The 119,104-nt window shown below is 34.7% G+C and overlaps 9 protein-coding genes, 1 long non-coding RNA gene and 1 pseudogene across 14 annotated transcripts; 4 read left to right on the plus strand and 7 right to left on the minus strand.

The window, feature by feature from the left end:
• Positions 1–10,409: 10,409 nt before the first annotated feature.
• Positions 10,410–11,845, minus strand: LOC144428011 (uncharacterized). Its single transcript, XM_078116645.1, has 4 exons — positions 11,667–11,845; positions 11,495–11,557; positions 11,323–11,418; positions 10,410–10,882 (listed from the first exon to the last, which is right to left on the minus strand). The coding sequence occupies exons 2-4, from the start codon at positions 11,538–11,540 to the stop codon at positions 10,698–10,700; spliced, it is 327 nt and encodes a 108-aa protein (XP_077972771.1). The 5' UTR covers positions 11,541–11,557; positions 11,667–11,845; the 3' UTR covers positions 10,410–10,697.
• Positions 11,840–13,959, minus strand: LOC144428218 (uncharacterized). Its single transcript, XR_013478211.1, has 2 exons — positions 13,838–13,959; positions 11,840–11,977 (listed from the first exon to the last, which is right to left on the minus strand). It is a non-coding gene; the product is annotated as an uncharacterized LOC144428218 (long non-coding RNA).
• A 1,324-nt stretch (positions 13,960–15,283) lies between these two features.
• Positions 15,284–22,935, plus strand: LOC144428155 (protein HGV2-like). Of its 2 annotated transcripts, XM_078116975.1 has the most exons (15): positions 15,286–15,773; positions 17,161–17,274; positions 17,499–17,617; positions 17,746–17,808; positions 18,702–18,830; positions 19,315–19,365; positions 19,442–19,485; positions 19,707–19,837; positions 20,116–20,245; positions 20,622–20,757; positions 21,078–21,196; positions 21,507–21,641; positions 21,759–21,848; positions 22,240–22,413; positions 22,558–22,935. In XM_078116975.1, the coding sequence occupies exons 1-15, from the start codon at positions 15,712–15,714 to the stop codon at positions 22,642–22,644; spliced, it is 1,584 nt and encodes a 527-aa protein (XP_077973101.1). In that variant the 5' UTR covers positions 15,286–15,711; the 3' UTR covers positions 22,645–22,935. The 2 variants fall into 2 exon arrangements, with proteins under 2 accessions (XP_077973102.1, XP_077973101.1); XM_078116976.1 differs by lacking the exon at positions 18,702–18,830 and having other exon boundaries at positions 15,284–15,773.
• A 2,603-nt stretch (positions 22,936–25,538) lies between these two features.
• Positions 25,539–28,520, plus strand: LOC144428284 (uncharacterized). Its single transcript, XM_078117290.1, has 4 exons — positions 25,539–25,688; positions 26,206–26,317; positions 26,640–26,741; positions 27,875–28,520. Exons 1-4 carry the CDS (start codon positions 25,556–25,558, stop codon positions 28,020–28,022), a joined length of 495 nt encoding a protein of 164 aa, XP_077973416.1. The 5' UTR covers positions 25,539–25,555; the 3' UTR covers positions 28,023–28,520.
• A 1,895-nt stretch (positions 28,521–30,415) lies between these two features.
• LOC144428219 (glycine cleavage system H protein-like) lies at positions 30,416–30,919 on the minus strand. Its single transcript, XM_078117139.1, has one exon. It carries the CDS (start codon positions 30,917–30,919, stop codon positions 30,416–30,418), a length of 504 nt encoding a protein of 167 aa, XP_077973265.1.
• Positions 30,920–33,280: 2,361 nt separating this feature from the next.
• Positions 33,281–42,175, minus strand: LOC144428186 (uncharacterized). Its single transcript, XM_078117071.1, has 14 exons — positions 42,030–42,175; positions 41,442–41,479; positions 41,050–41,115; positions 40,326–40,532; positions 38,848–39,970; positions 38,435–38,536; positions 37,893–38,059; positions 37,513–37,662; positions 36,889–37,108; positions 36,411–36,579; positions 36,013–36,107; positions 35,562–35,703; positions 34,936–35,185; positions 33,281–34,750 (listed from the first exon to the last, which is right to left on the minus strand). The coding sequence occupies exons 1-14, from the start codon at positions 42,050–42,052 to the stop codon at positions 34,605–34,607; spliced, it is 2,898 nt and encodes a 965-aa protein (XP_077973197.1). The 5' UTR covers positions 42,053–42,175; the 3' UTR covers positions 33,281–34,604.
• A 9,433-nt stretch (positions 42,176–51,608) lies between these two features.
• Positions 51,609–52,610, minus strand: LOC144428167 (dehydrogenase/reductase SDR family member 11-like). Its single transcript, XM_078117023.1, has one exon. It carries the CDS (start codon positions 52,540–52,542, stop codon positions 51,775–51,777), a length of 768 nt encoding a protein of 255 aa, XP_077973149.1. The 5' UTR covers positions 52,543–52,610; the 3' UTR covers positions 51,609–51,774.
• A 4,181-nt stretch (positions 52,611–56,791) lies between these two features.
• Positions 56,792–57,408, minus strand: LOC144428220 (dehydrogenase/reductase SDR family member 11 pseudogene; annotated as a pseudogene).
• A 4,336-nt stretch (positions 57,409–61,744) lies between these two features.
• On the plus strand, positions 61,745–74,365 carry LOC144428152 (uncharacterized). Its single transcript, XM_078116948.1, has 19 exons — positions 61,745–61,848; positions 62,250–62,388; positions 62,657–62,786; positions 63,117–63,334; positions 65,975–66,170; positions 66,292–66,365; positions 66,438–66,551; positions 66,757–66,819; positions 69,002–69,254; positions 69,683–69,847; positions 69,992–70,090; positions 70,395–70,523; positions 70,850–71,011; positions 71,420–71,575; positions 72,031–72,171; positions 72,308–72,551; positions 72,738–72,834; positions 72,985–73,190; positions 73,595–74,365. Exons 1-19 carry the CDS (start codon positions 61,761–61,763, stop codon positions 73,960–73,962), a joined length of 3,042 nt encoding a protein of 1,013 aa, XP_077973074.1. The 5' UTR covers positions 61,745–61,760; the 3' UTR covers positions 73,963–74,365.
• A 3,909-nt stretch (positions 74,366–78,274) lies between these two features.
• LOC144428159 (uncharacterized) lies at positions 78,275–83,118 on the plus strand. The gene is made up of 8 exons (XM_078116992.1): positions 78,275–78,291; positions 78,665–78,972; positions 79,136–79,259; positions 79,586–79,728; positions 80,182–80,286; positions 80,582–80,714; positions 81,832–82,125; positions 82,614–83,118. Exons 2-7 carry the CDS (start codon positions 78,736–78,738, stop codon positions 82,104–82,106), a joined length of 1,017 nt encoding a protein of 338 aa, XP_077973118.1. The 5' UTR covers positions 78,275–78,291; positions 78,665–78,735; the 3' UTR covers positions 82,107–82,125; positions 82,614–83,118.
• Positions 83,119–91,081: 7,963 nt separating this feature from the next.
• On the minus strand, positions 91,082–108,910 carry LOC144428243 (paladin-like). 4 transcript variants are annotated; one of them, XM_078117199.1, is made up of 25 exons: positions 108,792–108,910; positions 106,611–106,760; positions 105,452–105,568; positions 105,129–105,239; positions 103,950–104,126; positions 103,187–103,348; positions 102,711–102,871; positions 102,528–102,603; positions 101,730–101,911; positions 101,439–101,550; positions 101,023–101,194; positions 100,585–100,666; positions 99,779–99,893; positions 99,376–99,498; positions 98,358–98,456; positions 97,811–97,956; positions 97,558–97,636; positions 96,290–96,374; positions 95,875–95,996; positions 95,435–95,575; positions 94,846–94,932; positions 94,325–94,465; positions 92,099–92,257; positions 91,573–91,756; positions 91,082–91,326 (listed from the first exon to the last, which is right to left on the minus strand). In XM_078117199.1, exons 1-25 carry the CDS (start codon positions 108,804–108,806, stop codon positions 91,298–91,300), a joined length of 3,027 nt encoding a protein of 1,008 aa, XP_077973325.1. In that variant the 5' UTR covers positions 108,807–108,910; the 3' UTR covers positions 91,082–91,297. The 4 variants fall into 4 exon arrangements, with proteins under 4 accessions (XP_077973325.1, XP_077973324.1, XP_077973327.1 ...); XM_078117198.1 differs by having other exon boundaries at positions 101,017–101,194; XM_078117201.1 differs by lacking the exon at positions 108,792–108,910 and adding an exon at positions 108,250–108,373 and having other exon boundaries at positions 101,017–101,194.
• Between the last annotated feature and the right edge of the window lie 10,194 nt (positions 108,911–119,104).

A 119,104-nucleotide genomic window follows, 5' to 3' on the forward strand; every position in this document is an offset into this window, starting at 1 on the left:
TTGCACCGACAGTTTGTCATTTACCATTACAATCACGGCATCATGATGACTCGCTATAAATATAGTGAATAACATACAATAAAATATTATGCTTTATGTACTTTAGTTTCAATTGGCAAACTTAGGACAAGATTATTTTTATTTCATCCTATCCTGTGTTGTTGATAAAATTATTACCATAGTTGATTATATCGCTAGGAGAAAATTAGGACTTGAGTAGTTGAATACATAATCAACACGTTACTACGTGAACCTGCTTATGTTCAGCTTGACGCCATGTTTTTATCAAGCTCTTTCATTAAGTTAAAAAGCACTCTGAGGTAAATGCGTACAAAACCAAGTTGAGAATAGGAAATACACTTTTCTGAAACGCCATTTGATCTTATGGCCTTATGCCATTCGTCTGCATTTTATGATGCTCTATGCCGTTTATGACTGAATGAGAAATTCTTCAGCTGGAAAGTTCAATTATATCGACATATTTGTGTTTTCAAATTAAAAGGCACAGTTTCGAAGTAATTTATATTGTTTTAATTGCATCGAAAAATGCAGATCTCTGGTGGATACAACAGTTTCTTGATTCCCCCACATTCGAAGGGTTACAACCGTCCCCGACCTGACCGTAAGATGTTTGCCGCCAACGATACACCAATACCGTAGTATGGCCAACAAGCTCTAAATCTTGCAGTGGCGGCGCGTCAATAGGGCCAACCGGGGCAATGCCCCGGTTGTTTTTTCGGTATAATAAAAAATATTCGAAAAATACCTCAATATCGGTTGCACAGACTGTCTACACTAGCCATATTCTCCCGACATGGTTCATTTTTCGCTCGCAAAGCCTTCGCCGAACGTCGACGGGGCGACGCCGATTTTGCCCCGGTTGCTCATTGTATATCGTATTCTCTCTTTTATCTTCCACTCGCCGCGTTTGTCTCGTTTGTTTTCTGTTTCTTTTACTAAATCATCGGGGCCGATCGGGGCTAGCCCAGAAATTATGACGACACAATGCCGACGTTTCTTACAACAACGTGTTGACATATTCACGCATTCCTTCTCGTTCGTTGGTTGCTTGAAGAGTCGATAGTTTCCTCGCCTTCGTTTTTGTCGCTTGTTTCGCTATTTGAATCAGTTAGAGACCTTTAGTCCATTTGCTTTCGATTTTCCACATTCCTTTTGAGCTCCTCACTTCTTTCCGGCTTCGCATTTCTTAGCCTTAGACCTCATAGTGAATAAGGTTGATGCACTACTTCGCACTCCGTTTTCGCAGCTGCCGCTGGAACAAAAATTAGAGGTACAACGTCTTGGGCCTTATCAACTAAAAAATTGTTCACTGGAACAATCCCATGACGGACGAAAGCGTCGGCGTACATTCTGCGCAGAAACTTGGTATAAAAAACACGAATGGTTGTGTTACAGCGAGGAAAAAAATGCACTTTTTTTGTTTTTATTGCCTACTTTTTGCTGCCGCCCGTGACTCACGTTGGTGTAAATTTGGTTTTAGAGATCTTAAACATCTTTCCGAGCGTGTCAGGGATCATCAATCTTCTATGGAGCATCTGGAGAATGCAGTAAAATACCGAACATTCGGAAATGTTAATATTGCAGCACAGTTGGATGAAGGACGCGCGGTTTCTATTCGTCGGCACAACCAAAACGTCGATGTTCTCGGTCGATTGATAGATGCTTTGAAGTTCATTGGTTGTCACGAGCTGTCCCTCCGTGGGCACGATGAACGGGCTGGCTCTTCTAATAGAGGGGTATTTTTGGATATGGTGGAATACACCGCATCCCTAGATACAGTATTGAGAGATCATCTTGATGCCGCAACTGTTTCGAAAGGGACATCTAAGGATATCCAAAATGATTTGCTCGACTCAATGTATAAAATTTATTTACAACATTTGGCTCTGGAAATTGAGAATTGCCAGTTCCTTTCGATTCAGTCTGACGAGACAACTGACATCACGTGCGTTTCCCAACTGGCTGTGATTTTTCGGTTTGTGAAAGATGGTAAACCTACCGAGAGATTTCACAGCTTTGTACCAATCGTTGATCGCACGGCTTGCGGGATATCGGCTGTACTGAAAGAAGTGTTACAGCCTTACAACGCGAAGTCAAAATTGATAGCTCAAACATATGACGGCGCGGCAGTCATGAGTGGGTCGAAACATGGTGTTCAAGTTTATATAAAAGAAAATTTTCCTCATGCGCATTTTTTACATTGTTATGCACACCAATTTAACCTCGTTATTAAAAATATGTGTCTTGATACCCCTCTCGTCCGTATATTTTTTGCAAATGTTTCGGGGTTTTCTTCATTTTTTTCCGTTTCGCCGAAGCGCTCTGACCTCCTTCGCCAGATATGTAGCCTCCGTCTCCCAGCTTGTGCACCAACACGTTGGAACTTCCAATCACGCGTGGTGCAGGGCGTGTCCGAAATTAGGTCTGAGCTCAATGAGCGTTTCAATGGCATTCAGAGCTCTCCGGTTTGGGACGAACGCTCTGTGAGGGAGGCGGCAGGTCTAAAGCGTCTGCTAGAAGATGGTGAGTTTTCATTTTTTCTCGCTTTTTTCTCCACAATATTCTATCACGTGGATGTATTATACGGCGCATTGCAGTCAAGGCTAATGGATGGAGCGTCTGTGCAGTCGTGTATTTCAGACTTCTGCGATGCTGTATCTCGTATCCGGGAAACAATAAAATACGACGACACATGGAGTGCTTCTTTAGGCCGCGGGCAAACAACGCAGCGTTTGATTTTGTCTGCAAAGGAATGCTGTGACATTCTGGTGAATCAAATAGGCGATCGTCTGCGCACTGAACACCTTGCCGCGTTCTTTTTGATGAACCCCAAAAATTTTTCAAAATTTGCACGTCAATTTCCCATCCATTTGTTGGCTACTGTCTCCAAATGTTACCCCATGATAAACGTGGGTAAATTGGAAAATGAATTGCGATGTATATACACCAATCAAACTTTTTTGAACATCACATCAACTCATAGATAACACTCTAGTAACTACCTTTGCGACGTCTGCAAAATTTCTGGACATCATTTTGACGACGCCTATTTCTTCCGCCGACGCAGAGCGAACATTCAGCTCGCTGGAGCGTATCTCAGCTAAATTGGTAAATTATCTCAGGTAAATTGGAAATATATTGCGATGTATATACACCAATCAAACTTTTTTGAACATCACATCAACTTGCGCGCTCTATGGGTTCCTCATAGATAACACTCTAGTAACTACCTTTGCGGCGTCTGCAAAATTTCTGGACATCATTTTGACGACGCCTATTTCTTCCGCCGACGCAGAGCGAACATTCAACTCGCTGGAGCGTATTAAAACGTATCTCAGCTAAATTGGTAAATTATCTCAGGTAAATTGGAAAATGAATTGCGATGTATATACACCAATCAAACTTTTTTGAACATCACATCAACTTGCGCGCTCTATGGGTTCCTCATAGATAACACTCTAGTAACTACCTTTGCGGCGTCTGCAAAATTTCTGGACATCATTTTGACGACGCCTATTTCTTCCGCCGACGCAGAGCGAACATTCAGCTCGCTGGAGCGTATTAAAACGTATCTCAGCTAAATTGGTAAATTATCTCAGGTAAATTGGAAAATGAATTGCGATGTATATACACCAATCAAACTTTTTTGAACATCACATCAACTTGCGCGCTCTATGGGTTCCTCATAGATAACACTCTAGTAACTACCTTTGCGGCGTCTGCAAAATTTCTGGACATCATTTTGACGACGCCTATTTCTTCCGCCGACGCAGAGCGAACATTCAGCTCGCTGGAGCGTATTAAAACGTATCTCAGAAACACAATGAAGCAAGATAGATTAAATTCCTTGGCTGTTTTATCCATTCACAGAGACGTTATTTCTGGGATGCATGACTTTAATCAGCGCGTTATTGAGCATTTTGCTTCCAAGAAACCGCGGCGTGTTGCATATATGTTCAAGCAGTAGAAGTCTAGCGGCATATATATCTATGAGTGAGCGACGCATGTCCTTATCTTTGCATTAACTTTCCTTACTTCATAGTAACGTTTTAAACCTTATTTTAGGTTTTGTCTGCTTTCCCGAAGTTTCTGTTAATATGTCATTGTATTTATCTGGGTAAATATTGCCTTTCATTTTGAAAGAGGTTTCAAAATAAACTATGTCTATATTTATTAATCCCTTGACTTGGACCGGTCGCTTTTGCCGATTGGTTGTTACCGATGGAATGGTTTTTATACTCATAAAATGATGGGAGAACTTACAGCGCTCATCCTGTCCCCGTAGATGGGGGTGACTTGGTCCCGCAGTAGCTTGCCCCGGTTGTCAAAATGACCACGCGCCGCCACTGAAATCTTGTATTAGATAACAATATTAAATATTTCTGCAATTTTCAAATAGCACGTGTTCTTCAACCAACATTAGAAGCTGATTTTTTTCTGATAGAAAAGAGCTGCTTTTATCTGCCCTGAAAGATTGTTTGAACCAGTAATCGTACTATTTGGTCACTGTAGGGGCTCTTCATTTTCTCGTTTTCTGTCAGAGGTACCTTCCAGTTTGAAAAATATATTCGTATTTCCTAGATAATCTGTTAATTGCAACCGAAAATGAAGGACAACACCCCCGTGCACTGAGACAACTTTTCTTACGCCCTAGAAAATACCAACTTGTCTTGAATGTTGATAAATGCGAGTTCGGCAAAAGAGAGCTAGATTGTTTTAATTTAGGGCATCGCTTGACACCGACTGGTATCTATCCACTATCTTCAAAGGTAAAAGCAATCAACAAGTTTTCTTTACGAAACCTCAAAACAGCTTAAAATCTTTTCTAGGTCTGGTATGCTACTGCCATCGTTTTGTAAAGTATTGCGCGGTTATTTTAAAACCACGACATGTTCTAGCTTCACAGAGCAAGAATATGCGACAATCATCCAAATGAATACCTGAAACACAGCTGCCATTCAAAAAGATTGAATCAGAACCAGCATTTGAAATAATGCTTGTACATCCAAATCATACTGCAAGGCTCTCTTTAGTCATCAACGCCAGTCAATTGGAAATGGAAGCCGTCCTTCAACAATGTGTTGGCGGCAAATGGTCACCTTGAAGCGAACTAACTTCTTTCTAACAAGAAAAAGACTTTCAATTATGTTGATGTTTAATCCATAACAAAGCAATGTTAACGACAAGCGAACAGAAAACAGAATGACAAGTTATCGTAAGAAAAGCACGTAAGTAATCATGCGTGACAAAAACATAAACAAAACAATTGTGACTCATAACGGCTATTAGTTAAGTGGTTCGCCACAACCTCTGCGATTTTTTTCCAAATCACTGATTGTGAGCTCTTTATCAGCTTACTCTGCAATAGGCCATTTTAGCACGCAGCTAAAAGGCTCAAAATTTCAATTTGTGACAGATAACGATGCTCTTGTTAAGCCATGAAAAGTCCTCCCATTATCTCGCATTCAATTCAATTCATCCCAACATCACCGTTGTTAGCATTTTTCAGCCCCCGCAGTCAATTTCCGGAATGAGCTTCATGCCGCTCAAAAACGATTAAGGACTGATTGAATACAAAAGGGAACCTGGATTAATAGATGTTCCCATTGTAGAAGTAAGCGGAACCTTAGTATTAATTTGATACATCAGCAGCTAATAAATTGAGGACATTTGTGAACTAATCCATCAATAAAATATTTAGTAATATCCATAGTTTAGCCCATCCTGGTGCCTAATCGGATTTTATCACGCTACGTGTGGCTCGGGTGGCTACAAACATCAAGCAATGTGTTCGTTAATGTGCTGAATGTCAGCGTTCGAAAGAGCAACATCATACACGTATATCCAGATGACAAATATCCAAGTTCCAATGCGATAAATTCAACTCTGTAAACGGTGATATATTAGGCACCCTTGGTTTTAAGCAAAGGCTACTACTACATTCTGATATGTGTAGAGCAGGGTGGTCCAAGTTTGTTGACCTAGCGGGCCACAATATTATTCTCGGATTGTTATATAAATTATATAATAGTGCCAATATTATAAACAGTGCAATACAAACATCGATCATTATTTGTCATTTAGCTAATACATTTAAAAACCACCCTTAAAACCCACTAAAACGTGCAAAGATCTTACCATATCCACATTTGGTGTAAGTTTTCAAGCTCTTCAGAAACAGAAATAACAAAAAAAGTGTCTTAAGGAGTAAATGTACTTTTTCATTATCACCGACAAAACTCACATACGTAGTAAACAAGCATTGTGGTACTTTCCCTCCCATATCCAGTCAAAAATCTGTTTGAATTGGTTAGCATTCTTTTTAAACTCATGTTTACAAAATAACTTACAGATAACTGCAGATCGATTGATTGGAGAATTTTACCAAATTTGAGATACAAGGTAATTACTAATTTTCTGACATATGGGCAGCATTTTCTGCAAATATATTTTAGGCTGTTTGTAAAAATCCATCCGACAGAAATTATACTATTCGGCCATTAATATTTAGTTATCAGGCAAAGCCAACCTAGGCTAATGGATTCTTCATCCGAATTTTAGTTTTCTATGAAGCCTATTTTGTTAGAATATATTCCCAACCAAAATATATATGCAAAGTTAATTAACGATTTAGACTAGCCAAGCAAGCACATTATTCAACTTTAACTCTGGTTATTTTCATGACAAAACAATACCAACCAAATGCGATTTTTTGTTTAGTTTCGCACAAATGCGACGCGGGCCTGGGTTTGGACCACCCTGGTGTAGACCGTTTCTCACGTTGGTTGTATCGTATTGAAATGAAGAATATAGTTCGTTTCCGGTCTCAGCGATACTTGCCCCGATATCAGTTGAAGATATTGCTCATCTGACTTTAATCAAATTCGGACGAAAAAAATCTGTGTAGGCAAGAAACTGTGGGTGCACCAAATACCTTGCTGAGATAGGAACACGGTAACGTTTTCACTGCATCACGGAAGCACACGTCACAAGTAGCCTATAGCCTCCATTAGCAGAATAGCAGACCTACTACAGATTTATTAGGGAGATGAGAATGGAAAGGAAGTCCTATATTATATAGTCTTCACATGATACCAGCTACATTTGTCTGTTTTTTAGATTTAATGAAAAGCAAGGATTTTGAACAAACCATGGTCGTTAATTATTATAGTAACTAGTCAAGAATCTCCTATCTTTTTTTTTCATTGACATTGATTTCATGGAAATAAATTTCAAGGAAAGCATATCGTCATATATTATATATGTATAACATATTAACGTAACATAACTTCACTCTTTTGAATATGACATTGCCCTGGTTAATTGCATACCTGTTTTCGCTTTCTCTTACACTTTGGATAAGATTAACAAAAATGCCAAATATTAGAAGAACACGTTGCAGTTTACAGCGATATATGAAACAAACGAGCACACATCAATATACAATTGATTAACATGTTATTCGTAGGTTCAAAATAACATTCCTTTTTGTTCACAGTAAATGGCGGATTCTCAGTGATAATATATTCATTAAATTGTGTCCAAAAATCTTGGTTGGACAATCAAAAAATAAATGAAATAGGTCTTCAATTGCAGTTTCACAAAATCCATAAAGATTTGAATTCACCAGGTTAAATCCATATAAAATATTTTTAGCACAATGGCTTTCAGAAAAAATTTAGTTTGAAAAGATCTCAATCTAGTTTCATTTGTTGAATATTAGTTATTTGAAAATATGCAGCCAATTAAAGTCATTAGGTAAATTTGGATTTTCTTCACAAAACCTTTGTTGTTTTTTACCGGATAAAAACTCATCAAAATCAAACATGTCTATATTCTGTAAACAATTAAAATCATTAAAATTCTCAATACAACCCATCCAACTTTTTGGTATGCAGACAATTAATTTACAATAGTCCCTATACTCATTTACATTGTACTCTATACCGTACTGTTCTATCAGTTAAAATTAAAAAAAAATACAGAATTTTTGTTCACCAAATGATGTAATTCCCAGACTCCGTTTTCTTTCCAATTTTTATAAAAAAAAAATGGCATTCTTGCATATTGTAATTTTTTGTTGTACCATAACGGTTCAATATAGAGATGTATATTGGCATTAGATGGTAATTCCACATATATGTACCAGGTACAAAGTGTACCCTTAATAGTTAAAAAATGAAGATTTTTTATGAAGCGAGAGTTATGTCACAAATTTCACATCAGCAAACTATGTAATTCTATATCTCTCTTTCGATTTATCAATGAGGTGATACAACCATTTCCGTTTTTCAGAAATGATGGTAGTTTTTAACGCCTACCATATCAGTTCCGTCTTTCATTTTGGGACCAATCAGTGTTTTACGTTTAACTATTTCCCGATTTGAGTTCCACAGGAGACGAAATATTAATAAATTCAGTGATTTTACAAATTTTTGGGTATAGTAGGCTAACTGGTAAAAATGTACATTGATGAGTAAAAAGAGATAGAATTAATGATTTGATTACACACACTTTTCCTAGGATTGTTAATATTCCCATACACCAAATTTGGATAATGTTTTGTATTTGCTGCAACTTAGACGGTAAGTCAAGTTCATATAGCCTAGTTGGTTTAAATTAGTCGTAGTTGTAATTTCCAACAATTTTAATTCATAATTCCAGTTGAAATTGTTGAGAATAATTTGTACAATTATATCATTCTTAAGTTCCAATATTCATTACTTGTTATTTTCCAGCATTTGTTTTGCACCCTGGTATATTGTCAAACACTTCAGCCGTTCGAAATAAAGTTTTCTATGCTTTTAGATCAACCATCAGTAAATACTACGGTATCATCTGCAGCTAGAGCTATTTCAATTACGTTTTCTGTTATTTTAAATCCAGTGATATCTTCGTTGTTACGAACCATATTTGCTAAATGCCTATTACTATCAGGAATGAATACGATTCGATTAGGTCGCCTTGTTTAAGTCCTCTTTGTAAAATTATTGACACAGAGAAGAAAATGTTGTTTGTTTTGGTTATAAAGAATTTTTATCCACGAAATGAAGTTGTCTTGAAATCCGAATGTTTTTAGGTTCTGGAACAGGGAACACCATTCGAAACTATCAAATGCTCTATGAATATCTAATCCAAATATTGTGTCAGGTAGTTATTTCATTGTATGTTGTATGGTGAATTATATCACAGAGTAGTCGTATGTTTTCTCCCATTTGTCTGTTTTGAATAAATCGATAAATAAATTTTAATATTTGTGAATTATATTGTTCAATTACAATTTGAATTTGTGTCGCGAGAACTTAGCATTTGTGTATTCTTATGCTGGTACTCGACAAAATATTTCTGGCCCGTGAAATTTTTGATGATAGGCAATGGTTCAGCTGCCATGTGTTAAGTGATGACGATGAGCCACACCACCACCGCGCCGGTAATTAAGAAATTTATGGGTTCTGTTTTTTGAGGTAACCCAGTGAATGCGCTTTTACTATTATTTCATGACTCATCTTGTCATCCAATTGGCACACTTTCTTATATATATATCGACCTGTAGTTGAAAGTAAAAGATGACTGGAAATTGCGATGAGATTGGAAAAATGAAAATTACTTTTATATTATGCCCTTTTTGTTTGAATGCTGTAAAACATTTAGATATTTACTCAAGGTGATCGAACTATGAGTATCCAGTATCTATAAACTACGTAAAACAAAAAAAGACAACTGAAAACGTTGAGTTATTTCAATATTTATGATTTTGTAGCCTATAAACGGCCTAACGGGCGTATATTGAAATATGATGTTGCTGTATCTTTGGATGAAAAATCGTTATCCCTATCAATTCGATGCCTCATCTATTCAGTCGACTTAATAAGGTTGACACTATAGGCTCTGCCGTTGGTATCTGCACCATTATGTGGTGTTATATTAAAGACAGTCGGGGATGGGGTGATACAAAAATAACAGAGATGTAACGTCAAAAACAATCGGATTCGCGTCGTACGATTTCAATTCGACCAAAAAAAATTCATGATTTTAATGAGCATATTCTGCATGGTCATAAATCATTTATATAATACTCGCCTAACCTAAAAAACCTGCCAACATTCACCCATTTATCACACTTGTTAAAAGGGAGACTGAGTGATGTTGCACAATGTATGTGTTAGCAGATCTCTATCCGGTATACCATATTCAAATTCCCAGAAAACTCCACCCAAAATTCTTAGCGAGACTGAAAACGAATATTTTCCTGTTGACCTATAGAGATTAATGTAAACAACATGCTGGTCAACAAATTTATCCCATTCCTCGCTATTATTCCGATGAGACAGATCAGTAATTAAAGTTAATTAGAGGCATTAGATAATTATCGTTTATTTTATCGAATTGCTACGTATAAATCAAATAATACATTTAATTAATTATAGTATCGTTGACGTGTGATGTTTTGTTGGCAGATAGCAATGCAGTCTTTTAGTAAGACTAGACTAATCTTATATCACTAGAATCGAAATATTTTCAGGAATCACGTCAAGTCGACTGTTCAAGTGGAAAAAGCATGTTTATATCAACGGACTGCAAAATGATACATGATCCTTCCGTTTATAAAATTAGTATCCGCATATGCATAATATATACTTCTGTCAAGTATCCAAAACTGAAATGTCCATATTGGATCAAGTAGATTCACTGATCACTATTGCTCCTGGCTGACCTTGCATTGGCGGATATTGATTGATACATTCATTCTTCAACGTCATGGTAGGAGAAATGAAACCATTGTCAACCAAAACTTCAGAAATTTTTTGAAGTTGAAATACGTTGATCCGAGGTGTTTTGGCTTTCACGAATGCATTCCAATCTGACGCAAGAGTATATAAAATCATGTTTAATCAGCAAATTATATCCAATATTGATATCGTTTCAATCATATATATCTTCGAAACGAAAACTTAAAACCGATGTAGATAAAATATTAAATGAAGCCTAACAATATAACCATGATCATCCTCCTATAAATGCCCTTTACAGCTTAAAAAGCGGATTCTAGAGAAGATTTTTTCAAAAGAATTAAATCAAAAGAAGGTGAAATGATGGAGGACGACAAAATTGTGGGGCGAAATGTCGGGTCTCATAAGGTATGAAAGGTTTTAAAATATACGTGGAAGAACAAACGTTTTCATGCGGTATCTCATGAAACGCAGCTTTATTATAAAACGTGTAGACTACAACGGAAGAGGCCATTCAAATGGGTATCCACACTCATATCCATCGCTACTCCTAATACAAATCGTTACATACCTCGCCCATAGAAGAATACAGCAATGAAATAGCTTTCGTAGTCGGTAAGGAATGTTATATCTGCATCCAAATGTCGGCGTACAAGTGGGTCGATATCTGTTATTTAATAAAGTAAAAGCAGCATGGTTTTAACAAATTATGAATTTAATAGGTTGTTCTGTGTCATGTCTACCTTCTGTTTCCGCATATATCTTTTTTGTAGCGAATCTATGGAACATATCTGTATATGTCTTCCCTGCAAATAAAAAAAGGGTCGATTGTCGAAGTATAATTAGAAACTCAATATTTTTTGAAACAAAGATAAAATTTTTCACTCTTCCAATGATGGTGCTCTACATACTTACGGTCAGATTCTGTAGTATGATATTTTCCAGATGGTTCACGAGCATATTGAACATTGTAAAGTCTACTTTGTCTGAAAATTTATAAATTCATTTGTCGGAGAAGATGAGAAAATCAAGCACATAAATATAAAAAAGAAATACAGGTACTAAATATAATGATGAATAAAAACACTTTACCCTTCTGCATAAGTTTCAACCGTGGCAGTAACAAGATTTTCAAAACAGGTGAAATTGACAAACTTGCAACATCCTATTGGTATCTCCGCCTGTGGAACATCGATAATGTCATACAATGGCAGCATTTGCTGAATCTGAAGCAAACATATATGAATATTTGATAAAAATATTTACCTTTGAATACAAATTCAGATACAGTATATCACGACTCAAAAATTTTCCAATAACACTGGACATCTTTAATAGTTGTAGTTGTGAATGGTCCATTTAATCTCAGGGTTTTCATTTTACGCGCGAAATTCTATTTGTGTGGTGTGTTACGTGTGTATGATTGAATCTTCGGTATACCAAGGCGCTTTGAACAAAAGTTATGTTCTTCGCAGGATATGTTCCGAATAACCTCTCCGGCGTTGGTGACTAAGGATCTAAGTATGATTACTTTAAAGTATTCGATTCTTACCCGAATTCTAAATTTTCGATTCCGATTCTCGATTCCGAATTTCGATTCCTCAACATATATATTTCCGAGAAAACATACACATCTAAGCTATACCATATGAAATCAAACAAGAGAGCGATGTTCGAATATATGGACGGACAAGAAGGCCAAAACTAAGTATAGTATGGGTATTCAATCTGTCACAGGAGACTAAATCGCGAAATATATATACCGTATATATATAGTGAAATTTGCGACGTCGTAGCAACTCAACATAGCAGTTTATACATACCGGTATATGTGAAGAAATTTCCACAAAACGTTACGCATTGTTTGCAATCCAAGTTTTAACCTCGAGAATCGATTCCAATGCATAAAATTGATTCTAGTCGATTCCGCAAAGAATTGATTCTGTAATCGAATCCGGATTCGATTCCGCCACCCCTATTGATGACAGACAGCGTACCCTGGGGGAGAGGGTGTTGGGGGTCGGACCCTCGCCACTTTTTAAAATTATAATAGAGAATTTTCTGTATTATCCACGGTAAATTTTCGTAGCTTGAAATGATTTTATATTCTCAATATTCTCGAAAACCAACGTTTTACAACCTCCAACCGGACTCGCTAGATGTTACGGTCTGATTTGAATCCTAGAATCACCCCTAGAATTTTTTGAGGGGGCGTGAAGCTAATTAACAAAAAAAATTTTCGTTAGATTTGATCTTGCCCGCCCTATTTTGAATATTTACATTTCTTAATTTATCAGCCAAAAACAATTATTCACGTTCCGTCCGCGCATTGTCAACGTATTTTTAGAATTAAACATACTTCCGGATTAACTATCTGTTATTTGTATCTTATTGTGAGCTGGTTATTTTTGAGGTGGGGCAAGAGACTTGCTAAATTATAGAAATGCGTCGCGGCTTAAAAAGTTTGAGATCCACTGGATTAGATAATTCGTTTGTATTTATGCCTCAAAAATTCAACATTCAAGTTTTTTTGATTAAGGTAAAATTATTTTAGAGGCTTGAATTTATGAAAATAACGCCGCGGGATGATCACTTTTCGACGCACAGCGCACACTGTTTCTTTTGTGGTCTTTCGTGATTCACAAGCTTTTGTTTCATCAATTTTCAAATTCTAGTCGTTAAGGTGTCTCAGAATGTTTTAACACAAAGTTGGCAGCCCTACTCCCACCCTACACACATGGCTAAGATATCGATTTTCTGGTTCGTACCACGCACGAAGAAAGTCTTACTGAGAACGATGAACTCAAAAAAACGTGCAGCTCGGGTAGCCATTTCCAAACATTGCAAACTGGTCCGTGTTAGTGTGAAGACGAAAATCAAGAACTGAATACGCAACATATATGGCGGTTATGGTCATCATATGGACTGGCCTACCGCCGTCCACACACGGTAGCACTTTTGTGCAAAATGTCCAACTTTACTAAAACTTGTTTACACTCAATTTTCTCCATTTTTATATAGGTAATTAAGAAATTTATGGGTTGGCATATAAGAATATATATGTACTAACAGGCATACGTACGTACCTTAACCCAGTCTATTTCTTGCGTAGATAGTGCTGAAGAAGCTTGTGTAATTATATTTACCGAATATAATAAACACATTATTGCAAGAAGTCCTAATACCGCCATAGCCTTCGTAGGGAAGAAATGTAGGCTACTATATAACAGTGAATTAATGCTAATAAGTAAAGTAATGAAATCAAAGGCAGCGTAAATCTGAATAATAATAACAACAAACATTTACTATACAATTATGCCCGAAATTGAGTATAATAAATCCAACCTTCATTAAAATTTTAAAATTGGTCAGATAGGTAGATTTATATATATATATATATAGTTCGATAGTTAAAACTTATTTCCGGTATCATAGAAAATGTGAAAAGTACTTATTTTAAGAGATAGCGCTTGCTTACTAAGCATTCGATTTTGAAGCATATTTCCTTGTAATCATACTTCAGTAAAACTGCCGAGAGTTGCTTGACTTCACGAGTTGTAAGATTCCAAATCTGCTTGCATGCTTAGCGCGGTTTCAGAGTATATATCATAATATTGTTTATGTTATGTAAATCTATCGCATTATATGCAGGTTTTCTTAAGCAACGCGTAAGAAAACGCTCTGCCCGAGAAGACGAATTGTAACAGAACATTTTATCAAAATCAATACAGTAATGCTGCTGCTGTTCTATTGTTGTTTCTAAAACAAAGTATAAATCAGTATCACAATAACATTTTATAGTTAGGCATCTTTCGGTATGTTGAAACGAAAGCTAGAAAGCCATATAAATTGAACCGGATAAGTACTTTTCAAACTTAAAAACAATATTTTTTTAGAATAAACTATTCTATTACTGTGCTATAGAATATAATTTTTCGTAACATATTATGATACTAAACTGTTTTGAATACTACGGTATATTGAAATAAAAGTAAAAAGAATTTTTTAACTCCGACTACAAGTAACATCAATTTTTCATTAGCAGCTAAAACACCAAACTCGAATGACGCAATTGAGCCCAACATTTACAAGTATTCAAAATCCTTTTGCATTAGCATTGCGCACAAATATTTGCGGATAGCAATTTGGGGAAATCTGTGGTAAACTACTGCTTTTTGCCAATGGCGAGGGTATAAAATATGACATTGCAAACAGTGTCGACAGTTAATATTAGTCGTATTTATTTTCTGTCCCATCTTTTTCCAGTCTATCGTAACAAGGGCCATATTAGGACGATGCGAGGCTCGCCTTATGGCCTGGGTTACTCAGGAGCACACTGAAATGTACCACTAGATGTGATTATATCTGTTCGAAAGAATCAATTTACAGTCACATAGACGAAAAATCTAAAGTAGAGCTAAGATCACTTCCATGGGAAATCGTACACTGTTCTTCAAGCGGAACGGCGGAACGCAACCTACGCACAACATGCTACGTTTCGCGCCGATTTTACGCACAACAACAAAACATTGCTGAGTGAAGAAATCATTGGACAAGCGTTTCGTTGATCACTCGAAACTTTGGTCATTTTGTTGGAAACGTGGCGCTGTAGGGTTGATTTTTTGTTGACACATGGTTTATTTTCGAGGACTTGTTTGGTCCTATTTCTCTTGCGGCATCGTCTGGTTGCAGGTATAACCCCACGGTCAGGAATTGCGGAACTCGAGGTTTTGATATTCTGATATTGGCCAACTGACAGATTGATCAAATTCAAAGGGCTGACTTGCTGAAGAGACACCTCCTTATTCTGCATATCCACCGCCAAAATCGGTGAAATTTTAAAAAATAAAGCTCAGAAGTGGACTACTAAGTCCAATATTAGAGTATTCTTCAATATTAATTTTAAACTACAGAACTATCTTATTCACGGGACAGCCTGAGATCACAAAATCAAGACACCATGGTTCAAGACCCAAAATCAGATGATGCTCCATCAACTGGACAGGGACAAGAGATAGAGGCGTGAGTTGGCTTGTAGACTAGGCCTTTTTCATTCAGTATTTTTTTCTGATCATCTTAATTCTGAAATAAATAAATTTCTGATCTTCGAATACCGTCTGACCGTACTCAAATCTGCAATTAATAAATTACGGTAACCAAATAAAGCTTGACTTGGTAAATTAAAAAAATGGCTCAATTCGGCAGTTGCAGAATTAGTCTATGTTACCAAATGCAAAAAATGTGAATATTTTTAGATTTCAGTATTTGGATGTGATAGACTATTCAAATATTAACTTTTAACTTGGCGCGGCGGTGTGGCTCAACGGGCTAAGCGTTAGGAATACTCTCGCCACCGCACCTCTAATTACTCTGCGTGGGTTCGCAGGTTCGAATCCCATGCAGGGATGGTTATGTGCGAGAGGATTGCTGGACTCCTCGCCGTCGTTCAGTCGTTGGGTGGTTCACGTAACCGCTGGTCGGTTACGGCTTCCTCCACCACCAAGTCCATGCTTCCGAAAACAAACAATACAGTAAAACTAATCCCATACCCGACTTGGAATGGTAACCGGACGAGAGGCCGTGGTTCGCCATATGGATAAGCCGTCTTATCGGCTTTCCTCTCCCCCCGGGATAAATATGTAAATCCTATCCTATCCTAATATTTAATTTTTCTCATATATGGTACTGTCTGATTGTAGGTTATATAACAGTAAAATCCTTCTCCCTATCTCCTTGTTTCTGTAAATGAAGAAATTAAAATATCGTTGCTAACTTACAGAGTTAGTCAGAAGACTGGAATAGCAGTTGCTAAAAGTGTCATGTCGGAATAATAGTTTTTTTTCATGTTTCTATATTTGTAAAAAGTTATCTGTACTTCGCTTGATTCAGTAATATGAGAAATCTAGCTATAATATAATCTCATCTAGAACTTTTAATTTCTGCCTGCAGACATATTTAAATATCATAAAAAGCATTCCTTCACAAGCCACATGTTCAATCACTGTAACTATAGTTTTGTTGATTGATATTTCTTTCAAACAAATTCATTCCTTCAGGATGAGGTAATTGCAACCCAGAATTCAAGTGTATGACCTTTAGTGTTGTGTATGTATTTCTTGGCGATACAATTGTTTCAAAAATTCATATTAATTTTCGACAGTTCGAAAAGTTATATCTGTATTTCATACCACATATGCTATTACTAGTGGTTGAATTTATTAAGCCAGTGTTTAATTTGTTGAATGCTTGCAATATATTAGTACAGATCTGCAGACTAGAACATTGGTTGAGTCTTAGTTAGATAGCCTACATTCGATTTAAGTGCGCTATCGATACTTTGTATTTCTATCTATTGTCTTAAATTCTCCTATTTTACCACATTTTTATTAATTAAAATTTTCTATTTCAGACCTGTAGATGTTGATAAAGAAATCAAAGACAACATGGGGGCAGGCAAAAAGCATCTCTTATGTAGTGATTATCCTGAAGCTGTTGCTTGTTTTCAGGATGCATGTACCTTACTGTGAGTTAAATTAGGTATTTCCCCAGTTCCCCTATTCCTATTGGTATTTTTTCTGAAAATTTGTGCAATACAATTTCGCTTTGTTTGCCATTGCCATTGTGAAATTACTTACATATCATTCGATATTAGTTGGTGCTTTGTTCAGAGCGATAAGTGTAATATAAAAGAATAAATTGTAATGATCCGTCACATGTTTTTTTCCAGTTATAATTGTGTATTTACAGGTCAAACAAGCATGGGCAAATGGCTCAAGAATGCAGTGATGCATATTATTACTATGGAGTTTCTTTACTAGAATTGGCAAGATTGGAGAATGGTGTTCTTGGAAATGCGCTCAAAGGAGGTAAGCTCAAGGTTTTTCAAAGATTGTTCAATTCAATAGTAACCTAACTATCTGTACGAATAATAAAGCTAACAGAATTTAGTCTCTTTTACTTCTGTCTACTAAACTTATATTCATTTTTTCATTAGTGCCAGAGGACGAGGATGAATCTGACAAAGATGAAGAACAATTTGAAAAAGCAGATCTTCCAGGTATAAATCAGTGTTCCAGTGTTTTTTTCCATCCTCTAGCTTTTATAATTTGTATTGTTACTCCTCTGCCATAGCAACCTCCTAGGTACTGAAAAGAAAAAGTTTTGTTGCGTAATACTGATAACTAATAATGCTAAATATTGGAGGATTTGTTAAGTAACAGATGACAATTACCATCACATACTCTCACTCTCGCATTGTCATATAAGAATCACATGTATGTACCTTACTATGCCATTCAACATTGACGTCCTTTTATCTATCCCTTACAGCTTGTGACCAATATGAAGCGACACAATGCGTGTTATTTTCAAATGTTATTTCCACATATTCCACCATTTTGCTTGAATCAGTTGGTGTTTTATATCCCAGACATTGCATTATATAACACAAATGCAGTGTAATATTTCCCATTCCTATCAATTACCTGCTGCCAGTTTATTTGTACTTTTTAATTTTTGGTACCAGTCCACAAGTGTAGAAATGTTGAGAGCTATTGGTATAATCCAGTTTTACTCTGGATTTTATCTTGGAAAAGATGTTTTCGCAGAGTAGTCATGAAAACTATTGTCTTGTTTCATGTTCAATATGAATTGTGCAGGATGAATCTGTTATCCATGCATATGTTTTAGGAAGTTGAATATCGTGAATTTGTACTTTGTTTCAACTAACAACTTAATCTGAACCAGAACTCCTGGCTCATTGAAAAGACTAGATTTCTCTTCTAGTTCTCGTTCAAAGGAATTTCCCCATAGGAGTTCTAGTGGAAAGTATCAGGTCTCTATAATTTACAATCCGAAATATTAGCACTGTCATGATCTCGAATGCCACTACGCCCACTAGTCAGTTAAAGTAAAGTGTGGATATTGGCTAACTTAAACATTGCTCTCAAGAGGGGGAGCGTGAAAAATTGAGAGAGGAAGTTGAGGCTGCCATGGCAACAGAGGATGAAGATGCAGCAGAGGAGGAAACTGAGGGGAAAGAGGGTGAAAAACAAGAAAAAGAATCATCTACTGAAAAAGGTCCTTGCACCCTTCCTAATGAGTGTTTTGTCACTTTTTTGTTGGACTTGCACATTATTCAGTGATATTTGTTTGAATTCTTTGTTCTATCACTTTTATTGTGAGCACTCCAACATAGCAATGTTTTGTAAATTTATAAACACCATATTTTAACCAGGTCCCCTTTTGTGTGTGGTAATAATCAAAATTGAATAGATAAAAAATATAATAAATCTGCCATCTTTTTTTTAATCGTATGTGATGGGTTTCAAGCTTTTATAGGTAATTCTTGCCCTTATAGATGATATATTTCAATGCTATTCATATATTGCTTCAATTGTTGTGACCAAGGAAGGGATGCGAGGACCTTGGAAGTCTATAATTATTTTTAACTCTGCCACTGTACAGAAATATTGGAAATTCCAGATTCTACCATCGAATTAGTTTTATGGAATCTATAGTATTGATTATTCATACACAAAATCGATACTCTTTCTTAATTCAGAAAAAGGCGATGAAGAAACAAAGCCTAAAGATGAAAGTAAAACAACAGAAGGTATTTAATTGTATATTATGCCATCAATTAGAGTTCACTTTTTCATTACTTCAAGTACTCTGTTTTGATATTTTAGAACCCAAACAAAAGGAAGAAAAAGGAGAGGAATGTGCAAAACCAGTAAGTATTCGATTCGGCTAATAGTCATTTAGTTATATTGAGATAAATAAGGGAGTCAGCTACATACCTTTCTCTGTTCCTCGCTTTTGTTATGCTCTAACAAGATTGTCATAATTATCCTGTGGTATTGGAAAATCTAGCTCAATTCCTTTGAGGTGCATGAACTAGTTATGACTCGGGGAAATTTTTAGTAGATGGTTAATTGATTCTATCTTTTCCAGGAAACCTCCGAACCTCCGTCGAGTAAATCTGAACCTGCCAAGGAGGATGAGGCTGAAGAAGATCCAGATGATATATCTAATATGCAACTAGCTTGGGAAATGTTGGAACTTGCAAAAGTTTTATATAAAAAGTAAGTTGAAGCTTTGTTATTTATAACATTTAAAGCAGAATGCTTTTGAACCATTCAAAACAACTGATGTCTCCTGATTCCGGACTGACAAAAATTTCACTCTGCTATCATCTTCTCAAAAATCAAAAATTTCTAGTCTCAATTTCGGCATCGGAGAGTTTGGAAAATAAGACAAGCTTTTATTCTATCAACAGTAAAAACATAAAGCTCCACTGATTGTGGTTAACGATTTCAATAAATTACTGTCTAAAAATTTACATTATAATGTTGCAATGCAGAAGAGAAAAAAGTAAACCAAACAGTCTCATGATTGCTCAGTGTCATCTGAAACTTGGTGAATTAGGACTCGAAGTGGAGAATTATCCACAAGCCATTGGAGATTTTCTGGAATGTCTTGTCGCTCAAAAGGTATGATATATATATTTCGCGTTATCTTATTTCTAGTAATTGTAACAAAGTATTCACTTCACATATTAAGATTCATTATCATATATTGTCTTCATACAATACAGGAAATTATTTTTTTGCCCTTCAGAGAAATATATCATATTCAACATTGCATCATCTAGTTTTCACCATGATCAGAAGGCATATATTGGTATCCTAACATGTCGGATACATTACCATTTGAAGCCTAGTGAAAAAAATTTGTGTGTTGTAGCATTTGATAACGTCTTTGATAATGACATAGTGTGTATCCCAATTAACGTAACACTGAATTTGTAGGTATACGTCTAATAACTGTGTCAATTATCTTGTTTCAGTTTTATGATTTTGTTTTCAGGAACACTTGCCAGAGACAGATCGTAAGCTGGCAGAGACTCATTATAATTTGGGTCTTGCATACAGCTTTGAGAAACGATATGACAATGCTCTCGAACATTATCAAAATGCTTTGAACGTATTGGAATCTAGAGTTGGTAGGTATTTGCGGTTTCTAGTTTATTGAGAAATGCTGGTATTATTTGCATAATTAAAATTTCTCTCTCCAAATGTCTTTATTCATGAATGCTCTTTGCTCTTCAATCACTTGATCAGTAAATTGATTCCTTCTAGTGCATCTCTTACTTGTTCCAAGTGATTTCATTGCATTTCTCACTAATTTTCGAAATCTAGTGGTAATAATTAATATTTAGTCTCTATCAACTGAATTTTCGGAGTGCATTAAGATTTGTATCGAACTGTTTTCAAAATGAATATAATTTCTTTTGGCACACCCCACTTTGTATTTATATTTCAGAACTTCTTGAAGAATTGATTGAAAATCAGGAAGGTGAGAAGGAAAAGGAATCGGAGACAATTGCTGAATGCAAAGAAATTGGTGAAATAAAGGAATTGATTCCTGATATTAATTCGAAGGTAGGAATTTAGAAAGTAAACTGGTAGGTGGTTCTTTGTATATTGGAAAGCTGTTTATATGGATTTTGTAGTAAGTAAGCGTATGATCTTGTTGATAATAGTCTGGCACCAGTCCTTAAGATGTATTAGCATATGTGGATGTGGAAGTTATAACAGCATGTATCATTGTAGTTTCTCATGCTTCATTTCAAGGGAATGTGTGGTTTTTAGATTATATATTGCAAATTCTTTGATATGGATAGTGATCCATTATCATTTTTTATAATAGCATTAATTCTAGTTTCTAGTACTGGTACACATCCATTTTCAGATCGAAGATGTCTTACTCGTAAAAAAACAAAATGAAGGTAGATTGGAAGGATCTCCTTTTCGTCAATCTGCTGGTGAAACAAGTACTGGTTTTGATGCCGGCACTTCAGGATCACAGGATAAACCCTGCTCATCTGTAAGTATTGGGTAGCAAATTTTATAAATATTCAATTAGTGCATAAATGTTGAATCTAAAACAATGGCGTGAGGTTTTAGAAGCAGGTGGATTTAGCGATACTTATACTTATTTCAGATTCCTGTTCGTAAAGTTGCTCCAATGTCCTCTGCTGCTTTTACAAGCAAAGATTCATCAAGTGACATCTCACATCTTGTTCGTCGAAAGGTATATATATATTGAACACATATTTAAATCTAAATTAAAAAATTTCCCTCGGAAACTTTTTTGCATGTGTGTGTGGAAAACATGTTTTTTTTAATAAGTGTTAATACGTAAGAATTAAGACGGTATGAATTCTTTCATATTTTTTTTTTTTGAAATAGAACAGAATTCTGAGATTTGGGAAACTTTTGACAGACGCCTCCATTCTATTTATTACAAGGAAATTTTCTCAAAACAAGGTCACGCATACTTGCTCCCAATTATAATGAAATGTTCACTGAGCGGAGTTATGATGACCACTACAGTGCCAACGGACTAAAACCATAGTCTGGGACTAAAGCCATAGTGTAGAATTTCGCATTTAGTATATATTAACTTGTCAATTTATTATCAGCGACCTTCCCCTGATGAAGAAGAAAATTGTGCAGAATCGGAAGGTGATTCTAAAAAAGCCAAACAAGAAGCAAACGGTGATGGTGACAAAAAGAATGGTACTGCTGTTGCAAGTAATGGACATTCTGCGGAGAAAAATGGACATTCAAACGGACATTCCAAGACCCCAGAAAAAGTGAATGCATATAAATTGTTTGATCTTAATCCTAATTGTTAGCAAGGATTTACTAACCATGTTCTGCTATGAATATTGTTCGCCCATGATTGATTTTTCCTGCTAAAATTTATTTCAGAATTCTTTAAAATTACCTTTTTTTAGGCTGCTGAGCAATGTGAAGATGCAGCCGCAGCTTTAAAGAAGAAGATGGCCGCTGCTGGAGACGCTCCTGTTGCCATGGAAACTTGAAGGGATGGCCACGTCACTACATTGAAAGGTTAATACCCTGTCACACTGCCAGTCTTTCTGTTACAGTTCTACAGAAAAGTTACAAGTTTTGTTAAGAGATGCTTCAGACTACATACTTAACTTGATTATCTATTATGACTCTTTTCTCTTCGCATTGGAAGATACTGTTATCGTTTCTGTGCTCATGTATACTCTGCCTTTTTTTGCAATGTGCTATTTTTCATTGTTTATCTTGTTATTTCACCACACGAGGTCCTACGCCCAATGGATTAAACTTAACTTTTGCAGTTACTATGCTCTTATGGTAAATGCACACCACCACTACGTTCCAGGCACATTGGTAGTAACGAGGAATGGTAGTAGCACAGAAATTTTGTCTTTGATTATATTATGGATTTCGAATTACGAATGAAATGCGGCCGAGGCGGGTATTCCCGCAGCAAAATTGCTTGAGGCTCGCTTATGGCTTCGTAATAGTTCAGTACTACTTACTACATTTACAACTTTGGGGGTGTACTTGGATATGTGCCGGATGCGTTCTAGTGTAGAAGAGGGTGGGAAGCAGAATACGCTGGGATTACTCCAATGCAGCTTCCTAGATTCTTTCGGAGTACAGTTTCCGCTGGTGGTTTCTGCGGTTACACACGTATACCTGGTTATTACAGCTAAAGGGCAGGAATGGTTATATGCATGGCCATAAGAGTGGCTATATTTAGACGGAAGACTGCGCTCAACCAAATTGGTTATAAAACCAGAAATATGGATGATTTATTGCACGGATCAACGCACCGTGAATAATATTTAAGTAAAGCGCAAATATGCAAAATTTATATAGCAAAGACAACTTGAAGGACAATGCAGTTACTGGGTAAGTCTGAATCTCTTCTTTTAGGAATTCGACGTCGGAGTTTGGTTCAAATATTTCTAATAATTCATTTTTTCAACTGATCCGTCGATTGAAACGCAAGATTTCCAGTTTAGTTTGAGAATATTTGGGAAAGAACTTTTGCTATTCAAAAATTGCTAAATCCTAATATATATTCAGCATTAAAATGGAGATTTGCGGTTATCAGTGATAATTACGAGATAGGTCAATAAATATGTTGAAAGCAATCTGAAGGGCCTAATTAGCGTCCTGTAGTCTAGCGCAGAGTTCCCAAACTGTGCCGCGGCACACTAGTGTGTATATATATAAGGCGTTATACGTTTTCAACCCCAACGCAACAATGCAAGTTTGCTCAATGCAGAGTCGCTAGACTTTAACTAGAAAATTTTTTTTAAACTGTCAGCTGTTAAGAAATCGAAGAGACTCTTTGATATTACTTATTCACATTTCATGTTTTTACATGAAATATTTCGAGTTCTTAATTTTACCACAAATTTCGCCATACGAATTCTGTCAGTGTATCAGTACAACATAATTATGCAATATAATACAATATATATATATATATAGTACAACACAATATTTTTTACATTTTCATATATTATTGACGCTGACAGAAATTAAAAGCTAAAAACGATAAAGAGAGAAAGAGAGAGATAATGATTTATTTTCCGAATATATCAAAAAATGTAAAATTACAATAAATGGAAAAGAATAATTATAGAATATAATCGAGAGGGGGCGGGCAAGACTGCAAGGTCAACTATGTCGACCGACCCCTAAGACTTGTTACAATTGACCCGCGAAATCTTGTTTTAATCTTATTACTGTCGAAACGCCTAATATTAACAGATAGGGGATTCAATAAAACTGATTTTGAATAATTGTACCGCGACTTTGTGTGCCGCAAGCTGAAAAAGTTTGAGGGCCTCCGGTCTAGCGAGTCTTCCGTCTCTGTTAAAGGTTGTTACATCACACTTGTCAACAACTCTTAAAATGATGGATGACTATGTAAATCTCGTACTTGAGTCGTCAAAAGATAGATATGATCATCCGCTCGGAAATCTTTCTTTGTGCCAGCATTGGTACGATGAACGTATGAACAAAAAGTTCAGAGCTTTTGTTGACAGAGCAAACATAACACCCTGAAGTATTCAACTTAGGCGCTGATCTCCGCTTCGAATGAACAAATAGCCTACTCTTTCCATTGCATGCCTGCTCTTTTGGTTGATTATTAACCTGGATCATAGGCGGAATTGAATACGCACGGCATTGTCGCGTTTACATGTACGACAGCTGCCCCTAGAATTGTTATTTCTAGAAATATAGGTTGAAGTTGTATTTGAAGTATGTTTAGAAATGTGGTGCGATTATTAGAAGTAAAGGCAGTAACCGTAAGATAAGAATTAAGAATAATTGAACTTTGGTACAACATAGTCCCGCAAATAGTTGTACTGGACCAGAACGACAGTTAGGCTACTATATGAACAAAATAGGCGTTTTATTGCCTAGTCCTGTCTGCTGCGCCTCTGTAATAATATGCAGTAATCTATCCAGATGTTCGACACGGGTCGACTAATGAAATGGTTTCAATACATTTGAACCCGTGTACATTTGAACCACGTACATCTCAACACGCGACAATTGCACCTGCATACTATTGCACCTATGGAATTTTTTTGTTTGTTTTACGGATATTTGAACCCATACTAACCCTAACCCATGGGTTTTAGCACCCGCATATAGATTGAATCCGCGGATAAACACATGGGTTCAAATGTACACGGTTCAAATGTACCTGGGTTCAAATGTACGTGGGTTCAAATGTACGGTCACCTAATAAAATATCTAGCGCCTAAATGCAAGATCTGTAACTTGATCAGGTACAATTGTTACTGTCGCCTCCCTCCATTGAAAGCAAGGAAAAAGTAACTTATTTCAGCGTGCATACAATATCTAAAGTTCTAAACTATACATGAACATTGTAACTTTAAATGTAACTGGAATAATTGTAAATATATATATATGTATATACATTTAATATACTGCAGCAAGTATAAATTTGGAAATAGAATGTTCAACATGATGACGCCGAGAAATTTTTTATTATGTACATTTGCTGTTTTGTTATGCATGGTAAACGGCGGATACTGTCAAGGTAACTAACTACCAATATCCAATATTCCTGATAGAAACTAGACAACAAATTCACAATTCTATGACTGGAAACCTTTTCATTGCAAACTATATATATATCAGAAATTTAAATTTTGCTCTAGAATAGCGTAATTTCATTATTATATTTGTATCCATCGTCAGAAAAACACGTTATATATGTATGTGTACGTCCCATCAGACAAAACTAACTCTTTTTAGTTTGACAAAGAATCTGATAGATTTTGTCTAAGAGCCAGGTGAAATAAATCTGGGTAGTCCTGTTGAGGCATTTGCGATTTCGACAAGCGCAAATGCGCTATTTGAAACTCGACCCCTAACTTTTGATATTTCTCTAACTATTATCTTAAGTTTTAACTCTTCCAGAAACATATCATGAAATCCAATATATACAAGCAATATGCTATCCATTATACGTTTCGTTGAATGACATTTAACATCGTAACACAGAAATGTACATAGATCTTTTTCTTATTAGCCGCTATTTGGTTTTGTTGCAGATAACGCAGATGATCTACCGAACTGGTTGGTTGGAGTAATCTCCGTTTGTGTGTTCCTCGTGCTTGCATTCGCATTCATGGCCATAAATTATTATTACTGTGATAAGCTATTGTAAGTTGAAGATTTAAATAAATGTTTGTCATTTTAGAATAGTGCGGTAATAGAACTCGAAATCGCAGTAATAACGATATTCCAGAATAAGTTCAGATATAAAACTGTCAATATTAAAACAATATAAATTTGGCCCTAGTGAGAAAAATTTTAAATTGTTCTACACGCCTTGAGTTTTTACTTATATTGAATTTAAATTTTGTAGTCTTTTTCTAATTTTTGAATGATGTTGATTGTCCTCTAATTGCCATCCAGATAAAGTTGTTTTCAATTTTGTTAGGTATTTATTAAATATTGTGATGTTTCTTATAATTTTATTCAGTCTAGAAGATGATGATGAATTCGACGAAGAAGATGAAGAACTTGGATATGAAAATCACGTTCACGAAATAGAAGATGATATGCCGAAAACAAAAATTGAAGGGTAAATAAAACTAATGAATCCAATTGGTTATAAAGGAGTTATATAGCCTCTAGCTTGTATATATACAAGTATGCGTTCTGGATTTCAGACCTTTCTGGTCAGATACTAAATGGCCCAAAATGAGCACAGATGTTATCGAGAGTAATTTTCGAAACACTCATGATACTTGTTGTCATATCACATTCTTCTGAAAGTGTCCTTTTCATACCAACTTACTCAAAGCAAGGTCCCGAACCTTGCTCGAGTAAAATTGGAACGAATACGATAATAACCAATAGAGTTACAAGCACTACTGGCATGGTGTGCATTTATATCATCACCAAATATGACATCAAATAGCGGTTGAAATGAGACTTGGATCTATTCAAAATAACATCATCATCGGAAAAGGCTGAAGAAGTAAATATTATATTTTGACAGTTCCTGAAACAAAAGTTTTTGTGGTCTTTGTAAAGAAACGCGGCGTTCATTGAAGTTATCATTGCATGCATACCGCGAATTACCTTTTGTAATGGTAGGTTCGAGCAAACAAAAATTTGTTGAATCGAAGAAGGTTTCATTCTAAATTTTTATTTGGCATTGGTTTTAACATGCTAGATGCCGAATAAAATCCAAGTGTTTTCGCTAGGTTCAGAAATACCCGCTGCTATTATATCGTAAGCGAAACTAAAAAGTAAACATTAGCTCTTTGATATTTATTCAGAAGTGTGTCAATAGGTTGCAATTTTACGATACGAATTTAAAAATCGGAAAGCAATTGCTGATAATCATACCTGAGCAAATCAAAGTTATTTTGATATATATATGTTCTCTCGAGTTGCCTCTTACGGATGAATTAGTTTTCCAATCATATTTCATAAATGTGAATACGATAATATCTGGTTAGGACGTTAAATCCTCAAGCTATACACTCAAAAATTATATTTTCCAAAATACTTTTTGTCTGATATGCTGAAGAAAATCTAATTTTCAATTATTTTAATCACTAATACCGTCGTAAGTGTATTGGAACGCTTGAAAATTGAAAAATATCAACACTGGTCATATCATGTTTAGCGTTGCTTGTAGTTTAAATCTTAACTTTTGAATCTATTTCCTCGATAAATATATATTTTCTTGTCTCATTACACAAGAAATTCAACGTCTCGACAATCATCAGACGAAGAAGAAGAGCATGAATACGCTCAAGTTAAGAACGCGGCAGTTCCGAATGTCTACGAGGCTCCCGTGAAAAAGGAAGAATTACCTCCCCTAGATGACGTCATGACGACTGCGTTGTAAATTGATCGACTCAACTTCTATCGTTAGCGGCAATTTGGCTATATTCACCAAATATTACAACGATAAACATTTCACAATCCGAAAGAAATAATTTTTTGAAGCATTTCATATCTTTTCACTGGCCCTCGTTTTTGTTAATACTTCAATAGTAAATAACAAACAATTGTGTTGAATGAATATTAAAGTATTTTTTTTACAATTAAAATTGTAATTCTTGTTTCTCTTATCGATATATCTTGTTTTAACTTAACGATAAACGTAAGTAGGCCTACCTGGATATGTACACTATATACTGATGTGCCTTCTGCGAAGCAACTGCAAAATTATTCATTTCATCTAATTTAGTATGACAAGCATGCTATAAATTTGATCATTTTATCACTTCTAATTTATTATTTTAACTGCTGTCTTTTATTCCGAATCCTCAACGGAACAACCTATGTAAATCGCATTTGCAAGAAGGAAAATATATAATTCTTTCATTGTAAATGTTTAAAGGCTGACAATTATAAATTTACGTTTAATAAAGTAGTTCAAGATGACTATAATAATCTTCTGAATATTGCTTAATGGTCAATCAAGAAAGATTCCAATCAGTAATAAAGCATTGACAGTATAGAACAGACATGGGCCAAATCCGGCCCGTACGATAATTCAATCTGGCTAGCCTGATGCTGACACAACCAAACTGAAACCAAATTTTGATGTTTTAGCTCAAAATAACTCAAGGAATTTGTTGAGATTGCTGTTAAATTTAGTTTTGGCACGAGACTTATTGTTTTCCACTGTTACATTTGTAACAACTCTTTACGTCACACTCACATGGCCCGCCAGTCTAGGTAGGCAAAATTGTGAGCCACTGGTTCCAAAACCGTGCCCACCTCTATTATAGCAGTCTACTTTTCTAGTTAGTATGAACCTTTTTTAGACGTCATTTCCCATCTGTTTACATCGACTGAAATATTTGATACTTCGCAACGTAATAAGTTAGTCATATTTTCGTTCTTGGTCTTGCTCCAATTCTGGTTCGACAATTTTCATATTTGAAAATAAAGCTTTTATCAAATAGACTGTCCCCATTGCCACCACAACACGCAATGTCATTTGTTTTCGAATGGAAAACTTATCTTCGAAAAAATATTTCCTGTAAGAGATCCCAATTTGTTATCTCTCCGAAACGAGTACTTCTAATCTGTACTTAACTGGAGATCAAGGAGTTTATTCCGGAGCCACACACACCAGAGTATAATACTGGCTTACCATATTTTTGTGACCTCAAAGCGGGACGCCTCCGAAGACCATAGCTGTCATTTTTTCCACTTTAAATTTATTGATTTTACATTGGGGACCTACATTTAAAATCATCCAGACTGTCTTCATTGATCATATTGTCATCGAGAGTTCATGCGCTGTCTGTTTAAATATCGGTTTCAGTTCGAAAAATGGAAAGGAATTTACGTTAACGTTAAGCATCCTTTTGGTGTAGGGCTGGGCATTTTCGAATACCTTGTGATTTCAGAATCGATTCGAATAATTTTTTCGAATCGAATCGAATCTCGAATACTTGAAAATATATAATTGTAAGCGACTTTATTATAGTAATTGGTCCTCTCAACAAATGAATTACTGAAGACATAGAATGATTCACTCAGATAGATTACTGAGCGTTCATACAGAATAACAAACACGTTTTATCAATAACTCACTACAGAAAATAGTCAAATGTTAGAATTCCGTTGAAAAAATATGACTCAAATGAAAAAAAAATTGGGGAATTCACCTCGACCATTAGCGGAAAGATAAAAACAAGATGGCGGCGATTCGAAATTCAGCTCTGGACCGATTCGAATAATTTACTATTCGATTCGATTCGAATATTCGATTCGAAATGCCCAGCCCTATTTTGGTGCACGGGGCTTACACGCAGTACTGTAATACAGTATTTCATCCTCTCGATTATATTCAACCAATCAGTAAAAAAAACAACGTCTTTTAACGAGTTTATTCGGGTCTCGATCCAATTTGTCTATAAAGACAAAGAGAGAATCAATAAAAAATAATAAATTTACGGAAGGTAAATTTGTCTTTCCAGGAGTTTCAATTTTTTAGGAATACCATGTGCTATTATAACATATTTATATATATTATTCTTGACTAAAAGTTTACTCGAATCATGAACGACCCGACCTAATTTTATCGTCAAATTTCACATATATAGTAAGTAAGGGATACAAGAAGAGCTAGGATTATTCTACTTTTTTGCCGCTCACCTACATTCAGATATTCTGTGAAAAGACGCAATTACACATTTGTATCGTAGAAGCGTAAGTCGAATTATAAAAACATAATATCAGGTTCTATTCACAGCCATTTCGTTTGATAGTATTACAAAATTATAGTTCTTCTGTGTATTTGATGTAGTTGTCTTCATCCATCAATTGGTCTAATTCCCGGACGTCACTTAATTTTATTTTAGCGATCCAACCCTCACTCATTGGTGATTGATTAACCAATGAGGGGTTTGTATTCAATAATTCATTGACTTTAACAATATCTCCAGATACCGGAGAGAAAATATCACTAGCCGCTTTCACGCTCTCTAATGTGCCAATTGTATCATTTTGGCCAACGGTGCCAACTTCAGGTAGCTCACAGTAAACAATTTCGCCGAGGTGGTTCTGAACGTAGTCCGTCACACCAAGAGTTCCCGCGACAGACACATCATTGACAGACACCCATATGTGATCTTCAGTGAAATAACGCGTTCGATTAATAAACGACGAAAAAATAGTTCGTTTTGCGCTCAATATAATGGGTGTTTTCAAAGAGGTGAAGCATTTCTTGTTACTGATAAGTTTGGCAATTCTAAAACATCTCAGTCTCGTAATAGAGTTCATTGTTGAGAGGTTCCAGAATCAACAGCTATTTTTTGGTGTACTTGGTTCAATTTTTAGAAACTATCTACCAATGGCTAAAAAATAAAGCTAATATCATGGATAAAAGCAACTTTAGGTCTATAGAGCGAAAGAAATTTGTACGATTTGCAAAACAATAGGACACCCTGGTTTTACTATATATTTCTCATCTACGTACTGACCAGAATATTTCGAATCTGCATTTAAATAGGTTCTATAATTTAAACTTTAGTACACGTAAATTTTATATCACATCACTTGCCCGTACAGCTTATATATATTAAGCAACTAGATAGAAGCGTCATCATCATTGTCATAACGGTGACAATGAACCGTTCATTTTTTCGCAACCGTGTAATCATACTCATTGCTCGGCATTTAGTATCGCGTTAGAACATTTCACCGTGTCTTCTGTTATCCTATTTGTTATTACATTTTGCACTGTCATATTACAAAGCCCAACTTCACACTATTACTTGTTGCCCCCCTCTTGAAGTTTTGCTGTACATTAATATATACTTGAACATGAACACGGGTGGTTATTGATGAATACGCATCAAGGTTTCTCCTAAAATAATTTATACGAACATAAAATCAAATACAGTATAAATGTGATTAAAAACAGTGGCCTCGAAATTTAGGCCGTGTCGGCCTGAAATGTCAATCATTACGTTCGGGTCGGGTCAAGCTTCTCCATCGCTGATTTTTTTTCAAATAAATATATGTTTATAAAAAATACATACTAAAACTATGTGTAGATACTAAACTAAGAAATACTTGTTTTAAGATAAATAATTTGGATAAAACAATGCAATGAAAATTCAAAGAACTCCGAAATAAAATATGAAGTTAAAAATACGAGTTTGCTTTGGGCCTGCAGATCCAGTTAATTAGTCTGGCTCGGGCTGGGTCGTGTTTAATACCCACGGGCCTGGGTCAGGCCGGGCTGAAATTTTTGGGCCCGATCTTACCTCTACTTAATGTTCGGTAGGAATAATTACTTATGCATGAACACCTACTTGAATATGCATGAGTTATTATTTTCCGTCTCGATTCCAGTTTCCGTTTCACACATTGACGAGTCAAAACAATGATTTAATACAAGACATGATTTAGAATATAAGACTGTAATCGATAAACAATGTATCATAACGTTACTCACCGCCAAACTGTCATAAGATCGGCGGTTCTTTTAACCTGCTTTTCATTCCAAACAGTGCAGCCCGCACCTAAAAAAGTAGATTGAAATTTTCCAATACCGATTTCATGCTGAGCGGCAACCTCAAAAGGTGTGAGATTTATTTCTAAAGGCTATACTCTTAGGTGTTTATATTTTTCAGCAATCATCATTTCATAAAATCAATCAATCATCATACAATGTTTAGAAGTAAATACCATGACGAAATGTATGGATAAATAAACTTTTATTGAGCTTCATTATTAACCATAATTTAATACGTGCACTAGTACTTTAAATTCCTAACGAGTATTCAGATATATTGGATACCGCAATGATGGCGAACTCATTAATAAACGAGTCAAAAATTGTATTGTTATTGTGTACAATAAGACTGAGTCCTTGATATTTGATGAATGTGTGCATCAATGAGCAACCTTGTGTTGCATCATTTCTGCAATTGTAATAATTTGGTTGATATTGATTAGTTTTGAGCTGTTGGCTATGGCTTCACTTATATTATGATTGGGGCGATTTCTGATACTCAATTTTATGAAATTCTTGTGCGAAGACACGAATTTAAACGAAAAACGTTATGAAGCTACTGGGAGTATTTCCGTCCGGAAGAGTATGGAAGGATTCTTACTGTGGGAGAATCACAATTTTAAATCGGCTTTCATTCGCATTAAAGTTACAACAATCTTGTTTCATTGTTATTTTAGATTACCGTGATTCTCAATTCAAGGATTTTTGTTTTCCATGCGGCATTGCATTTAGTTCACATAGGTCGTAGACCCCCAGAACATTCAGCGAGATTGAACTAATCAAATATATTATTAAGTCATAAATGTTACAACAGCTTTTGTTGCTATAACGCTTACCGGTTTATTATACAGTATCGTTCACTTATTGTGTGCCAGTCACTTTGGTCAGTGTGTTCGGCGCATTTGACCCATAATTGTGTAACAGAGGCATTCAGTAACTTTTATATTAAACACATGGAAAGATCTCTCGCAACAAAGGTACCAACATCGTAATAATTGCTCGCTGAAATCCCATCAAGGTTGCAGCAAGATCCGTTGGCGCTCACATTAAAGCAGGTGGTGATTGAATATAAATAACATGACCGTATATAACCTAAATTTTACGCATCACTTTATTTTCAGTTCTTGTTCACTTTAGATTTTAATAAAACACAGATATGAATCGGGATACTGAATTGAGCTGACGATTCCGAAGATAATTTATTCGTGACTATATCAGAAAATTGAAATCTTCAGCCCAGAACAATTTGTGCCACATTAGCGAAGAAAGGGTTTCTATAGAATCGTGAAATAACTCCAGTTACAACTCGTTGAAGATTAGAGGAACTCTTCAACGGTAATAATATTAGTTCTTCCCGTAAAATATTATAGATTTTGTTCACTGATGACGCTTAATAACTTCAATAAGATTGTCGTTCAGCATACCACATTGGAAATGGTCACTGGATCACTATGTTTCAAAGCAATTTTCAACTATCGTTATAAAAATTCCATCTATTCTTTCAGATGGTATATATGTGAATCGGATTTTACTATAATAACAAACTATTCTCGAGGTTAATGATACAGACACTCTATTCAGTCAACGACGTAACATTGTTAGAGGGCGGTTCTTACTCTGAAAGCATAAACCTGCAATTTCTGAAGTATCCCCAATGGAATAAGAACAAAACAAAAATAAAATAATATTGATTCTCGTCCACATATCGTCATGCAAAATTTACGTTACCACGTCATAAAACTGTTGCCGTCTTTACAAAGCGTTTAATGACACCAGGTTTTTTAGCGAAGTTACCTATTCAGCTATAATCATGGTTTGAATATTCCACGTGTTCGTAACTTTCCCTTTTGCGACTTGTAACGATGCATAACTACGGGGCCAAAAAGCAAATCTCCTGTAGACATCGGCCCCGTATTCAGGCCATGTCATTCGAATCAGTGCATTTAGCGCATGGGACATTTATAGTGCACAAATTACACGTGGACTAAAAGTGTGTTCACGGAAACGCGAGATACGATTGAAAATCGTGGAACTATCATCTACAAAATAAAGAATATATATATACCATCAGCAAACAGCTATACCCATGGTGCCACGCCATCCCCTTTTGAAGATTATTTCCTTATGCGTAGACTTGCATTTTTTTATATTTGAAAAAACATTACCAGAGTACGTCTTCAATATCACACACATCCAGGACTTCAATACGATACAATTCAGGCATGTAGCTGATAACTTTCAACACCAACAGTCCGAAATATCCTAATCGCAATTAGAATTCGTTTTTTTTTCAAACAAAATTTATTTTGCTGACGTCTCTCGGCTCCATACACCAAATTAAGTACCAAATTAACGAAATTTGAATATATTCTACTCAGAAATATTTGATTTTCCTCTTTATCTTCTTTGGGAGGGAGATATGAATAATATCGACAAGTGATGTAATTAGGTTGCATCTTCCAGAAGAACAGCATTGAAACGAGGTGTACAAACGGAGTACATCAGTATCAGCACAAGAATAATCATCAAGCAACAAACAGCAACGACAATAATGTACAATGCTGTAGATACTTGGTTATTGCTGGAACGAACTGTAAATATAAAGCAGGATTCATGCCTCTGAAATAAAACCAAAGACCTGTTTGACAAATATACCACTTCGGGAAAATATATCCGAAGCATTGGCATCACTAGGATTGTTTGAAATATTGATAAAATGGATGGATAAAAAAAATATTTAATTTTGAGAAAAGCACATGTAAACTGGGTAAATGACCTGGAACGCGACTCCTTGCAATGTCAGGCGCTTCTACTGGAAGCTTTATTTTGTAAATTGACTTTGGGCTGTTCAGCCTCTCATTTGTAGTAGGAAACAGTTTCAAACTCTCTTCTCCATTGCTTCCATTTAGTATAAGCAGTGGCCCAATTACACTTAAGGCCGAATGCCCTACTACACTTCTTCGTTTGTTTCGGCGTCCCCTCCTGCCGAATCCTACACACTTTTGAAAACCAGAAGCAGCACAAGGCTAAAGAAAACAAGAGAGCTATGCTCAAATATATGGACACGTAGCGCCACCCAGTGGCAATAATTTTGATGACGTCATAGCAAAAAAAAAAGTAATAGTCTTCTTCTTTTATCTTTAACTGAAAATATCAAAGCAATTGATCCAGTATTCGAAGAGAAAAGCGATTTTTTAAAAATGGAGACGGAGACAAATAGCAATAACAACAAAATTTTGAAACGATCGTTATGGCCACTAAACGTGTCCAATAATACATTAATTCCAAAATTACAGTCTTGACATGCAAATGGATCTGCTATTTTACAGGTTTGATACAAAGAATATTTTTAAGAAGCAACTGCAAAAAAGTAACAATTTGATAACGTAAACGAATCCTTACCTGCAGTTCATGAGAAGAGCAAGAACGCACATGTACATGTAAGTACACAGTCGAACAGGAAAGTGGTCGAGGTGTCTGAATCGAAATGCACGCTGTCGAACCTGCCTTCGTTCGCACAAACATTCCGGACCCTACCTGGCAACTGCATAAGAATTTCTTCATGATTTTATATTATATTTTTTTTAACTAAATGCTGATTATAGTATATTCAGTTCCAAATTATGACAAAAATTATCCATGCCCAATAATGATCCATTTTCCTACTTAGATGCCTGAGTGACCTAATGTAGTAGTAGGACTATAACCAACCTTATCTGTAGATCAAACAGAAATTAACTAATAAAAGAAAAACAAAACAACAACGTTAATTACATCAAGACGTTGTTGAATAAAACACCCTACAAAATGAATAGATTTATCTGCCAATTTTGGCGTTAACCAACAAGCTTACCCTTTTGAAATGAGATGAACGGGAGAAATAGCTTGATTGGGATCGCAAGATAGAAATAACTGATCAATGGATAGTAATTGACCGTTTGTAGCAACCTGTAACACATGCATTTTATATGTAGCTTTTTTTAAATAAGCATGCAGTGGTACTTCCTTGTCTGCTAGCTAACTCGACTGCTTGTAGCTAAATATGGATCAATGAATATATCAGCCACGGTTATTTGTACACAAAGGCAGATTCCTCAACTATTTTGTACCATTTTATTCTGTCATAAACATATTCTTAATTTAGAATACAATGCATATAAAGTAACAATACTATACAATATGTAGCATGTGGAATAATAGGTGTCTGAATGAATTAATAATAACAGTTTTAAGAGAAATTTCAGAACTTACTTTTGTACTCGGAGAAACACTAATATACATCATTTCTCCAACAGTATACGAAGCTGCTCCATTTACCACATAGTTTTGAGGACAGGCATTCGGGCAAGATGCGACTTTACATAGCTGTAAATTGGCAGAAAACTTACCCTCGTGCTGTAAAAGCTGTGGTGAATTGGATCTGTAAAATTTGAATTTAATTACTCATTTTAATACCTCATTTTGCAAAATTTCGTATAATATATAAATTGCAATATACATTATGAGTGCAAAGCTTATAAAACCGTCTATATATTATATTATCTATATACTACATTTAAAATCAGCTTTGTGTAATTTTCAAGATTTCTTTTTGAAAAGGATAACATTTATTCAGTACAAAGCAAAATATTATTTTGTGAGTATCCATACATACTATACGGTTCAATTGATAAAATAAAAATGTAACTGAATTTGACTTTTGACTTTCTAACAATCAAATCTAACTCACACAGGTTTTAGAGATGTCACCAAACTGTATTCCCGAGTGTATTTGCATTCGAAATCAATGAGTGGAACTGGCATGTCCCAACCTTTTCCATGTCTATCAAGCCATACTCTGTTACGGAAGATTTGTCCGTTCTTGCCGTTGGTCATTTTTTGTGGCTTGGTCCCACATTCATCAAATGGTATATTAATATTAAACTCATAATCGTCACCCACGTTATGGCCTGCAAAGAGATTTTAGTAATAATAGGTAAATAAATGTATTACAACTTTCACACCTAAATAAAGCGCTCCGACGACTTCCGATTATATAACGTCCAGGATAAACATTAGCTGATACTGTATTAACGATTTGTGTTCTCCAAGCCGAAGAACGGCTTTCGTCGATTTTTTTGTTACTATTTTTTCAAGTCGTAGAGATTGTTTTATCGCAAAAATATTTCATTTGAAACAAACTATTATAACCCGTATATATATATATATATATATATATATGCAATTTCCAATTTAAAAATAAAAAGGTTACGTTATATAAACAGTACAACAATCAGAGAATTTACTCTATGTGCCTCCTTCTTCGTGTACTCATAAAAATGGACACTCATTCATCATTAGTAATAAAAATCACCTTTGCATGTCAACATTTTTTCACTGGACGATATCGGATCAGGAGAAATATATATGACCGCATTTCCACGATTTCTATCAAAATCTCGAACAAATTGTCGAGATACATCGATTCTCATTCTGTTCGGTTCGCAATATATTTTTGGAACAGCTAAAAATTTGAGAACCAAATCAGAAAATCACACATAAGACGAGAAACACAAATAGAACCCTGCCTATAATTGTTTATGATAGTAATATATTGAGAATTTTAATCGAAGATAAAATCAGAACTTTGAATGTTACCTTATTCTTACCCACGCTAAGACGTTATGTGAATATGCAGAGGCAGTATATGAGGAGTATTCTCACTGCCTAAAATAATATTATAATTGTACTCACGAATTGTGCAGTCTTTTCCTATGAACCCGTCACCTTGACAATAATACCCATATTCATGTCTACATGACTCGATGCATTTACAATTTCCCTGACAAGGATTCGATTTGCAAGCAAGTCCACTACTTATTTCACATTGCTGTCCAGAAAAGCCAGGAGGACAGACACATCTGGATTATGATCAATGTACAGTTATGATGAAATAGATCATCTTATATTCAGTCAGTAAGGAGATACATACTAGTTTTGATGGAAATGAATACCACAATTTTCATTTGTGTAAATCACCATTATATTTCTCAGATTTGACTTTAATCATCTGAAACTATTTAATTTTTATTTATCTACAGTGCCATTCTTACTCCTTAGTTATTTCATAGTACGATTGATATTCACTGAAACAATATTTACATACGAACGTTCGGTAGTCACAATGTTAAGCAATACAAAAACAATGCCGAATTCGAAGAACTCTAAACAATTTAAAAATTTTATTTTATCATTTAACACTCAAACACTTAAAATAAAATACTCTTGCGACAAACCTGAATCCGCTGAGTTCAGCATAACATATCCCACCATTCATGCATTCCTGTGCTTTACAAAAAACTGGTTCTGTAGATTGTGCTGAGCAAGTAACTCGGTTGCTATAGAAATGTATATATTCTAATAAATTTTTGAATTACATATATTTAAATATACCGAGTCTTAGAATATAAAATGACATTATCCGCCGTTGATATATGTCAAGATTATTTCCTAATAACTAGACCAGCACTGAAAAACGGGTGAGGGATCTTTTGAAGTGATTTCTGCATGCCCAAATACCATTTATCATATACAGTCGCTTTATTTTAATTTTGATGAAATACGATGTCCAGTAGTACATCGTAACAATAGATTCGATAAACAAACTACACATCAATACAGCGATATATTATATATACAACGAACTCACTTTTTCCATGAGCAATTTTCATTGGCATTACAAGGAAATGGAGATACCAAACATCTGTTGAAGTTTTTAGGCCCAGGTACAACGTGTTGCAATGACCTCTCTGATACAGTCGAATCGTCGTTGAAATACAAAACATCTTGACGAGCAGATTTACCAATGGCCGCAATCTCTTCTCCAATGAGTAAATCAAATGGCTTCTCGTCAGTATTTTCAGTAAAATCTTTTCCGTCGTCTATGAAAAAAAATCCGTCAATTTCATATGGTGCTGGTTCAGTGGGAAACGTTTCTGTACCATGAGTATCGATCGCAGTAGAAACTAGAGCATGCGTAGTTGAATTTTCCATCCAAAAGACATCGTCATCGCCCGTATTCAAATTCAGATTCTGCACAAAATGTAGTGATGAATTTATTTCATACGAGTTAGAAGCAAAATCAGTAACATTTTGTAAATAATAATTTCTGGACGAAATAGTAGTCGCTTCCTTTTCCTGTGGGTCATCGTACGCGGACGTCGATGCATGTTGTGTAGTTGTCATTGGCAATGTAAAATGGTCTAAATCGCTGTTTGCGTAATTGTCTTTTGTCACTTGATTTGCAGTTGTGGTTTTCATTAGCAAAAAGAAATTCATTAGATCGGAAAAACCATTATCCAGCAATTGTTCAACCTGGGGAACAGAAGCGCCTGTTGTCGAGACTTCTTCTGGTGCAGTATCCTTCTCACTTTCTTTTATGTTGTCAGTTGTATGCCACGCATGCGGTTTTGTTTGAAGATCGCCATTGCTAGTTACAACTTGCGCAGAAAATTTAGTGGTTATCTCCAAGGAATGCGATTCTTTCTGAAAAGCTGATTCGGCTGCTTGAGATTTTATTGATGTTTTATTGTAAGATGACCAATCTTTGTCTTCGTGACGTTTCTCTTCATGAACGACATACGCCGACGTAGTTAATGATTCACTCGGAATCTGAAGCTCTTTCTCAAATTGATGCTGACCCAAACTTGCTGCTTCATTAATTTCTAATGCTTCTGTAGAAACCAGAGAATGGGATGGGAGGTCCAGTTCCACAACAGCATTTGTAGCAACTTTCGGTCCCAGGGTAGTTTTAGCGATAGTCGACTTGTTTTCTAAAAACATAATTTAAAATATACAATGTGGCTCAAGTGTAGCTTACTGCTACAAAAGACTACAAAAATATCGCCAATTGATGAGAATCAGATGATGAATTTTATATAATGCAAATAAAGCGATGTGGCTTTAATAAATGATATAATGATTTTGCGTCTCAGAACACGAATGTCAAATTTGATATATTGCAATTAAAAAAAAAAACAGAGAAAAAAGACATCTTAAATACCGTCCATTTCAAAATGAATACAGCTCACAGCATGTATTTATATTGGCAGCTGATCTCGAAAATTTGATGCATGCTGGTGCAGTTTATTATATATGTTCAAAACTTAATTAAAGCTATTTAATTACCGGATTTCCGGTTGTCAACTCCGTGAGTATCCACTTTTTTGGTTATCGATTGAAGTAGTGATCGTGGAATAATTAGACCATCTTTCTTTTGCTGACGGCGCATTTCCTTCCTTAATTTTCGACGAAATTCTTTCATATCTTCGTCATCAACGGGATAATCGTAAGTATCGAAAATAATTTCCCCCATTGATTTTCCTGAGGGTTCATCTGAAAATTTGCATACCTTTATTTCAACTAAGCTTCATGAATTAGTTTAATGTATCAGAGACTTCACGGCACGAACGTTCAATTAAAGGTGTGATCAGTAATACTTGAAAGTTGCAAGCTCCTGCTGCTAGTGAACTCGCAACAGCAGAGGGACGAAACTTTAGGACGGATAAGTTGTTGAAAAAACGTTTTAGCGTAGTAATTTTGTCGCATGTAGAAACCCCCGCAGTAATCTAAAACGCGTGAAAAAAAATTAACAACGATTCGTTCAGCGCGTTTTTGAATCAATTGTATTGTAATCAATTGCAGTTAAATCATTTGTATTGCCAACTATGTTGGTACCAATTACGGTTTGGCGTTGATTATACAAACTGAGGAAGTATCTTATTCCTAATGGTAAAATATTATTAGTCGGAAAATATATAAGCATGATAGTGTTATAAACACTTAAATATAAAGTATATACGAGATTATAAAAATGTCGGCATTGTTTTGTTATATGATTAAATCAACAAACCTCCACTAGACTCAAATGTGGCTTCATATTCCCATGGAAGATCTTCACTATCTGACGAAAAAAAATCTGAAATAAGTTATAAAAAATATATTAACTAGTCGCATATTACTCAAGCATAATATTTTCCAATTTCTCTTGATGTTTTACTTTCTAATCCAAGAAACGCTGGCGTGATTTAGGATAAAGGAATAAAGAACGATACCTTAATAATCTGAATAACGGGACTAAATTCAGAAATGTTCAAAAATATATGTTGATATGTTCGTACTCAGGTAACGGTGGATAACATAGAAAAAAAAATTCGGGCAATCTCTAGATTTCGACTCTGGAATAGAAACTTACAACTACGTCATACAATAAATCAAAGAATAAATAAAAAATAAAAAAACTACCTGAATTAACAGATGGCAATGGCAAGCATGCAAATAATCTGTGAAGAAAATATAAAGTTTAGATTAACGATATTGCTATACACAAGTATTTGACCACACTTAATTCTATACACATTGCCATAAGAAGCATACGATTTTGGTAATGTTGAAGAAGTATTGATAAGAAACCTGGTGGATTTGATCAATTTGCACATTATTGTATTTCTTATTGTCTTCATATACGGTAAGACAATGTTGTAACCAGTACGGAGGGACTGGTGGAATTTGGTGGTACTGTGAATTTGGTGGCACTGAACTGGTAATATGGGCATATACATTATAGTGCTTTTCACGGAAAAACTATTCACCCATAGAATGAATATGTGGCGCAAATTCATCTAAGATTCTCGTTGGTCCAGACACTATACATACAAATTAGTTATCGTATTTGAGAGTTATTTGTTTGGTAAATACATAACGTAAATAGTAGCACTGACGACATGCAAGATGACGATTGCTCAACATTATTAATTCTTGTCGACAGAAGTGATTGAATGGTTAAGGTGAACCTCGAAACTGAAGTGCGGTACTTACATAAAATGTACTTACGTGAAATAAAATAGATACATCATAAACTATGCGACTGAAAGTAACATCTGACAACTAAATGAACTCAGTAAAGAAATCTGAAAGGATTTTAAGTGAGCAACTAAAACACTGGAAATTCTACGTCAATTAATGGTACACAGTTTCTAATAAGAGCTCATTTGCTTGCATTTTTGCGGCGAGATGGAAGTAAATTCAACTGCATTGAAAGATAAATGAAATTTTGGACAGACCATTTCTGAACCTAACCAATAAATACTTTAAACAATTTGAATCACAACTAACTATTTCAAATAACTATTTCGATTCAAATAGTTTATTGGAACATCACAATCGTTGTACTATATGAAGTTAATCATAACACACATGTTTCTACATAGCTCCTCCGTCTAACGGTGAAAAATTTCACAGCTGGTAAACCCAATCCTAAATAAATAAACAAGTTGCTGGGTTCGAACAAAATTGAAGTACGGTAATCAACAATTATTATTTGTTGATTATTTACTTCGGTAAATGGTGAATCGCAAACAGCAATTTGTTGTTGTGAGATTCACTGATGCATGTTACATTTAAAAGCGCGCGGCGTTTGAGACAACATAAACATAATACGTTTTTGTGCTGTGTTTTACATATTGGCACTCCAGCCTTTGACTACGGTTCAAAATAGAGGATTAGGGCGAGATAGAGAAAACAGGCGTACGCGTAATAAGAAGAGGTTGTCAGGTAGCCTAGTAAAGCGGCCAAGAAAGACTTCGCGGGGATGCAGGTATCTCTAGTTTTGAGGGCGCAAATAGTGTTGGTCAGGCACGGTGCCGGTTTATGATGGTTATAAAAACAGCCAGCAGCAGGCAGACGAAAATGGAATCAGGCATGAGAAGTTAGCATTGAGCAATCGAGAATGGATCAATCGTAAAAATATCGAAGTAACTCCAGCGATATGGTACAGAGGCCGATATAACCGAAGTCAACGAAGACAGACAGAAAGAAACAGTATTGTCCTCGCAGTTATGAGAGGAGCCAGCGCCAACTGAGCAGTCGGGGGAAGTGGTCAGATATATTTAAGCAATCAAGGATGAAGAGCACTTGTAAAGACATCCCCGCGTCAATGGGGTCAATAATCCGATTGTTGATGAAGAAGAGAGAAAGAGACAGATATGGCTGGTGCATCCATTGAGAGTGATCTCAACGATGAGCGGTATGTGCAGAAAAGTGAAAAAATTTTTTTTTTAAATGTCTCTAGTTTTAATACGATTCCGTAATTGTTCGGGCAAGGCATATTCCGACTCATGGGCATATATATATACAATATCTGAAAGGCTACGCCGGTATATGTCCTCATGAAGGTGCCTTCGTCAAGATACGCCCACGGCATTTCACTTTAAAATCATGGTTTCCATGGGATCTGCATTTTGTAATCCTGTTGCACCCCTGACACCCGAGTCTTGTGGCCGAAAACGTTAGGGCCTATACCCATCCTAAACTGCGTCTCATCGAAAATGTCTAAAAGTAATGCGAATAGAGAATGTACATTTCCACATAATAACTCACCTTCTAAACTTACCTATATGCTAACACTCCTCTCTAGTTCGAGAGATACCTTTCCATGCTTATAAAGTGTAATGCGTTGCAAAACTGGTGGTAGGCGCACAGCGTTTTCTTGCAAAAAAAAAATAATATTCTAATAAATGGCGATGGTGCTATTGCTACATCGCTCAATGTGATCACATAGTAGGCTAATATACATTTATTCGTAAGTTGCTAGTATGGCAATTGGTGAGATTTGAAACTAACATTCGTGATTAAGCTATGTACTTCATAATCAATAACGTAATTTATTTGAAATGAATTAGGTCAAAATCTGATAAATAAGATTACGTTTTCTGCTCAACAGGTTTCACGTGAATATCGCGAACAGTCTTGAATGCGCATCTAAAGCCTAAATTACATCATCTGCAATGTCTCTGGATGTTGAATACTGTACAGACCAGGGGTGTCGCTGGTCATTTTATCAGTCACCACCGCTGAGTAAGCGCGCCGCACAACTATTAATTTTCATCAACAGAAACGAACAACTGCACCCATACAGCTGAAGTTATTGAATGATATATTGCAGCATAAAATAAAAATAAAACATTCATGTGAGATTTACTTGAGCTTTACTAAGCGCTTTATATTAGGACGAACTGACCATTTGGAAACTCTCAACTGACTACCAAGATTTTCGCCTGTCAGTCTTGACCTGTATCGATTGAGTTCGGGTGGCGACATATCACTCGGCTGCGAGCTCCGCACGGCTTTTCGAGAACCGAATTTCCGTTCGAATACTTTATAATTTTTTATCGCAGATTTAGTTTTTTTTTAATGTATTGAATATATTGAAACTAATCTTGGTTGATAGCATTGTGATAAAGTGGAGTCGGTGTTGCTAGAATACATCAAATTTGTATAATTCATAACATCGCAAAAATACGAATCAAAACTAAATATAATCGGGTGGTTTGAAACACTTTTTATGATCGTGGATTGCCGTGATATTTTGTAGCAATGTTCTTATTTTGTCGACGCAACCGCGGGTTACATTGAACACACAATTAAATTAATGAAGCAAGACCTTATAAATAGACTCTAATTAGTCGTCAATTGAATACTTTGCGCAACTGCAAAATCATTACCCGACAAAAAAACATGACGGAAAAAACATTATCCGTCGGAAAAGTGGACTTTTTGTTACAAGTGGCCTGCCTAATTGCGGCGAATATTTCATGAAAATTTCCGGATTTCTTCCGATTTACACCCCAAATTCTCAAATCAATTCTAACCCGAACCGCAACTGGACAATTACTAATTTGATATTTCAGAACGTGGTGTTTTTCTCAGATTTCACATTGGTGACAAGGGCTTTGTACAAAAGATCCGTATTTCGTGAGCCTCGTAAATCCATCCTGTGACAATTAACCGATTTTTAAAATGTGGGCATTTTTTCGAAATCTTCCATTGTTTCAATCATTGAGCTGGAGTTATAACTTTTTTATTACTTCCAGATGTCCCTTGTACCGTGCGCCAAAACTTTACATTTTCACAAAGTAAGGTTACCCATCCTCAATTAATCTCTACTATGCGTTTGCCGATAAGACAGCGTAACTATGCTATAAGACAATGGTTATTTTGATTCATTGTTAAAAGTATCGATGATCCAACAAAACAATATGTTTTGGAAATAGCGTTGCGAGTAATATAAATAATACTGGCGCTCCCGTTTTCCCTGAACAGTCCCTAAAGGTATGACTCCAAGCCAAGCATACACTGAATCGCCTGAATGCTCCGCAGGCGCACGAAATTCCTTGGCGGCCGCAGGTTTGTCACCTATGGTATATAGACTATAGACGTCGGTAAATTTCGCGCACACGCTACTACCTTCATTCCATATTTCATCATGCTTTCAGCAGCGGCTTTGCCTATCCCAGCAGACGCATCTGTAACTAACGCTATTTTTCCTACCCACTTGTCCATGATTGAACCGTGTACTACACGAACGATAAATGTAACTCTGGCGGTGTAAGCGCCTTCAACTATCTCAGAGTAATGCAATTCTTTTATCGATTTGCTACCAAGTCTAAAATGAACAATAGTTAGCGTGATGGTCGTATTATATAACGAAAAATTTCTTCGATATAAAGCAATAAATAGTAACCGGTTCACCGTTTTATTTAATTTGAGTCGCAAGTCCAGTTGGCATAAGCAGTTTGTATGACAAGTGTTTAATAACGTCAAATATCCAGTGGTCATAATCCGGTGGATTACCAACTGTACTGCCTATATCAAATACAAAACATTGAATAGGCCACTTCGGCGTTACATCATTGCTTGAAAATGCTTCGATCTGAATTTATTGTTGGAGGTGGAGGTGGTTTTCTGAATGAAAAGAAAAATATATGAATGCTGTCGTCTACATTTTACCATGAATATTCGCGCTTATTTAAAGTCAGTTAGCCGGGATGTAATCATGTCGATGAAATTTGCCAACGGTTGCTGACTTTGTTTTATACGCGCATCGAGCAAGTATGTGTAGAAAAAACACTTATTTCCAAAAAAGTTGGAGAGATCCAATAATAGAATTTCTCAGAAAAAATACTTTATAATATCAGACTACATGCGGAAGCAAGGTAGTTCCCTCTGATGCTTGTTCCAGTTTGCAATTTTACCTCGAATGTGATAACAACGGTTGCGTCGTGTCTGTACGATCCATTTCTCAATATCTGGTCCCGTGAATTCTATGTTTTCGATTTGTGGAACTCTCCAGATTAAAATAATCGAAGAAACTCTTTGAAATATGGAAGCGTGATTAAAATTATTGTCAACATGAATGAAATTACGCCTTCGACGAATATATAAAAATGACATTTTATTTAGTGCATCTCAAGTATTGATGTTATTTCAATCTAAAGGCGATATGCTCAAACGCGACAGAAGTTCACCAATGTTTAGAAATAACACCTAAACTCCTTGACCTTTTCTTAATTTCATTTAACATTTGATTGATTGAGACATGCCATTTAAAGCTATGTAAAAATAGATCATCGAAAGTTAGCAGGCTGGTGTAATTACTTCATACCGTAGTAGTGGGCATCGGGTTTTTATTTCAAATAAATTCTTCCATGCGCTGGTATATGAGTGTCGTTTTATTTCAATTTTGTCTTACCGCCAGTAAAGAAATCTACTACAAAAACGCCTTGTAATTTGCTCTCGAGAGCAATTGACCTCCTTGGTGAACTCTTGAAAAGTCTGTAAATATGATATACAAAACAGAAAACTTTGTTTTTCTAAACAACACACTCAAATTCTAGTTAACATTATGGCAAGTTGGTGTGCGCAGGGAGTATATATGTTGATAGATTCTGCAAATACTATTATTCATTGATAGGTAAGTTTTATAATATCTAAGAATATTGTATTTTTTTTTAAAACTATTTTTGCCTCACAAATGAAATAGCCCAGATTCTAGAGACCACTTATCGCCTAACTTTGACCGTGGTTATATGGAATTCTTACACAGAGATGAATTTCAATATATGCATGATAAACGCTTATAATCGGAGTGATTATCATCGCTTGCTATAAGGGTTTGATATATCGGGACTATCATTACATTAATCTTCGTGATAGAGCAGGGGTGGCGAACCACTGACCCGCGGGTCACAAAGTGAACCACCGCGTTTCATTCGTGACCCGCCAAGGCACGAATAAAATAAAATAAATGCTAACATATCAGTGATAAAAATTGATAAAACCGGCCTTAAGTTAATCTAACAATCAATTTTCTAATGTACCGTCAGTTGAGCAGTCAGGGCCGCGATCGCTCATATTGAAATTGGTGATTATTCGGGTCGGTATGATAATTTTCAAAACCCTTAATCTTGGACGCATGTTTGCACCGCTGTGTACCGTTATTCAGCTGTTGACTCTGACATCGTTATGACATAACAATGCAGCCGACATGTTCATTCGTCGCTACGTCTAGTCTCTTTAGGACAGTGTTTCCCAACCCGAGTCCGCGGTCTCAAATGAGTCCGCGGAGCGTTTGAATGAGTCTGCAACGAGTCAGAAATTCACTAAGGGCCGCTACATTTTTGTGAAATTTAACCATCAGTCAAGTTACGTTAGAATTTACATAAGACATAAAAATCAAGTTTATTCACATAACATTAATCGAGTCAATAATTACTGGATACTGAGTAGGGCTGGGCATATATTCGAATATTCAACTATTAGAATAGCAATTTACTATTCGAAAATTTGGTAACAGGTGACGCAACAGGTCACTTGCGCGTCGCTTAATCAACGATTGAATTTCACAACTCACCTGCGGATATCCGACGAAAACACGAGTCGGCACACTCGTGGATAGATACCTCTAAGTGGTGTTTCTCGCGAGCTCGAACAACGAGAAATAATTTTTTTCTTTGTAGTTGTCAATGGTGGCGACCTAAATTCAAAAGCGCAATACAAAATACTAAAAATAGAAGAACGGAGAACATCTTAGGTTTTGTTATATGATGACCCGCGGCCGATTAAAAACGCGTTTTAAGACATAGCAAATTCGGGTGCTACCTTGCCGTGGCATTTTGAAGATGAAATGCTTTCATTTTGTCATAGGTCGACGCAACCGCGAGTGACTACGAACACAATTAAATTAAAATAGAAAGACGTTTTAAATTCTCGTTGTTGTCATTTATTGAATATTGTGCGACAGAAAAGGCCATTTATACGCTAAAAAGTCGACTCTTTTAACAAACGCGTGATTGCGACGAATTTCCGATTTTGAAATTCGTTAAAATTCTGTTATGTTTGGTTTTATTACTTCTTCACACAGAGTACGGCTGCAATAAACGCACGTTGAGTCCGCAAAGGTTTTCGCCGGTGAGAAAATAGTCCACAACCAAAAAAGGTTGGGAAACGCTGCTTTAGGAAGAGCATCTACAGACTGTTTTAGGGGTTATGCGAGAACTAGACGTACTTTGTATCTTATTAGTTTCTTGCATACGATGCCGTTAAGAGAACAAAATCTTTCAGACTTGAAATAAAAACCTAGAAATCTGAAACAACAATGGGGCAGTGTAAAAGTGCCTTAATGTGGTTGAAAGCTGATCGAAAAATAAAACACTATCAGAGTGGAATTCCCTCCAAATTTTTTGGAACCGTAAAATAATTTGCGCATTATCCTAAACATTTTTGGTAATTCATATGCGTGTTTTCGTACTTTAAGTACATAAAATCGAGTGCCATGAAAAGTCCCTGATATAAGTGCTGCATAAGTAAAGCCCAAAACTACGCCAACACCAACAGAAGCTTATAAGATTTGTTTCAGAAGTTTCTTATAGATACAAACATTGATCAAATATCTGTGACCCACTCTCTTCTGTTCCGCGATAAAAATATAATTTTTGACCCTTTCATTGAAAAAGGTTCGCCATCCCTGTGATAGAGTAAACTAAATAGGATTGAGTTTTTTTTTTGCAGAAAATTGGTTCGCGATTCGACTTGTCTATCCTGTGTTCGTGAGAAGTGACAGGCATTGAAATCAGCATAGGCAAAAAATCGGATCATTTGGACGAAAGCTTTCATTTGAATATCTGTAAAAAATGTCCTCTCGTTAAGGTACATTAATTTGATCGTCTAATTGCCTCTATTAAAATCAATTTACCCAATTTTCACTTCACGAATATCATTCTAATTTTTGAATACTCACCTAGAGAAGAAGCTCAGAGTTGCAAATATGGCAGGTTAATCATGGTCATATTAATTCGAATTAGTATTACGATTGGCAGGAATTCGTTAAACCTGCAACGGTGGCTATCTTGATGAATTTTTTGTTTCAGTCAATCAGGTCGGCTACAAGCAATGTTTCAGTCACTCAGTTATAACGTCAGTTATATAACTTGTCGTTTTGAATAAGAGAATAATATTCGATTGATTTTTTTCGAGTTACCCTAATATTATTGCCTAATTTTCAGGCTTGTCCATGAGAATTGGAAACGTCCTATGGGATGGGACAGCACACATTTGTATTTTCCATGGGACACGAAATACCGTGTGATTTTGGTGGAAATGATGCTAAAACATTTCGTTATGAACCTCGTGTCCATATATTTGAGCATAACTCTCTTGTTAGTTATAAAGAGCAAAATATATTCAGCATTAACAATATACTTCGTGAAGGGGCTGATAGACACATGTATATATAATAGTTATGGGTATTAAAGTTAATAAAGTCGGTAAATTTTGTTATTTGCATGTCTTTTCGCACATGTAGTCTTATTTACTAGACGCAAAACCTAAATTTAACATTTTATTTAATTGTATTCCAATGGGAATCCCATGAGATAGGATGGGTCATGCATGAATTGTTATGGGATGGGACAGAAAAATATGTCCCATAGACAAGCCTGATAATTTTATCCCCTATTCGCCTCAAAATATTCTGCACATCTTTCACTCCAGTCTGAAAGTGATTTTTATATATGTTTTAACCAATATTAGTCAGAAAATTGAGACATTGAAAAATGAGAATAAAGTTGTTGAGTTTGTTATTTAGTTTATCCGTTCTGGCTTCTTTCGTTATGTCAAATTGAAGAACTTATACTCTTTCCAGCACCACGGAAAACGAAAATAGATATTAACAGTCAAGTGACGATTATGGCACGAATCCTAGACTTGGGCTGGAACGCGTACACGTTGAGAGAGAGCCAAGTCGGTACTGGTTAAAAACCGCAGAACGTGTTCATCAATACATATAAATACAAATCTCCAGGAAACATCTGCGCAATGGGATTATATATTATCATAGCTCTGCGTTAGCAAATATTCAAATTTAATTTTGAATGTCTGAATCAAAAGTGTGAACTGTTCACGTTACCGGCATTTGGGTCTGACGGATAGTTGAGTCATTAGAAAGAAATTAATTATCATGCCCACTTACTCTTTACGAATTTTAATTCATATGATTCAGAATATCGTCAGAATAAGAGATAATTTCTATTTTTTAATTATTCCCATAAATGATTTAGTTTCCCATCTACCGACTTCATCATGCCTCGCATATAACCCCTGCTGTTCGTTTTCTCTAAGACTTCGATCATGCTCGCTTGTACCTTAATGTCTACATCGCGTGTTCTTAGCCGTTAACCCTTTTTTAGATAGAAACATAATAAGATTTGGGGGCAAATTGTGTCATATGCTCAATACACATATATAAGTATGTACAAGGGTCCATGCCGATATATTTACCCGTGAAGTTGCTTCCATCGTGCATTCTAAAAACTTTAACCCTCTATTGTATCATTTTCATAATTTTCTGATTCTAAAAAGCCCTGTAATTTTTATTTAAAAAATGTTCTCGATTTCGAAATTTCAAATTCAGTACCACAATCCAAACCAAAAAGTTAAAACGTTGCTGACGACTAGCTCAGTCTAAGAGCGCATTTATGGATATTTGAACCGATATCAGTAAGAAAATTGCAGATATAAAGTTATTGAGTTCGCTATATTCAATTCTTCTGATCTGGCTTCGTTATGTTAGCAGCACCACGGATAAGGCAAATAGATATTAACAGTCAAGTGACGATTATGGCACGAACCATAAGTACCGTATAAACGTCTATTGCAGAGAAATGGTATTATTATTGAATTTAGGAGGTGGAACACGTACACAGTGAAAGTGAACTATATTTTTACCGGATAAACCGCACAACGTGTTAATCAATACATGCAGATACAAATCGCCGGGAAACCGTTATGCCGTTGCCTGATGCCTTATGCCCATCATAAACTGCGTCTCATCAATGAAGAAATGTACTTTCTTTTGGTTTCATCGAAAATGTTTAAAACTAATGCATAGAGTGAATGTACAGTTCCACGTATTCTTCCTCCTTCTAAACTTACACCCTCTAATTCGAGAGATACCTTCTCTTGATTATAAAATGGAATTCATTGCAAAATTAGAGTTTGGCGCACGGAGTTTTCTCGAAAAAGACATCCAGACCAAATAACATTATAAGTGCGATGAAGAGGTGTTATTGCTACATCGCCCAATGTGATCACAAAAACTTCACATTCATTCGTTCGTCGCTGGTATGAGAATTAGACAAATTTGAAACTGACATTTGTGATTAAGCTATGTAATTCATAATCATAACAAAAACAAATGCCTATGAAATTAATTAAGGCGAAATCGAAAATCATATAAATAAATTTACGTTTTCTGTTCTACAGGTTTGACATGAATATCACAAACATTAACTCTTGCAGGAGCACTCAGAGCATAAATTACAGCCTCTGCAATGTCTTCAGATGTTAAACACTGTATGGACGAATAGGTTTTTTTCGCTTGCTCTGGTGTTTTATGGTACATTCTGTACGAAAATTCCGTTTCAACCAGGCCTGGTGAAATGCAAGAAACCCTGATATGCGAATCCTTTGCTAACAGCTCATTTCGAAGCCCATGACCAAGAGCTGTGACGGCATGTTTTGTGGCGCTGTAGAAATGTCCATTTGAATAATTGCTGGGTACTCTGTGTCCGGACATGCTGTTTAAATGTATCACGTGACCATCGTCAACTCCACCCTCTTCCATGAGTTTAACTGCTTCGCGAGTACATAAGCACAATCCTAATATGTTGGTAGAAATCATGGAATTCCATTCCGCGAGAGTACCAGAAAGCAGTGGTGCAGGGTGAGAGAGGCCTGCGTTATTAATGCAAACATGTAGAACACCGTATTTCTCTTTGATTTTACAAAACATGTCAATAACTTCTTTTTCTGAAGTCACATCACATCGCAATGGTAGTACTTCACCGGGCCCCTTCTCATTCCAAGTCCTTGACGATTCTTCAAGCTTTTGTAAATTTCGCGCGCACGCTACTACTTTCATTCCATATTTCACCAAGCTTTCAACGGTGGCTTTGCCAATCCCAGAAGACGCTCCAGTAACTAACGCTATTTTGCCTAACCACCTTTCCATTATTGGACCGTTTGCAGACTATACGCGGCGACCACCAAATACAACTATGGCAGTGTAAATGTTTGCAACTGTTTGCGAGTAACGCGTTTTTTTGTAACGGTTTGTTACGGAGCTCAAAATGAACTATATTTAGGGTGATGGATAGGTGATAGCTTGATAGAGTCCAATATTTTTTCAATAAAAGGCAATGAATAGTAAAGTGTCCACTGTTTTCGTGAATGAGCAAACAGCAAGGCAACCATAAACATGATCATAAAAATGTGACCACATGAACAGAATTTTTTCATTCGTATTGAATACAAAATTGTAGTTATATGCAACATAACTATGCAAATCATACGCGAACGATATGAGTCGATTATTTTCTCGACGAAACTTTGGTGGAAATTTCGACAGTGAAATAGCCATACTATCACAACCAAGAAATGGTGGCAAATGTTTTTAATTACACCGAATATCCCGTGGTCAAGATTCGATGAATGAATTGCCAACTGCAGTGGCGTATCTGGGTTATTGCAGCCATGTGCGTCGATTTGAAAGGGGCGCAAAAAGCCCGAAAAAATTTATCGGTAAAAGTTCAAATAAAATTCTTCTAGCTTGGAAATAATAACAACGTGCAAATATCACAATTTAACAACAGTCGTTAAAAATTAAAAAGTGAGATCAATAATATAGATTCTCAAAAAGAGTTGCGTATTTTATTTAGTTCATCTCAAGTATTGATGTTATATCGATCCATAGTTAGAACTTCATAATTAACGGCAATATTTTCTGAACGCGACAGAAGTTCACCAATGTTTTGAAATAACACCTAAATCTTGACCTTTTCTATTTCCAAATTAACATTTGATTAATTGTGACATGTCATTTAAAGCTATGTAAGTAAAAAAGATCATTGAAACTTCAATATCTCAGAAGGTTAGTAGGCTGGTGTAATTGGTTCATAGTTGTGGACATCGGGACCCTTTATTTCGATTGAATTCTTCCACGGTATATAAGAGAGCTTTACTGAAATTTTGTTGTTACCTTAGCGCCAGTAAAGAAAACTGCTACGTCGACCTCCTGTAAATGTGCGCTCGAAAGCAATTTATCTCTTTGGAGAACTCTTGAAAAGTGTGTAAATATAATAATCCAAACATGAAAACATTCTTTGTTTTTCGAAACAAACACTCAAATTGAGTCAATTTCACTGAAATTCTAGTAATGGACATTATGACGAAAGATATGTGCGTAGGATGTTTTATAGCTGTATTTGTATAATTTCTGTCATTAAAAGTAGTTAGAGGTAAATTTGCTAAATTCTGTTCTACATGTGTCAGAACGAACCATGACCATCATTCTAGTTCTAATGTATTTGTGGATAGATTCTGCAAATACTATAATTTCTTAATATATATTCATTTACTATTCAGTTAAATTATTGCTCAAATATTTAATATGTTTTCGTATTCTAATCTTTGAGACGGCACTAAAGTAAACAGAACATTTTAATAAAACTTGTAACGAAATCATTATCGGTATTTAGCATTTATAGCATACATGAATAAACAGATAAACAAGAGGCAAACCTGTAAACATTCAAACCAAATGAGTTTTGTCGGATTATGCTATATCCGCAAATGTTGTCAGAAACATGGCAAAATATTTTAATCAGGTCATTCTGAGTAGTTAGACTCGTAAAATTCGGTGTCGTTTACTCATCAGGCCACCAGACAAACTCTTAGAAGGTACATACTAGAACTAGCATCGATTCTGTTGTCAAACATTTCTTTTTTTCTATTTAATTACTGGCCACCCTTTCATTGTACCCCGAATTGATGGGAACAAGCTTTCTAAGATTTTGTTTCTTTGTTGGCTGGATAAATGCAACGATCAATAATACGTCTAATATATTATATATATATATATATACCTGATATTCTTATTTCTCGTACTTTCAAGTTCAAATACCTGTAATAATATTTCTATCCTCGATTTCTATATACCGAAGAGCAGAATATTATCCAGAATAAACTCGAACTTTCAGAGTACTGTGTCTACTTGGGAAAGACAGTAACACTGTATAATATACACTAGGGACAGGCTAAAGCAAGACAATAACAGCATGAAAGGTCACGACTTTGAGTACTGAATTAAATTAATATAAAATAGGCAAATATCACTACCGTATCATGTTTTTAGTTAGAGCTTATCACCTTTAAACGACTTCAAACCACAATAATAAACTACCCGATACTTTTCAACTTGCGTTGCATTGGGTATATTCAGCAGTCATTCGTGATTAAAATAACACCGGATATCAGTTTAATGTCATTTACTGATCCGACGACCTAAAAATCGGTCATAGACATGGACTTGATGCTGAAGAAAGCTGTGCCCGACCAGCGGTTGCGTGACCTACACTAAGGAAACGAGGGGTTCATCATCCCTCTTGCGAATAATTATCCTAGGGGGCCCACGCTCGGTGGGGTCGATATTTTGAAGGCTAGGAATTGGAAAGGAATTCATTGATTCAAAATTTATTGCTGCACTAAATGCACTGGATTATCTGAATTATTTATCATTCAAACTATTTTGGGATTCTTTGCTATCGTCGACCCGTTAATTCAAAAAAAAAAATTAATTAGTAATGTTTTATTTATCGGCAATTATGCCATTGCGCTTCGCATAACAAAATTCGACTTGTCCCCACTGTGTTCATGAGAAATGACAGGTAATAAAAGCAGCGTAGGCAAAAAATGAGGTCATTTAAACGTTAGCTTCCGTAAGTAACTGTATCTGTAAGTAACGCCTTCTGGTTAAAGTTGGCTTAATATAATCGTCTAATCGCTTTTATTAAATTTATTTTCCCCAATTTTCACCCTACGAATATTGTTGCAATTTTTAAATACTCATATAGAGAAGACTTAGTTGGTAGGAATTATCTTGATAAATGTTTTGTTTCAGTCAATTAGTTAGAGCGGTGCTTCTCAACCTTTTTTGAATTGCGGCCCACTTCCACGGAGGGTTTTACTTCACGGCCCATCTTTTTTGACGTTTTTTTATCGGAGGCTAAAATAAGTCGGGGCGGGGTTTTTTCAAAACGAATCGAATATATTCGAATATGAAAGTAAGTTCGAAGTTTTCGAATAATTCCGAGTAAGGCCACTTTTCGCCGTCAGTTGGTGTTTCGTTTTTGTGGAAAATCTTCAAGCGATTTTCTCCGCTTTTTCAGGTATTGTAATGACGATAAAATAGAATCGGCGCTTTGATTGGTTGTTATCTTCGGTGCGACTTTTATTATAGGATGATTTTCTGTTTCGGTAAATATTCAAATCCATGACCAATATACCAGCATTTAAAATGTTGTAAGTATATTAATTTAATTTTGTTCAACGTAACTCATGGTTGCGCCGACTTACGAAAAAATATAGGAATTACTACTCTTATTTAAATACCACAGCAATCTGCGAACATAAAATGTGTGGCAAAGTGCCGATTATAGGTAATTTTTGTGCTTACGAAAAAATAAAAGCAATACTACACTGAATTGCCGCTGTACTATGCGGACATAAAATGTGTGGTAAACTGTTCGATTATAATTAATTTGTGATTTGTATTTTCGCACTTACGAAAAAAAAGCATTACGTATATCTAACATACCACCATCGTATACTATAAATGACATGGATGGCAGCAGACGCATCCGATAGTCACGCTCAAGCGCCTAAATAGATGGAATCGAATAATATCCACATTAAAAAAGCATTGATATCCTATAAAAATGACGAATTAATTCCAGAATTCTAACACAAAATAAAGAAAAAATAGGAATATTTTGGCAGCGAGTTTGCTACCTACCATGAGATGCTTGGCGGCCCACCAGCGGGCGCGGACCCCCGGTTGAGAAGCGCTGAGTTGGAGGCAATGGTTTGGTCACTTGGATATAACGTTAGTTATATATTTGCAGAACTCGTTAATTTAAATAGACCGATATGGATATACGAGTATAATGATTATTTTATTTATGCTTGCGGTCGAACAGGTTCACAGTGAGAGTCTGTACTGGTACAAACCGCACAAAAGGTACATCAATACATATAGATACAAATCTCACGGAAACTATTGCCTGAAGCGGCATACCAGATACAAATTGTGTTTCATCGTAAAAGGATAAACGTATTTTGCAGACGCGTAATATTATTATATTTGGGCTTGTGGTCGAACGCGTACACAGAGTCTGTACTGGTGTTTTATGGTACATTCTGTACTAAAACTCCGTTTCAACCAGGCCTGGCGAAATACAGGAAACCCTGACATGCGAATTCTTTGCTAACAGCTCATTTCTAAGCCCGTGACCAAGAGCCGTGACGGCATGTTCCGTGGCGCTGTAGAAATGTCCATTGGGATTATTATCGGATACTTCGTGTTCGGACATGCTGTTAATATGTTTCCCATGACCGTCGTCAACTCCACCGGCTTCCATGAGTTTAACTGCCTCGCGAATGCATAAACACAATCCTAATATGATGGTAGAAATCATGAAATTCCATTCCGCAAGAGTACCAGAAAGCAGTGGTGCAGGGTGAGAGAGGCCTACGATATTAATGCAAACATGCAGAACACCGTATTTCTCTTCAATTTTACAAAACATGTCAATAATTTCATTTTCTTACATCACATCGCACCGGTCACATCACATCGCAGCGGTAGTACTTCACCGGGCCCCTTCTCATTCAAAGTCCCTGAAAATTCTTCAAGCTTCGGTAAATTTTGTGCACACGCTACTACTTTCATTCCATATTTCACCAAGCTTTCAACAGTGACTTCGCCAATCCCAGCAGACGTTTCAGTAACTAACGCTATTTTGCTTACCCACCTTTCCATTTATTGGACAGTCCACAGACTACACACGGAGAGCGATAAATTTGAATCTGGTAGTGTAAATGCTTGTAGCTATCCGCGAGTAACGCACTTCATTTTCAACGGTTTGTTACCAAGTTGCAATATTTAGCGTGACTGATGGGTTGTATATGGTGGCCCATCGTTGTCACGTGTAAAATTTAAAAAAAAATGAAAAAATAAAATGAAAAAGCGAAAATAAAAAAATAGTTGTAAAAAAACATAAAAATAATTGAAAAAAAAAATTAAAAAAAAAATTGAAATTAAAAAAAAAATTGAAAAATAAAACAAAAAAAAAAAATTAAAATTAAAAAAAAAAATTGAAAAAAAAAAAAAAAATTGAAAAAAAAAATTGGATAAAAAGGAAATAAAAAAGTTGACAACGTTGGTCCGCCTCGTGGCCCATCGTTGTCACGCGTTTTTATTTTTGGAAAATTTGATGCTGCTTGGGACCAACGTTGTCAGACTTAATCCTACACGCACAAATGTGTTTCCTGGGTTTCTAACTCACTACTGATTTTCATGAGCAATATCCAATAAATTCAACATGAAAATGTTCTATAAATTCTCCATGCTACAAGTTCAACCACAAGCAATATATTTATAATAATGATAAGAGAATATAGAATTGGATACGAAAATTTGTTTTTACGTGTAGAAGGTAATTTAATTGGAAAATGCTGCTTAACTGCTCAGACACTCGTGCGATGCCGGTACGGTACCGTCTGACCGTACCGGTACCCATGCAATCACTCGTGAAAGAATGGGAGATACGGATAGTCTCGTAGAATATAGTCTACTGAAACACTCTCTGCGCCTGCCCCATACCGTACAGCCGTAACGTACCGATCCAGACAAATGATAAATCGCCCGTGTTCCACCATTTATTTCAATCCATACCTCGACTCACTATATTCTACTAGAATCATGGTATGGATTGAAATAAATGGTTGAGCACTGGCGATTTATCTTTTGTCTGGATCGGTACGTTACGGCTGTACGGTATGGGGCAGGCTCAGAGAGTGTTTCAGTAGTCTATATTCTACGAGACTATCCGTATCTCCCATTCTTTCATGAGTGATTGTATGGCTACCGGTACGGTCAGACGCAAAGCGACTATAACCGACTAGGGGTATTTGGTAAGATGGTACGGTACCGGCATCGCGAGTGTTCAGACAACTGAGTAGTTAAGCAGCATTCTCCAATTAAATTACCTTATACACGTAAAAACAAATTTTCCGAATTTTCGTATTCAATTCTATATTCTCTTATCATTATTATAAATATATTACTTCTTGTTGAACTTGTAGCATGGAGAATTTATAGAACATTTTCATATTGAATATTGCTCAAGAAAATCAGTAGTGAGTTTGAAACCCAGAGAACACATTTGTGCGCGTAGGATTATGCCTGACAACGTTGGTCCCAAGCAGAAGCAAATTTTCTAAAAATAAAAACGCGTGACAACGATGGGCCACGAAGCGGACCATTGTTGTCAACCTTTTTATTTTCTTTTTATTCAAGTTTTTTTTTTTAATTTTTTTTTTTTTTAATTTTTTTTTTTTGTTTTTTTTTTCGTTTTTATTTATTTATTTTTTTTTAATTTAAATTTTTTTTTTCATTTTTTTTTTAATTATTTTTATGTTTTTTTACAACAATTTTTTTTATTTTCGGTTTTTTATTTTATTTTTATTTTCAATTTTACGCGTGACAACGATGGGCCACCATAGTTGTATTATGAAAACAGTCCAATGTTTTTTTCTTTAAAAAGCAATGAATAGTAAATTGTCCAGTGATTTCAGATTCAAGTCTTTAACTCGGCACAACAAAGATAAAAACAAATTTAAATATGATCATAAAAAAATGAGCGCATGAATGGAATTTTCACATTCGTATTGAATAATATTTGTATTTATATGCAACATAACTATACCAATCATGCCGAGTTTTGATTTATTTCTCTTGAACTAGATAATATATATCATATGTTATAAATAAATATTAATAACTGCAATTCAGTCATATAGTGCCTCAGAAAACATTTCTGAGAATAATATCAGATTTTACTCGTGAAACCAAGGTAGTTCCTTCTGATGCTTGTTACAGTTTTAAATTTTACCTCGGACGTGGTAACAACGTTTATGCGGTGTCTGTACAATACATTTCTCACTATCCGGTCTCGTAAAATGCATATTATCGGTTGGTGGAACTCTCCAGGTTGAAATTATTAGAGAAACTGCTGGGCATAGAGAAACGTGATTAAAAGCATGGCCAACTCGAATATAACTACAAACTGCATTAAATTTGACATTTTATTTATTGCATCTCATGTAATTATGTTATATCAATCCATGGTCGGGACTTCATCATTAAAGGCGATATGCATAAAGTTCACCAATGCTTTGAAAAGACAGCAGAACACCTTGACCTTTTCTTATTTTTAAATTAACATTCGATTGGTTGAGACATACATTTCAAGGCTATCAAAAAGTAAACATTGGAACTTTTTTAGAAGGTTAGCAGGCTGTCGTCATTACTTCATAGTAGTGGTCAGCGGGCCCTTTATTTCAAATGAATTCTTCTATTGTACATAAGGGTCGCTTTATTGAAATTTTGTTGTTCACTCACCGCCAGTAAAGAAAGCTGCTACGACAACCCCTTGTAATTGTGCTCTCGAAAGCAATTTACCTCTTTGGAGGACTCTTGAAAAGTGTGTAAATATGATATTCGAAAGAAGAAAACATTTTTTTATTTTTTCCACAAATACCACACTCACGTTGTAGTTACTGATATCGCGGCAAGGAGAGTGATACGTAGGTTATTTTATTGCTGGATTCGGTAGAACTTTCATCAAAAGGAGTTAGAAGATGGATTCAAATTTGTTGATATGTTCTGTGAACATATAGTTATTCTGCGATATTTATTTGATATTTAGTTTAGAATCATTACTCAAGTGCTTAGTCTATTTTTTATTCCAATCCCCGAGACGTCAGAAAAATAAGCAGAACATTTCGTTGATGCTTGCGACAAGTTATTATCAAGCTTGACCATTCATACCATGGAAGAACAGATGACCAAAAGACAGACATTGAACCAGATCAGTATCGTCGGATTATTCTATCCGCCAATGTTGTCAAAAACATTACAGAATATTTTAATCAGGTTATTTTGAGTTGTTAGCCTCGTAAAATTCTGTCTTGTTTCCTCCATCACACAAGCTCTTACAAGCTGCATGTTAGCACTAGCATTGATTCTATTGCCACACACTTTTGTTTATTCAATTACTGATTACCCCATCATGCAACAAGCAAGAATACATCCAATATGTAATTATTTGAAGGTCCTATTTCAATCGAAAATGTCTTTTACGTTCAAGCACCATGTTTTGAGTTAGAGCTGATCACATTAAAACTTCAACTCGGATGCTTTTTAACTTGCGTTGCGTCCGTTCGTGACCGGAGTCAGACAGGACATCAGTCATTTATTGGACTGAAGAACCGCGAATAGGTCATGTGGAATTCTTGCTCAAGGACGTTTTTCAATGTACCGCGCCCGATAAACGCGTTTAATCTGAGTGATTATCATCGCTTGATATAAGGGTTTGATATTTGATATAATAGGACTATCATTAGCATCAATCTTTATGGTCGAGTGAACTGAATAAGAGTGAGTTTCTTCCTGCAGAAAATTGATTCGCAATTTGACCAAAAGCAAAAAATCAGGTCTTCTTATCGTTATCTGCCGTTTGAATATCTGTAAAATAACGCCTTCTGGTTGAAGTGTCCCACTTAATATAGTCTAATCGCTTTTATTACTTTTATTTCCTTCAATTTTCAACCCTCTAACTATTTATATATATTTCTAATATATTTTTTTTTTTTTTTTTTTTATTTAAAAAGTGAAATAAAAAGCACTTCGCAAAATAGCATTTCGTGCTGAACAATGGAAAATCTGTCACTAAAATGTTGTGAAAAAAAAAAAACACTTCACACTATTCAATGAATATATATATATATATATATATATATTTAATCACTCATAAAGACAAGAGTTGTGAATATTATAATAAGACTTGTTAAGGTGGGCCACCTTGATACATTTTTTGTTTAGTTTTCTCTTGAATCCCATAATCTTGCTTGTGAACTTAGTCAGTTATAACGTCAGTTTTAAACAGGTGATTAATATTCATTGAATTCATTTGATTAGGTATTAATTCTTTTTGAGTTTTTTTTTTATCTCTCTAAAGAGAAACACAAAACCATTGTTAAACACTGTGTCACATGTATGTAAATCGGCTTCTGTATGTTTTAACGCAGGTTTATATAGGAAGAAATATAATGTTTTCATATATTATGTTGTGGGAAGTTTGGATAATTTTGGGATTGATCATGTTGGGAAAATCAGATGGACAAGCATCAGATTTGAGTAAGTTACCTTAATATTACTTATAAGTAAACGATCTAAATTACCTTACTTTCTATCATGCATTGGAGAGGATCGTTCGAAAATACTGTTTTTGAAGATGATGGTCCATGATACAACAGAGTGGTAGACGACGAGACTGCTTTGAACGTTTTCACTGTTGTCTTCATTACTTTATGTTGGAACAGCTCAACCAAAAACTGAATATTAAAGTAGTTTATGTCTTAATAATCTATTGGCATTAATTATTCATCGGAAAATATTTCTCCCCATCCTAAAAAATTGGGAAAGCGATCAAAAATAGCGTTCAAAATGTGGGTTTGTCATATGTTAAAATCGATCAAACAACAGGTGGAATTTGTAATGTTTTTTACGACTTTGCGCCTACTTTTTATTTCAATTAGATTTCAAGACGTTCAATTGTCGTAGTAATAATGAAACTATCAACTACGATCACTTCTGTGACGGAATAGATGATTGTTTAGACAAAAGCGATGAAAAAAGGCATGTTCTAATAAATGATCCACTTGCAACCTGGCAGAGGTACGTCTTTCATATGATGGTATAACCAGACATATATATAGGCCGGTAGTTTGATTGTGTGATTGTTTCTTTCCCCTAGAACAAGTAATAACATGTTTCAACTTCTACGTTCATTTAAATTCGTTGATTTTTTTTTCGATTAATACGATAAATTATCATGACAAGATAAAATATTGACGAAATTTTGTGTTCAAAACATCAGAGTTATAAGATACTAATATTATACAGGATAGAGTATTGTAATAACCAGTATATATATTATTTTCAGCTGCATTAACCCTACGAACTGGTATCGTGGGTCTTGCCTGGTAGAAAGAAATTTAATATGCAGAGAAGACATTGTTTGTTCCAATCTAACTCCATGTGATTTGAAATGTGATTCTCATTATAAATGTCAAGTGAGATCTTTATATATTTTTTTCATCTGTACAGGGAATTAGAAACGGCTCTCAATGGTTTATTCTTGCTGCCGATAATGTGCATGAAGAAAATTTTCCCCGATCGAGATATGTAACTAATTTGTTACACAGCTTAGCTGGTGTGGCAAACCCGAAGAACAAATAGAGATATTTTATCCATTATTCTTAATACATTCATTTGTACGTACTCGGTTCGTTTAACCAGGTAGAATTCCTTTTTCATTTAAAAAAAATTAACGCGGTTTTATTATCATCTCATCGGAGTGTGTCCAAGTTGAATTCCAAGTTTTGAACTGGTATCCTTTATAGAATTCCAAGTGCGTCAAACGTAAATCTGTGTGTAATTCCAATCCATGTGATGGATGCAAAGAAGATCACGGATGGAAAAATGGGATTGGATTTAAATGCTTTAGAAATGGCGAAGAATGTGTTCTACCTCAGCAATTAGTTCATGATGATATATCAGATTGTGATGGAGGAATAGACATGTGTTTTGGCGCAAGACATCCTCTGAATGCTTCTTCAAGGTATAGTAGTCACGTAAAATTCTTAAACTTACTCTTATATTTTTCAAATTAGATAGTAGTTTGAATCTATTGATAATATCTTTATTTTTTAAATCAGTAGTGTACACTGTATATCAACCAATAATTTGTCACAATCTCGACAATTATTTTGAAATCCTGGCGATATACTACGATGTATACTATACTAGGGAATAAGGGCAAATGGATTAAAATATGGATTGCTATGTTTGAGCTGGGACCTTTTTCATAATAAAACGTTCTTAAACATTGCAGACGATATAAGTTGATTTGGTCCAAAGGGGTCTTACTACTTACTGAATACAGCGCGAAACACCGCAAAGAGCGCAAAACAGCGCAAAAGAGCGCGAAACAGCGCAAAACAGAGGAAAACAGCGCAAAACAGAGGAAAACAGCGCGAAACAGAAGGAAACCAGCGCAAAACAGAGGGAAACCGCGGAAAACAGGAGACGCAGTCAATACCACCTCCTGCCACGAAAGAACCACGGCGCCTCTCGCCATGGTTTTATGGCGCTATTTCCGGTATATTTACAAGATTATGTACCAGATTATAGGTCATCATGCGAAATTTTATCTACCGTTTTGGTGCTCCAGAAGTATGTGCAGCAATATGTCGCACAACCTGAATCCGCTACACACATACTATTTTCAGGTTGTGCGCCATCTTGGTGCACATACTTCTGGAGATCCCTTTTTACCTAACCCTAACCCTAAAGCCAACCATATCCATATGGAAAATGTTCTAAATTATGGTACCCAAAATGTGTCACCAGCAGGGGCAGACCTGCCATTACAGCATTACTGGCTACATACGTTGGTTTGTGTTTTTAATTTGCTGCCGTGGTACTCCAACTCAAAACAAGGTGCCCCGAACTCATTGCGAAATTTTTTTCTGCTTCACACTGTTTCCCTCTGTTTTGCGCTCTTTCGCGCTGTTTCCCCACTGTTTTGCGCTGTTTCCCTCTGATTTGCGGTGTTTCGCGCTGTTTTGCGCTCTTTGCGGTGTTTCGCGCTGTATTCAGTAAGTAGTAAGACCGGGTCCAAAGTAGTCACGAAATTAAATGACTTTATGCGTTTAATTATTAATATGTATTACTATAAACGGCTTAAAGATGAAAAAACACATGACTGTTGTAACAGCCGTTCTTTGTGACCTGGACGACACCGACTGCACACTAGATATTTATTAACAGTTCAATAACGCGGTCTTTCAAGCCCCAAGTTTGTATCCTCAATCCAGAAAATCACACAACTCGAAGTATACAGTTGACACGGTTATCTTAATACAAACGTAAAAACAAGTCAATACAAAATACTTGCAATAAATAAATAATCGTACACAATTCGGCCTTTAAAAAGCCTACTCAAATTTATGAACACATTTATCAAACATAGTTAATTAACAAGTCTAACAAAATTACTATTAAATAACTTGCAGTCTTCAAATCAGAAAGAGTTACAAATTATAACATACCGAATTTGTCTGCTATTCCAGGCTTGGAATATCATAAGTTGAACATGAAATCATTCGTCAATGAAATCCGAACAAATCAATTAAATAAACTATAACTGTAAAAACAATCACAAAGGCAATCTAATGCTGATAAAATATCCTTAAACTAGGCAGTCATAATCTACATTATTTAATCGTCCTGCTGTCAAGACAGAAAGTCAAGGTCGCTAAACAATTTTAACTTATTTACAAATTACAACGAAACGAGCGCCATTCTCTGCAAAAGTAAAGCGCTATCTAAAGCAAATTACCGAAACTATCCCTGTCTAAGCGAGACATGTCTGGGCAAGCAATTGCCACGAAGACTCTCTCAATTGTTTCGTAACAAAGTGTGTGGAAGCACACTGTCAATCAAGGGAAATTACGGCGTTAACAATAACAAATAAATTACTACACAAGTTAAACGGACGCAATGTTTAAGTCAATACAAAAATCAAGTGAATGCGATTCTCGATGTAACATTGTATATTAAAAACAAAATAAAAAACGCTCAAATATACGGACACGAAAGTCCAATGATTAACCGCAATACAGCTTGCCTATATGTGACTAACACTAAAGTTCGTTATCTGAATATTCAAAAGCTTCAAATACAAATAGCAAATCAAGTCCCACCATCGCAGCAATTCTCGTCGGTATCTTTTATAGATTTAGACCGCGAAGGTCGCGTATTGGTAATGTTGCAGTGAGGTATTAGGGCAGCACGCTTGCAATTCTATTAGGTTTGGCGTAATGGCGTGGTCAAGAATGGTGGAATAAAGAGTTTCCCAATTAATTAAAATAAAACAGCATAATTGCCGAAAAAATATCGGGTTACATAAGATTCAGGGAAAACTTGAAGAAACTAAAAATGAAAAGCCTTCTTGTGGCTTGTTCAGGTACTAAAAATTTGAAATCAATGGAAATTTAAGTTGCACAGAAAAGTGATTTCATCCCAACAACAAGATAACCATCTGACAACAACAATAATAACAACAAATAATAATTTATCCAAACAATCCATGAGTTCACTTCGTATCCAATAACGAAAGTTGAGTAAAGTAAATGATCTATAACAAATAGTAAATGCTACTAAAACTAGTTAACCATTTTCTATTCATATTTTGAAGAAACGAAATACAGCATCGGAAAAATCTTTACCGCGATAAATGCTTCATGTGTTTGGACGACACCACTATAATCCCACTGGCACGTGTATGCGACAAAATAATAGATTGTCCTGATTTATCCGATGAATGCTTGTGTGAGGATCAAAAACCAAGTATTTGTCAAAATGTCATTTCATATCAAGAATCGCAATCTAAGGTTTGCTATTTTTCACTCTCTCATAGAGTTCAAATTTTCCGTTATTCTTTCTAATATCATACCTTATTCGTCTCAAATATTCTGCATCCTTCATCACAATGTTAACTCAATTTTAACACAGATTGATAAAGGTAATCATCCTACACGATCTGGATCGATCGAAGGATCTGGTTTTGTTGTGACTCGACCTTGGAAGTAAGTATTTACTTTTATTGTGTTACTGTTCTTGCTATTCGAGACATGACATTATTCTTATTGTATATTTAGAAAAAAAAATTCGGAAGACTATTGCAATGTGGGTGATGTGAAATGCAAAAATGGAAAATGTATTAGGCGAGAATCCATTTGTGATGGGATAAAAGATTGCCAAGAAGACGAAAGGTGATAAATTTTTGTTTTCTCGAATCACATTTATTTTGAATATTTGCTTGTGTACATCATGGTCGTTATTTCATATGCACCGACAAAAGACCGATTTTTAGCCATTGTTGATGATTACTTGTAAAAGAATTCGGCATTTCCCATACATGTAGGTATAAATACCATGGCTAATTTTTTTATCTATTATGTCTTCGTATTTTTACAGATTTGAATATTGTCGTGGGACAATATTATGCGGAAATGCTACAAAATATGAAAAATCTTGCAGGTAATACTTTAAATGTAAATTTTTAGTTAATTCAATCAGTTAGATTGTTGAAAAATTTGATATTAATTTTAAAACATTGGTAGCAGATGAACCCAGACACAAAAGCAGTGTTTCCCAACCCGAGTCTGCGGAGCGTTTGAATGAGTCCGCAACGAGCCAGAAATTCACTGCGGGCCGCAAACGTTTTTGCGAAACTTAACCATCAGCCAAGTTACGTTTTACGTTAGAATTTACATAAAACATGAAAAGCAAGTTTTTTCACATAACATTAATCGAGGCAATAATCAATTACTGGATACTGGGTAGGGCTGGGCATATATTCGAATATTCAACTATTAGTATAGCAATTTACTATTCAAAAATTTGGTAACAGGTGACGCGACAGGTCACTTGCGCGTCGCCTAATCAAACGATTGGATTTTACAACTCACTTGCGGATTTCCGACAAAAATATGAGTCGGCAAACGCGTGGATAGATAGTTACTTAAGTGGTGTTTCTTGCGAGCTCGAAATAATTTTTTTTCTGGTAGGTGTCAACGGTGGCAACCTAAATTTTCTAAATTGAAAAGCGGCAATACAAAATAATAAAAAATAAAACGGAGAACGCCATGAGTTTTGTTTTATGATGGTCCGCGACCGATTAAAAACGCTTTTTTAGACATTGCAAATTGCACAATTTCGGGTGCTACCGTAGTATACGTACTCGTACCAAGGCATTTTCCCTATAGAATTTTTTGCTTTACTGCCTCCACATTGGTGCGTACAGTACGAGCGCCGTAAGTGTTGTACAAACAGCTCAGATTTGTCCAATTTCCCAAAAATACGAATCAAAACAAAATATAATCGGACGCTTTACCAGGAATATTTGTGTCCACGGATTGTCATGATAATTTCTGAGTAGTATTGCTTTTATTTCGTCAACACAACCGCAGATTAAAATGATCACAATTAAATTAATATTAAAGCATGGCGATGAATATTTTTTTTTATTTACTCATATACTTTAATTATATTTTTAATAAGTACTAAATCGAGTTGTACTTTCTGGAAATTTATAGCAGAAAGTAGGATTTTCCTAACGGCGATAACAAGTTCGCAAGATCGCAAAAAATATGTATCAAAACTAAATATAATCGGACAATATATTCTCACATTATCATGTTCGCAGATTGCCATGGCATTTTAAAAAAGTAATCAGGCTTGTCCATGGGACATGTTTTTCTGTCCCATTCTCATCTCATAGCAATTATGCCTGTCTCATCCCATCCCATGGGATTCCCATTGGAACACAATTCAATAAAAAAAATTTAAATATAGATTTAGCATCCACTAAATAGGACAACATGTACGAAGAGACATGCAAAACAACAAAATTTACGGTCTTTGTTAACTTCATATTCATAACTATTATACATGTGGTCATCAGCCCCTTCACGAAGTATATTGTTAATGCTGAATATATTTTTGATCTTCATAACTAACAAGAGAGCTCAAATATATGGACACGAAATCCATAACGAAATGTTTTACCATCATTTCCCTGAAAATCATACGGTTTTCGTGCTCATGTGTCCCATGGAAAATACAAATGTGTGCTATTCCATCCCATGGGACGTTTCCCTCGGACAAGCCTGGAAGTAATGCTTTCATCTTGTCATAAGTCGACGTAACCGCGAGTGACCATGAACACAATTAAATTAAAATGGAAAGACTTTTTAAATTCTCGCCGTTGTCATGGATTGAATATTGTGCGACAGAAAAGACCATTTATATACTAAAAAAGTCGGCTCTTTTAGCAAATGCGTAATTGCGGCGAATTTCCGATTTTGAAATTCGTTAGAATTCTGTTGTGTTTGGTTATATTACTCCGTCACACAGAATGCGGTTGCAATAAACGCACGTTGAGTCCGCAAAGGTTTTCGCCGGTGAGAAAATAGTCCGCGACCAAAAAAGGTTGGGAAACACTGCACTAAAGCAATGTTAATTACATAAAATCAATTTGCGTTTATGTGAAATGAGCGACCACAAGCATGTTGATATTCATGTAAATGTTTACCCCCTGGCCCCAGGTCAAATCACGAATCGACTTCAAACATACGGTACTCGACTATAAGTTCTGTCCGTATATTGGTATACTCTTCTGATCTTTTATGCCGATTTTTGCCTAAGGATTCATTTTAAGATGTTACCGACCTTCAACGTCGTGTGTCAATTTTTACGGTCTCGCGTGTGATGGAATTGCAGATTGTCCAATACCTCCACATATCTTCCGTCATTTTGAAGAAGAAAATACTTTTCCAGATGACGAGTGTAAAGCTTTTTGCTACAATCTTGAAACTAATTTTACTTGCAAAGAGAACTTTGTGTCGATGATAGGACCAGCAGTCACCATCCACCCTTGTGAGCCGGTGCCTTTCTTTTCGGAAAATGGATCGGTATGTCTGATTTTCTTGAGCATCAATGACGCCGCCAAGAGTCATAATGTTATTCCCACGTTAAAGTTTTGCAGATTATGTATTGCTATACTAGTATTTTTCGGAGAGATAAAATTCACACAATTGAAGGTCTTCAGATTCCTCTTATACCAGGTTATCTTTAACTGTTTGACAGGTTAATAAATTTTCACCACAAAAAAAGATTGATAAATGACAATGAACTCTCATCATGACTCAATACAATAAAAATTCACGTTTCTAATGTAATGCTGAGACAACCAATTACTCTACCATAAACAACAAGCGAAACTCGAAACCACGACTCGAAGAAAGTTGGCTAAAAATTTCACGTTGGTGCGGAAGTAATTTTTGAGCCTAAAATGATTGTTCAAAGTAAAAGAGTTTTAAAATGATTCAATTCATTTCAGGAACCACAGACTATGGCACCGCCAGGACCAGATGAAGTAGAAGGTACAAAATTATGTGACGGTCGAGAGGATTGTGCCATGGGAGACGATGAATTTTATTGTGGAAAAACTCGTTTTAGATGTAATGCAAAAAGAAAAGGGTTGATCAGTATAAAACGAGAGCAGGTAAACAGAACTATAGAGAAGATGACTTTTTAAATAGGTCGTAGTAATCTGGATATATTGACACTGAACGAACAGACGAAAATGATTTAATACAGAGAGATACAAAAACTCTACTCAATCTCGAATTCTACATTATTGTTTCAGCTTTGTGACGGCGTGGAAGATTGTAAAGATGGAGTAGATGAAACGGAAGAACGCTGTGGAAATACAAGGTTTCACTGCCCAGCTTTGGGCGGAAGAAAAGTCAGTAAATTAGTCTGCTTTAATGTGATCTCATCATTCATATCTGGTATTCTATTCTGATTATATAACTGAGGCTTAACTTAAACTTATTGTTCTCTTTGAACGTAATAAAGATACATACATACATACAGCTGCTTTAAACTGTTGTTTAACGTTTACTTCTAATTTACTAATTTTATTTTGGATTTGTAGGATTGTTTCTGTTGACTTTGTTCGTTGTACATGAAGCAACAGTTTTTTTTGTTGGCGTTGTTAATGGTTTTTGGTCATATGGATTAGAAATTCTTTTTGATTTATTTATTAGGTCAGTATTGATAGAAAATTCTACTGTGATTATCGAATAACTTGCGATGATGGATCGGATGAATCAAACTGCACTGATGATAGATTTTATTGTGAAAATGGCGACCCATTGTTCGTGAAAGGACGAAAGGTAAACCATTTTACATTCTATTTAATTTTTAACTTTTGCGGTTATCTACAAATATTGTTGATACCGATTTTACAGCAAGAGATACAATGTTATTGAATATTCTTATTTATGATATTTCATCGGTTTTAGAATTATTTTGAAACTTAACGATCTCAGGCGGAGATATTTCTGAACCCTGTTTTAGATTACGATAGTAAAAACAAACTCTTAATTGTATCGCTATCAAGGTTAAATGCATACAAAATCAGCGATAAATATTCATGTTTTGTTCATGCGTATTATTGAGCTTTTGTCATTGAAGTAGTAATAAGACTTGTTATTCTCAGAAATTCGATGGACGAGGAGATTGTTCTGATTGGAGTGATGAATGTCCTATGACGGATCAATCGGCTGACAACGGATTTTCTTCAAGATATGAGCTTATTGCAAATCCTATACTTCGTGCGCTTGTATGGATAATGGGAATTTTGTCAGTTGGTGGGAATGCGGTATGAGACTTTTTTTTTATATTTGCTGGCAATTATAGCTTTGACGTTGCATGAAGCGAACAGCTGATAGTTGTTTGCAGCATTTGTATCATGGAGTCACATAAACAACTCGGATTATAATGACTACAAATGGAACAATGGGATGGCATTTGAGTTGAAGTAATGGAATGGCATAACTACTAAGTACTAGTAATATACGCATTATGAGGCTACCATTTGGAGATACCGTAATAAAGACAAATATTTAACTTATCGAATTTTTTTTCCATTAAATAGGATTTAATATCATGAAATTATAAAATATCTTTATAGCAAAACCTTTTTTAACGTGAATATTTAGATTTTTTGATGTTATATTTTGCATATAGTAGTATTAATTTTAGTATTCATTTTTCTTTATTTTTCTAGACAGTATTATATCGAGAAGGAAAGAAAATGAGAAATATTAAAAATTTGTCTTCAATTGCAGTGGCAAATAGACTTCTTGTATTAAATTTAGCCGCTTCTGATGTTCTGATGGGTATTTATCTCATAGCTCTTGGCATTGCAGGTCTATCTATGCAGGTATCCATGAGTTTTTAAATCTTTAAGTTAATTTGAACTAGTTTTACGAGTGTTCAGTCAATTATCAGAGTTCATATTCAGAAGATTGGGTTCGATGGGTTACTGCTATAATGGACTGCAATTGGGTTAATCAAATTCAAACTTTGTTTAACTCAATTATTTTAGAATTTGCTTGATGCACAACAATAATGTGTATTTGATATCTATGTTTAGGAGGAATAATTACACACAACATTGTAATTAAGGAATCACCGCAGTTTTGTTCTGAAATACTTGTCGTTAAGTGTTTCCTCCTACCTAAATATGGATACCAATTCCTTTTTATCATTTATCTTCAGGGGAAAATTATGTTGAACTAAACAATATTTCAGGTTGGAACCATTGAGATAAACTATATTAAATCATATTACATGTAGATTAAAAATATTTTCAATACCATGTTGATTATTTCTCAGGGTATTTATTGTTCGAGAGACTTGATATGGCGATCAAGTACATCCTGCAACACGTTGGGTGTTTTGGCAGTTTTATCAAGTGAGACCTCGGTAATAACTATGGTTTTACTTACAGCATGTCGTCTGTATGCAGTGGCAAATGTAAGTTTGCAAAATTTTACAAATAACAAAGTATATAGTTATGGCTTAGTATACTATATAATTAGGAAAGACAATTTATCGACCTAAATCACACAGCACCGCATTTGTGACCACACATCATTTTCCATTTTTTCAGCCATTCAAGTCGGCTAATCAACCCAGAAAACGAGTGGTATTTTGTATGATATTGGCGGCATGGATGATGTCACTTTTTGTTGCTCTTTTTCCCTTTACTCCGAGTATGTCTGGAATATTTGTGACTCATGCTGAATTTGAATACACTCCATACTCAAGAAATGCAGCTATGTCACTAGATAAAGCCAGAGAGTTGTTTCAGGACTTGTTGACGTATGACCGAAGATGGAATATGACTTTACCAGGTAAAAGCATGGACATACTTGAAGCATAGAGAAAACAACGTTTGCTTCCATTCAAATATCTTTAAAAGGCTTAAAACATAATGGATTTCGAGAGTGTATTTCCTTTGTGGAAAAGTTATCTTCATATTGACGTATATAATAAAATTTATGCTCTAAGTATTTTAAAAAATTCCTATTTTGATACAGAAAATTTCAACGTTGAAGAAATGTCATGGAATGATATAGAATCGTTTGCGAGAGTTTTCTTCGTTCACGAGCATTTCAAAATTGTTAACGAATTCGGGTAGGAATTATAGTATGATATTATGTGTGTAAGCACAGTCTAATTACTCATAAACTAGAGATTTATAAAAATAAAATTGATTATAATTTTTATCGTATTAGGCGATACTGGCCTCATCAAAATCTTAGTATCATTTTTATTACTTTTCAGGTATTATAGTATCGAAAGTGTTTGTATTCCGAAGTTCTTCGTTTCTAGATCAGATAGAGCTTGGGGATTTTCATTTTTTGTGAATCTTTTCAACTTTTGTGCATTCATGTTCGTTGCTTCAGCATACGCAGCTATTTATGTCAAGTCACGAAAAAAAGCTCATATGAGATCGTCAGCACAAAATGCGGATGCCAAGGGAATGAGAAGTAAAACAATGTATATTTTTTGCAATTCGTTCAGTTTGAACGCTAAACTGATCGATGCAATAGACAGACCAGATTTTGTGAACAAATTACATACCCTTCTAATGATTATAACGGATATTTAATTGTTCATTTCAGCTTCAGTTCATTTGTAGATCGTTTTGGGGATCGAATGAACAATTATTTGAGTTCTTGTCCGACTCGATCTCGTATATCGACCCCAAGGTTAACTGATAATTTTCCCCTAAACACGTTTTTTTATTTTTTGAATATCAAGCACTTATAACGTATTTTGTCGTTGGAATTTTATTATTTCATACTTCATATATTTTATATGTACCATTTTATCGAAAAAATAGGAGACAAAAAAGACCATTGCATATTTTAATGTATATTCTATTTGACAGCAATGCAGAGAAAAATTTTACGTCTCATTGTCACGGACTTTTGTTGTTGGATTCCAATTTGCTTGATGGCGTTCAGTAAATTGGGAGGAGCAGATCTTCCAAACACAGCCTACGTATTTGCCGCCATTGTTCTTCTACCAATCAACAGTGCTGTCAATCCACTTCTATACTCAGACCTACCCGACGTATTGTATAACAAGTTTAAGAATCGTTTAAAATTACACAGGCAGAAGACATTGACTAGCAGTACATCATCGAAACACACTCTTTCTACTAGGCCAGATCATACGAATATTGCATTCGACGCAATACAAGAAAAGAACTTTTCTACCGAAAACGCTGACAAGAAAGTAGAAAGTAAATTGTAGCAATTTATCAAACAAGTGATTTATTTCTGTACACGCAGTCACACCATTTGTAATGTATTGATACCAAATTTCAAAAAACTTTAATTTGAAGTGATGTCTCGATATTTTAGACATTCATGAAATTCCTATTTTTAAAAACTTGTAAAGAGTGGTATTCTTTTTATTCCCCATTTGCATACATTTCCACTACTTTAGCCTACATTCATATCTACATAATTCTAACCTCATCTGACAACCTAACATTATTTTATTAATTGTTTCAAAGCATAAGTCGTATATGCAAATCTTGTATTGGCTTCTACTGGTTAACAATGCAATACAAACAATAAAAGAGAATCGTCACAGTATTCTAAAAATTGGTGCCATTGTGCTTAATGATTCTAACTTCATGGTGTAGGGCTGTAGGCCTACCTTCCAGGAAAGCATATTTGAAAGAGTTGGAGTTGCTCTCCAACTGTACCAGATTAGGTTAAAATCGAGTTATTATGCCATTTTTCAGTTTGTGTCGCCGATATCACAAATTAGCCTGCATCTACTACATTTAGGTTTTTCAATTTTTGATCGAAAAAGTTTTTTATATTTGTGTTTTATCGTCTGTGAGGATGAGATTCGGTTACACAAGCAAACTTTTTGTGCTCATTAAATTACGGTTGAAATTGGCATTTCAAGAGTTGATAATATGAAATTCGCTATTACAGGGTCGTTTGTTCTATATCTCTAATTTAGTAATACCATATTGACTAAGGCAATAATTTAGATTACATTTTTGTTATATGATTGTTTGAAATATCCTGAGAATAGTTATACGCATTGCAAAACTATGAATGATTGAATTGATAAAAACTGTACAACGACCATGTCCGAATGAAGAGGGCTCACTCTCTTACTCTCTTAAAGAACCCAACTGCAGATAAAATGTAATTTAACGAAGATACAATCAGTTTTCACCACACTCAGAAGAACGGAGTGGGATGTCTTGCTGTGACTGTAAACCACATATTTTTTCATGTTGTTATCATATATCAATTCTGAATCAATCTGAATCTTGAGGTGAAGTAACATAATTATACAAGTACGCAATCATTTAAATATTAGATAAATATTTCGAATTAAATTGTCGACTTCAAATCAGCATTGAGTGGCTTAACGAGTACGATAATATGATTCTACCAAAATAGAATTACATCCATTGTTTCGCGCGATAATAACGAACAAAAATATATAATTACTGTTGAACGTGGCTACGGCGGAAAACGACACGCGCTCCGGAATAATAATTAGTTTGTATTTCAGGTTGACTATAGAGTTTAGACAGATTGCAAGTGCACGATGATTCCAACCAATAAATATATTACTGTTAAATGAGAAAAATATAATAAAATTGAGATTTTCAAGTTATATAATATGTTTTTATCAATATTTTAGATATATTCAGTAAAAAAGCTCAGCAATAGCAGTAGAAATAGCGACGCGACGACAGTGGGAAGCGCTTTGCTGCTGCTCAAAAATAGTTGACGATGATACATTAAAGTGAGATAGATTATAATCCGAAAACTAATTCCCCGATTGGACAATAAACAGATAGAGCCACATTGATTAATCTAAAATGATGTCGAAATTTCGATGCGTCTGCAATTTAGGGGAAATTCGTAGTTTTTGTTAATTTTAAAATATAATAGTGTGCAATCTATATTTCCGCACACTACATTCGATTTCGACGTTTCATATTAAATGACCTTCTCAAAATCAAACAAGACAGACTTAACTATGAAACTATTTATTTTCATTATAAGTTTTAATATCACGAAAAAGAGCGATAATTTCATTTAGAAGATTTTAACCCTTATTTTGCGCGATGTAACGAAACAGAAGCCTATTGAAAATGAACAGGCTGTTAAAATGGAAAAAAAATAGGTACTCCTGAAGTATGCGCACCAAGATGTCGCATAGCCTGAACCCTAACCTGGTACACAATCTGGGTTCAGGTTGTGCGCCATCTCGGTGCGCGTACTTCAGGAGGTCCAAAAAATATTACACTAGAATGAAAATATTCATGCAATCTGATGAATGCGCTTGTGTGTATAATAAGCAATTTAAGTTCATGATCTATAATCATCAATTTGGTAGAAAATATCGTCACACGAAGGCAATAAATAATAATCCCATATATTTAATTTGAGTATGCTTTATAATGGTTTTCAAGATTTGTCAGATTTTTTAAATTTTATTCCTTTAAACGACCGTTTCAGGATTGTTACATTAACATCAATGAGACGTCTTGGACAGAATATGGAATTAGTTAATACTTCGAAGTTTTGTATAGTTTTATACTTCTTCGGTTATAGGACAAGCTGTTCAATTCTTATCACTCAAGTTCATTGTACCCTTTCTCGTATTCAATATTGGGCTCATTTATAAACTGGTTTTCCTAATTTGTGGTTATAATAAGGCGCATAATATTCCATAATTATAATTATGCCGACAATTAAAATCGTTTCGACTCATTTAAGACATCCTGATTCAGTCACGTCACTTGTTGAGAATACTAGCAAATTTAACAGCAATTGCAAATCCAGAACAGCTGCATAATATGAGACTAGGTTAAATCAGTAATGATGCAGTCAAGGAACAGATATTGATATTTAGAATCAAATATAAAAATGAATGCTTATTCAAGATTTGATTCAATTACCATTGTCATCGCGAATTAATAAACTTATATTGTAAAACTTGCGCCATAAGCGCAGTTTTTAATAAAATCCAACGTCGATATACTTTGGAAAATAAGCTTAAATAGTGTTTTCTCTGCTCTTCCAAAAATTAGTTATTGATCGAATTATTTTTCTGATGAAGTAGAAAATTTCATTAGTGTCCTATTTCAAATTTTTAATATTTTTGTAGATTTTCTAAACAGGTAACACAAATAGATACCAACAATCATACTTTTGAAAGTTTGATACGAAATGAGAACTACTGATGCTATATGACTAGTTGAATATAGATGAGAAATAAAAGGTTTTCTGGAGACAGTAAAAAAATTAAAGTATTTGAATTATAGATAGATTACTTAGTTTTATTTGCATTTATTCCACAAATTCGGCAACAACTTTGAACTTGAACTCGTTTGACCGGAGACAATCATTTGATAGACAGACATATGCCCTGAAGCAATAAGACACAAAATTGTGACGTGACCGGGTAGAACCTAGACAGGACTCCAAGCCCCACCTAAATATTTCATTCTATCAGCTGGTATGATCGATTATAAGTAATATTTTAATGTAACAATATTGAAAATTTCATGATGTTTCGTATTTGTGCTCATTTTCAGATTCGTTTTATATTTTTCTCGTAATTTTAACGCGATTTCACATGAGCGTCATACGGTACCTTAGTCATATCATTCTGTCTGGCACGGTGTGGAATCTCTCAATCGAGAGAATTCTTTTAAGGTGTGAATTCAATAACTTCATAAGGTGATTAATAGGTTGGGATTATCTAGCAGTATATTAAGTACTTTGTTAGGAAATTTACGCGCTATGTGCGTCATGTGTCGAAAATCTACGCAAATGTCGTAAAAAGAAAAAAAGTATAATTAGAAAAATTAGTCATTAAATTTAACGAAATGAATAATATTTGAAATATGGGAAATGTTAAAATGATTAGTTATCGAAATCATAGTTAATTCGAATTTGGATTCAGAAAATTAGCACAATTATGTCTTACGTCGAATACGAAAAAAAATCACCCAATTTCTGGAAGATTGTTAAATCTAATATTTATTATGGAATATTATTTAGTTGTGTTAGTTGGGCGAATTATCTATAAACTATCTTTTCGCATTTTATCTGTATGAACGGGTTATTTATCTAATGCAATCCGGAATATATTCGTCACATATGAAATATTGCAGTATATATAAGATGTAATATAATACCTGGATATTGAAAGTGACGCCAAACAAGTGTTTAGCGTATGTCAGATTATTATCACCGATCATTTTATCTGTGAAAGGAAGCGAGGTTTCGAATTTGAGAGTTATTGAAACTCGAATAGGTTTATTCAATATTTATCACTTAAAATAATAATAGCAGCGATCGCAAGTAGGCTGAATATATAAATATTCCAGACCGCTCAGATGTAATACGTTTATATTTTTTGTCTAATGGAATACAATAAAATCGCAACTTTTAACAGTGAATTCGTCATCAACAAAAGTACCAAATTCTTTTCTCCGGAACTAAAATACAAGCCATTCTCCTTTTACGCACGCACACAAATTTTTGCGTGGTTATAAAAAGTCATCGACGTCAGTATTTTTATTATCAAGTGAGTAAAATTTCATATAAATCAATTGTCGAATTTGAACTGGTGCTTCATGTTTTATTCAAAAAGATTAGTAATAAATAGGTTTAGTATCATTTGCGGCATATTGATGCCCAAATCTGTAGAGCGGACTACGCGAGGGCTTCAATAAATAACATTGGAGCGGTATGAGATTGATAAAAATTGACAAATAAAAAATAAATTACGGTTCTTAGCGTTAGGGTGTTGTCAGGAGAACGACACAGATTGAAAACCAATCCTTTACAGGATATGAATTCCGTCAATCTCGTAGCACAAATAGTTCCGATTATATGTAGGACGAAATATACATCAGTAATTCTTGTTAAACATGTTATCGTACTATTTTTATTCACAGAATTTTAAATAATATATAAAGCCTCCGCCACCATTTTCGCGGATGATATAATTTGAAACTACTGAAACGACATGGAATTGAAAATGAATAGTTTTAACGAAATAAAGAATTTCTTGGTAAAACAACATTCAACTTCAACTCAATTCTGTATATTTATGTTATTAACGACAATAAGATCATTATCCGGAGCTCCAGTAGATACAGGAAACATTCATACCACTTTACATCAGTTGACATCGAAGGAATATCTTGTACAACTGCCTTTCGAAATAAGAATATTTGGAAATGCAAAATTCACTTCGTTTTACGTAAGTAATTTCAGGATTTGATTAAAAATTATCTATTAACTAAATGAAAATTTAATGATCTATTTTTTAAAGTGTAAATTTTAAAAAATAAAAAACTTTCTTCAGTGACAATTTTTCAGCGACATAGCATTCGAGTAAACACTAAACCTTTTGGCCTTTTTAGATAAATCCTGTCGGATCAGTTAGCTTCGAAAATTCAATTCCTACAAGCCGGTTGGATCAGACAAAAAACAAAGCGATTATTTTTGCTCCTCTATTATTATTACACAACACAGCCGACACAGATGGTAAGTAACGTTTAAGACAACAAAATTACATGTTCTAAAAACTCGATTTATATTAATGGTTAGGTGCTAACTAGATATCTGACAAGAAACAAAAGCCGGCGTCTAATGCAATATAAAATTAGTGTATTTTGAGCGTAAATTGATCTTATCACGAGGTAAAGGCATGACTGGTTGGCAAAAAAACATGAAAACTTCATGTTACACAATTTAAATCTTCGCCTTATCGCACATCGTTTCACAATTATACAAAATATAATTTCAAATGTTTAAAGTGCAGTCAAACTACATATTCTACCAACTCATCGTAATATGACTCGTCTATTTAGTCGATATCACCGTCAATTATGGATCTGAAGGAGATGGCACTACAGATTTTGCCATATTTAAAAATATCGTTGAAGACGATGCATTCGTGATCAAGCATGTACTGTCAATAACCTGGCATGAAACATTATATCAACAAGATACTGTGAGTAGTGATTCTCTTATAAAAGAAATTGCAAAATAAGCCATTAATACTTGTATCGTATTTGAAAACGAAAGACTGGCTTAACATACACTTTTCGAAGCAAATGCAGAGAACTGATGTTACTTCTTATTTATTTTTATTTTTTGTTAGAAGCGAAACAATGAATACACTATAGTTTTGTCGTTGTTATATTTTCGTGGCCTTATTTTGTTGACTTCTGTATGTATAATGCCTAATTCGCTGATTGTCTTTGAGTTGTTGTTCAAAATAATGAAATTCATGAATACACATGAATAATAAGACATGCACAATCAAGTATGCACCCAGAATGCAGCAATATCCGAAGGCGATATTCACGTGTAGTTAGTGTGTACTTACAACAATTTAATCCCTTAGCTTTTATTGCAAGACTGGGCAACTAGTTCACAACAATAAAAAGCAATCTATTTTCAGGGAAATATGTATCGCATTCATTTTCTAATTAATGACGATAAAACATACGTACATTACGACTACGTCACAGTGACGCATATACAAGATAAATATGGATACGCAAAGGTAAGACACATCAAAGAAATTTAACTGTTATCAACTTTTGGCAAAGCCGTGAAAATGACATTTCTACCCTCGTTAAATTGCGATATACCGATGGTATGCTTGGTTATAAAAAAAAATTTGTTTCGATATTGTGTATTTCTTGGAATTTCTTACATTAACTTTTTACTATCAGAAAAGAAAAAAACAACAACAATCGTGCTACTTTTCAAATAGCGAAAGTTCATATTTCTCGGCATTTGATTCGCATTTAATTATGAGTGAATAATAAAAAATCCAATCTAATCCTTCTATACAGGCTGGTATATTTGCTATTGAAGACGGCTCAGTTATGTGTGCAACAGAACTGCCAGAATCACAAAGTGACAAACTACTAAATGTTGAAGATTTCACTGAACGTGTTGATCTTCCTTTGGAATGTGACAGACTGGGTAATTTCATTGAAATTGATCGTAGCTGTTACAGCGTAACACATATTAAAATGTGTGATATGTGGAACATGGTGCCAGTATATATGGGGATTGGTCCTTTTCCGGATTATTCAATCGTGTAACTTCTAATAAAAAAATTATGGAGCAATTGATACGTCATTCCCATCACTATGGTTCGTGGTAACCATTTTTCACCCATTATACTTTCGTTATTGTTGTAGTTAGGGTATTAGACAAGTACGTTGCTTAATAAGTACAAATTTGAACGAATTCTATTATATTTAGCTGGATCTCTCCAATATGCTTCAGAATTTCATATCATATCAATAATCATTTGTGCTTAAAATTTTTCTAAATTGAAAAATTAAATTTTGGGATTTACACACGATCAATTTACTCGCTTTATTGTGGTTGATAGTTTTAAACCGGTCTTTTTGTGCGGCTAAAGTGGTTTCTCGATATTCGGAAGTAAGCCAGAGTTTATATAATTATACAAATGTCATCCACTCAAATTTGTAAATTATCCATGCGTGGCTTGTGCGAAAAATCAAGAAAAATGTTTTAATGAAAGTTAAAGTGACAATTATTACGTGGGATGTCAAATTATTACGTTGTATTCAAAATTTGGTGTTATTGCGTGTTATATTAATATTATTGGTCGGTAACGTTTCATGTCAATTGAACGATATTGTACGAAAAAGTAAAATTAGAAACAGAATTTATCCAATTTAAAAACTTAAATATAGAATGAAACTTAAATGGAACACCAAAATACCATAATATATATTATTGAAGTAAACCTGCTTTTTCAGACCGTAAAAACATGATATGACGACATTGTATTATAAAACAATTGATTTAGTATGAAACATAATGTTCGTGTAATACCAACTGCAAAATTAAAAACTTCAAAATCAAATTTTGTTCAGGTATATCACTTCTGTATGAGTTGGGAAACCGGTTTCGTGTGAATTCTGCACGTTGGGTCTAAGATCCACAATTTTATTTATTTTCATTAATCTTTAATTAATGACTCTTCAGCTGTATAATAGTCCTGGGCATTATAAAATACGGTGATTCAAAGTACATCGGTTCTTATATTATGTCAAATTTTTAGATTTTGATTGTAAAGATCCTCCAAAAAGAGGCGAAGAAGACATTTTTGCTGAAAGAAAAGGATTCTTTTTTGAAACTCACACAACATCATCGTGGAGTTTTTATATTTTATACATGTGCTTACCAAACCATATAAAAAAGGATAAATCAGTTTCTATAAAACAAGGTTGCGTAGACGACCCTGATTATTACGTTTATTCTTGGAGGGAATTATCCGAAATAGATACTTGTATTTTGTCCGACGATATATCATCTACGACGGGAGAAGAGAGATAAAAGAATTACTCTTCAAAAGGTAATGTGCATAGGTCATTGAACAATCACGTTGTTTATATGAAGCTTAATAATGACAGAATAGGTCACATAGCACATATACTTAATCATCGGATCCTTTATGAAAGAATTGTTCATATTGAGTGCGGATTAACAGTTATAGCACGACATACGTACGACATAATTATTTGATTAGTCATTAGCGATCAATTAGTTTTAGGGACAATAATTTATGCAATCAAAAAATTACAAATGTCGTCAAACAAACTGCTGTAGGGCATGGTATTGAACAGACATATGGATACCAAGTGCGGTGTTTCACGAACATTGTACATCATAATTTACACAAGAAACTTTGCTATTGCATCGTTTAGTCACCCTATACGCCTTGAAAAATGTTGCTACAGCTGTACAGTTATACAAGTGCAAATCTATACGACTGCGTTTATTTATATGATGTTATTATATTAAAATAGTAAAATTTGTTGATCATTTTGCTCATTTTAACAGAACAAACAGAAGACTGTGATTTAGTTTTCAACAACTTTCCAAAATGAAAAAGCACAAAGAAAGTAAAGAAAATAAAGAACTATTCGGCAGTGTTTACTTTATTTATTATTTATGAACTTTTATAAGAAAAAAAAATTCGACTACTCTACAGGCAATTGATTTATGGAACTGAATAATAAAAATAATTCTCAATATATATATTTATTCAACTTAGTAAATTATAAACATTTTTTAAGTTATCCGATTATGTTCATACATGGTTCTATAAATTATTTTGATCAAATGATTCGATGTGAAGAAGTTAGTTCATATGATATTTTAAATTCTCGCAACATTGCTTTCACTCCAATGCCTATATTTATTATATAGTTAAAAATTGACAATGGTATAATTGACGGTATTGAATTATTTGAATCGTTGTAACTTCTCAGATCGGTCCTTTTCGGGCCAAGGTTTGACTGAAAACAAGCTTCTTTCAACTCAATTAAATACACTTTCTAATTCATTGTCTATTTTTTGTTTATGTTCTTGGTATTACCGGGCAAAGAAATTTGGACAATAAAATCCCATTCGCATCATGGTTCCATTACATTTGAACCCACGACAATTGCACCTGCATACTATTGCACCTATGGAAATTTTTCGATTTACGTATATTTGAACCCATACTAACCCTAACCCATGGATTTTAGCACCCGCATATAGATTGAACCCGCGGATATACACATGGGTTCAAATGTACGGTAACGGCACATCATAATATTGTTATAACAGAGTCTCAAAAACCCCCAAAATATAAAAAAAACATAAATAGACACATCTCAGGCTACAAATTTAGCTGTATAAGATTTACGAAAAAAATAAGCGCTATATTTAAGTATAAGTTGGTTGCGCTTAGCGGATTCAAGTGCTCATTACAATACTATTTTCGATAAGGTAATATATATATTGGATCTTTTCTACAAAGCCCTCTCCTCTAATGCAAAATGTGAGATTTGAGAAAAACACCAACGGCCACGTTTTTAATAAACAACAAATTAATAATTATCCAATTAGGGTTAGGAATAATTTAAAAATTTGAATTTCCAGTGCAATCTGCATTCCTCACGCTAACCCAAAACATATTATTTTGATTATTGGCGGTATGTTTTTTGGCGAGGCTTCGTACAAAAGATCCTATGTATTAATTTACTATCTAGTTTCGTCGAATCCATATAGAAAACTGCCAATTAGTGAGCTTGCATTGTCAATTATTAAGGATAAAAAATGTGAGATTCATATGTTCCCGCGTCATATCCATTTGGTGTACTTTGCAGTATACCCTTTTTTGCTGTCACGGACCACTAGAGGCGATTTGTTGAATTCCACGTAAAACGAGTTGAATATTTAATCAAGTTCAAGTAAAACTCGACGGGGTGACCATTAAATATTTGTATGAGCATCGTCGAGTGATAAGCCGCCCGAGTAATGGGAAATTATTCTTAATATAGCAATATGATTATCCATACTTGTCTACGTTGTCTTCCTTAAAGTGATTAAGAGATATTAACGAGAATATCGGTTGGAAACCGAAGACTTATCGATCGATAGTTAGGGGATCCCCCAAAACAGAAACTGCAGTTTCGATTCATCCGCTCTTGTAACTTGCGCACTGCGCATCGCACACACACACTCGGCGGGTTTCAAAATTCTCTCGCTTTACAAAAATCTAGATCACTATATCAATAATTGATTGATAACTCGATAATTATACGACATAATCAATAGGATTATGGTACGAGATATGATGAATGCACATGCAAAATTTGGAGTAGATTCAACCACGCCTTCGTGAGATATCGCGTGCATCTAACAGACAGACAGACATACATACAGAGTACAGACAAATACCTATCAATATACTTACCGATCTTAAGATCGATAAGTAATGAGGGAGTTGTGACGTCCAACACGAATACGCCTGCCACATGCTTCTTTGTATTGAGGCTGATGTCCTGTTAGGTGCGAGATGCACAAAAACAATACGGTACTGGTAACTCGCCTAAATTGCACGTGATAATATAATTTAGCATTAAATTATCGCAATGTGCATTTTTAAAATAGCTCAATTGGTCTTTTTATTCGTTATTTAATTAATGGCTTAGAATAGATTACTTCATAATTCTTTTCTAGTTCACTTAGTCAGGTCTTTCAATTGATTATGTAGTTTCTTGTGCGCTACTCGGTTTTATGGTTGGTGTTTAGCTGGTTGCCACTATTTAAACTGGCGCACGAAAGTGGAACTACTTTTGAATCTGAAGTAGTGCTCGTCTACCCTTTCTTGGAATGGTACACTCTTCACCCTTCACTCAAAATCATGTACACCTACATTTTAATTAGACAAAACAGAATGTTTATGAGATATCCATGTTGATATCGACACAATACTCCATTATTTATTCAACGCGAATGTTGCTCCTGAGTTTCACCAACCATTTGTACAAAGCGAGGAAATAATATTGATTAATCTTGTTAGTGCATCAACATCTTTGATTGAATTTTCTTTTTACCAGCATTATTTTTATGAGGGCAGATATCTTATCTTCAGGTAGGTATCTTGTAGGCATTCGAACGAGAAGCAAACCTGTTGTAATCGGGAACTTCCAGTAGTGCCACCCAGAATTGGTTGTAGTTTAGACATTTAATATGTTTTGAACTCCGCTTTTTGTACCAATCTGATCGTAATTCAAGTATTTAACTAGAAATGACATCCAATCCACAATAACAACAAAATTGCCCTCTTCAAGTGTATTACGCTAGGAAAATTGTAAACCAACACTTCGAACCACTGACGGTTTTATATGACTAGAGTAAAGAATGGATCGATTCTACAAACAGTATTAGGTCTGTGACAAGCCGATAACAAAAACATCAGAAACGCCAAACATAATTAGTGCAGTAGCGCTGCGAATTATTTGTTCCATTTTTTATGAATACATTTCAAAGTAGCATATATGGTGTATTAGTGTATACCTTATAACATTCTGTACATCCCAATACACCCTACGATGTGGGCACACCCTCTGAAGTTTTTGGTACACTCTGGGTTGTAATATACACCCGAGCACTGAGCTGGGGAGACAGGAAGTAGATCCAACTAAATCTGAAGCAGTAAGAATTTATGAGAACCGGTTCAAAGCATTCTCAAGCTTTGTATCAGTAGCCCATCTCAGTACCACCCGTACCGATAACTCTGCGTTCGCTGAGGCAAATTAATTGGCACTATTTAAAAACTTTTCATCCCCATATTTGCTGCGTATATCGAAGAAGTGGAATCATATAACGATGCCGCAATATCTGAATGATGAGAATACTGCATACGTACGCAAATACCGAGCGAACTCTCCGCAGCTTTTCTTTATACCTTGGAACAATTGAGAGCTGTTGCAATTTTTAAGCGGTGTACACAAATCTGCAAAACAAATGTCGTAACTGATATCGCGAGTTTCTGAATTCACCAACAGCGTTTTTGATCTTCGACAATTTTTTTTCATTTAAGCAATCCAAATATTGCAAGGATGTCTCTATTCTGACAAAGCAAGAATTTGCCTTATTCTGTTTATGATGTGAAGCAAATATGCAGTTCTTGGTAAGTTTGTGCCAAACTCAAACCTCCAATCTTCCAGCTGTCCAACGCTTAATCAAGGCAACTTACTCTTGAGACTTGGCTTCAAAATAACTAAACAAAATTCATATAAGTTATCGCGGTAGATAAGTATAACAGATTTCCCTTTCCATGCAAAAACATGCAAATTTCACCTGTGATAAACTATTTGAGTATGATTTCCCGCGTTACATGCATAAGATGCTATTCTTTTTTGATGATGATTTTGATGATGCTATGATGATTAACCTTAATTACGTTATTATAATTGGTATGATCCACTAATCTAGTTCACTGATTTTATTTGTTTACGTCTGTCATTCGGTTATTAGGTTCCTGGACGCTGCTCAGTTTTATAATTTGCGGTCAATTGAAAATGAGTGCAGGCATGAGTGAGGATATGCAGATGATATTACCCTTATATTGAGAAATAGGAATTCAATTTACAAAGCATTGGAAATACTGAAAATATTTGAAATGGCAACGGGGATGACACTAAACCTAAAGAAAACAAAATTACTGACTATTGGAATATGGAAATCAAAGTTTAGTCATCCAGATATAGATATTGTAGAAAAATTAAATGTATTGGATGTTTATTTTGCAAACTATGATACAAGCGAATATAACTGGGGTGTGCCAATAAAGTAAAAAAGAAGATTGAAGAGTTATCCAGCACAATATCATTGACATTGGATGGAAAATGCCTAGTAGTAAAGATGAAAATACTTCCTTTGTGCCTATACTTGGCCAGAGTGATACCCATGCCACCAAAAATTGGAAATAAAATTAATGAACAGATAGAAAAATTTATATTCGAGGGACAAATTAAACTAAAAATTGAGACATTGTGTAAATCAAAGACATTGGGAGGATACGACATTATAAATATACCAATTTTTGTGATGTGTTTATATATAATGTGTGCTATAGAATACATTAATTATAGATTTGATGATAGTGATACTGATAACCAAAAAAAATAGAACTGTTTTAAATTGAATAGAATTCAACATAGGGCAACAATTAAGTGTATATTATGGTTTATCTGTAAATAATAGTGTCAAACATAGTTTACAACCTCGTAAGAGTTATAGAATTTATGAAAATGCATAAAATTACTTTACTAGAAGCTAGGCAAGAATATCATAGAGTAATGTATAACAAAATAATTAACTCACTAAAAAGTGAAAGAATGGTATTTCTTTGCAGAAGTAATATTGAAAAAGCATGTTTAAATATTCACAATGACATTTTAGCAAATTATGTGAAAAGTTTCAATTATAAATTAATGTGGAATATTTTGCAACTTAAGTGTGTATCTAGAATTAGATTTATTGCTGGAAATGACTTGTGTGTTATGTGTGATGTAGAAACAGAATTGGTATCACATTTGTTTATGAATTGTTCGTTTGTAAAACAAGTATATGATTATGTTTTTTCGATTATAATGAAAATAACTGGCAGAAACAATTCAATTGATTATGAAACTTGTGTATTATTAGATTTGAGTAGCTCTTATTATGAACATGTAACAAATGTAGAAAAAAATGCTATTATTTTGCAATTGTCTATTACTAGGTATAAGATTTGGTTGCATCGAAATGCAGTAATTTTTCAAAATGTTATGCCAAGTGTTAATAGTGTAATAAACACAGGTAAAAGTGCTTTAAAATGTAGAAATAAAGTAGAGAAACTTAGAAATTCACCTAATTTCACAAGAGAGATAAGATTATTATGTAACTATGTATGAAGAGTATCATCTATAAAGCATAGAAAAGTATATATACAAATGTCTATACAAGTGTATGAAATTAGTAGATAAATAATAATTGGAAAAACTTGTTTTTACATGCTTTATCTTAAAAATAATTGTAATCGTATGAATGATGATTATGAAAAAAAATGAATTATGGAAAAAAATGAACGGTGACGAATTCTTCCTTGGAACAACCATGAATAACATGTATAACATATTAATAATGTACTGTTGGTAATTATTTTTGATATTATTTTATTTGTTATTTTTCATTAAAAAAATGAGTTGATCAAAGCTTTTATCATGGAATAAGGTTGATCCTCTGATCTATTATATTACCACAACGCTTTTATCATGAAATAAGGTTGATCCTCTGATCTATTATATTACCACAACGCCTTCAAGGCAACAGTCCGAGATTTGCAGTGGGCCAGTAGAAAGTTTGTTTACTTCGATTAAGATATTATTTTAGTTTAACTTTATTTGGTGAGAACAAAATAGAAACGAGAAACTTAGTCATGGTTTTAATCCAGATAGCGAATGGAAGATTCATCGAATATGGATAGATCGAAATAGCATCATAAATAAATATAAGTTTGGTTTACAAAAGAAGCACTCTACCAATCATGCAATATTTGACATGGTAACTTACTTTTATGACAAATTAGAGAAAAAAGAACATATATAGTGCAATAATCCTCGACCTTAAAAAGCATTCGACGCTGTTGACCAACACATATTAGTTAGAAAGCTGAGCTATTATGGCATTCGCGGACATGTATCAAAAATCCTCCGGAGCTATTCAAGTTGGTGTCAGCAATATGTCAAAGTAGGGCCGAATCGCTCTGAACTTGCGACCGTGCAACACGGAATACCAGTGACCACAGAGGACTATACTTGGCCGATTAATGTTCATACTATTTTTCAACGATCTTCCTCATGCCACTAAATTATTCGACAAATTATTCGCTGATGATAACAAATTATTTGGAAGTTCATTTTCGCCAAATGGTTTGTAATTTCATATGAACTCTCAAATGTATAAAATTGGAGCTTGGCTGACCAGTAATAAACTAACTTTAAATATTGAAGAATCAAATTCCCTTTTAATTAACTCCAATAAAAATGAAAGAAGTATGTATGTGTAGGCTACTTGATAATGGCATATTACTTGAGAATGCGAACTCTTACAAATACTTGGGTATACACATTGATAGTCAGCTAAAATGAGACATATTAACAACATTGATGGCAAGCTAGCTAGAACAGCAGGAATAATATTTAAACCTGAAAAATTCCTCACCCCATCAGCTATGACAGGAGTGGCCAACCCGCTTTTGTGTTCGTTTTATGCGGCTATTTTCGTTTACCATATGAGTGAAGAAATTAAAGTGCAGATAAAACGTCACAGATTACGTTGTCGACGACTCATTTAATTATGAGACGGATCGTTTGAAATTCCTCTAGTCTAAGATGAGGCTCCAAGTGCCTGCAACTGAGTTGAAGATGATCGATCTTTATGAGAAAGACCAACTAACGTGCGCTTTAAAGGAGGGACCAGCATGCCAACGCGAAAATATTGTCAAACGAGCTGCGCTAAGGATATTGTCAATGTTTGGGTCAACATACATACATATGCGAATCTGTGTTTTCTACCCTAAAACGCGCGAAATCAAACCAATGATCTCTTCTGACTGACACCCATGTGAAAGAACTGCTTCGATTGGCTACAACCACATCCACACACAAGCCACATTTAAAGAGCATTGTTCAATCTAAGGAATGCTAGAAATCCCACTAAGTAGCAAGCATAGCAATAAATGGCTTGTGAATTCCTGTCATAATCATGTTGGTTAGTGACCTTTACAATAAACAATAAACTAACATTCTAGCAGATCTAAACAAAGCTATATCCGATGTTCATGTGTGTTCTTGCCTATACGGTGGCTCTTCGCGGTAATGAAGTACGAAATGAGGCTTTTGGTCTCTGACTGGTTGGCCACCCCTAAGCTATGCGATTAGTTTATTTCTCCCTATTTCAATCATATTTTTAGTATGGTATTATAGCGTGAAGAAGTGCATCATCCACCATACTTCGCAGATTAGAGATGTTGCAAAATAAATCAATTTGGGCTATAGGTGACGCACCTTTACAATCCCGACTTGACACAATGTACCATAGATTTAAAATCATGAAACTTTGAATGCAGTAGTAGTACTTTGACGGCAAACTTCCAACGGCATTCGTAGAATATATTATCAAGCAGACTAATATTCAATACAAATTAACCACTATCTGTACTGCTCGCAACTGACCTCAAAGTCCCTGATATTTTGTCCAAACACGCTTTGATTCTGTCGAGTAGCACTCAGCTTTGCGAGTAAATCAGAAGTGCAGGAAGGAGTTTTTGAATACCAAACTTTTGTTAAATACCTTGCCTTCGCCATGCCAGTTATTAGGATGCCCGTTTAGGTAATTATTGTATATCATATTAGTATTTAATTTTTGTTTTGCAAAAGTAATCTTTATTTCCTTAAAATATTTATTGAAATGTTGTGGTGTTTCATCAACTTCTTGCACTCACTAACCTGAATCAGCTACATGAACTATTTGAAGTCCCTTGCGACTCCTGTCACATAATTTAAGTTAGTTTCCTTTTCTTAATTGTAATCTACTTTTCTTATGATACGTTTATATTGTGTTGACAAAGAAATCATGATCGATTGAACTGAATTCTATTGAATATTGCTGGAACACAGCAGAATGTAAAATTTGTTATGCGTCTAAACAGTGAATTTCTATCATTCGGCCTTACCAATCCACAATATATCATGACATCGACAAAATTGTTTCATCAATATTCTTTATATCGGTATTTAATAAATGATCTCACAGTAAGCGTTAACGAAATTATGCAATCAACGATGGATAAACAACTATTTATCTAGTTGGTTACATTTTAATTTTGCCTTATTGGTTATTCATCGTTCACTTGCCAAGTTTTAGAATAATTAGCTTTGATAACTTGTGCGTTTATAATATCATTCATATGAAAGCTAAACTCACTGATATTGAGATCAAAATCTGTAATCGTATGACATCTATTATTCTAACAGCTCATAGATTAAAATAACAATAAAATAATAGAAAATAATAAAAACAAAAATAAAATTTAGGGTTTTGGTTTTAAAGCAAAAAAACACACAAATGAACAACATAATTTTGTTTTGTTTCCAAATGTTTCTTCCGTTTGTCAATTTTAAGCTGAAACCACTGCGAACTTAGTAAGTAGGAGAATCGGGAAACGTGTCTGAAATATAAGAGTCTTAAGTAAAGCACGAACAAAAATGGCATTGTAGACCTAGAAAAATTCATAATGTTAAGGTTGTTCAAAAACTGTAATAATACATACGTATATGTAAAAAATTTGTAAACAAATTTGATGTATATTTCAACATGAAAGTGAAGTAACTTCAGTTACAGTTTTTGGGTAATCGTAATAATTTCAATGCGATTAACTGCAATAACATCAATAAAAATTGCTAGACATACGTACCGAGACTTTCTATTCTTGGGCGAACACATCTGTGACTTGTATTGGGTGATTCACACATCACATTCCTCATCAAAGTTCTGGTCGACAGCCATCTGTTTCTTAGTAAATTCATTGGGTAATCTTCTCCGAATGTCATAAATCCAAAGTTATCCAAAACATTCAAAACGCCAAGTCTAGCTGCATACTAAAATTTCAAAACATGTTAACATAGTACATATACATTTATTAGTCGGAAGCTGATGTTGTTGTCACTAATTTACATAATAGTCTGTACCAGTTCAAGATTTATTCAGTGACACGAACCACCTTTTACTTTAAACAGTTTGAAGGATGATCTAAGATTGATTCATCGGGAACTTTTTAAGTAGAAGAGATACTTAAAGACAAATAAAATACGGCGATCAATCGAAATTGACATTTAATTCTTTTGACAACATTACTTGTGATTATTTAGTGCAAATGATATTACGAATATGTGACCAAAGACAAAGTAAACGCATCACTTCAGATTTACTCTAGAACTTACTTGTGTCATCCACTGATCAAATGTCATAGTTCTCCAGCAATCCTTTTTTTGTTGATGTAAGTAGGTATTAAAAAGTATCAAAAACACATAAAATTCAAGTCCCATGTAGCTTTTATGCTTCATTGGTAAAGCATCGTTTGCGTCCTTGGCTTTTTTGGCCTAAAAGTGAAGAAAAATGTATTGTACTACAACAGCGTTTCCCAACCTTTTTTGGTAGCGGACTATTTTCTCACTGGCGAAAACCTTTGCGGACTCAACGTGCGTTTATTGCAAATGTACTCGGTGTGAAAAAGTAATAAAACCAAACACAACAGAATTTTAATGATTTCCAAAATCGGAAATTCGTCGCAATTGCGCGTTTGTTAAAAGAGTCGACTTTTTAGTGTATAAATGGCCTTTTCTGTCGCACAATAATCAAATCCACGACAGCGACGAGAATTTAAAATTTCTTTCTATTTTTATTTAATTGTGTTCATGGTCACTCGCGGTCGCGTCGACTTATGACAAGATGAGAGCATTACTTCTTTAAAATGCCACCGCTCTCTGCGAACATAATAATATGAGAATATATTGCCCGATTATTACTTATCGATCTTAAGATCTGTAAGTATATTGATAGGTATTTGTCTGTCTGTGTGTGTGTCTGTTAGATGAATGCGATATCTCGCGAATGCGATGTTGAATCTGCTCCAAATTTTGCATGTGCATTCATCTTATCTCGGACCAGAAACCTATTGATTTTGGGCGAATTATGTCGTATAATTAGCGAGTTATCAATCAATTATTGATATAGTGATCTAGATTTTTGTAAAGCGAGAGAATTTTGAGACCCGCCGAGTGTGTGTGTGCGATGCGCAGTGCGCAAGTTACAAGAGCGGATGAATCGAAACTGCAGTTTCTGTTTTGGGGGATCCCCTAACTATCGATCGATAAGTCTTCGGTTTCCAACCGATATTCTCGTATTTAGTTTTGATACATATTTTTTGCGATCTTGCGAATTTGTTATCGCCGTTACAAAATTTCTACTACCTGCTATGAATTCCCAGAAAGTACAACTTGATTCAGTATTTAATAAAAATATAATCAAAAGATATATATTAGTAAATCAAAAAAATTATTCATCGCCTTGCGTGAAGTCATATATTATCATATGTGTGATCCTAATTTTGATCATTTTAATCTGCGGTTGTGTTGACGAAATAAAAGCAATACCACTCAGGAAATATCATGACAATCCGTGGACACAAAAATGCGTGGTAAAGTGCCCGATTATATTTTGTTTTGATTCGTATTTTTGTAAATTCGACAAATCTGAGCTGTTCGTACAACACTTACGGCGCTCCAGTACTGTACGTACCAGTGAGGAGACAGTAAAGAAAATAATCCGAAGGGGAAAAGCCATTACTACAGTATACTTACTACAGTAGCACCCAAAATTTTGCGATTTGCAATGTATAAAAAAGCGTTTGAATCCGACAAATCTGAGCTATTTGTACAACACTTACGGCGCTCCAGTACTGTACGTACCAGTGTGGAGACAGTAAAGCAAATAATCTTAAGGGAAAAAGCTCTTACTACAGTATACTATAGTAGCCCCCGAAATTTTGCGATTTGCAATGTATAAAAAAGCGTTTTTAATCTGTCGTGGACCATTTTAAAACAAAACTTATGGTGTTCTCCATTTTATTTTTAGTATTGCCGCTTTTCAATTAAGAAAATTTAGGTTGCCACCATTGATTCCTAGTTATTCCTAGTTGTTCAAGCGCGCGAGAAACACCATTTAGGTATCTATCCACGCGTGTGTTCGTCGGAAATCCGTGAGTTGTGAAATCCAATCGTTTGATTAAGCGACGCGAAAGTGACCTGTCGCATCACCTTTACCAAATTTTCGAATAGTAAATTGATATTCTAATAGTTGAATATATGCCCAGCTCTACTCAGTATCCAGTAAATATTGAATCGACTAATGTTATGTGAATAAACTTGCTTTTTATGTTTTATGTAAATTCTAACGTAAATCGTAACTTGGCTGATTGTAAAGTTTCGCAAAAACGTTTGCGCCCGCAGTGAATTTCTGGCTCGTTGCGGACTCATTCAAACACTCCGCGGACTCATTTGAGACCGCGGACTCGGGTTGGGAAACACTGTACTACAAGCAGGAACCTGTAACAGTTTTCTTCCATGTTATTCGCAATCGATAGGTAAGCTACTAATTCTAATTTTTACCTTTTTATATGACGGATTGAGATGCTCCCGCAAATGATAATGCATTGTACTCATACTTTCATGACAAAGATCAAGAGCGACATCAACTTCCTTTTTTCGTGAATGGAATTCCGGTAGAATTTGGGTGAGTTCAAGAACAACCTGAGAAAACAAATTGATGCCGGACTGTCATTGCACAGGGAAGTCATTAATTATGAGTTTGACTGATCATATTTGTTTAGTTGGTTTGCGAATAAGTAAATGTAACATGATATGCGGTAATTTGGCTTCAGCCATGGCGTTAAGCAAAGTTTGGCATGAAAGTATTCACATATTAATATACGAGACACTGCTGAATGGGACTCTGAGAATAGGCATATTTAAAATAGTATATTGCCGGTCTTTGGCGTTATGAAACTTAGTGTAGAATCTGTAGATGATATTGCAGCTTTATAATCAAACAGCATTGTAGAGATGTATTTAAAAATAAACCTATGGCTATTGAATTGAATTGAAAGAAAAATAATTTATCTTCACCCAACCTTGAATTCTCCTCGAGTAAATTGTGCATCAGGAGCCCAGGAATCAACCGAAATGGATGTTGGAGGTTCCAAGTCAAGTTCAAATTTCTTAAAATAACATAACAGGTGTTTGCGCACACATGTATTACATACTTATAAAATGTGACAAGCAAAATGATTACTAATACATAACATAGGCATGATCGTCGGTTCGTAGGGTTCAATCCCACGCGAGGATAATTATGTGCGAGAGGATTGCTGGAATCCTTGCCGCCGTAGGGTGTTTCAAGTAACCGCTGGTCGGTTACGGCTTTCTCCACCATCAAGTTCAAGCATCTGAAAACAAATAAATCGCATACCCGACATAGACTGGTAATCGGACGAGAGAGGCCGTGGCTCACCATATGATTAAGCCGTTATATCTGCTTATCTCTCCCCCGGGATAAATGTGTATGTAAATCCGGCAGCAATAATCATTGTCACATAATATACTGAAAGTGCTTGCTTTGCGTAATTTGCGAGATGTATAGATTTGTAAAGTATATTCGATATACTCTAGTCTGATGGAATTGAAAAACGACTTATGTAGCAATAGTTTAATTATACTCACATTCAAGTGCGTCAAAATCAATAGACCCGCGACCATCATATTTGTTGATCTTTTCTTGCCATTTTGACAAAAGAATATATAAGCAGCATCTGAGTTCAATTGCTCGGAATCCCGTATGATTTGTACTAATTTATCGAAACACTGAAAGAAAATATTGGTGAAAATGTTCAGTATTTCCAAGGTAGTATTGTAACGAACGCTAAACATATTATGAAGCAAATTTGAAGATGAAATAGAATTTATTTCCATGAAGTGATTCTCCTTTTTAAAACTTTTATAATCTGTGAATGTATTTTCTGTACGTATGATCTTTTTATTTTTTTTAATGTTAAATTTGTACTAAAGTTTTTAGACATGTTTTAAACTTTAAATATGTAGACTTGTTCACAAAAACACAGCCTATTGTCATGCCAACGAATCACAGAAATAAATTATTTAACCTCAAATCTTGGTATTCTGTATTTTGGAAGAGGAATTCTCTGGTAAAATATTTCTCCACAATCTTTATTTGCGTCCATCAAATTGAGATCATTGATAACTTCCGAAGTAGTTTTTAATGTATCTATAAAAATAAATTGATGACCAAAATAATAATTTCACGAAAAAAAAATCAAGAAAATTTGAAATGTAAAAAAGCGTGATGCTTTATTGTTTTGTGGCCGGCATTTGACACCAGTTTAATAATGATTTCACAGATGAGTTTAGGGTATAGGTTATCACTTTGTTCGTAACTGCAAACAAGCTATTTTTGATTACTGTGAATATTGGTTATATTAATAGAAAATAGGAGATTACGGCACAAAATGTGGTTACATATGAAAATATGACAAACCAATATAAATTGAATCAGTTTACCTGGATGCTCATCGGAAGGAAGACCGATAAACTCAACAATACTTGGAATCTCTTCCATCGCATTTCTCACGTGATCTTCAACTTCCTAAAATGTTGAAATATGAACGCATTGGAGGTAAATTGCCTTTTATAATCGTTCGATATTATCTAGATGTAACGAATGTTTACCGTTGTTGATCACGTCCACTATAAAGCCTGGTGAAAGTATCGTTGCGAATTGTTTCTATATCTATAGACATCAATGACTTGAGCTAATATAAAAGCTTGCGACCTTTTTTGTGCATCATTTAAGCTTAATACTTTTGGCCTAAGGTCCTGTTTAGTGCGAAATTATAAAACATCGCATAAAATGGCATAGGCGTTATCAAGTTGTTATTTAGTTCATAATAGGAAAGGTGTTAAGATTGGGTTGATTTGTGTTTGCTTTTTTCCTTTTACTATTTCGGTTTATCATCTGTATCTGTTTTTGTTGTACGTCTCAAAGTACAAGATAAAACATAGATACAATAAATGGTTCGAACATGTTTTTAGTTATATGCAGTATATGCAGAAGTGCATTTGGTTGTATTGACAGTACCTCTTCGCGACCGATCTCCTAATGTACAGTTAAGTATTTTAATCATTGATTGTGACACGTGTTAAAATTGCCATGGTCGAGTAATATATGCATCACTTTGACTCTACGTTGTATCTTGTCGTCGGAAAATTGCATCCCTTCAATCGATCGATATACTTAATTTAGTAGAAAGCATTGAAATTTCGTTAATGGAGCGCCAATTTATTAAATTCCCGGTATGTCGCTACCTACCTCGCTTGGAACCACTATTTTACTTATCAAAATTTATTCGATATGTTTCATATTATGTTGTTTGGTTACCGTGAGTATAATCATTTATATGTAATGTTCATTTGTTCGTGTACACTGAGTTCCACACGGTAACACTATCGTTCAGTACCAAGGCTTATTTACAGCCTGAGAGACTTTGTATCAGAAAAAATAAACAGGCGCGGAGTGTTGGGTATAGACAGTGCCCGAGGTTTGATTATTTGACTGCAATAAATAATGAACACGAGCGTTATTTGAAATTTTGAGCGATTGGGCGACACATAACAAATACTGTGCACTCGAATAAATATTCCCTAGTTATCCGCTCTGTGGTTGCAATCCTACCATCATATTCATGTAATATAATATTTTCACCAACTTGTAAATGATAATTGTGGATCTTAACATTCCAATCAGGTAAATATAATTTCAAACAGCATACCTCGATCATATCAGCTTTTGCTCCATGCATACACGGTATTGCACCTACACTAAGCTCCCATTGACTGTTTTCTTTTTCTCTGTGGATAAACGAAAAGTTGAACATTAAATTAATTAGTTAGTATAAAGACGATAAGCAATTTTCAAGTTTAAGTAATAAATGTTGAGAAAATGAAATGTTGAGATTTTGTGCAGTAATGCGATACTTTTAGTATTGTAGTTATGAGTTTTAGTAGTGGAACAAAGAATCTTACTCCGACGTAGATATTTCTCCCTTTTCCTCATCGACATTGTTGCAAGTATAGAAAACGCTTTCTTGTCTGACGTTAATGAAGAATAGTCTTTTGTAACGTTTCCTCGATTGCGGTCCAGATAATCTTTTGACCAGTTGGGAAAATCGCTGAATATACCATACCCATAACATGAATTGGTAGTCACAACAAACGAATTTCATTATCTATGGATTTTTTTACATGCAGCTACTTTCTTGCGCAGAGGTAATGCAGCAAAAACAGAATAACGAATTGGCAATACCATGGAACTTGATTGCATAAATATTCCTTATTCCTGATTAAAAACTAATATATTTTCAAATCAAACAAACAACAACTTTCATATTAGATTCGATCTATGAGTGTTATTGAACAAAAATGTACTTAATTCTCCATTGACTTTGATGCTTCTAATTGACGTAGTTAAATTTTTTTACGAATAAAACATTTTTCTTAATCTGACAATATATAACTGATCAATGCATTTTCTTTGCCTGAAATGACATTTTTATGCTATCTGTTGTCATACCTTTGGAGTAGTTTGTGCAATTCCGTAGATTGGAACTCCAACAATGCGATGGTATGTTGGATCAAATGGTATGTCACATCGTAGTTCTGGTTGACGTTTCTGTGTATAAAAATGCATAAATTTAAAACCAAAAAATGAACAAGATTTTATCGAAAAATGTACACATCAAAGTCACGCTATACAATTGCCAACGATACTCCACACGTTTACCAGAGTTAGCGTTGTAGAATTATATTCAACTATGAATAAAAACAGAAGCTCGAAATTGGAGGTCGAAAAGAATATTTAAAACAAAATGTCGGCCTGTCGGTATTACACGCAATTGTCTCTATTTTAAGCAGATTTTGAAAGTTGATAAATGATCGACTTTTCACAATTTGGACGAACAATTTTACAGAATTTGGGTTTTATCGATATGAAATTTCGGAATAAAATTCACTAAAAAAATAATTTCGTTTAGAGCTTCTGAAGGTATATCACAAATCGAAAAATTCGGGAATGTTTTTTTCTATTTTTCATTTGGGAAAGCATATTCAATATGGTAGATTACGCAAAAAAGTTATTTAAATGAACTATGGGTCGCGACCCCAAATTGGGTGGCCTGAAAATTATTTTGGGGTTACTTGTTTTTTCAACAAAAAACTTGGAAGTTACTGCTTCTATTTTCAAGGTTATTTTATATTTGCATTGAAGTGTTGCTCAATAGCAATTGTATATATATGAGTAAGAAAACTTGGCAGCTTCTATTTTGCTTAGTGAAGCCACGCCACGATTTTAAAAACTCGCTTATTGCAAATAAGCTCAGCTTTCTTACTTTGAGTTAATTTTCGGAAAAATAAAGTCGGGTTGGGAACCACTGACCTAGCCATCGCCTACCTCAATATTTGATAATTTATAGTATCCTAAAGAAATAGAGAAGTCGTTGTAACCCCATTTTTAAATTGATTTCTGCTTCATTCTATCCGTGCTTAAAGCCATATTCCGCAAAAGCATTTTCATAAATAATTCAACTCCTTACCAAAATCCAATGTTCCTCATTGACTTCCATTTCACAAGATGATCCCGCTTGAGATAAGTCAAAAATAAGACTGGGCTGTTTTACCAACCATTCTGAAAACGATTTTTGAAATGACAGCTTCGCCTGCAAATTGGTATAATGTTGGTGTTTAATAGACGCAATAATATTGATTTTGTGTCTTGTATATAGAAATGCAGTCAATGACTGAGTTATTATTTCGTGATATCTTGCGATCAGGCGTACGACAAAAGTCACTAATTAGTATCGGTAAAACCAGAAAACCAAAGATCCGATGTGTTATTCGCGTAAAAGTTCAAAACAATGCCAAAAAAGAATGAATCTGAAGCTGGAAATCACCAAGAAAAATCCGATTTTACTCGTCTATCGATCTGTAGTACTTTACCTGCTCTAGTACATAAGCCCGGAATACAAGAAGATAGTAGTACAAATTTGAATCCAGAAGAAGAACTTTCAGTAAATGTTCCTCATCGCAAACTTCATAACGAATAAGTTTTCCACTGAATGAAAATACTATTATTAAAATTAGCGCACATTTTTTATCCTAAAATTCAATGTTCTTATTTTTTTGCACGTTATGAATTGGACTAGAATTTTGTAATTGAATTTTTAGTATTTCCACGTCTAAAAAATTGTTTTGTGTGTACTAATCCTATGTGTATACTTGAACAAATCCTAATACAGTGAGATTTATAATGAAAATTACTATAGAGAAGTCAAGGTTTGTTATTGCAATTATGCAAGATGTTTAATAACCTGCCAACAAAATTATAGTATTGAATTCGGTGCAACGTTGCCTAAAATAGATTCTAAATTATTTCAATCTCAATTTTCCTCCTTTTATCTATATCTAATAAATTATAAAATATTTATCAAACTTCATATTTCCATCAGAATTGGATAAGATTGTTAATGGAATCTCGACAAAGTTCTGATGAGCATAGTTTTCAATATTTCATGATGCATTAAAAAAGGTAATGGAAGTAAACAATGCCAAATATTGATTATGTTATGTCCGCAAAAACATTATAGAGTATGTCAAAATTTTGCATCGTGTATTATCAACTGGCATCAACCCGCACTAGATTTTTGTTTTAACTGTATTTTAAGTGCTTTTGCAATAATTTGAGTCAGATCAGTCAAAAACTGTTCAGTAAAAAAGTGAATACAAATTTAAAAAGATCACTTTACCTTTGCGCTTGTTCTCTAATCTTCTTTGGGTCCATCAGACTGAGTTCAGAAATATCTCGTAACGTCAGGTTTGCGTTGTTACCTACAGCAGTGAGTAAATGATTTTATTTGAAAAATACCTGACCTCTGCTATCTTGGAAAACGTTTAAAATAAGGAATATATATATATAGTACAAATTTTATATTTTTATACATATGTATAGTGATGATAATTCGTATATAGTATATAAACATGTGAATTGGTATTCCCATGTCGCCGAAACATTTGGTTTTGTGAACCAAGATGATATGTATGGCAACTGTGCATATACTAAAATGAAATATATGCTTCTATTTCAAATTGGTTTCAATAGGCTATTTTGAATTAAGTGGCTTTTACAAAACAACTTTAAAAAATAAATTTATAAAAAATAAATTTATTCAAAAGTTAACCTTCACCGTGGCAATCTATATCAACTGATTCGTTTCTTGATATCGACTGTCGAATGTCCCGTTTCAATCTCCCCATCAGAGCGATATTCATTTTCTTATTTTGTTGATTACAGATTACATCTTTAAGAATGAATGAGAGTATTGCTGGTGTTGATGTACAAGCGATGGATGTATCAATCTAAATGGTTTATTTAGAATAAAAACAAATTTTCGTTTAAGTGAGATGGTATGTTATAGACGAGGTAACTACAGGTACAGAGAAAGTTATTCTTTTAGTAGTTATTAGATGCTTAATCTTGAATTTAATTCATTAAAACTTTTGAAAAACATCGATGATTGTCTGCTCTTGTAAATTCAAAGTATATTGCATCGGGGTTTTAAAAACCCTGAATAAAATACAAAGTAATCATCATTTTACTCACTTCTAATCGTAGTGAATTGTTTTTTTGTGACCACGAATCAAGTAGTTTGCTGATGACGTACTCTCTCCACGGAATGCTATTTTGTATCTTTTGAACGCGAGATCGTGAAGCACTATAAATTAAAACAAAATCAAAATTTTGTAATTATATATATCAGCATCTAATGATACTTTCCTTATATAGAATAATTTGAATAAACCTGTTTCTTTCGTGTTTTGAATATCAGTACAATAAAACAAATGACAAATGGAAGTAATTGAGAAGAATAGGAATAGATTAAAGTTTCCTTACCCTGCCTTGAATCGATGGCCGGCCTTAATAACCGAGGCGTCGTTTTTATCCTTGTTAGTTTTGTCCAGTGTAATAGGCATGTCTGATGCAAGCAGGGCCATTAGGGCTGCTAATGTTGCCGGTCCTTCTCCAGTTAATCCTTGAAATACGATTGCACTTTCTCCTTTGTGCACGTTAACCTCCTGGGAATTGATGTAAACCATCGAGTTATCCGGTTACTTTAAATATTTTATCATTTGCATAAATATTTTTAAAAGTGCAAGAAATTTTGCAATTTCTATAATTTTAGCTAAGAAAATGAGTCAAAAGAATTCCCCACAAATTATGAGTCCCTAGAGATGTAAAAACATCATTTTATACGTCCATGTATTATCTTGTTGTTTTTTAGCTTATAACTTATTCGACGATAGTTTCATTCGATATTGTTAATAATCTTCAACCTCTTGTTGATAAAGTATTTGTTTGAATTACTAATGGCTTATGCGGGCTTGAAAGAACACACAATGTTTTCGGAAAAATTCAATTTGTTCCGCGGGTGCAAAATCTCCCCGATGTCGTCAATATCATTGTTGCGCACCCGACATGTTGACAAAGGTATCAATTAAGGAACAAATTGTAAATTGAGATCGAAAAGTATATACATTCTCACTGGTTTTGACTCGCAATGCTGTGCTACGAAGTGTTCGTTTGGAAGTTACGTGGACAGTATTACATTAAAATCGCAAATGAAATTCGCACTGTGATCGTGGGCAGAAGATACAAAAATAAAATACTCATTTCTACCAGCTAACGTTTTACCTTGAGAATGTGAATTAAGGAATCCAGCCACTCCGATGAAGGCTCATCCATGTTCGGAAGAACCAAGCGTACATATCTAAATAAAGGAATTTATATAATAAGAATAAGGTATTACAAAAGTGGACATAAGATATTACAAAAGTGATATCCAAAGGATAGCAATATAAAAGAATGGAAACTCACTTAAAATTATCATGTTCCGATTGTAGTTTTGCGTATAGTTGTCTGGAAGTGACCAAGTCATCAAGTTGTTTGGTTTGATACATATGCGGTTCGTCTGGAGATGAGTCCAATACATTGTAATAGTAAAACAAGCCCGAATTTGATGATGCAATTCTAAGTGCCTATTTAAAAGGATTTTGCAGTTAAACCAGCACGCAGAATCAATTATTTAATGCTTGCCGTTTCCTGGCTGTAATCTTGAACATAAGTTTGTGTAAAGACAGATTTTATCTGCTGATATTAACAACCATCTTATCTAAGATCACATCTCAGTTACATTATTATAGAAAGCTACATGGTCTGGGAGGACTGGTATAATAAAATTTCGCATACGATAGAATGCCATTGATTTTACTTGATGGATGTAGATAATATTAGCTGCATGCAGGACATTGGAAGTATGCCAAATATAAAGTATATTTACATAATTCTTATACCTGCATTTGTATCTCACGTTCGGCATCATGTAACTCTTTTTGTGTTTTATAAATTCGCGAATCGGAATTTTTGATCATGCTGAATCCAGAGTATGGAATGAAATCTCCACTTCGACGCAGGAATAACGTCGGTACCGCACGGACATTGACATAATAGATCAGCTGAAACAAAAAAAAAATAGCGCTCATACTACCAGAGATCGAATGTATAATGTAGATGAAAGTAATGACTCGAACAGCCACTCAAGCTAACAAAACGGCTTAGGTTTTCAATCTGTAAACTATTTGAAGGATGTGCTATCGATTGGCGTGATCATCTGTTTCTTTTTCTGTGGCTTTGAGCCACTGGATTGGAATGCGTTTTGACAGATTCGGATCCGAATCATTGGAAAGGCAGATTAAAAGTAAAAATTAACGAAGTTCAAATGCTTTTCAGTACCATAGAGCTCTTCAATGATTTTTCTGAAGGTTGCGCACAACTTGAAATAAACAAAATCACCTGTGAGTCATGATGAAGTTCGCAATAAACTGCAATTTTGCAATTTTGTAAATTTATATGGATTTTCGTTCTGGCTTTGACGGACGGGTTTGGAATCAAATTCATTTACCAAAAAGTCATTCCTAAATATCATGCCTAGAGCAGATTATCTATTAATATTAAAGATTCTGACACTATTTTATTGATTGAACATCAAACGAATAAGATTTGACATTAAACAAGCGAGTTCCCTTTCAACTTTGGTGTCACATTACATAATCTAACCTGATGTTTCGAAAACAACGTTGACATAAATTTCTGTAACCCATTCATTGTAGGCTGGCCTATAGCATACAAGGTCGGCGATGTTTCCATAACTCGTAGGTTAGGAACACCGTGTGTAAACAGTGTTTCGTGTCTATCGATTCCTACAAAATGATCTTTTAGGAGAAAAAATTTGTCCTGTAAAAATAAAATTGATATTGTATGTTGGTAATTTAAATAAATAGAATTTGAAAAATAAGTGTTATAAAAAATCTGTATTTTCTCTTCGTATTTTCTACATTGACATACATTGATTCGTGTATATATAATTATGGTCGAACCTTTCGTTATGGCACACACACAACACACAAAAAACACACATTTAAAACACACAATTTCGATGCACCAAAATTGAGAATAACAAAAAAAGTTGGGTAGATATAGACAGCCGAGGAACACCAGTTGAATATATTATAGTTGAAACAAAATGATTTTATCAACAGCGCTTCCAAAGTATCGATGCGTGGAAAGGTTACTCTTATCACACACCAGAAGTGCTTTACGTGGAATAATGCATATAAATCGGCATGTAATTGCAAGCAATTACTGCAGGTACGTCTACCTGGTAACGTATGTCCGCTTATTTCGTTTATAAAATATTTATTGCTTATTGTGTTATTATCTTTCCGAACGCATTATAGAATCAATATGGGAATTACATTGAATGTTTGATCCTCAAATAATTGGATTAACCTGAAAGCTTTGACGTTAAAAATAAGGCGATTTGAACGTTTCAAAATATTTAAACGGTAGGCTTTTAAATCGAAATCAACAAACAAGCACTATCAAAATACTCTTTTAGTTGAAGTTAAATGCGTCATTTCACCACCATTTATATCAAGATTTTATTCAAGAAATTGCATTACGTATCAAAAATAAAAAATGAACACTTTATTTGCCGAAAATTTTCGACTAGATTGAAACTTGAACGCGTGAAACTGATATTAATGAACTCATCCTATTGATTGAAAACAATTATCGAAAGTTTTGTATTCATAACACACAAAAATTAATCATAAACTCGAGTTCTTCATTGCATCTGGCATTCGATTGCATCAATTAATCTATAACGGGATATTTTGCGACATTCGACCAATTGCTTGTTAAATAATAAAAAGCGTTGAGATATAATCATCATACCAGAAGAAGTTCATGTTCTGTTGACTGATCATGAAGTCTTCCAGTTACATTCTCTACGATAGCTCGCATCTGATATTCTTCCTTGCAGTTCTTGATCACCACTGGACCGATCTGTGGAATGATTACAAGATTAAAAAGTCAAAAATTGACTCTTCACTTCTGCGTTCTCGTGAATTTTGCTTTATTGACTGAAACTATTACGTCTAGAATGAAATTTAGAAAAATAGAAAAAGTATGTTGGTAAAACATCTAAATAAAATAAGTACAGTAACTCGCATAATGAAAAACATAAGTTTTTTGAATTATATTATTTTAAGATTTACCTTGTTATTAAGAACTGTACAGTCATTCTGCATGATGACGTTTCCAAAACTGAACTGTCGATTCAAATACAATGATTCCGTGAAACTGACTTCTGAGCCCGGCAAACTCCGTGTGTACTATTGTTTGACATGAATTAGGTAAAGAAGATTTTAAATGCAGACAATGAATAGGGAATTGGGATGAAAAAAATCAAAAAATCGATTACGATTCCGTTAGTTTTGCATATAATGTCTTCTGAGGGATTCAATTAAATACAAATTGAAACAGAAAAAAGTTTGGGGTATTGTGCAACATGCGTTCCCACAACATGAAAAATGAACGTTTTGATTACTTGGACACACCTTGGTAATCAAAATTTTTAACATTTTCTACTTTTTTCTGTTTTTCTGCTGATATTGAATTTAACTGACTCTAATAGGTGACTATGCCAACATGAATACCTTTACGTTTGAACAGTAAGAGGATCAGAAGATCATCAGCTCTACTATAAATCCGACGTCTCGAGAGGACTAACCCCACTGATAATATTATTGATGTATTTATAAACCCATTGATTTCATACTTAATATGATGTAACAGTTTACTTTAAATATTTATCGCACCTTCTAAGCATAACCTTTTATCGGATATATATGTAGATTGAGCGTCTAAAATAGACAAGGTCGCATAGTAACAGGTTATACACATTCATAGAAATTTGCTCAGAAATTTTCTTCGTTTAGGTGAAGACATATGAACCGGCGTGACTAAATGAATTTTCTGCATAATACGTTCAATTATATCCTCATAGTTCTGCCATATCAATCCATCGGACACTACAGTCAAACTAAAACAACATGATTGGGTATGCTATACGAGTATATGCTGTAAATACTGACCAGCCGTTTTTAGTTCGGTGCCCTTCGTAGATAAAATAATACAAATTTCAATAGGACAAAGTTTTGGAAATAAAAACCAGAATTTAAACGTGCATAAGATTAAGCCTGCTTTAGTGCGTTTACATCAAATACAAATTTTGTTATGAATATGTCAATACGAAACAACTAGTACTTCAATTGTATATGCAAAAATTAGTTAGCATTCGCGTGAGAGCAAAGTTTATAGCTCTAATATCATATAAACCACATATTAAAGATTTTATACAAAACGAGTACTTACTTTCCGAGTATTCGAAAATGAATATCTTTTTGAAGCAGCGTCAGTTCGTGCGGAACGTTGCTGTTCGTCGTTCTTTGACGCCCGAGAATCCGATCCGTTGGTTGATTTGTTCCCTTTGGAAGAACCAGGTGGATTTGGACACAATATAGACTAAATATAAAATATTGTTATCAACTGACTCTAATGGAGATTTTTATCCAACTGCGTTTTGTTAGCATTTTTCTCCATTTATGAGTCAAAAAACAACAACAAACATGAATATACTACATGCTTGGTGTTTTATTTTCATAATAATCGAATTTTGTAAGAGGGGGTATCATTTATATAAAGTTTTTTTGCTTCCCATATTGCCTGTTTGTCACAAAATGTGATTCTAAATTTACGATTCAGAGAAATAGTAGTACTTCGAGCATAATATGGGCAAAACAACTAGAATTCCAGAATAAATGCATATAAAGTTATCAAAAATTTGATTTTCGCTTAAATGAAGTGTAACAGCGAAGGCGGGCGGAATCTCACGATTTTCTATAAATAGGCTCTCTGGATAAATAAAATTATATATTTTTAGCGACATAACTATTTTCTGTATTTTCGTGCGAGCTTGTATATCTACATGCAAAGTTTAGCTATAATTTCTTCTGAACAGCATTGAGTAGTAAACTATATAACCAATTCCGGATATTTTCTGAATAAAATTTCAAAAACCTTAATCTAAATTTAATATATAACATGCATATATCACAAAAATCGTATATCGTGAGCGTGTCGTTAAGATATAAGCAAAAGATTCGCATAAAAGTATGGTATCTGGTTGAAAGAGAAGGTGAGCGATATTGTTGGTAAATAATAAGTAATAAATAAGAAAAGTAACAACAACTGTCTCGGGTTTGTTTGGGTGGTACAGCACGAACGCTACGCATTATTATAGTGTGTACAACTTTGCTAGAAAATATATATTCAAAAATACCTCAAGTGTCAACAAGAAAAGGGAAATCAAATATGTACAAATTCTATCGCGAAATACTAGAAATCGCATTATATAATATAACAGCTATTCACCAAACTGCCAGCTTTGCGTTGCTTTGTTCCGCTATTATATTTAAACATAAAAATCTTACCTGCATTTTGGTATGCAAACTATGAGTATAGTGTTAAACGTTAATTGAAGCGCCGTGAGTAGCCAGTACTATATTGATCTAAATGCGACGTCCAAACGCACAGACGATTCTAACAATGCCTTCGTATAGCGACCTAATAGGCATCGACTACAAATATTATGTTCGCGTTTGTCGAACTTTATTTTTTTCAATTTCCTTAAAATAATCAATGCACTAAGTTTCTCATGTGTGAACGAGATTTCATAATGAATTTATTAATTATCGGCGCTGTTGTTTAATTATTTAAGGGCATTATTAGTACGACGCATGCCGTCAAACATAATCGGGGACTCATCTGGAAGCGGCTCAAATATCGAGCTGTGCGCAACTTTTTTGCATATGGAGATCAAGTATGAAAAGTGCATTATACGCGTGTGTCATCTACAACCCAACACTGGTCAGAGATCTAAAATTCAATTAACACATCCGAGGTTTGTTCCAAACAACGGCAGTGAGTAAAGAAGAATAAAATATTACCATACCGTGCGTTTCAATGAACAGTAATTCCCGATTGGCTACGTCTCTTCAAGCTCGAGAGAGATTTGGGAAGGCAAAATCGATAGACCGTTCCGGCGATTAGTAAGGACGTCGAAAATAAAAATAGGGCAATAATTACCCCCAATTATCATATGTTTATACCGGCATGCAAAACATAATTAGCATGGGTATCATATGTTAATCACCATTAAATTATAATGTATTGACAACAACAAAATTTAAACAGGTTGGAGAAACTGTCTATTACGCTGGGTATATATAATTTAGCGGATGTAATACATATAATGTAATATGATTGCATTATACATAACCCCCTAGTACTAAATGTATCAATATTTACTAGAGTCTACATTATCATATTATTAACAATAAAATTCGGCTTCGAATAAAAAACGAGTAGCATTCAAAAGCAAGTTGAAATCAGATCAGGAAAAAAAGCTTTTTGCAATATTGAGCTACTTGCCCATTACTTCTAGGCGGTATTTTTAATAGAACATAACTCAAAATTAAATGCAACGGTACTTACCCAAAAGTCACCCATAATCTTTTAAACATTTACATCAAAATATTTTCCCCACAAATAAAGAGTAAGTGATCACCATGTTTTATTTTATAATCAATTAAATTAATATCTAAAATGTATATAATCTGCAAAAAGAATTACGTTAGGAGCCATGAAGGCATCCATTATGCCTTTGCTTTTGTATATTTAATGACTCTTTATATTTAAATTAAATCCCATTTGTGTTTTTCTGCCTACGATGTCGCTAGATTATGCCCTGTGTATTTTCTTACGTGTTATATGAGGCACTGTACAGAAAATCATGAAACGTAATATTATAGATCAAACATTCCCCGATTTCGTGTATTCAAATATATGCCAGAGGGTTAGGGCTGGGGGTGGGTTTTTATTAAGCTCTGTTCCGCCTCTCGGGACTAGGGCCGGTCCGTTTTCTGATACCATGGCAATTCATTGTAGTGCAGTAATAGGTATCAAATATATTTCAGTATAATGAGCGGAAGTAAACTGTATTTTACGTAAATGTACATGTCAATGTCTAACGTCATAATAATCACAGTTTGCGATAAAAAAAATCCCGCCTTGGTGTCATAATGAATGAACGTCACGGACAGAGCAGTATTATATCACAAACGAAATCCCAAAACGAAATCCTGGGTGCCGCTGAGTGAACGTAGCGAAATCGTGGTCTTTTTCTCTCTCTCTATATATATATACAAACTGTATAACCAGTCATGCATTAGTTCTTTTCACCTTTAATACATCATCATCTCTTAGCCTACTCATTTCCACGCCTACATTGAAACTCGTAATGTTATCCTCATATCTCTGCAAGAATTAAATTTATATATCTCGATTACACACATGATGAAACAAGTGCAGTTAGTGTATCGTATCGATAACTACCATCATATATTTCTTGCTTCGTGAGCATTATAAATTACGACCAGTTCCTAAACATAATCAGTATAGGCTCGATCACGAATCGAACTTGCAAGTACTTTTATTTGTTAAAAAATCTATGTACCATTATAAAGATGTTTTACAATACAAGCAGCCCTGGCTATGAGCAGGAACCTTTTAACAAACCAATTTCCTTCAAATAAATAATTTAAATGGTGAGTTTTCGACATGATCTTGTACAAAGCCTATATCCAACCCTATCATGCGAAGGCCACGGAGAAATAGTACTTTTTATAGTCAATATGCGCAAAAGTAAAACGACAACTTTTTGATCAAGTGATAGTCCGATCGGATTTAGAAAACTATGAAAAGCACTTATTTCAGACGTTGATATAGCCTCCTGATGGTGATGATTATCTAGCTGATGTAGAAAATCGAGTAGTAACAGAATTGAATATTTGATGCTCGCTGTTGGCATTCTGGCGATGAACTTAAAACGAATCAGAAAGTCTGATGAACGAATTTTTTAAAAAAAATGTAGGCAAAAAATAATTTATTGGCAATATATACTTGCACAATTAGCAAAATTAATGGCATTTATTATATAGATTTAATATGATCAAATTATCAAAACAACCATACCTGGCTTCACCAAACAATTATACACATATTGAAATGCATTTCCTCAGCGAATCATCATTAGGATTTATCTGTGGAACCACTTTTTATAGAGATTTTAGTGTTCTATTTAATAAATCTATAGTACTTATATATACAAAACCAGAAATACCCATTCTACGCATAACTCTCCTTGCTACGAAAACTTTCATCGATATTCACCGTTACGCACATCCCCTACAAGTGGAAATTGACAAACTATACATAATTTAAACGATCAATGCCCAATATTCAAATTGTTATCACGAATTGACGTTTCTCCTAATTGTGGGTTATATAAATCAGCGCGTGGAATATTAGAAATACATTTACAATTCTCTACTGCCAATTTACAGCGCTTATGTTTGTTAGCTGAAGACCAACACGTCGTCAAAGTCATTTCTACTTTTATATATCAATGAATAATTGAAGGTTTGTTTGAAATAAGCACTTGTGATAAGGTACAAGTTCATGTATAATGACTGCGCGTGCTTGTTATCAACAGTTTATATTTGAACGACCTGTTGAACTTGACCATGACAGGTTTTTAAAGCATCTATTTTGTGTAAATATTTTATACAATTTTTTATATTTACTAACAGAAAAACATTTGAAATTTGTTAATGATGATTTAAAGTTGCAAAAAGATTTTTTAATTTCAACGTCTTAGTTTACCAACAAAGTGGAATAGTTCACCCTAAATACAATAGAAGTTTGATTTAGCATTGGTTTGTGGGAAATCACGAGCTTTCATGGTTAATAGGGATTCTCGTAATTTGCAAAACGAAATCTTGAAATGAAAACAGATCAATCACCGATTACAATAAGTGCCCGAATTGAGGAATGTTCAAAGTGGGGCTTTCAAATGAACTGCAGACACATATAACAAAGTCTGAGAAAACCACTATCGTTGACATCGTGATTGAATCATGCTAGCACATGTCTTTGAGCTCTATGAGCGGCCATCGCAAAAAATTTTGTAGCTCATGGTAATTTTATCTTTTACGTTGATTTATCTTGTTGCGATTGCCCTGAATATCTATCCATTGATTTTGAGATGATAAACATACTTCAAAAAAATGTTCGTGATAGAGAAAAGTGTTTTAACTTTGTACAATCACAATATTATAGTTAGCGTTTCGCACCATTCACCCAATGACAAACGTGCCTTTGTTTGTAAAATTGTTCGTGAACAATTGGTCCCGAGAGGGTATATTTCGTCTATAATACAGGATGCGAACAAAAAAATTTTTAAAAAAGGCGACGAAATGATTGGGAAAATATGCAAAACCCAGAGAAATGTAACCAGCGCTTGTGCCCATTCACGTGACAAGTTTTGTGACGAACAGCGTAGAGTAGATGCACTGAACGCAGTACCACCAGATCATTTGCGCAGTTGCAACATTAGCGCAGTTGCAACATTACGTTTTGAATGCGTGGCCTTGACTCCGATATTTTATAACATTTAATTAGCTGTAACTCCTCGCGTACGCAACACAAATAGCTTACTGATTTATATCATGTGATCTTGCACAGATTCAGATATTTTATTTTTATCATGCAAGAATCAATGCAAGAAAAAAGTGTATAACAGTATTAGAAAAAAATAAACGAAATATACACATAAGAAATAACGTCAGAGATTCATTGCAATCGATAAGGGGTCGCGAAGGACTGTAACAGTCTTTGAGTCAGTGACTCCTGTTGGCTGATTAATTCAGAGGAAAAAGACCAAAACTAAAAAAATTTAATAACTCAAAAGTTACCACAAAATGGAAGACATAAAAATCACAGGAGTAAAAAATGACGCAACAGCGCCCTCGTGGGTTTAACTGTGCGTTCATGAACCATGGCAAAAAAATTGCTTATTACTATGAATAAGCAGAAACAAAAGCAGCTGGAGTTTATGACTGCGATAGGTTGAATGCGGATTAAAAAGCAAGTACTCTTTTATTACTTCACGCGATAATAGTTATATATAGTAACGTAAGATTATCAACAGTATAGCAATAGTTCAATTTTACAAAAAATTATATGAAACGTCATTCCATTGCCAAACGAAGTACCGGACGCTGATGAACAAACTCATCCACTTAAAGAAACAGACGAATAGCCCTCAAGGTAAACTTTTTCAGTGCTTGTCTGAATGCATTATAGGCTAATTCTTGATTCGAATACTTTCAGCTAATGAATTCCATAACTTACCGCCTACATATTTTATTGAACTTTGGGTAAGTTTTGTGGGAAAACGATGCACGTAATGCACGTAGTAGGAGCCAGAGGCAGAAGAACGAGTTTTGTGTGGATGAATACTGCTTTGCTTCGAAAAATAATCAGTAAATGTGACAGGGAGATCATTGTTATTATGTTAGTGTATTAGTTTCAGAACCTCTATTTTATAAATTTTATGAATTTGTCGCTATCGAGAAGATTCGTGTCATCAGCGAATAGTTTTGAGAAGAAGGATTAACAATTGGCCAGGTCATTTTTGTAGATTAGAAATAATAAAGGCCCCAGATTAGAACCTTGAGGGACCCCATGTGTTACAGGTAAGGGGGAAGAGCAGTATTTACCTACTTGAACATATCGATTTCTATCACTCAAGTAACTAGAGAGGAGCTTATTAGTTAGCTTAATGACACAACTCATAAGTTAGGATATCATGATTGACAATGTCAAAAGCTTTTTTCAGATCGACAAAAATTGCACTCACAAATCCTTTCCTCTCTACTTTGTCATAGATATAAGAAATGGTATCTAGAATTGCATTTGTAGTGGAAAGATTCATAAAAATGGATTTACTAACATGATAGCAAAGATACGGCTTAAAGTCACATATTCTTTATTGGAGAATTTGACTGCTAAGCTAGACCCGACTGTTGAAAAATACTTGTTAAATTCAAATGCGATCGAGGGACCATCTTTTAAGATACTGTCATTATCGAGACAAATTTCTTAAACCGTATGATGCGATTTATTTCTCGTGACTGTAATCTCGTTTACAATTTTCTATGTTGACTTTGGATTGTCCTTGTTTTGGGCTATAAGATTTTGGTAATAAATCTGCTTAGCTTTGTCTATAGCCGAAGATAATGTGTTTCGATAATTACTTCTAAAATAATGGGTTTTAAACAACTTGTTTCTATGCCGCAGACTATTGATCAATCCTTTGGTTAATTAACAAGGTTTTAACCGTAGCCGTTTTTGTCTACGCGATAATGGTCGAAGCGGGGCTTGCCGATCAATGCAACTGACGAAAGACTGTATAAATTCGTCAAAGATGCTTTCGAAGTTATTATCATCAAATTGAATTAGGGCAAACCGATTATTCAACATGTTATGAACCTCAGATCGAAAGGCATCAGTTGAGAATCTTGACATGTCTCTCGACAATATACATTATTCGTTCTAGAAGGTTTGGTACAATTTAGACAGCAAATGATTGAATAGTGATCAGTAATATCTGAAAGCACAACATAAGAATTTATTTTTAGATGTGTTGAGTTGCTGTACATATGGCCAATGAGGGTGGTTGATGTGCTGCCTACTCTTGTGGCTTTGGATATAATAGAAACAGCATTGTGTGACACAAGCATATCAACATAGTTTGCTATTCAGGTATCATTGGATGCTGAAAATAAATTAATATTGAAGTCCCCAACGATAAAGAAATTTTTATTTGCCAATTTAGTTAGACATGATTCGAAAGTATCCGTAAAACTAGGAATGTCATTTCGTGGGTGCTTATATACAATACCAATTGCTAATTTATCAATAGTAATTCTAAAGTTATTTCGAGCCATAAGTTTTTGCAGTTTGGATATTGGACTTTGTATTCAAATATTTCGGTAAAAGGTATATCCTTCCTAACGAATGTACCAACACCACCTGCTCCAGTGGGAGATGGTGAATCGATACTAATATTAGAATAATTGGTATTTGCTAATTTTGTTTTGATTATTGCTATAATGTGTGGGGGTATTGGCAAATGTGACAATAATAAGATTAATTGTTCAATTATATTTTTTAAAGAGCGAATATCAAATGAAAGATAATTAGATCCAAAAACATTGTAGTTGAATTTAAACTTGAAACTTCAATATAACTGGATTCAAAATTCATATTACTGAACATCTAGTTGAGAAATGAAAATAACAAGGAATAACGAAAAAATCAGATAGTCGAAAGACGGGCATTAATAGATGGATGTAAAATAATACCAGTAAGATTTACTGACCTATTTGATATATGCCAGGTCATCCTCATTTCTGATCAGCTTTGATTTAGTGACATCATTTTTTTTTACAAAAATTCTGACATTATTTGTCCGTAAGAATTATTACCGCATTGTCTTTTAAGTTCTCTTGTTTGAATATACAATGATTTAGCTACTTTACTTGAATTCTCCACAATAAAAATTTTGGAGAAATTGAAGAAGTTTTTGGAGTCCTTAGCTGTTCGCAGATTTTTCCGATTCTTGACTATATTTGAACGAGTTCTTCTTGAAGTAAAGCGAACAATAATTCCTGATGGCTTATCTTTGTTGTTGTTAGATAATCTGAAGTGGATAAGTTAACTCCATGCAGCTTAGACAGATTACATACAAGTAAGTCAGTGTTTTCATAATTTTTATACGTAATTCCATGGAGCTCGAGGCATGCTAATCGCGATCTTCTATCTCGATCTTCTACTCGCTCATCAAGGTGATCGCATTCATCTTCGAGCTCTGTGAGAAAACGCAATTGATAAAGTAGGTGGGGACGGAGGAGATAATAATTTTAAATGCAGTGGCGTTATGCTCACAACTATTTGTTTTTGTGCAATAAATTCATGAATATGATATCAAAACAGTATTTTTGCACTCCGTGAAACACCAATGCAAAAAGTGCCGATGTAATGCAAAAAATATCAACATTTTTTGATACAGGGGTCCTACATTGGAATAGATCTTTGTCGTATTTTTGCTGTTCAGTCATTTTCTATACTAATAGATTGAATGTGCAACTTCACAGTAGCGGTAGTCTGACGAGATCGCTGAAAAACCGAGTCGTTAAGTTTAAAAGATCATAATTTAGACGGCCTTCTTCAAAACACCACGAAAAACAGCCATATGCTGGATTTCACCATATAAAAGTCGTGTCTGACTTACAAATCACCATAAGAAGAACAAAGTGTTCCTGGGTTCTGCTGTCAGCTGTGTAACATCTATAATACAACTGCTGGTAGGACATATCAACATATCAAACATGCATAACAATAAATGGCTTGCAAATTTCTGTCATAATGATGTTGGTTTGTGACATTTACAATAAACCAGCATTCTAACAGAGCTGAATATAGGCTAATGTTCGTGTGTGTTCTTATTTATAATGTGGCTCTTCGCGGTAATAAAGTACGAAATGCCGCTCTGGTCTCTGTCTGGTTGGTCATAAGCGTGCGCTTCCATGTCTTCCTCCGCCATTTTGATAAATATTTTTCGATCTTTTTCATGACTGGCCTCAGTTCACCCTTGCTTCGGCACTTCAAATTCTTGTTATGCAGAATGCTATCTTGTGACATTTGACATTCGTATAAGGGGTATCAACAGATCACTGATATTCATTTGATTTGATGTAGGCTACCGCCCGCCATATATTAAATAGCTCATTTGCATATCCTCCAACACAACAGCCAACCCACACTCGTATGACACTAGCCCACACTCGTTTTTGTCAGGCCATACTAGGGGTAATAACATAAGTCGTGCTTGGTATTGTATTTGCGTTGTACATATCAGGTATGGTTTCTATATTGTCAGCGCCACCACTTTTTTATGTAATAACGTTTATAAAGTCAGTAAAATAGTTGGTTAACCCGTTGACGTCAGGCTGAGTGTGGGCTTAGCGAGTGTGGGCTGGAGTAACTTATAATATGATTTAATGATGATATGTATTTATTATTATTATTATTTAATCTGTTTTAATTAATTTATTAATTGTTGATTTATTCTTGATTCATTAGTAATTTTTATTGATAATGAAATCACACATTATTTATTATGTGATAAATTGTGGAACTATAAAAAATTTCGCCTTGATCAAATCTAATCGATTTAATGTGCTTCTTCTGTAAATGCATTCGAGTCACTTCGACAATGCCTTGTTACAGCCCGCCTGGGTTGTACCAAAGATGACGAACATTTTTCTGTAGAATGTGATGGTTCCGACTGCGAAATAGCTTCCATATTCAGTCAAGCTGGTCGCCCTTCCTTTTAAGAACTACATTTGCCACTGAAGCCAAACATCATATAGCAGAGATATCGTTATTATATCGTTGTTACGTTATTATTGTCAGTCAAATTTTGTCCTATTGGGATGTCCCAAATTCAATTGTGATGTCGTCACGTGAAATATAATGAAATATATAAAACAAAATTGCAATTATTTTCATGCCTGTGCCGAACTCAAACCTTGATTTTCCAAACTCCTTGATGAAAGCTAAATAAAAGCAACCTTGGAAGAGAGTCAGCATTAACCTTCGGGGATTAGTATCCATATTTCTTCAATGCTTCAGATAACAGATTCCCTCCTTTCCATAAATAAACATGCGAACCTCTGCCTATTTTTATTTCCGCATTACATACATAGTGACAAAGACAAGTTTCAAGAACTCAACAGGTATTGCAACAAGTCGCTCTAAACCTCATCACCCAAATGTCAATTCTCAATGTGAACCAGTAAGAAATTATAGGCTTACTCCCAACGACATTGCATGCTGTGCGTTCCTTCCTGTTTGAATTTGTTTAATTGGTTCTTCGTTACTTTTCATTTGATTGCTATGTTTATTACTCTGAATTACTTATAATTAGTTTGGTCCATTCTCAGTTCACTGAGTCTTATCTGTTTACGTTTGCCATTTCGTTTTGTGTGCCGCTCAGTCTTATACAGCCTTGGATTTAGCTACTAAATAAAAGGGATCTGCTGATCACGCGCAAACCGCTGATGGGGATTGTGTGGGGCTTATTAGTCACATCAATAGTACATAGTATATGTTTTATAGCATGTTTATGATAGCCTACATATTATTATATCAAATAGAGCAAGGTTACAAGCATTCTAACAGCAACAGTGATGACAGCAAGCATCGAAATGTTTTCGAAACTAGATAATGTTCTCGATGTCCTTTGTTGGTACAAACAAGAGCATTAATAGATTACAAATATACAAGTAATACAGAAATCCATCCACATATATTTACAGTACACAATACGTTTCAAATTCAATAACCACTTACTATAAACCACTAAAAATCGACCCGCCCTTTACTTTAGAATGTCTCGCAAGTCACTGGGTTTCGGCGGACTTATTTTCCTTCACCCTAGCGATATGACGCCATAATTTTCCGCTGCCATACACTATACGGTCTTATATTAGACCGATGATAAAAATTCATGCTATAGATCTTATTTTCAGAGTAAGCCTTATATTCAAGAAACACAGTATTACGCCAAAAATTGTACCTCCGGAAGTATGTTCACCAAGATGGCGCACAATCTGAACATAGTAGTTGTACCAGGTCAGGATTCAGGTTGTGCACTATCTTGGTGCACATACTTCGGAAGCGCTTAAATTTAATCACATTTTTTATGTTAATAGTGCTATCATTTGCGCCAACACCATTAGTGTCAACGACCATGCTCTCAGAAGCAAAAGTTAGTCGTTAAACCTAACTTATTCGCATTGAAGTTAACAAAAATAGTTTATAGGCTAGTACAGCATCTGACACACCACCTGTCCTATAGTATTTTAAATAGTATCCGCCTACAGCTCGCTGGTCCGTTGTTCAGTTAAGCGAGTGCAGACGACGTTATTGAAAACCGGGCACTGACACCAGCAAAATCTCCATTGGTTAGATATCCTGAGATTCCAGTACTATTCCATTTTGGGTGCTCCAGAAGTATGCGCACCAAGATGTCACATAACCTGAATCCTAACCGGTACACACATACTATGTTCAGGTTGTGCGCCATCTTGGTGCGCATACTTCTGAAGGTCCCCATTGTGGTTGTCATGATTGTGAATCGAAATCTTTGATTATGTATGTTTTTCCCTTGGCGATTGTGATTATAGCTTTATACAGATTACAATTTCTTTGACTTCACTCATTTGTTCAATAGCAAGTGACCAAGTAACGTAAGAGGAAATTATGCCACAGAGTTCAAATGTACAGAACGTCTATACAAAATTAACTGTATGTAGATACTCAATGTAATATACTATCTATCACATCTAGTATACATGCGAATAAATAATAATGGCTGGCTACTTTCAATCGGTTCTGTGGTCATGAATCTGTCTATATTCTCAGAACTCGTCTCATATTATACCAGAGATGCCAGTAACTTACACATGGGCCAATGGCTGGGGTGTAGGTAAGTTACAATAAATATACATGATTAGACCAGCTGAGCTATATATGACCGGCTAAACTTGACCTACAATTTGAGTGATTATATAATGTTTGTCCGGGTTGTTTATCCATTATATATTGTGTTTCCAACGACAGAGCCGAGACTTCTCATGGCACATCCTCAATTTTTCTGTACGCTACTGTCACTTTTGCGCTAATCGTATATACTTGGGCGATCGCTACAAAATATTTTTATCAAAACAACATATTTATCTGCATTCGTTGCGATATTTAGATTAGGCTTGTGAGTAATTAGTCTTCAATGTTATCAGCCAGCGGCGTAAGAAGGTTACAAACCACGGGTTTATACA

Source organism: Styela clava, chromosome 10 (genome assembly GCF_964204865.1).
Source record: "Styela clava chromosome 10, kaStyClav1.hap1.2, whole genome shotgun sequence".
NCBI lineage: Eukaryota > Metazoa > Chordata > Ascidiacea > Stolidobranchia > Styelidae > Styela > Styela clava.

Excerpts from the sequence above, each read along its gene's own strand:
- LOC144428243 (XM_078117198.1), bottom strand. Across the intron at positions 101,912-102,527 it reads CCTTAATTCACATTCTCAAG|GAGGTTAACGTGCACAAAGG; the intron begins GTAAAACGTTAG and ends ATCAATTCCCAG. Across the intron at positions 101,195-101,438 it reads ACAATTCACTACGATTAGAA|ATTGATACATCCATCGCTTG; the intron begins GTGAGTAAAATG and ends TAAACCATTTAG.
- LOC144428152 (XM_078116948.1), top strand. The coding sequence starts at position 61,761 with ATGTTTTCATATATTATGTTGTGGGAAGTTTGGATAATTTTGGGATTG. Across the intron at positions 61,849-62,249 it reads TGGACAAGCATCAGATTTGA|ATTTCAAGACGTTCAATTGT; the intron begins GTAAGTTACCTT and ends TATTTCAATTAG. Across the intron at positions 66,820-69,001 it reads AAATATGAAAAATCTTGCAG|ATGTTACCGACCTTCAACGT; the intron begins GTAATACTTTAA and ends ATTCATTTTAAG.
- LOC144428167 (XM_078117023.1), bottom strand. The coding sequence starts at position 52,542 with ATGGAAAGGTGGTTAGGCAAAATAGCGTTAGTTACTGGAGCGTCTTCT.
- LOC144428159 (XM_078116992.1), top strand. The coding sequence starts at position 78,736 with ATGGAATTGAAAATGAATAGTTTTAACGAAATAAAGAATTTCTTGGTA. Across the intron at positions 79,260-79,585 it reads CAACACAGCCGACACAGATG|TCGATATCACCGTCAATTAT; the intron begins GTAAGTAACGTT and ends TCGTCTATTTAG. Across the intron at positions 80,715-81,831 it reads TTTGGAATGTGACAGACTGG|ATTTTGATTGTAAAGATCCT; the intron begins GTAATTTCATTG and ends TCAAATTTTTAG.
- LOC144428155 (XM_078116975.1), top strand. The coding sequence starts at position 15,712 with ATGGTTCAAGACCCAAAATCAGATGATGCTCCATCAACTGGACAGGGA. Across the intron at positions 17,809-18,701 it reads TGAAAAAGCAGATCTTCCAG|AGGGGGAGCGTGAAAAATTG; the intron begins GTATAAATCAGT and ends ATTGCTCTCAAG. Across the intron at positions 21,197-21,506 it reads TTCCTGATATTAATTCGAAG|ATCGAAGATGTCTTACTCGT; the intron begins GTAGGAATTTAG and ends ATCCATTTTCAG.
- LOC144428219 (XM_078117139.1), bottom strand. The coding sequence starts at position 30,919 with ATGAACTCTATTACGAGACTGAGATGTTTTAGAATTGCCAAACTTATC.
- LOC144428186 (XM_078117071.1), bottom strand. The coding sequence starts at position 42,052 with ATGATGTATCTATTTTATTTCAC. Across the intron at positions 41,480-42,029 it reads ATGTATCTATTTTATTTCAC|ATTATTTGCATGCTTGCCAT; the intron begins GTAAGTACATTT and ends TTTTCTTCACAG. Across the intron at positions 36,108-36,410 it reads GTGTTTCTCCGAGTACAAAA|GTTGCTACAAACGGTCAATT; the intron begins GTAAGTTCTGAA and ends CATGTGTTACAG.
- LOC144428284 (XM_078117290.1), top strand. The coding sequence starts at position 25,556 with ATGTATATACATTTAATATACTGCAGCAAGTATAAATTTGGAAATAGA. Across the intron at positions 25,689-26,205 it reads AAACGGCGGATACTGTCAAG|ATAACGCAGATGATCTACCG; the intron begins GTAACTAACTAC and ends GTTTTGTTGCAG. Across the intron at positions 26,742-27,874 it reads CCGAAAACAAAAATTGAAGG|AAATTCAACGTCTCGACAAT; the intron begins GTAAATAAAACT and ends TCATTACACAAG.
- LOC144428011 (XM_078116645.1), bottom strand. The coding sequence starts at position 11,540 with ATGTTCCATAGATTCGCTACAAAAAAGATATATGCGGAAACAGAAG. Across the intron at positions 11,419-11,494 it reads GATATATGCGGAAACAGAAG|ATATCGACCCACTTGTACGC; the intron begins GTAGACATGACA and ends ATTAAATAACAG. Across the intron at positions 10,883-11,322 it reads TGTATTCTTCTATGGGCGAG|ATTGGAATGCATTCGTGAAA; the intron begins GTATGTAACGAT and ends CTCTTGCGTCAG.